The sequence below is a fragment of the Calonectris borealis genome, chromosome 2 (assembly GCF_964195595.1).
Source record: "Calonectris borealis chromosome 2, bCalBor7.hap1.2, whole genome shotgun sequence".
Classification (NCBI taxonomy): domain Eukaryota; kingdom Metazoa; phylum Chordata; class Aves; order Procellariiformes; family Procellariidae; genus Calonectris; species Calonectris borealis.
Window position 1 is genome coordinate 78,314,641 of NC_134313.1, and position 144,179 is coordinate 78,458,819.

General features: G+C 40.7%; 2 protein-coding genes across 3 annotated transcripts; one reads left to right on the forward strand and one right to left on the reverse strand.

Annotated features, from left to right (window-relative positions):
• The first annotated feature begins 6,912 nt into the window (after positions 1-6,912).
• ZPBP (zona pellucida binding protein) lies at positions 6,913-33,651 on the forward strand. Of its 2 annotated transcripts, XM_075142410.1 has the most exons (8): positions 6,913-7,105; positions 10,198-10,323; positions 15,276-15,278; positions 18,210-18,353; positions 20,227-20,445; positions 25,320-25,396; positions 27,103-27,280; positions 33,560-33,651. In XM_075142410.1, exons 1-8 carry the CDS (start codon positions 7,000-7,002, stop codon positions 33,649-33,651), a joined length of 945 nt encoding a protein of 314 aa, XP_074998511.1. In that variant the 5' UTR covers positions 6,913-6,999. The 2 variants fall into 2 exon arrangements, with proteins under 2 accessions (XP_074998511.1, XP_074998510.1); XM_075142409.1 differs by lacking the exon at positions 15,276-15,278.
• An 8,591-nt stretch (positions 33,652-42,242) lies between these two features.
• On the reverse strand, positions 42,243-99,476 carry VWC2 (von Willebrand factor C domain containing 2). The gene is made up of 3 exons (XM_075142412.1): positions 98,595-99,476; positions 91,788-91,917; positions 42,243-42,738 (listed from the first exon to the last, which is right to left on the reverse strand). Exons 1-3 carry the CDS (start codon positions 99,306-99,308, stop codon positions 42,587-42,589), a joined length of 996 nt encoding a protein of 331 aa, XP_074998513.1. The 5' UTR covers positions 99,309-99,476; the 3' UTR covers positions 42,243-42,586.
• Positions 99,477-144,179: the final 44,703 nt, after the last annotated feature.

Sequence of the window (144,179 nt, forward strand, 5' to 3'; positions counted from 1 at the left end):
CAGCTTTCATACATAGGTCACAAGAACTAAAATGGATAAAAAGTAACAGCTGAGAACATTGTATATGCAGTACCGGCATTGTAAGGCTAAGCCAACACTATGAAAACATGAAACTCTTTGTCTGACACATCTTGTGTCCACTTTCTATCATACTTGTACACTCAAGTTAGTGAAAAGATACTTCAAAAATTTTACTTCTGCCAGTAACAAGCTTTCAAAATGCCATACTGGTGTCTGTATTTACTGACACTCAGTAATCTCCATACCAAATATAATCAGTTTTACACTAGAAATAACATCCAGTGTTGCAGACTGACCTTTTTCCCCACTGCTTACTTTCTCCTGGAAAGCTTTAGAAAGAGATGGCAGGAGACGCAAAGACATAGGACCCAGGTAAGGCACAGGATGGAAGATATTGCAAGGATGACTCACGTTTTGTTCCATTCATTTTGCAGAGTGAAATGCAATTAAAGCTTTATCTTGGATTTTGTTGACAGGGATTCTGTCCAGATTATCCTGGGAAGTAAATTTGCAAAGTAAGGCTGAATTATTTCTACTGTCAATTTTCAGAAGTGATCCGTGCTTTAAGGAAGCACATGAATGAGCTGGTCATATGTCTAAGCTAGTCCTCTTTACTAGATGTCTGCCTTTTGTTTTGCTTCCATGATTCCCATGGAGCAGTCTCCTTGGTTCTTTGATGTAAACAGCTTTTTTTCTTCTCTGACACAGTAACAGCATTCCAAATTTTCCAACAGAGTGAAACTCTCCTGCCAGATTTTATTTGCTTCCCAGATAACTCATTTTCTCCCCCTCTATTCTTTCAAAAAATCCTTTCTCTAACCTACTACAAATTAAATACTCTTATGCCATGGAAACGTGTAAATGTCCTGGGATTCCAGACACTTTCTTAATTGCCTTTTTGTAGCAGCACAATAAAAACTGAGCAGCACAGCTGTGAATGCTCATGACAGTGACTAGATCAGCACAGTTCTTTGGTTTTGCAATGGAAACTTCCTTGCTCTCTTTTTTTTTGTTTTTAGGAACAACTGCAGTGAGCATGAAGCAAGTTCACCGTACCTTTGGCCACCCCCAGGTGCAGTCTGCACCACCTCAGGCCTGGCTGTTTCAAAGGAGCTGCCCCTAGAGCAGAGGTGTGGGCATGCTGGTGCGTTAATGGATTGGGATTAATTATGTATAACCCAGCAGCTGGACGATTGACGATCGAGCTGCCGCGGCGGCAGATGTTTCCCTGGGGTTTGAGGATGTGAAAGCCTTCCCCCCTCCCCTCTTTCGCCAGAGACACAAGTGCAGAGCTTGGCACTGCGGCTGGGAAAGCCCCGCCGCTGACTTCCCCGCGGCGGGTGATGGCAGGGAAGGCCGGAGGGCGGCGAAGCCACCTCCACCCCCGCGGCTCGCCCTCACCGCGTCGGACTCGCCTCGCCGCGCCTCGCCTCGCCGCGCCTGCCCCGCGCGCCTCGCCAGGCAGCCGTTGGGGGTGGCTAACGGCAGCCGCGCGCCCGAGCGGTCGGAAGAGGCGCTGGGGCCTGTGGCGATGTGGCGTGCGGCGCATGGTAGGGCGCGGGGCTGCCGCCGGGCAACGGCCGCCGCCGGCCACCTCCAGGCCCGCCTCTTCTTCCTTCTCCTTCTGCTCGTCCTGCTGCAGGCAGCCCCCGCAGGTACCCTCCCGGGCGGTGGGGGGGGCGCCGCCCGGCGGCCTTCGCCGGAGTGCCACTCGTCTCTGGCCGGCCGCAGTCGCCGGGGTGCCTCTCGCCTCAGGCCGCCGACACCCGGGGCCTCGGGCAGGTGCCGGGGTGGCGGGATCGAGCCACAGGCTGCCCCTTCCCCGCAGGGCCTGGACGCACAGCTCGAGGAAGGCAGTGGTGGCAGCTCCGAAACCTTGCTGTCTCCCGTCCCTGCCCTGCCTGGAGCATCGGGTGTGAATTTTACAGGTTTTCCTGAGTTCACTCCCTGCCTATGCGATTGTCATAGAATCACAGAATTATTTAGGTTGGAAAAGACCTTTAAGAGCATCGAGTCCAACCGTTAACCTAACACTGCCAAGTCCACCACTAACCATGTCCCTAAGCACCACGTCTACACGTCTTTTAAATACCCCCAGGGATGGTGACTCCACCACTTCCCTGGGCAGACTGTTCCAATGCTTGACAGCCCTTTCGGTGAAGAAATTTTTCCTAATATCCAATCTAAACCTCCTGTGGCGCAACTTGAGGCCATTTTCTCTTGTCCTATCACTTGTTACTTGCGAGAAGAGACCAGCACCCACCTCGCTACAACCTCCTTTCAGGTAGTTGTAGACAGCAATAAGGTCTCCCCTGAACCTCCTTTTCTCCAGGCTAAACAACCCCAGTTCCCTCAACTGCTCCTCGTAAGACTTGTCCTCATGCATTTATTTACACTGTTTTACAAAAGCAGATATGTGTGTAGCTACATATGTGACCCTCTTTACGGCCTGGTAGTTTTAAGTTTGTGTTTATATCTGGGGTGTGCTGTTCCATAATACAAGAGCTGTGCCCTTTAACATTCCCCTGTGGGGTTTTGTTAAATACCTGTCAGTGCTTTTGCCCTCCTACACCCACCGTATTTAATCCCACCCAATGGGATTAAATTTACTTTCTACATGTGGAGGTGGAGATGGATGCAGGACAGCTGAAGGATTATCTAAGTAATCTTTTTTTCTTCAAAAATGAACAGTGAGTGCTGGGGAAAAATTCACACCCGATGCTCCAGGCATCAAAAATTAAACTTTCTGAGAACAATGTGGAGCACGTTTCTTAAAATGGCTTAGTTACATTTGACTTTTCTGAGCCATCTGAAGAAAGTTTCCATCTTACTGAAAAGATACAACATCTTCAACTTTAGCTTGCAATATGATAAGGAAAAAAAGTCACCTTTTTAATTTACAAAATGTTTTAGTGCTGTAATTGTCAGAAAGGAAATATGAAGGCCTACTTGAAAAACACAATATGGTTCATATCTTGCAGGCTTTTTGTCAAAAGGGTTAAACTTAACTGAGACAGATTAGAAACTGAAGTTTGGTTTCTCCTATATGACTTTCATATGACTAGTAATAGAAATGGTAATATTTCTGCACAGCACTTACCATCAATAGGCAGCTTAGAAATGCCAGCTGTAATTAAAATACTTGGATATAGAAAAACACTTGACTATTAACATGATTGAGCAAAAATAACTTAAGTAAGTAGTGTTGCTATTTATATACTCTTTTGGTGCAGAAATCTCTTTACAAAAACTATCTCAAAACATAATTACTTTGAAAAAACTTTTAGCAATTATCATAACTTAAATAAATCTTTTCCTATTGCTTCATAGAATTTTCATTTCTAAATAAATGAATTGAAACTATGCCAACTGAACATTCTAGTAATACAGTATTTTATTAATTAATAAATTGATTGTTGATTTAAGACTCATTTTAAACTCTTTCCTGCCACTGCAATTTTCAGACCAAATTTAATTTTCTGATGAATTTTTTTGAAGATGATTAATTTTGCAAGAGTAATGTTCATTTTAGGACTAAAAGATTCAGAATAAAATATTTTATGAAATAGTAGAATATACTTTATGTGAAACTTTAAGTGGGTGAGTGGCATTCCCTTCCAACTCAGTGGGCATAGGAATGAATGCTGATTTGGTCAGTACTAACCTATCCGGGATTCCTCCTTTGGGCAGGAAGCGGGAAGGCACCCCTCTTTACCTGGCACTGTTGTAACTCCCTCCCACCAGGGAGGAGCAGGAGGGGTTGTTTGTGCAGGTACAAACCACCTGCTACTTCTGATCTCAAATTGAGACTCTTCCCCCTATAGGCAGAACCCCTTAGAAATATATAAGCTCAATTTCTGTCAGCGTGTGGGTAGAATTTATACATCTGCCAAGTAGATTTTAAATGCATCAAACAGGGTGTTAGCATTTTACACTTAAATTTATCTCTCCGCAGGATCTTGGGCAGGTTTTGGTGGCATAAATTAGTAGTAAAGCTGTTGAATTTAACTCCATCAGATTTTAAAGTCGCACAATGAATCCTCAAGTAATATAGCTACTTTATATGGCAGATGTACCCTTGAATTCCAGGCTTCGGGAATGGCCCTTTAGGCAGCTGGGAAGTTTGAATCACCCCGGACTTGGGGATGAATTATCCTGAACTTCCATATGTACGATGGTGATGTAAAACTATTTTTCATCATCTGTGTTATTCTGTAAAAGGAACTGTTGGTCACACCTTGTATTATGCCTGTAAGAAGTACAAGAGAATGAGGAATCAGACCCTATATATTTCTAGTGCATTGCCCTGGTTAAAAACTTAATTGAGGGAATTAATTCAGAAATCTCACTTATTTTTCTCAAAAATGAGTGAAACTTAGCTTTTCTTACTGCTTGTTAAGTGCTTGTTAAGTGCATCCCTTCCATCAAATTGAAGGGATGGAATAATACATTTAATGACTTTAAAATGCAGATTAAGCACTTCCCTTATCCTTTATTATTTTTGTTGCTCTTTCTGTGGGACTTAATGACCTCTTGATACTTTTTTTCGTATGAAAAGCTTGTTTTTAACCTGATCATATGTACTGCTAAAATGGAGAGTGAGAATTGGAAGATCATTTTTGCTAGAAACTGCTGCAGCAGGTGCCATTTAAATTCCACGTGATTAGGAGGAGATCAAAAGAATTTAAGTAGAAAACCTGAAAAAAGGCTTGAAAAAATTTAAAAGGCAGTGTAGAAAGTGAAGGAAAGAGTGTATGAGAGTTGGGATTCATATGCGGACAGAAACATTTACTGACTGAAATGGCTGCTATGCAAATGAAACGTGTATACACATGAAAGAGCATTTAAGCTGTCTTTATCAACATCTAGCATGCGTTGTCATTGAAGATACCAAAAAAGTAATTCCAAAAGTTTTAGGTTATCTTCCTTCAGTAACCATATTGCTTCCACTTTTTCTAGTCCTTTTTAAACAAACAGTTCAAGAGCTCCATCTTTGGGTTTAAATTATTATTGTAAAAAAAAAATTACTTTCCTTCTGCATTGATTAAGTAGTGCCTAAACATCCCATAAAGTTATGTATATCTGCTCATACCTGCAATGCTTAACTTTTCTAGATGCATATTTTCAGCTGCCGTCTCATAAACTTTGAATACTTGCTGTATAAGATTGTTGTTTTCAGTTTTTCTCTCATTAATTTATTTTTGGTGGATTATGTTTTTCCTTTCCAATTATGATACATAAATCAACTTGACAGTTCATAAAATATTTATGGATCATGTGGACAGATAATAGTGGCAGAAGGAATTTTAAAATGGGCTGTTTTTCAGGTAGGATTTATAATTTACTATAAATTAGTATGCTTTTATTAAAATCAAAGCATATGCTGATTTTTGTCAATGGAGAATGATCATGTTCTTTTGTGAGCTGAACTTTAGTGAAAAATTAGTTTTGTTTCTGCCAGTGCGGCAGAATTCTAAAAGACTTAACATAAATATTCCAGTGAGAAAATTTGAATCCATTTTGTTTTTCAATAAAAACTCTCCAATCCTTCTAGTAGGTCTTTGGGGAAAGTGAAGTTATTTGAAAAATTTTGCTCCGCAAACAAAGTTGTGGAAGTGGTACACAGTGAAGAAATATTGTGAAGTAAATTAAACTGTTAATCACAGAAATCCATCATATATGAGACTACTCTTATGATTATCTTCTCTCTTTTTTTTTTTTCCTCAAGCAAGGTTTTATTTCTTCCTACTTTCTAAGTATTTTCAATGGCATACTCTGCTTACATTCTGAAATGACAAGTACAGGCAGTTCTTTTAACTTACCTTGATTATCTTGTCCTGAAAGCTGAAGAATCTGCCTTGCTTCTGTTTTCCATAACAATACTGTAAAGAAGTGCAATTACCATTTGTATAGTAGATGGGGTGAATTGGTAATTTCCCATTACTGCTTAAATGAAGATAAATCAAAACAAAGCTCGACCCCACTCTTATTGCCCCCAACAAATGCCTTAATCTACAACCAGTTTACCAGAGTATTTATTGCTGCTTTTAGTTTTTGAATATTGAACCTAAGTTAGCAAACAAGCACTGATCTGGTGCTACATAATTATTTAGCCCATCTTCATAAAATAATTGCTACTTGTATGTTCAGTATTTTATTGCTGTCTTTTGTATTCAAGACTTTCTATTCCTTTGTTATTTACTTTCTTTCCCAGATTCCCCGAAAGAATGAGAAATCACAAACATACCTTAATTCCCAGTAGTCCACTTTCTTTCCAAGCAGGAGGTGGAGACAAAGAACACAAAATGCTGAGAGGTCTAATAGCTATTATCTTTCTGCTGGCTTCAGTTCTGTATCTCTGGAAACTCTGTGAAAGAAACTCAGATCTGACTTGTACTAGAATGCCCACCTGAAAGATACTTAAGTTTTCTTTCAGAAGCCTTGTATGTCTTGCAAAGCTTTGTGAACTTTATGAACGTGTTTTTAATTTCTGTTTAAAATAGAAGCAATGCAAATTGAAATAGCCATAAAATACCTTATATTTCTTTTCATGGGGAAATAAAGAAAATCAGTCATGACAGAACCCAAGCTCATTACTTCATTAATGGTCAGTACACACAGTGATTGACATCCTGACTGAGGGTATCGTAACAACACAGCTAAATTTTACCTTCATTTTGGACAGTGCCTATCCCCATTATCCCCATTTTGGACAGTTTTTATTTAAAATGTGACAGTCTTTTTGTAAAACATGAATATATTTAAAACTAAATATAAACTTAAGTGCTGTTTAGAATAAGGATGCTTAGCTATATCAGGCCTTTGTCATAGTTTTTTGTTGCCTTAATGAGAGTCATGTTGTATAAGACATTAGGCAGGTATTAACTTAATATCCATTGATGAACAAGTCTATTAAAGGGTGTAGATTAACCTAAAGTATGCTGCTTGCTTTTTCAGATAAATTAAATAGTTGTATTAATGTCATTGTTTTATCTTTTAACAGTTCAGCCCTCAAAGAGATTTTTAAGAAGTGCAGGGCCAAGACACAATAGCTTAAAAATAGTGGGATCTGTCATATTTCCAGGTATTTTTCTTTAAACATAGTGTAACAAATTTTAGTGAAAATATTGTTTTTACCAAGAAAAGGCCCTTCTTTATCATATCCCTTGTTGTGGAATTGTTTTAAATGGTTTTAAGTCGTTTAATTCATTACAATTCTCTGCGGACTTATGTATACTTAATAGGCTATCCCACAGCATATATTTCTGTCATTGGAATTTATTTTTCATAGTTTTTTTTTATTTTTACTCATAATTTTTATGAAACCAAGATAATTATTTTCTGTAATTTTTAGAAAAATAACAATGTTCTGTGTACTCTTCCACCTGGCTGTAGGACTCTTGCTCCAAATTGCTGGTTTCTTGCACTGTAGGTATTCCAACTTCATCTTACTTGTTATGTACACAGAACCCGAGACTTGAAATTTATCTTATATTCTACAACAAAAATTAAGAAGAGATAAGAATTGATCACTATCTGAGTTAAATCCATCTAACTCCAGAAAATAATATTATCACTTTCTCTGCTCATTAAACAAAACACTTATTGGAAAATCTGAAAATTAAATTAAAGACCAGGCTGTTCCTCATTGCCATATATTTACTCATGTTGCTTTTTCTCTAAATGCACATTGCTGGCTTGGTTTTGGTGATGCTCTTCCCCATAGTTTTCTCCATGTATGTTTTCCAGTTATAGCTTTACTAGTAGCATATCTAGAAGTGATACTTCTGTTGTTTGGGGGAATGCTAAAAAGCAACATTTTTTGTCCTTTTTTTGGTACAAATTCTTAGTCACATCAATTTTTATCCAAAGGTGAAGCAATTCTGGGAAATAATTTGTTTTTAAAGGTTTCTTTTAGTAGTTTAACTTATAATATTATTTAGCATTGATGTTAAATAATGGCTCTGAGTGGTCTAAAGGTTCATCCTATTAGCGTACTTTTTCTCTCTTCTGATTCTGACTCATGTCTGTAAACATGGCTACTACTTGAACAGCACAGGGCAATTTGAAAGTTAGAAGGTAAGATTAAAATGTTTTGTCCCAACTCTGTTTCTAAACAATTTAGTATTAATAAAGAATATTTCCACCTTCTCTGGGACAGACCATTGTGAGTATACTAGACTTGGCTCCAGTGTTCTTCTGAGACGCTGGGCAACATCTCTATTTTGAGCGTTTTTTTCACCAAAATTTGGCTAAATACAATGCTACGGTATTAAAATCCTGCATTTTTAAAATACCTGACATAAATGTTATTTCTTGGATCACTATCTAAGGTAAATATTTTTATAATAGAGAGATATGAACAAATAAGAAAAGTAGCAAAGAACTTTAACTAAAACAGTAAGACTTTATTTTGAAAGAAGAATAATAAGGTTATACCTGGTAGATATTTTTTCAGCCGTTATTTTCTATCATATGCCTTTCTGTTATATTATTCCTATGATACATGTTTACAAAACTGTCATGGAAATTTACAGTGCTGGGACAGAATTTACCATCTTGGCAGGTTATTGTAATAATGACACCATAATTTTGTTACTTTTTATTATGGATATGTATTTTTTTTTAATATTGCTACAAGGCAGAACAAAGCGACCTGGAGGAAATAAAAAACAAAATGTGAAGTGGGAGAGATATGCAATGTTACTAAAGCCAGTCGGTTATACTTTGGAAAAAAGTATAAAGATTTGCAATGGAAAAAGACTAATTGTATTGGCAGTTGCATTAACATGTAGAATTCATATTAATTTTCATGCTTTGTGGTTAAAAACTGAAATACCACCTGTAAATGACATTTATTTCCATGACATACTATTGTACAATTGAAAATATATACTTTGCTGTTTTCTGCAATATAAGCTACTGTAAAAAAATGATTATTAGCTGGGATGGACATATCTCCTGATCTTAAGACTATCAAAATGCTGAAGTTACTCTTATGTATTAAATGTTATATCTAAGTCTTTATTCTGTTTAAAAAAATTAATACTGTAATATGAATGTAAGTGGCTTTTCATTTTTTTAATGAAAGCGAACAATCATACTTGAAGAGGAGAGAAAACTGTGGTGGCATTACCGCCAGTTGCCACAATGGAAAAGTGAAAGCTGTTTTTCAGAGCATTAATCGCTTCCTGCAACAAATACTTAAACTGTTTTCCACTTGCAGGGAATCTGAAATAGTCAATGGTAAGGTAACGTTGTGGTAATTTGCTTATTTGATTCAGTTTGAATTATTAGTCAGATTCTCCAAATCACAAGTGTAGTAGCTGTAATGTTTTATACTAGTTGTAGCTTTTCAGTGGCATTAGGGTATACAGAGCATGGTATATTCAAGTTTAGATCTCACTAGATCATAAATATCTAGCATCCCGTGCTTCTGAAGAGGACAAATGCTTTGCAGAATGTCAGTGGGAAGGGAAATAAAACAAATTGTACACACTGAAATCCTGCATATTATGGAAGTGATTATGACTATACCAATTGTAGCTTTTAGAAACAACTAGAGATCTAGAAGCACCTGTACGCTACAAATCGCATACAAGACGTGCAAACCTGCTTTACCGTGGGAAAAGACAAAGTAAATCCTTACCTTACTCAGTTTGCTTCCTATCTCATTATGTCTGAATTAAACAATAGACAGCTCACATTTAGTGAGCTACAACACTAAACCATTTTTAAGCAAATACATCAAACACTGGTAAAAGGTAATTGCTAATAGAATGGAAACAGCAAGCTTTCAAGTCTGAGTATCCTGCAACTTCACTCTCTCCATGTGTGTGTTGGAGACCAATTGAGGCAGAACACTGCAGAAGCCCATGCTTGTGAGAACCTACTAAGTGACATACTCCATTCAGGAGGATGTTACAGTGCACTGTGCTTCTTGTTTACACAACCAGATAATCCTAGAACTAGAAAGAATTTTCTTCATTTTATTTTCCACAGAAAACAAACCTGCTCTCTATTTTGTATTTCATTTTGATGGTAGAGATATCAGAACCAGTCCCAAAATTAGAACTCCATTCAAGACAGTGTTGAACCACTGTCTTGAAATTTATATAGCTCACTGTTAGGATACTATTGAAAAATACTTGATGCTAATGATAATTTTTTTTTCAGTTAAAGTTTATGTCAAGCTGAATCACAACAGTCCACGTATTTTATGTCTTACAAATCATCTGCGAAACTTAGAACTGATTGATCCAATATTCCAGTGGAATGGACCACGTGGTGGTCTTTCTTCAGGTAAAGATTTATTTTCTTACATGTCCCCCCACACCCTCTCCTCTTTCCCCCGCTCCCCTCCCCAAAGCAGCATGAGGGTTATAAAGGTGGAAATGTAAATGGAGAAGTAATTGAGGATACTTTGCAAGTGTTAGTATGTATATCATATAAATTAACTTTCACTTTTCAGAAAGAAAGGGGTGAGATAACCAAACTAAAACACATTTTCAGATCTCTATAAAGAATGGTGCCATTTCTAAAGAGTGCTAGATGGAGCAGGGCACGTTGCATGCAACAGAGGCTGAGGATGACATTCTTTGATGCATTGAGAGACAGCTGGGAGTGTTCTGCAAGGATAGACTAGTAGGATGATGGGCGGTGTGGTCTAGCTCAACTGCCTGCTCAATGACAGACTACCTTCAGATATATAGTTGCTCAGGGCCTTGACCACTTGAGTTTGGGGAATATCTATCCTTGGAGATTTTCTGTCTTTCTGTCTCTGTGCAACCTGTTCCTCTTTTTTTCTTATTTTCAGTCATAATTTCCCTTATTGCAACTTATCATTGTTGCTGCTTGTCCTTTTGTGGTGCACCTCTTAAAAAGTATGGGTTATTCTTCCCTGTATCTCCTCTTAGGTAGTGAAGGACTGCAATTCCCTCCTTAGACTTCTCTAGGGTAAAAATCCCAGTTTCCTCTGCCTCTTGTCCTATGCTCCAACTCCCTAATCATCTCAGAAAACCTTCTTGTTGACTTGCTCCAGTCTGTTAGTTATCTGTCTTGAACTGAGGAGTCAAAACTGGACACAGTGTTCCAGAGCACCCAATGAGTGCCGAGGAGGGAGAGAATAATCACTTTTTTTGACCTGCTGGATTTACTGTTGCTAATGCAGCCCAGTATGCAGTTAGCCCTCACTGCTGCAAAAGTGTGTTTCTGATTCATGTTGGGTATAAATTCCGTCAGGACTCCCAGGTACATTTTTGCAGGGCTGCTCCCAAGTCATGGCTGGTCCCCATCTGCATATGTTGCTGCTCTTACTCTGTTTCAGGTGTAGGACTTTGCATTTATTACTGTTGAACTTCATGAGGTTTCTGGCAGACTGTCTCTCTAGTTGTGCAAGGTCCCATTGACTGGCAGCAATGTCCTGTAGTGTATCAGTCCCCCCGCCAATTTGATGTCTTTTGCATACTGGACAAGAAGGCATTTAGTCCTGTGGTGTAGGCCACTGATAAAGATGTTAAGCAGTTCTCGTCCTTTTATCAGCCCTGAGGAGAGCTCTTCAAAACTGGCTGCTAGGTAGACCAATCTTCAAAATGACGATGCAGACAGTTTTTCATCCATCTTGTATTCCACTCATCTAGTCCATATGTCCATAGTGGGGCTACAAGGATGTGATGGACGACCATACTGAAATCCTTGCTAAAGGCTTTCAGAGTATATGACATCTGCTGCTTTCACCTCATCCTCAGAGGCTGTCATTTTATTCCAGAAGACTGTCAGGCTGGTCAGCCATGATTTGCCAATGGCAAATTGATGCTGCTTGTTCTCTATCACTGTCTTGGCATTCATGCGTCTGGAAATGACTTCCAGCAGTTGTATCATCTTTGCAGAGCCTGAGGGGAGGATGGCTGACCTGTGATTCCCTGGGTCTTCTTCCTTGCCTATTTTTACGATGGATGTATTTTTTTGGTCTTTCTGGTCATTGGGGACCTCATCACCATCAAAATAGATAACAGTCATTAATTAGTCAGGTCCCTTAGCATCCTCAGATATATCTCATTCTGGTCTATAAACTTGTATATGTCCAGCTCGCTTAAGCAAGTCCCTAACACCACACTTCTCTCTCCCTGTAGCATCTCCTTAAACTCTGGTAGAGCCTGAGGCAGGGCTGGAAAGGAGCCCTTGCTAGGAATGAGTGAAACAAAAGGGGCGTTGCGTACCTCAGTGTTTTCCATGACATTTGTAACTAGGTCATTCAGCCCCATTCAGCCTGGGGACAATATTTTTATTGCTCTTTCTCAGTTGCATGTGTTTCTGTTGGCCCTTCACATCCCTTGCCAGCTTCAACTTCTGGTTAATCTGCTCATGGACAATTTAAACATTCTTTTTCAGAAAGATGCCTCTAGTGAAATCATTGACCTAATCTGCTAGTATGGCATGAAAACCCCAAATCATTGTTTCTGCATGGAGTATGTCGGGCTACTTGTACATATGTTATTTTTCTCACATAACTAGGATTGCTTAGAGATCATGACTGGCTCATCAGCAATATCTTTCCAAGTCTGAGCCGGGAACCTGAGTTCTGTTTTTTTTCTTTCCTTCCGTGTATGTCTCATTTATCATTTAGTGTAATTTCATTTTTAAAAAGGACAATAAGCATTGTGATGAATTTATAAACCTGTTTAATCTCTTATTTTAGTTTACAATTTAGTTTTGAACCATTCATCCTTTTACAATGGCATTGTTTCCAAGTCCTATTTGCTTTCCTCTTAGTCTATACTGCTGTCTGTCAGAACTCTGTCCTTGGTCTCATATTTGCAAGAAACTTTTCCTGTTACACAATCTGAAAAAAACATTTACAACATTGTGATTCTTCATTCTTAATCCTCTACATGCTAACCTTCATAGTGGAGCATTTCACGTTTATATGACATCTAATACTACACCGTGTTTTTGCTCTGAATCTGATAACAGACTTCGCCCTCAGAAGAAATTTTTAGTATTCTTTGCCTCAAAGTGGTATAGGTGGTTTTGCTTATACTTAAGCCTGTGGGCTATGTCATTTTACATGAAACTGTTAGTGTCCCTTGGAATGGATATATTCTGGTTAGCTGAGTATCCTGCATTGTAACTGATACATTTTGATGCCCAGTCTGTGATGCATGTCAGACACAGTATCAGGTATATTGTCATGTGTTTAAGTACTGAGTTTAATCTGATCAGACAGAAGACAACCTCCTGATTCACAATTAACAAAAATTGTCCGTTTCACTCCTCTGGCTTCTATTTACTCAAACTGCAGTTTCAACAGTGTAGAACAGAAAATCGTGGAGACCTCAGACTTCTTCCAGTTGACAGGTTTAAATCTCTTCAGGCAGATTGCTTCAGTAGTATCCCAAGTTGCTATGTCAACCTTGGTTCACTAGCAAAGAAGCTATGGTGGCAGAGGTTCTTGGCGCTGTGGCAACTTCAGGTGTACTAAAATCAGCAGCAGGTGGGCAAAAAACATTTCAGCAAGAGAAGAAAACTTGTGTTTTCCTGAAATAACTTTCTATAGGGATGAGAGAGGTTTTAGAAGAATTATTTTTAAAAAGTGGTAATGAGAGGACTTCAGCTTCAGTCACCACAATTTTGGGTAAATACGACAAAGATACTGCTTAGTCTCCTAGGGCTGTGTCACATTCTTTTTTTTTTGACTCAGAGAAAAGAAAGTATAAACAGACAAAAAGCTATTTAAAGTTTCTAGCTCATGAAATGTTTCCTGTGTAAAAGAATTTGATCATTCGGCCTCCTTTTAGAACAGGTGTAATCCCCTCTAAGTGGTAAAAATAATCTGGGTTTTAGTGTGACTAGTTAGTCTTCTAATATCTATCATAGCAAATTTCCATAACAGTAGGAAATTAGGATTCATGAACCTTGCTTGATACATTATTTCACACTTTTTCAGTATAGTTGTAGGAAAGAAAAGAATCCTTTCAGTGGAAATGTAGAATTGTGAATCAGGTTTTAGGAAAGGCTAACAAAATAGTGCTTCTTGGAATGCTTCAAAATAAATGTAATTATTTAAGCATAAAATCTGTAGGAAGAGAGCCTATCTTTCATTGTACTATCTGTCATAGTTAGAAAAATCAGATTCTCTTTGAGGCACACCAGCCCTTGACACACACTCTAAGAAGGTGTTTTGTGCCCCAAAAGTCTGTCTAGCTATATACATCAAACATCATGACTACAGTAAAAGCTCACAAAGAGCAGTAAACGCTTTTCTTTCTGTAGCCATTAAAAAACTGTTCTGTTTTTTGAACAAGCAGCTTTGTTCACAGGTAGTTCCAGTCCACTTATGTGGAGTTGAAAGAGTAATGAAAAATTAAAGACTGCACAAAATGTAATTTAAAATCATTACAACTTTAAAATTAGCAAGTTGTTTTTCTTTACTTAGCATAGTGACTCTTTTGTACTAAGACCTGGCAATTGTACTTTGAAGTTTTTAAACAGCTGTTGGGCTGGTTGAGAATAAGAGTTTTTCAAAATACACTTTAAATGGAGGAAAAAAACTTTAAAATAATTGATTCTTATGTTCTGGATCTTAAAGTTTTACTGCATAAAACAGCATTTTTGATGTTGTTCTGAACAGCTAAATAGAACAAAAAAGAGAAAGCATTTTGATTGTTATGTCTGAATGCAGACATTGGAATAGAACTGAAAAAAGTGTGTACTATAGTTTTGTAAAACAAAGCGACTGACAAATTAAATACTGCACTTAGCCTCTCAAAGACAAGCTAAACCCCAGATATTCTAAAACCTATCATTGGTATATCAAACAGTTCTTCTGTGGACAGGAAAGGAAAGAATCAGAAGAAATATGAACCTGCTTTTAGTAAGATGTGTGTATCTGTATATTCATGCTATCCTTATAACTGATACATCACTTACACATGTTTCCTGAGAGACTGTCAGAGTCCTGTCTGGACTACAAAACAGAGTATGTTTCATTCCTAAGAAACTTTTCAGGTGAACTCAAGTTTATTATATACTGTGTTAGCTTTTGTTCCTGTACATGTATAATTCATCACTGAATTGCACTGATATTGCATATTTAAATTTGAACATGCTCAGTAGTTTAATCTGAAGATTAGAATTTATGACCTGGATTGATAGTTGTTTCTTAATGTCTGAAAAATCTGTTTCTGAAAAGTCCATTGGCCTGATTCTGCTGTCATTTACTTTTGTTCTTAATATACAATTTCAAAATACAGAAGTTGGTCTACTGTAAAACTGGTCTGAATAAAAGATGGGGTGGGAGGATGGGGAGTAACTTTTTTGGACTGAAAAAACTGGAAGGAGAATCAATCTGTTGGTTTTAAGTTTAGTAAGCAGAGAAACTAAAATATAGGAACACTTTGTTTTAAATATAATTATACAAGGGTATGGAAAGTCAAGGGATTTAGTCTCTGTAACATAATTCTCACAGAAATAGCTCTGTTTTGCATTCTCCTAATTCCTGAGGATCCTGGAAAATGGCCTAGCTTCCTCTTTTAGCATGAATTAAAAAAGAACTTCTGTTCTGTTTTAAAACATGCCAGTTTTCACTGACTCCAGGGAACCTCTGAACTTGATCACATTGCTTTTTTGTCCATCATGCATGTGAAATGCCTCCTGTGTAATAGAGGCATATTAAATCATATAATGTAATTCACATCACAAAATGTGATGTGAAATCCTGCTCACCTGTCTTACTGAACCTGCTGCAGAGGAATAACATGGAAAAAATATTAGATTTAAGAAAAGGGTGGATAGCTTAATCACTTTTAAAAGTTCATTTTAAAGCTAACAGTCTGGTTTGTGAACCCAAATTCATCTGAGTAGGCAGTATTCATCCAGATAATCCCATGGAGCAAGGCATTTTAATTGTGGTTTCTTTTATAACACTGGGGGGGGGGGGGAACAAAACAAAAAACCAACAACATGACATGCTCTTGATTTCATGATCCAAAAGGAGATTCTTTACACACAGACATACCATTAAAATAATTAATGGTTACTATGTAAACATTCTGATCTTTTCTGGTATATGAAGCATTCATTGTTCAAGATAGGATAAAATTCTATAATAAACTCAGTGACTCAATCCATCAGAACACTTTTCCATTTCTGCTGATGTACTTTCAAAAAATATTTGTGACCAGATCTCTTCACTGATTTCCAAGCTTTGTCTTTTGCAGACTTCGTGTCATCTTTGCGGTTCAGTAATGCATTTTATAAGTATAGCAACGCTGTCTGTGATATATTTTAAAGGTGCTCCAGCTATCCAATCAACTAATGGTGTTGTTGCTTTTGGCCCACACAGGGGCCAAAAGCATATGCCAAAGCTCAGAACTATAGTTCTTAAATCTATGCTGGTTTTCTGACAATATTAATCTGATAGCTATTCCAGCATACAGTAGCAAATGACATCCTAGTTTATAGACTTAACATCCTGAGTTTTAATCATCATCAGATTAAAAACCTCTTCATCATCCAAAAAATGAAAGACAGTGTGCCATTAATGTGAGAGCCTAGGCTGATAAGGAATCCCAAACCATTCTTACCAAAGAATTTGCACTTTCAGTCTTTTTAATAGTACTCTTTTTTACCAGCACTTGATTTTTTTTTTAAACACAGTGATATATATGACAAAATTAAATTAATTAAAAGATTAAATGGTTTCTTGACGAACAAAGTTGTCCTACACCCTCCTGCCAAGTACATAAAAAGATGCACCTCAATCAGGCTATTTTTTTCCCAATATCTTTCTTAAAATCACATACCAGGAAAATAAGTGTGCATCGATAGTAACATGTTAGTTTGAATAGGAGTGTGGCTTTGAAGTTAATTGCTTGACTGTACCCACTTACCACATTTTGTTTGGATCATGGTCTGGTCTTTGAGTGCACGAAGTAGATTCCTTTTGGATGAAGCTAATTGGAAAGGTTTGCTTTGAGAAATAATGTATGCTGAATCTGTAAAACCAGATTAGGACTGGTCTGAAGTAAAAGCCCTACGATGCGTGTAGTATAGATCTCATGTCCTTAGCATTGATTTTTTTAGTCTAAAAATGTGCTGCTTTCGCACCACACTAATTGTCTAAGCTTCCATCATCTACATAAAAGGTCTAACTTATTTAGGATGTTGAAAAAGTTTTTTTTTTTTTTTGGCATCTGAAAATGGAAACAAAAATCCGTTCTCAAAATATTTTATCAAAGTGAGTATTTTACCTTGAAGTCTATTATAATTGACTCTAGTGGTTCCCAAGGTTTTCTCTAACAGCTGCTAGCAAGATGGGCTGCATATTACTATTTGAGAAACCCATATCTATATTGTTACTGTCTGAGGACTTTTCAAGTCAGGAAAGGACTCATCAACTGTCATCATGTAATCCACATGCAGGCTACATGGGACAACTGTATGGCTCCTTATCAGTGCCCAAATCTGACCTTAAGCAGTGCTTTCCTTTCTCTTTAAAAAACTAGTTAAAGAACTATGCTCATGATTTGTCCTTTGAAGTAGGATCTTGCTTCCTCTCTGCCTTGAACTAAGGAGTTGTGTTAAGACTTTAGCCACTGTAACAATGCATATCTTTCCATACAGAAGGATTATTTTACAGTCTTAAACATACATGATTCCCACTTTGGCATATACATATAATTTTTTTTTGAAGGTCTTTTATACAACACTTGCTTAACTTGAACTTCCTGTCTTGCCTACTTTGAAGTTTACTGCATGTTATACACTACCAGCAGCACACTGCCTAATTAATGAGGCAGTTCCTGAAGACTGAAAGGTTAGTAGTCAGTTTGACTATATAGAGGTATAAAAAGAGATTATTTGCCCACTTTGTCCTTTTTTCCTGAGAGTTCTTTGCTCTTAGAAGTGGTTAGTGGAGAGAACAATAGATGTCTGAGATCAAATAAAAACAGGTTTCTAGGACTGCTTTGTCAACCAATACTTAAAAACACAGTAGCAATAAGACATATTTGTGTAATGCTGAGCTGAGTGACACCCAATCAGCTTCAGTTTCTGAGACCTGTGCCTTCAGCTGAATCCCTAATATTATTATTTTGTGCACAGCTTAACCGTAAATAACCATTTGGACCCTTACTTTCTGCATTTTCTCATGATGACAACTAAATTTATTTCATTTTTGTGTTTACTAGAAAATAGCAGTGTGCAAATATCACCAACAGGAACTTTAGTATTGAGACACTTCAACCTGAGTGGAGTTTACACTTGTTCCATTGTTTATAAGCTAACAGCAGTGCAACCTGATAAAAAACTTGTAATAAAATATCTTATTTATGGTAAGTTATCAATCCAGGTAAGTGTGTTGTTGCCTTGAAGAAGTTTTATTTTTAAAATGTGTGTTGCTATTTTTAAATAAGTAAGTAGGCTTATTTAGAATTTAATTTGCAGAGATAAAGACATTCTGTTTCTCTGGGATATTGTTTTTAATATTAGTTACTACCAAGCAGTTCATTTAATGTCATTTGCAGAGCCTTAAATGATGCTCAGTGGCTGACTGAGAAACTTATGAATACAGTTCTTTTTAAAAAAACGAAACGTAAAACATAATGAAATGTAACAAACTGGGTAGGCAGTAATCCTTAATAGCATTAAAATAGTATAATTTTAAACTGAATTATTCTTTATGAGATTAATTTTAGCACAGCCGTATGGATTTATTTCACACATGTTAATGCCTTAATTATTACCTATTTTTTAAATACGTATCATTTAATGATGTAATATTTATAGCTTATTCTCTCCTGTTCTGATTACATTTCCTTCTGTCAGCAGGTAAAAAGTCTTTGATAAAGCGAAAGATTGTAAAGGCAAAATCATTTATTCATTACTAGCTCTCCTTTTTTTCTTTAAAGGATATTTTATTCTTGTGGAGATGTAGGCAAGAGCTCCTATTGCCTTCACTAGGAACTATGTCTGATCTTGAATTTAAAATGCGTACCAGTGATCATTTAGAAACATGGTAGAGCACAATAACCTAAATTAACCTCTGATGTAAATTAATTTTGCTTTGTCACGGTAGCCTTCATACAGAATAACCATGACTTTTAGCAGCTAGCTTGCTTGACAGAACTGGAAAGGAAAAAGTTTCTTTGAAACAGTTTTGATGGAAAAGTTTAGAGTTTTCAGTAATGCAGACTTGCATCCTTCACTAAGGATCCAATCTGAATGTTAGCATACAAAATTCAAGTTTCATACTTGTATACAAAAAAATCTGGAATATGCAGCAGCAAGGGAAAGGAAATGGGGGAGGCAAAAACAAAGTAGAGGATCTAATGAGCTGCCTTAATTGGGTACCATATTTTGTATGTTCTGCTTCTCCTTTCAGCTGGTTTAGTTTCTATTCCTTTGTCCTTTCTTCCCCACCGCCCCCTTCTCCTTTCTGTGATTATACCCACACCATGACCACTGTTCTTCATTCTTTTATTCCTATTTTCTATTTAACATTGTGCTCTGTTGATCTTCAGCTTTGGGTAAGTAGCGTGGTTATCATGAAATAGCTAGAAACATGCATTTTATGGTACATTGGCTTATTTGTAAAAGATGCCCAGGGGTGCATTTAGCTTCGCAGTAAAGGTGAAATAATTGATCCATCCATAAATGTATATTTCGTACCTATATGGAATCTTCTTCAGTTACTTCTGCTCACAGAGAAGGAATTCCTGTTCATCTTATTAGCTGCATCCTCTATTGATCTCTGGGGAAGAGGATTCAGTTTTTAAGCCCTTTAAAATACTTTTGTGATAGTTGACTAAAAAATATATAACATACAACTATAACTGGCCATAATGTGTGAGAAGAAATATTGTGTCACTTACTAAAGGGTATTTTGTATGCTGAATCTTAGCTTTCATAATCCTGATCCCTTTACTGTAATCTCCTGTTGATTTAAAAATTAAAAAATTACCATAATAAAGAGTAAGACTTACTTATAGATATAAATAAGAATGTCGACTTGTAAAAATCTCTTAAGTGTTTCCAACTGGCCCAGCATACACTATTTTGTAATTAAAAATTCTCTAGGGGTGCAAAATAGGCTTTGTTTATAAATTAAGGATTTAAACTGGCAATTTTATTTTCAAATACACAAATTACTTTTCTTCTTTTTATTTCATATATGTTCCTCATCATCTTCCACATATTTTCCTGCAGCTTATTCTGATCCTAAAAATTACTATGAGTTCACAGCCCGGTATCACGCAGCCCCCTGCAACAGTTCTCATAATACTTCTTTTGAGAAAGCATTGCTTCAGATACTAAGAAAACTTGTTGCTGAAATTTCTTGTGAGGTTACGTTAATTAAGTCAGAATGCCATCATGTAAAAATGCAGAGAGGAAGTCTACAGAATGAAATCTTCTTTACATTTTCAGGTAAAAATCCACCTTGCTTTTAAAGAATGGTTAGAATTTTTATAGTTAATGGAATGTATTTACTGCTTATACGCAGAAAGTATTGTAAGGGTTTAAATAAAGTTTCTTGATTTTAAAAATGCTTCAAAGTGTTGCATGTGAAATTCATGTCAATATCAAAAAGATAGTTGTTCTACTCAAAAGTGCATATTTTCCATTATTTCAGAAGAACTTTAGAACTTTTTATTGCTGTGGATAGATCAATATGTTTTTAATTTTGTGTCATAAAACATTATCAAGGGAACATTATTCCCTTGTTGCACACTAACATAGGAGGGAAGGTGATACAGTGTATTCTATAACTCCCCAGATTATCTTCATCTAGCCACCTACAACAGGTATATAAATCACTCCATGGATGTGCCTTGGTCTTTATAAACAGCTTCCAAATGACAGACTAAGACTGGATGTCTAATTTTCAAGAACTAAAGTTAAGTGAGATGAACCTCAGTACTTTTCATTCTTTAAGCGGTAACAATAAAAGAGGGAGATTTCATAATTTTCCATTTCTTTAAAACAAAAGGAGCCTAAAGGAGACCTGGTTAAAACTGAGTTGTCAAAAATATTGAGTTGGCTTGATTTAAAGCAAATCTTTAGGAGGCTTGGGAAGATGTCACCAAATTATGGGATATTTAAGGATTCTTACTGAGTGTGATTATGTATTGTAATAATTATAAAACTTTATATCTGATATTTGGGTGTGTTTATACATAAATGAGTTTATGTTCATACATAAATAAGTTTATGTTCATACATAAATGAAGACCTCACAGTGTCTTAGTTACTTATCCTCCTTAGATAAAGATTAGTTATTAAAAATACATTTTCACTTTAACATGAATTTGTTTCCATAAAATGTTTCCATTACCCGCTTTTCACTAAAGGCATTATCTGTGGAAGTCATAGAATAGAATCATAGAATCATAGAATTGTTCAGGTTGGAAAAGACCTTTAAGAGCATCGAGTCCAACCGTTAACCTAACACTGCCAAGTCCACCACTAAACCATGTCCCTGAGCGCCATGTCTACACATCTTTTAAATACCCCCAGGGATGGTGACTCAACCACTTCCCCGGGCAGACTGTTCCAATGCTTGACAGCCCTTTCGGTGAAGAAATTTTTCCTAATATCCAATCTAAACCTCCTGTGGCGCAACTTGAGGCCATTTCCTCTTGTCCTATTGCTTGTTACTTGGGAGAAGAGACTGACACTACCTCGCTACAACCTCCTTTCAGGTAGTTGTAGGGAGCGACAAGGTCTCCCCTGAACCTCCTTTTCTCCAGACTAAACAACCCCAGTTCCGTCAGCCACTCCTCATAAGACTTGTGCTCTAGACCCTTCACCAGCTTTGTTGCTCTTCTTTGGAAACACTCCAGCACCTCAATGTCTTTCTTGTCGTGAGGGGCCCAAAACTGAACACAGTATTCGAGGTGCGGCCTCACCAGTGCCGAGTACAGGGGCACGATCACTTCCCTGTGATTCCCTACTCCTGCTGGCCACACTATTTCTGATACAGGCCAGCATGCTGTTGGCCTTCTTGGCCACTTGGGCACACTGCTGGCTCATATTCAGGCGGCTGCCAACCAGCACCCCCAGGTCCTTTTCCCCCAGGTGGCTTTCCAGCCACTCTTCCCCAAGCTTGTAGTGTTGCATGGAGTTGTTGTGACTCAGGTGCAGGACCCAGCACTTGGCCTTGTTAAACCTCATACAATTGGCCCCATCGATCCAGCCTGTCCAGGTCCCTCTGCAGAGCCTTCCTACCCTTGAGCAGATCAACACTCCCGCCCAACTTGGTGTTCTCTGCAAACTTACTGAGGGAGCACTCGATCCCCTCATCCAGATCATTGATAAAGATATTGAACAGGACTGGACCCAGTACTGAGCCCTGGGGAACACCGCTCGTGACCGGCCACCAAATGGATTTAACTCCGTTGACCACAACTCTCTGGGCTCGGCCATCCAGCCAGTTTTTTACCCAGCGAAGAGTATACTTGTCTAAGCTGTGAGCCGCCAGCTTTTCTAGGAGAATGCTGTGGGAGACAGTGTCAAAGGCCTTACTGAAGTGCAGGTAGACCACATCCACAGCCTTTCCCTCATCCACTAGGCGGGTCATCTTGTCATGGAAGGAGATCAGGTTGGTCAAGCAGGACCTACCTTTCATAAACCCATGCTGACTGGGCCTGATTGCCTGGTTGTCCTGTTTGTGCCGTTTGATGCCACTCAGGGTGATCTACTCCATAATCTTCGCTGGCACTGAGGTCAGACTGACAGGCCTGTGGTTCCCCAGATCCTCCTTCTGGCCCTTCTTGTAGATGGGCGTCACATTTGCTAACCTCTAGTCAGCTGGGACCTCCCCAGTTAGCCAGGACTGCTGATAAATGATGGAAAGTGTCTTGGTAAGCACTTCTGCCAGCTCCCTCAGTACCCTTGGGTGGATCCTATCCGGCCCCATAGACTTGTGTGTGTCTAAGTGGTGTAGCAGGTTGCTAACATTTCCCCTTGGATTATGGGGGCTTCATTCTGCTCCCCTGTCTTCCAGCTCGGGGGGGCTGGGCATCCAAAGAACAAGTGGTCTTACTATTAAAGACTGAGGCAAAGAAGGCATTAAGTACCTCAGCCTTGTCCTCATCCTTTGTCACTATATTTCCCCCCCATCCAATAAAGGATGGAGATTCTCCTTAGCCCTCCTTTTGTTGCTAATATATTTATAGAGACATTTTTTATTGTCTTTTATGGCAGTAGCCAGATTAAGTTCTAGTTGGGCTTTGGCCCTTCTAATTTTCTCCCTGCCTAATAACCTCACAACATCCTTGTAGTCCTCCTGAGTTGCCTGCCCCTTTTTCCAAAGGTCATAAACTCTCTTATTTTTCCTGCCAAAGCTCTCTGTTCAGCCAGGCCAGTCTCTTCCCCGCCAGCTCGTCTTTCGGCACATGAGGACATCCTGCTCCTGTGCCTTTGAGATTTCCTTCTTGAAGAACATCCAGCCTTCCTGGACTCCTTTGCCCTTCAGGACTGCCTCCCAAGGGACTCTGTCAACCAGGCTCCTAAAGAGGCCAACGTCTGCCCTCCCGAAGTCCAAGGTAGCAGTTCTGCTGACCTCCCTCCTTCTCTGACAATCGAAAACTCTATCATTTTGTGATTGCTATGCCTAAGATGGCCTTCAACCATCACATCACCCACAAGACCTTCTCTGTTCGCAAACAAAGTCAGAAATCTCAGTGTCATGTCAATCCAGGACATATTCTTTTTCTTGAGACTTGTTCTCCGAATATTCCTTCTGAACATTGAAACCATATGAAAAGAAAGTCTCAACTCCTTTATGCTGTGAGTGAGGTCTGAAGGAACCTGTAAAACAGTCCCAATGTATGTTCAGTTCACTTGAAGTACTTTCTGTTATTAAAAGAGATATCTAAAACCCGAAGAGATGCTATTTATAATTGTTGAGATGAATGTACATATGAACATCTGCAATATTTTCTTGAACTTTCTGTTTCTAATTATTTCAGCTCTAAAAAGGCCATTGTTTTCATATATTATATTAGATTAGTCACTATGTATCAAGACATGCAATTTGAAAAGTCCCTTTCTGAACTTAGGCTTCATTTTCCACTTTCCAATTTTAATTTTCTTGAAAACTAAATATAATTGCTTATAAAACCAATGAAACTATTAGTTATATTTCTCTAAAAATTGAATTTGTGGTGGATAGCACTGGCATATCTGAAGAGTCTCATTACTGATAGTGTAGTTAGTTAAGGTTAATTCTAAGGTTATTGAAACTACATAAATAAGATTTATCTAATGTGTAGGCTTTATAGAATATTTGAGCATTAGGAAGAGAAATTGTCCAGTTAGAGATTTAGGTGGATGTAAACTTTGATATGACCCAGTGGTAATCTACATGTTCTTAAGTAGCTTGAAGTTTTAGAAAGTATTTTTTGATTTCTAAGTAGCTTTTGGTGTTTCAGAATTAATTCCATGACAGAGGTCGGTAAAGCTCATAATATAAGGAGTTAAATTCACATGTTAACAGATAATTTTAATTAATAATAGTATAATGTACTTAGTATGGCAGCTTACTCTAATGTCAGTTCTGGAGAGCAGTCCAGCAGCTTAGTTAACTATTTCCCAGGCCTTCACCATAACATGTTAGTATTAGTCAATTGATAAGGAATGTGAACCCATGCAAATGGATTACTAAAACATAACTACGCTTTTTCTTCAGTCCATACTTGAAGTCTTCCTTTGGTTCTATGTGTCATAGGCATTCCTATGAGAATGTAAAGGGTTGAGTGGGTGAGGCTCAGGAATTGATGTGTTTGTGCAGGGCAGGGAGCAGGGAAAATCTTTAAAAGCACTAGATATTGACCTGATTGATGGTTCTTGAGAGAAAACTTGAGTCCATTGCACAAATAGTCAGAAGCTTGAACTGTTAGGGTTCCTGGATGACTGTTTTAAAACCTGAGTCTTCATAAAACCACAATGGCAGGCAGGTAATTAGAGACAGAGTAGCTTATTTCTTTTGTAAGGATGCAGATATTTACAAATCTGGGAAGAGTCCAGAATTATACATTTCCTTGCCATTAGAATTCACAAATAAATGACAGTTCCCATAAAATATTTAAGTATACTGAAAATTAGACTTAGACGTGTAATATCTGTAAGAGGACAAGCTCTGTGATTTCTTTAAAACATTGCAAGTTGGACATCTGAAATACGGTAAAAAGTCCTAAATACTTGCATTGGAACTGACTAGAATCTTAAACCAGTAAATAAAAAAAAATGTTGATTTCATTGACCTTGTTCTTCTATAAACAGATTGTGTTTTGTTATAGTTTCTTCCTTAGACAGAGAAAAACACAACAGACTATGTCAGCAAAGTTCTTGTGATGCATCTCATAGACTAAACAAGGTACAGTAGATGGAAGAATAAAAAGGCAACTAACATAATAAGCTACTCTCACAATAAAGTATAATAACATAAAAAATGAAACATAGTTTGTTTAGTAAATTACTAAATCGATATAAAAGTTTTAGTGGATATAAAATTTGTATCAATTAAAATTGCTAATATTCTATTGCCATAATGGATAAGGCAGATCACACTATCAGTCTATATTAAAGACAGTATATTAAGAGTATGAAAAGTGGCAAGACAATCCGGAAACTATGAACATGTGCTATCTTATAAATATCAAACATGCTGTTTTGCAATGGGAGTGCCTTTCCATCACTTCAAAGTGATTTTATTATTGATCTGGCAGAATTTTAGCTGCCTGAAGGTGTTTGGCTTTTACAGTAGAGAACCAGAAGCCAGAGTCTTGCTTACTAGGTTACCTGTTAATTCAGAGGTTCTTAATGGGGAAAGGAGAAAGGGAAGTACAGAAGGAAGTACAGGAGGTATGCAAATCATGCTTTGGGATTCCAGTGGAGGGGTGAGGGAGTCTAAAATAACATTGTACTCATTAAGCAGCTTCCATCCTGTCCACTGAAAAAAACCCTAAATTTCTGGGGGAAGCTTATGATCAAAGTTCATCTTTTTCATACAGACAAGATGATCAAATTAAGAGAGAATGAATAAATTTGGTTTTGCCAATTTGTGTGTGTACTGAACCTTGCCAGCCTATTAAAGGTTTTTTTTTGCTTTTTCTTTTTCACTTTCTATATTAATAAGATAATTAATCCCTATATACAAATGAAGCACTGTCTGGATATAAGCATTGATACTCTTTGCTGTTAGACTTTGTCATATTGCTAATGGGTCTATTTTTTGTTACATATTTTATATACTTTAGCCAGTTAGAAGTCACATTTTTAATTTTAAGTACTATGACTTAGAATCTTTAATATTCCAGTGGAAGACACTTCATAAAAAATGGTCCAAAATTCCTGAGAAAACAAAGGATTTTTAAAAATAAACATTGCCTTTGGCTAGGGAGATGGAGTAGATGAGATGGAATAGAGCTCCTTTGTATCCTAACATTTGTGTGATTCTGTGCTGCTGGTTCTGCACTGATTGAAAGGAATGTTTTTCCTGTCTAGGATTGTATTTGTTTAAATCTTTTTGAGTAAGGGAATTAATCTTCTGTTATTCTATTTGATTGATATAATAATAATAATAATAATAATAATAATAATAATAATAATCATCATCATCATCATCATCATCATCATCATCCCCTTATTTAACTTGGCTTCAGAGACCTTTGGGATTTTCTTTTTATTGAACAGAATAAATAAAGATGGAAAGTATGTCTGAAATATAAGTGGACCTAAATAATAGTACCTATGTAGATGGGAAAGCTGCAAGTCTGTTGATGTTGGGCTACAGATATCTAATGTAGGCAAAATTGCCATGGATTAGCTTTTAAAGTTCTACTTGTATAATCCCCAACACTTTCAAAGACATTGCATTAATTGATCAAGGTTTATCTAAATTAAAACCAACATATCCAATATCAGATTGTCCTCCTGTTTCCATTCAGCTACAATCAAAAGATTTAGCGGTACATCCTTTAAATATTAATCCTAACTCATATTCACATTCTTTTGTCTATTCTTGTATTCCGACCTCTTTCCATCGAAGATTCTGAAAGAATATTATTTGTTTCAATTTAGGCAAAACACCTTATAGAAACATTTTTTAAGCAACAAGTGGAAGTCAGCAGGAAAAGTTCTGAACCGTTGCCTCAAATATACTACATTGAAGGTACTCTGCAAACAGTATGGGTTGATCGCTGCTATCCAGGGTATGGAATGAATGCTCAAATACATCCAGACTGTCCAGAGTGTTGTGGTAAGTGACAAATTCATTTATCATACAAAGTATTAAATACTATTACAATGGTTTTTGCTCTGATTGAACTCAGTATTTCGCTATTTAACTTTATAATTGTTATGCCACACTGTTTTGGTTGTGATCCTGTCAAGTCTGTCAAGGTAACCAGTACTAGATCAGGTTAGTACTTGGGTAGAACTTTTGTAAGACCTTGTTGATTTAGATTTTAAGCCAGACCCATAATTTCTATGGACTGATTTAAATTAAAATCAATCAGATTCAGTTCAGATCTCTAGATAGCAGTGGGGTTTTTTGGAATTAGCATAGAAAATCTGTAATGTGACAAGGTATGTTTCAAGTGCTGTTTCACAGTGAGACAAGACAATTATTTTTGTTCTTAAATTTATAAAAGGGGGCATAATAATGCAATGCTTTCATCTAATTACAAACATAAATGCCACATTCCAGATCTGAGTAAAGTAAGAATAATAGATAAAACAATCATTCTGTGTAGCTTTGCAAAATAAAGTTAAATTTGTAAATATTTGTGATCCATTTGGAAAAATAAGGAAAGGGGAGGAATAAATTCTGGTAATTTTATTTTTGTCAATCCTCATATTAAAACAAGTGATATTACCCTTTTTAGATGCTAACGAGTGGATCGGTGTTTTAAAGAGTGGCTTTGCCAGATTGCATTTCACCCAAGAAAAGGTTATTCATATGATTCCTAAATATTGAGCCTGAAGTCTCAAGGGAACAATGGAAGACAAGACACATAGAGAATAAATTTGTAGTCTTTTGACAGAGATGATTCCCTACAGACCTGGAAATGGTGAAAGAAAACACTGGATTACATATTGAATGACAGTTTACAGAATGGAATACACTTTGAAAAGAAAGAATATGGAATAAAACAGAGACAACTCTAAAATTGCAGGACATGCAAAATGTTTCCATATGTGATCGTTTTTTCCAATTTGTTGTCTTCGTCAGAAGGAACTTAAATTTTTTTGGTCCATGTCTTCCAGCAAAAAGTGACAAATATCTGGAAGGGATATATAAAACCATCAAATTTATTACATTTATTAAAATACAGAATATTGTTGCACATGATTTCAAGGAAAGATACTTGAAAATCAAGTTTAGAAAAGCATGTCTTCTTTAGGATGATTTGTTTTGTACGGACTGCAGTTTTGTTTTGGGCTTTCCCCCAGAATATCTTACTCCATTCTAAACTAATTTGTATTCCTTTTTTCTTCAAGACACAACTTTCATCTTAGCTCTGGTGGCCGTTTAACATAAGTAATAAAAAACAATAGTGTTATCTTAGCTGCTGTGCTCCTTTACCTCCTGCACTAGACAGAAACACTACATAGCCCTACACCAGTGTCAACCCAAGAAGCTGATCCCTGTTCAGCTGGGATCGTAACAGACACCTCTTTGGCAGATACAGGGGCAAGCTTTCACATCTGAGGTACCCAAGAATCTGAAACAGTCAGCCCTGAAACTTGACTGATTACTGCTTCCCATAGTTAAGGATGTCATGCTGTCAGCATGCTCAAATATGCACTCTTTTCCTTAGTTGACCTCTTGGTAAAATTAGTAAATTCCTTTCCCAGAATCCAAAACACTGTATCATAGGCAATAAAACTGAAAGGGTCCTCTGCTTATCATTCTACCTCAAGACAAGATATGAGCTTCAGTTATTCCTGACAGATATATCCTGCATAATCTTTAAAACCTCAGAAGACTACATAGACTCCCAAGGAAATATAACTCAGTATTGCACATCCTCACCAATGGAAAGCTTTTTTCTAAGATATTTATGTAATTTCCCTTGATGTAGTTTATATCTGTTACTTCTTGTTCTGTCTCAGTAAATCTGGAAATGATTCTGTTAACTTTATCTTTGAAATAGCTTTTGTATATCCTAGAAGACACTGATCATTTTCTGATATTGTCTTCATTGAACTAAACCACCCCAAGTTCAGTCTTGTTGGTTGTGTTTGATATATCTCTGTTCAGCCTGATTACTGTCCACTATAGATTCTCTTCATTTGTTTTTAATGCCTCAAACTTCATGCAGTGGTTCTCAGGAGACCATGCTAACCTGGGAGAATTAGTTGTGATTTGCTAAAATCCCTAGATCTGTTACTTAAATAGAAGATAAAATATTTTCCCTATACCTTTGTTGGTGGGGGAGGTTTTTCTGAAACATGCTCTTACTCATAGAAACATTTTGACAAACACATTTCCATGGAAGTACAGCAGCGTTCAGCTTCTTGGGTTATCCAATAGTTTCCCTTGTAGTTGCAAGAACCAGGTCCTTGTAATCCAGTTAAAACAGTTTTAAGGTCCATTTTAGAACTATTTGGGAGTCTTGGTCTCTTTAGCTACTCTTGTTTTGTAGTTAGAAGATCAAGCTTTCAATCTAAATTAATTAATGGAAAGTTCATACTCATTTGCCCTGATGGGGAGAATGCCCTTTAGCTTAAGTACATTTTTTTTGTCTCCTATTTTATAATCAGAACAAGTCAACTACTTTCTATCTGCTTTTGTAAGAGTTTGCATTCAGCAAACCTGTATCTCACATGCCCTATTTTGAGTTTAATATTCTTGCACAGGGGTGACTAGAATTTAAAATGGTGTTTCAGATGAACTCTTACCAGTGCCTTTTACATCATTAGTGCTTTTCTTTTGGTCCTAGGAACCTCTCTCTCAAATGATGTAACAGTCCCACGCTTCCCCTTTTCACTGTGAGTGATCGTGCTCACAAGTCCTCTTTAAGCAAATTTACAGGCCTTTCTCATTCTTTTATTTCTTCCTGCCTATTTAAATCTTGTCCTCATTCACAGCTTCTTCCAGTTTTGTTGTCAGCATAGTTCATTGGGACTTCTGATAATCTTGTTAGTGGAAATATTTAGTAAAGTCTGTCTAAGAGCAAGCTCATGAGTAATCCCTTTAGCAATTTCTCTCCAACTCTTATTTCCCTTTTAAGCATCATTCAGTACTCTTTTTAAAATTTCATTCTAATCGTAGTCTTCTGTAGTTTATTACATTTGTATGTTCTGCCATATCAGGTGCTTTCAAATTAATTACGTGTTTATCTTCACTGTAAAACAACATCAAATTGTATTACTTTCCGCTTACCTGCATGTGTTTCAGCATTCATTCATGAAATCTTTACATAGAATAGAAGTCTGATCAGTTGTTCTGTGGTTTTTTGGATTCTTTTTTCCTTTTCTGAAAAATTTATAATACATTTCTTACCAGTCATTGGTTAGCACCAGTCATAGGGTTATCACCACAGATACACTGCAAACCTCGGATTATCATCTGTGTTACCCTTTCACGGGGCAGTTCTATTTTAGAACATGGAAACAGATGTTACTCAGACTTTCTAATTTAAGTACATTAATCTTTGAATAGTGCAACTGTTTCTAGTCTCCGGGTCTTGATAAGGATATGACAGAATGGAAAAGGTTATGGGGTAGGCCCAAGAACATGGAGAAATAAAAAAACCTATGCATATCGTCTGCAGGTTTCATAAACAAACCTACCCTATTTTTACTTCTCACACAGCAAAATAGCTGGATGTTCAGTTATACCTGTTCTCTTTCCCCTATTATTTTTAGAATATCTAGTTTCATGTAGTGTTCTAGTAGTTCTGGTTCCTCCATGCTGTTGTGCAGGGCTCTGTGACCAATGCATCATTTATTTCACACTGCCATCACACAATTTGTGCGCTAAGCATAACCCATTCACTTACTGCCTCATCTACCAATCTAAATCTCCTGTATTAGAACTTGCATTCATTTTCTTCCCCATGCTTCAGTCTTGTGTTCTTTTATATCGTACTATATCCTAATTTGTTTTTCCCCCTCTGCTTTTATATCAAAATGGCTTTAAATATTGAGCTATTGTTTTACCTTCCTCTCCCATTTTCTAGTCTAAATCTCTTTCTGAATTAGTCAATTAAAATGTTAAGCTGATTAGTCACTGTGTGATGTACCTATCATCTTTAGAGAAATCTTTTTGGCAGAAAACACTGGTGGTAAAACATAAAAAATTTTGTTCATCAGGTACCAGATAAGGAAGAGGCAGAACCCTTTACTGAGTGATTTTGTAGTGGCAATGACTTAAAGACATGGAGTTACTGCTGATTAATAATTCCATTTAGTCTTCTGCCTCTGTAAAGCAGTCTTGAATAAACAGAATTGATGAGTATAAACTGCTTAGAAATTATTTCATATGATTTTATCTTAATTTTAATGTTTTTCTGCTTTTAAAGCCCTGTTTTATGTTAAATAAAGCACTTTATTCCAGGAGAAGTTAATTAAATATTTTGGTAACAGGTACATGAGGTATGATCCACCATTAAATTTTTCTTAACATAGGCAATTGAGTCACTTTCACATCATCAAAATTTCTAAATATAATTTTTCTGCTTTATAAATCTATTTTTTTAAATTTTTTTTTTTTAAGTCAGATGTAGCTGTGAGATTAATACAGTACAAAATGTCCTATGTTTCTTAGGGCTTCTCTGGAGAGACAATTTGATATCATACCCTGTACTAGCTTTATGAAATATTTTTTGTCCTGTATTATTATTCTTCAGAGCTTGATTTCTGTGGTATTTTTAATAGATTAGATACTGAATAGTCAGTTCTAATTTGGTTTTCTTCAGTTCTTTCTCACAGTATGGTGATTATTTATATTACTGAAACATAGTAACTTGAAAGTTCAAAAGGAAATACATTATTCAAGAGAATATTGAATAGTCCTAAAAATCTGAAGAGAGTGCAAAATACTAGTTATCTTATAGGATACACAAACAAATTTAGATGCTGTGTGCATTTCAGTTTGTGAGGTGTGAAGTGGCAAGTATATAAAATACGCTGTAAAGAGAGAATATTTTGCTAAGGTGTTTATAATTTCAAAGTGAAGTTATACCAATAGGAGTTTTCCATTAGTAAAAAGATTGAAACAAGTTAAGTTTACTGGTTAAATAAACTTTCCAGCAGCTGGCTAAATAAACTAGAAGTCCCTACTTCAGATTCCTTTCTCTTTTTCATGCTTTCTGCTAGATAGCAAACAGATGATGCTTCTGAGAAATAAACTTTTTATCCCATTGTAAGAGAATTGCTCCAATTAAATAAACTGAAAATTCTGAAGGATTTACTAGAAGTATGCCTATAATCTTCAATAAAGAGAGTAAAATTATTCCTCTGGTACACAAGATGATTGATTTTCCAGACAGAAAGGTTGGAAAATGCCTTTACTTACATGTATTTGTAAAGCTTTCTCTTTCCAATAAAGCCATCTTGGTCTGCCTATACTAATGTACAAAAAAGGCAAGGTTTTGACATCATCTGCAGAGGACTCCTTCTCTCTTGCATTTCATAAGACCTCTAAAACCCTCTTCAGTCAATAGCAGTGGCAAAAAATGCTAGGCAAGCTAATAACAGCCACTGGGGATCAAGCGAATCCTGCCAGCCTCATCAGACGAAGACAAACCAAACCAAATACTGAAAATTCTGCTGAAGGTTTGTGCAGTAGTGACTAAAAAGTCATTATTAAGCCAGGCAAAACCCAATAACCAGATAAGCGCCGATTCTGCAATAGGAAGGAAGGTCTTAATTACCTTTGCATACTTAATACTAATGCTGTTAATTAAAGATCTACCCTAAAGAAAGGCTACCATTGCCAAATTGAAGTATGATTCAGGATAGTCATAACCAGAAAGCTCAAACTCTGCTTTTTTTCTGCCAAGAGCATAATGCTGAGTTAGTCTTTTGTGATGAAGTCATTCTGCAGATGACTGTACAGACTTCATCAAATGGCGTAACATGATCCAACAGGAAAAAAATGTTTCATTCAGAACACTTGTTCTGCATCATACACTGATTTCTGGTTTGGTGTATTATTTTTGCACTACTTCTTAATAATTACCAGAGCTTAGATTTTTAGCTTTATTTTGTCTTGTATTACTTATACAAGCAGCTATAGCAGTTTATTTAAAACATTATTGGACACAGGCCATATTAAAATGTAATTGATGGACATATCCCCTGTAAGCACATGGAGTGAAAAGTGATGAAGAGAAAAATACGGTGTAATAAATAGATGATGTATAAAATATATACAATTTTTTCATCATCAACTAGCAGAATGCTAGAAAAAATCTGATCTTTTTTCCAAATAGATAAAGATGCATTCTAAGCATTTCAAATGTAAATATTTTTTTAATAATATCACTTAAATTCCACATTTTTCCCTTGTTTTTTTTGTCCATAGTTATATGCAGCCCAGGATCATACAATCCTAGTAATGGAATTCACTGTGTTCGGTGCGACAGCAGTTTGATATATGGAGCAACAAAGTGCTAACGGCTGAGGGATCTGCACTCTTGCAATAGCTCTTATGTATTTTAACATGGTAATATTAATAAATATTTTTAAAATGTGTACAGTTTGTTTTGGTTACATCAATAGAATACACTTGCTTTTAAGAAATAATGATTCATCAGCATATTGGTAAAATGTTTCAGGTCACACCACTTATGACTACTTAATTTTTAAGGTCTTTAGAGTATCTGCTAGGTTAATACCAATAGAGACTACTAACTATTTAAATCACAAGAAGAAAATACATAAGTAGAGGTATTTTATATACTTAGTCCTTTGCTGATAGACCTCAGCTCCTCTCGACATGGACTGGTGTATATCGTAGTTTTCATCTACCTGTCCATTCAGCTGTTGGTTAAGAGGATTATAGTGAACAGCTTATGGTGTACATCCAGCACTGCAAGGTCATGAATATTGCAATGTAGCCTCAAATGCAAAAACATCCTGAAAACTTTATTTCAAGATGAATTATAAGATCACTACTGACCGGTTGGTAACTTCTTCCCAAAGAATGTAAAATTCCACTTGGGTCAGTCATCTGTTCCACCTTTAAAGACACCATGTTGAGCATAACACTTTTGCTCTTACCTGAAGAAAACAAACAGTAACATAAAATACCACGGTACTTTTTATGACACTCATCTTATTTACTTTTGTAAGACTGTTGAGAATTATTAAGTGGTTGGCTCAATGCATTCCTTGTCATTGTCAGTCATTAACAGCCTTATTTAAGTTGGTATTCAGTAACAGAATCCTGTTTAAAATCCTATTTGTTTTGTATTTGCAGATCATACCCCATGCGAACTGCAAAGTTTTTAATGAATATTACAGAGTTTATACTCTTTTTCCCCTTAGCTCTTTTTCCTATCTAGTTCATGTATAAAAATGAGCTAGATGTGAAGGCCATTTTTAGCTCTTTGTCGTATCTGGAAAATGGGTTTGCAGGTGTTTGTTTTTTCAAGCACAAATATGGACCACAGGTTTAAATATGTATGTCTTCAGGAACTGTAATCTGAAAAAGAAATAAAAAGAAATACTGTGCTACACCTAAGAAGTAATTTTTCAATATGATGTATTATCTTAGGATACTATACTATAAGCATCCCACTAATATACTGCTTATGTGACAGAGCCTGAAGCTCCAAATATATTATATTTTGATGTGAAGGACACAAAAAAATGAAAACAGTACACCTGAAAGTAACTAGTAAGACTGCATGATTTGCCTTTCCGGTTTAAATGGACTAAAGTAACTTTTATATAAAACAAATGCAACTAAGGCATTTGAAAAAAATGGAAAACAAGCATTATTAGGATTCCACAGAGTGAGAGTGTTTATTGCTCAAACACTAGTATAAACAGCATAACTAGCAGAATATATAAAATAGCTCTTTTTATCAAATGCCATTTGAAAATAAATAGCTGGGAAAGAGCATGTTAAAAAATGTTTAGCAGTTAAGAAATTAAACTCTATTTAACTGTAATCCATAGAATGACTAAAGGCTATCTTTTCCTTATTTTCGTGTGGCAATTAGAAATGAATAGACCACTGGGTCATTACATTAGGCTGAAGCACTGCACATCCATATGTTATCTCCATAATTTCCCACTCACAACAGCACTAAATTAGTTAGCCTTAGTTTGAATTATGAATGGCTAAAGAGAGAGCATAGTAGGCAGTATTGTCTTTGTGAAAATACAGACTTTGTTTTTGTTAAAAAAACACCATACCAAGTAATGTCAGCACATAGAACTTCCTACAGTATGGATAGCAAATTAATTTGAGAATAACCCTCTGAAATGAATGCAGCTTTTTAAGGCAATAGCAATATAGATTAAGCAGCATTTTGACATTTTTAGGTATTTACCTTCCTGTTGCACAGGTTCTGGTTGGCAGACCATTTCATCAATTAAAGGCATTTATAGAATTTGAGGGAGAATAATAAAGCTGATGCAGTTTTCACTGCGGTATTACACACACTACAATATTGACTTTCTTCTCCATGCATGTATGCATTTATGGATTTTAGCAGAGTATAGAAACAATGTTTTTTGGTCCTCCTGATAGATAAAATTCACTTTAATTCACAAAGTTTGCACACCCTTTAAGGCTTACTGGAAAAAGTAAAGTAAGTGGTTATAAAGGTTTGTCTTTAATTCTGCCTACTATGAACAAAAGCACTCTACATGAGTATTTGTGAATGTTCTCTCTCATTCACTGATTGCAGTCAAGTACAGATGCTTTATTATAGGTGCAATCTGTGGAAAAAATCCTGATCTCAGTTAACAGTATTAACCTGGGCTTCTAAATTACTCTTGGTTTAACCAAGAAAAGAATTCTTATTTGTCAATGCATACTGTCAGTGCTGTATATATACAAATATACATCTCTCGTTGCTAAAATATTTTAGGTTTACTCTCTTGTATGGTTGGAGCCAGAAGAAATAAATTTCTTTGCATATAAAACCATGGAAAAAAGTTGTCCTTGTTTATCTATTCCCCAAAATAATTACATGTGAAACTTGCTTTCATTTCCTCATATTACATCTGCTATGTGTTTGCTATTTTTCCGCATTGTGTGTGAACTGATATTTGCATTCGTATTTTCACCATTTTTCATAAATTCACCTCTTCGCCACAAGGTAAAACCTGTGCACATAGAAGCACTCAGCACACTCCACTTTTGCAGATGGTCCTGCAGTTTGTTCAAAATCTGCAGCAGTGCTCTATATCCTGCTGGAGCTGGAATGCTTACTGTTTTATGTGATATTTTTCCCTTTTTGCCAAAGAAACATGAAGCAGGCTAACTTCTTAGTTCTACTAAATTGACAAGATTACTGACGAATGTAAGTGGCAAACTCAACATTTATGATCCATAGATTATACATATTCAACAAGACTAACTTGCTATTCCATTACTATAGTCTGCCTATTCTTTTCAAGAATAGCTTTAATTATGCTGTATATTTCTTAAAAGCAATGATCTTTTTAAAAGCAGGAAACTGTTCAGCGTTACAGAAGAAGCATTACTATTAGCTAATAGCCCCAAATGAACCTCACATGAACAATGTAACAAATATTTCTGGTAAGTTGAGAGCTGATTGTTTTTAAACATCAGCTTCTGTGCTGCTAATTATGTCAGTGTTTTCCTATTACTGATTAATTATATTCCATATCAGTATGTCCACATAGCCTCAATAGGGAAACAATGAAAACTTTTGACTTTTCTGTAACTGATAATTGACACAGAAGTTTGGAGTTTTCCTGTATTTGTTTTAAAAGCACATAAAATGAATGAGGCACATATTACATATGAGCACTTGGAAAAACAAACTAGGTTGTGTTTATTTTTTCTCTGCTATGGGAGTTGTTTAATGTGACATTTCAAAAGACTGAAAATGTTTCAGTGTGGTTGAGCATAAGTATTTTTTAAGAGGAAAGAGGATTCTGGGAAGGAGTGGCTGTCTTCTCAAAACTGAACAAGTTATACATTTTCTGAAGTAGTACTTACTTTTATCAAAAAGTGATGAAAAATTTCAATTCTTGGATAGCCAGAAAGAGAGTCTGTGATATTCAGTTCAATGCTGTCTCCCCAGTTTGTGTTTTGTTTTTAATGCAGCAGGAATACAGGGCAGAAGGTGTATTTTGCAGACAGAAAACCCACGGTAAAACAGGCTGTGAAGAAAATTCATTGCCTGATAAGAGGAATAAATGGAGCGTTTAGTTGGATTGCATTAGATTCTTAAATAACATGTGCCTTTCAAAGCCTCCTGCGTATTATGGAGCTACCATAGTTTAGAGATTAAAATTACCATCAAAAGTAACATCAAATACTTTACAATCATGACAATATAGTTTATATTACACCATATGAGAACAGAAGAGATTGTTTTCCAAAGTGAGGGAACCTTTCATCATGTCTTTTTCTTTCTTATTTGTATTAAAGACTTTAATTCAATGTCATTTAAACCTGGCTTTCAATTTCACAGCTCTGGAGATCATCTAGTCCAATACCTTCTGAATGCAGGTTCAGCTACAGCAGGCTGCTCGGGGCCGTGTCCAGTCAGGTTTTGACCATCCTCAAGGATAGAGACTGCACAACATCTCTGGGCAACATCCTCCAGTATTCAATCCCCTTGACTGTATGATTTTTTTTTCCATGTCCAGCTAGAATTTCCTGTATTTCAATTTGTGCCCAAATACATCTCTCATCTACTTTTCTTATCATATTCTTTGAAAATCTCCCTATGAAATACCCGTATGACATTGTAGCTATGTTTTTCTTTTTTTGAACATTCTTATCATAATGCTCAGCTCCTCTGTCTCATATCTCATATCTTTCCCCTTTTTCCCCTTTTCCCTTTTAAATCTCGCATAAGTATTTAAGTGAATACCAGCACTTCCACTTTTGTGGTTTAAATGAGTAGTAGGAAGAATCCTATTGCACACTAACTGTGCAATTTTATAATTACCTGAAGCCATCTAGAATATCATCTCTTCAGGCACCTACTTACACAGGTTTGAAGGCAAATTCACGTATAGTGCATTCCTACAAAAATGGACAAGGCCAAATCAAGAACTAACTTGTCTTGATTTCAACTGGGAAATAAGCAGAAACAAGTGAAGTAGAAGCAGAAATCTCATATTCATGCCAATGCAGTTACTTAAGAACATCTGAGAAGAATATTCATTATCCAAGCAACAGACCTTCAAATACAAGATTATTCATGAACTGTTAGCGTGTCCAGAAATACAGCTTTTATAGACACAACCCACCTGCAAAGCTGAAGAACTCCTCACGTGCAGGATGCATAATACTGTTTGCACTGAAGCGAAAACCAGCTGAGTACCTAGGCTTCAGTAGGGAAGCCAATATTCTCTGGAGTTTGGTTCACTGGAAATGATGCAGATGGCTTTTCTCTTAAGGTTAAATATGAACAGGTATATTACACGACCAAATCATAACATTTAGATAAGTACATGTGGCCACCACAGCAGTTGTTTCTTTGCTTAGAGATTAAATTAGTTTAAAGGTGAGTGGTTTCCAACTGCATTCCATAATGGCTAATTTTTAACTTTAAATCTTTTAATTTCCACATTTTCATTTTCCACTTCTATAAAGAGAAAGGAAGGTTTCTGTTTTAAGCCTCTGTCTATGTGAAGTGACATTATGCAGCAGGCTGCAAATCTCAGCTCCCCAACTCCATTGCCGAAGGCCCACACGCTGCTTGGTGCAGTCACCTGTTGGAGTTTGGCTCTCAGGGTCTTTTGGTGTGTTTGCCTCTGTGCTGGGCTTGCTGACCGTATCACCGTGTACTGGGTCTGCCTGGGATGGAGTCACTCTTCGTAGTAGGTGGTATGGTGCTCTGTTTTAGATTCGTGACCAAAACAATGCTGATAACAAACCAGTACTTTGGCTATTGCTGAACAGTGTGTACACAGCATCAAGGTCTTCTCTGTTTCTCACTCAGCCCCAGCGAGTAGAGTGGGGGTGCGCAAGAGCTTGGGAGGGGACGCAACCAGGCAGGTGACCCGAACTAACCAAAGAGATATTCCATGCCATACAATGTCCTGCTCAGCAGTAAAATGGAGAGGAGCGAGGTTTAGGTAAGGTTAGCTATCTTTTGCTTGGGAACTGGCTGTCCACCGGTCTGCCCATGGGAGGTGGTGAGTGATTACCATCGCATCACTTGTTTTGTTTTGTTTTTTCTTCTTTCTTCCACTTCTCCACTTATTAAATTATTTTCATCTTGACCCACGCGTTTTCTTGCTTTTACTCTTCCTTTCTTTTCCCCTGTCCCACCGTGGGTGGGCAGCCCAGGGAGTAAGTGAGCGGCTGTGTGGTGCTTAGCTACCTACCAGGGATAACCCACAACACACTGCATGCCAGCTGTGGTTCCACAATTGGGCGAGGCTGGTGAGATCTGCCCAAGAGTCGTCTCTCAGCCCATTTCCCCATCTCAGGGATAACCCAAGAGCTCTCATGTGGTAATACTACAGGCCAAAGCTGGATGTGGCCAATGATCTCAGCATAAAGAAGGTCCAAAGCTCATTATGACTTCTACCTCACTACATAAAAAAAAAAAGAAAAAAAAAATCTCAAAAAACTTGAAGTTTATTTCTCAAAAAGAAAGATGATTATATCTCAAAACATAATCTCTTTAAGAGACCACCCACAAAGCTGGGTTTCAAGATGAATTCGTCCAGGAAATTCCACATGAAATGGGAAAGGATCAACCTATTACTACAGTAAAGGTGACATCAGTATGTTGGTACCAGGACTGAAAGACGGAAAAATATTTTGGAAAAAATGCGCAATAGAAAATATTTATAAAAGCTACACTAGAAACACACACTAAAATATTCTTTAACTTTGCACTCACTACTTCAGTAAAGACAGAACTTCCCAAAAGAACAGAAATTAAAGCCCTGGGAAACAGTATAAGGCTTAACAAGAACCTCCAGTGAAGGAGAAGCAAAGGGTGACTAGTCCGAGGTGAGATTTCCAAAAACTTAAACATTATGGCCATATATCGAAAGACACAAATTCTGAGTCTCTCATAATTTCATTGAAAACACACGTGTCTCTTAAGGAGACACTAAGCAGCCTATTTGGAAAGGCAATCCTGCACCGAGTTGCAAGTCTGCCTTCTCTGGTCTTGCTCATGTCGCACAGCCACTTCATACACGGGTACTTCCACTCGTCTCCAGGGGACAGGCACGGAAGACCATTGGCACTCACGGCACTTTCTCAGAGCTGTGCAGATACTTGATTTCAGTAAGCAGAAGCCTACGTAGCCATGAGGCATGGGTGCTACTGATTTAGGAGCTAGCTTTCTGTCATATGACTACTGAATCTTACGAAATGGATAGGTGTACTTAACATAATACAACTTTTAGCCAAATAAGCAGCGTCTCACTGTTGTTAATGAGAGGTATACAATGAATGAGGTACTCTTTTGATAAAAAGGCATAATCAAGTATTTATGTTTATATCTGGAAGCGTACTTATGGTCTAGGTACAAATGAGACATGAAACACTTCCACCTCTCTTCCAAGAAAAAAAAAAATCTGTACTCTGTGTCACCCTCCACTGCCACCCGCAGACTGAGTGACAGCCCAGGTATAATATTTCCTGTGCCCCTTCTAGGAATTCCAGCTACTGGAGAACAGCATTTCCAGTACAATGTTTACATATGTGCACATCCACTTCAGGGAAAGTTATTATTTACTTGATTTTTGTGTGATTTAAAACTATTTAAATCCAATAATCTGTCTTCCCCTCTCCGGTTTTTCTTGCGGCTAGACTGACACCATGCATGACTTTGCCACAGAACTGTCTGTGCAAGAGAGTTCCTTGATTTCTGATTCCTCCTCCTCCCCTCCTGTACCATCACTGGGGAAAATAATGCCCAGAGACAGACAGACACATGCTTAAAATACATATGTGAGGTGGTAACTGGGATCCACTGAAGTCACAGGCAGAAGTCCCATGGTCTTCAGAAATACCAGAAAATCATACTTCGTATGGATGCAAACCCAGTAACCAGGTTACACCACAGGAGTAAGTAGCAAAGGATAAGTGGAAATTTAAGCAATGGTCTTCTGGTTTTAGATATTGATTCATTAAGTCCTCCCTCTAGCAAAAGCTTAAAGGTAAGCCCATGTTTAAGTGTTTTTTTGAGCTGTTGCCTTAACAGGCCTTCAAAGCAGACGTAATGTAGGAGTTGGTGATTAAACTAAAACCAAAACGAATCTAAGCAAAGGCTGTTGGTGGCTGAAGCAGGGAGATATGATTCACCTCACATGTAGTCAGGGTCAGCTTCCGTGCTAGAAATCCTTTGATGGATTCAAGAGCTGGTTCAAAACCTCTCCTCTCCACACAGTGTCACAGACCCCACGCAAACTGCCAAAAAGACCCAAAAAGTTGAACCAGCACCAGCAAGGTAGCAAGAGCAGGGTCTAGGGAATGGCGCAGCTCCACCCACGGATTAACAACGTGGAGCCACATCAGTGGAGGCTTCTTTGGCTGCTCTAGCCCTTCCAAGCTGCACTTCTCCACATCCTTTATGCGTTACATTAACAATGCTGTGTGGTTACTTACCATCATTTCCACCAGCTGGGCGATGCAATATTGTTTACGTCACAGAGGAATTTGTTCTGCTGAAATGTGTTACGTCTAAACTGAATATTAGGAATTGATTTTGTCTGATTAAATTTTTACAAGAACAGTTATGAGAGACCAGTTTCGTATTACCCATTGCTCCAAGTTATCTCGGTTGTGGACCAGTAGATATGCACCAGTGGAACTAAGGGAAGAAGCTGACCCACCTCTACACTACAGCAATATTCATAAATGAGCCCATGTTCTCTGAAAGCATATTCTACTTCATTTTTTTTCAAAAGTGAGAACGTCAAAGTTTTGTCATATGCTGGCTCTTTGCTGGCCCACTGAACTGAAAATAAGCAAAAAAATACCCAAATCAAAAAAACCCCAAGCAAACCCTCATATGATGAAACTAGAACAGAAATGTAATGTTTTAGCCATGGTGCATGTATACAACAGGACAGGCAACGATACAGTACTTTAATCTGTATTGTCTATATAAAACATTTATTTTTAAGCTCTATAATGGTATTATAGAAATACATAGAATACTTTATAGAGTGTATTTTAGTGTACTCACTGTGAAAATAACACATTTATTAAGACAGGTATTCTTATGTCCAAACGTTTTAAATATATGCACTTCTTTGCCTTGCAGTATTATGTTACTTTGAAAAACAAAATATCAATATTTTATTCTTTGCTCCTCACCAGAATCTTCTCATTCAGATTTCCCTGGGTCATCTAGGGTGCTCACTGTTGTGAGATATTTTATAAAAACCACGAAAAGTACTTAGATTTGTAGATTTCCTATATTTGTTTGCATTCATGTCTAGTGCACATAGCTTGCCGTTCAATTCTCCAAGTGCCTTCTTCGTAAGTACAGTGACATATAGTGCATTCATCAGTTTTCACCTCCCGGCCTGCTGGAATGACAATGGTTTCTGCAAAGCAGTTCGGGCCTAAAAAAAAAGAGAGAGTTTATTATGCGATACCCATAGCAGACTGTAATCCAGCATAGTTCAGTTTTAGTCTCGAGCACGGAAAACCTAACACAAAGTGAGTAATGCTGGGCACATTAAGCAAACGTGAGCATCGCGCACAAGGCATGAAAGCAGCAAAGAGAGCAAGGACCCTGCCCTCCGACGTGGCTGGACGCTTTCAGCACGGACTGTCCTGCCCTCCACAGGGGAAGGAGCAATAAAGCCTCTCTGCGAAACACGCAACTGTGACAGAGACCTGGGCACAAACTGACGACGCAGATGAATACAGATTTAAGCTAGAGAAAAAGCCAGCTATTGATGCAACAGTGCTACCGTAGGCTACTAGAGCGCTGACTATAAACGTTACTACTTTTTTCCATTGGAAGCAAGCGTTGTATTTTGTGAAGTAATCAAAGTATCAGATTAGTTTATTTTCTATTTCATGAGAAAATAGTCCTTTTCCAGTAGGATGGAATAGCTCCATCCTCTTCTGAATGAAGACGCTTTTCGCGTGTAAAATGAAATATTCCATTTTATGTAAGTCAGCAAGTCTACAAACACCCTTTCCCATAGTACACCAAAATAACTTCATTTCCAAGGACGAGGCAGGAGAACAACCCCCCAGCACAACGTTCACAAGACAAATCTGGTTCTTTCAAAAGGTGACATCCTTGCATCTCTCTGCCGCAGAAGGCTGCGAATGCTGTATTATCTACAGTTCTGTTAAAAAAGAAGTTTCTGCGTTGAAAATCCACATGCACTTGTAAAGCGGCACTAAACCCTCCCAGTCACCTCCTATCTGTACACTGTCATGTCCTCGGGGGAACTCGGCCCCTCCGTTCACTAAGCACCCACAACAGCTGCTCAGGCAGAGCCTGGCCACTCAGCAGCACTTTGGTACCACGATCCACCAGGACAGGATGTGCAGTAAGGATCAGCATATATTGCTCGGATACAGCTGAAACTCTTGAAAGAATATGGGTGTGCAAAACGCTTATCAACTGCCAACCTGTTTGCCACGCAAGTAAATAAATCACAGATGATGTTCAGTCTTCCATTGCCAGGGGTCCGCTGTAAGACCTAAGGCAAACAGTATGGCTGCTTCTCCTAAGGCAATATTGTTTTTTTTTTTTAAGTGCTTCCTCTGAAAACCAAAGGTAGGTGCACGCTGCACATTTTAAAACACAAACCAAACAGTTCACAAATCGATTTTAATAGTTACCCCTTTGGATCAGGTTATGTGTTTGTGTACTGACACTGCAGCCTGAGAATTAGTGGCAAAATTGACAATAACAAAGGCCTTTCCTCAATGAAGAGGAAAGAAGAGACCTGCAAGACTTGCAGAAATTTGCTTCACCAAATCGTACCTATTAATCCTCCGAATATTTAAGCCAGTATTTTGTTTTACGACTGACTCTTGACAAAGATCTCTAACATGTGGCTTCTTCCCTAGTTTTGGGTGGCTTCTGGCCCATTCAAGGCTTTGGATGCAGAGTAGATAGCAAAATACAGCCTATCTCATGCAAAGTTACCTGCTTTACTAACTTAATGTTACTGTGGTACGTTTGTGTTCGCAGCCCCCTCAGTCTGTCCATGCAAAGTAGCACTGGGGTGAACAACACAGGAAGGAGGACTTCGGGGTGGGAGACACGCTCCTGGGTCCCACCGCACGCTGGGAGGTGCCCTAGCTTTCAGCTGAGACAAAGCAGCGTTATTAACTACGCTGTCCTCGGTGGAACTTTAAAAGTTTTCAACTCTAATCTATATAATTCTAATTACGTTTCAGTTAAATACAGTACTCTTTTTGCATCTGATAAACTCATCCCAAGATGGGTTCACCTGCACATTATAGGTGAAGATACCTGCGTGTTTTGCATGCTGGCCTGTAATAGTCCCATGATTTACAAAGCTATATGACATAAAGGGTTAAAATATTAAAAGCGGAATCTACTTTCCATGGAGAATTTGTATGAAACCTACAAGAGCACTTGAAATTTAAACACTATGTGAAAGGCACAAGAGGAACAAAACCCTGTGCAGGATTTATTTCATTCTGGGAAAGTAAATGTTATAAGCTATCCCTGGTTATAAAAATCAACCAGGGAATGAAGTAAAAACAGTGCAACACCTGTAATATAATTCACTAGGATTCAGAACGTAAATGCCTCCATTCACAATTAGCAGCACCTTAATGCCATGCGTGACTAGTCCTTCTTACATCAGAAAGTTATTAAATGTAAAGATACAACAGGTTAGCCCTAAATTGTTAAACTATTTAATATGGGGGAAAGTCATTGCGTTGGTAAATCTACAGAAGAGCAATAACCATCTACTTGAGAAAGTGACCCTACAAAAATAAATGACAGCAACAAAGTATGCTATTGAACAAGCTAGATTTTTTTTTAGTATCATGCAACTTTTCTACAGAAAATTGCCTATTTTCTGGTTCTGCATTTGCACCCATCATTACTGAACTGCAAATCCTGTATAGTACTTAGACTGGCAATAGTCAACTGGCATCCTTGCCTCATCTTTTTTTTGCAATATTGTGTGCGCATAATATCATGGTTAATGTTACAGAAAAGGTCATCAATGAAAAGGCTGAACTGACTATATTACAGCAACAGCATGCACATAAATGCCAGTAAAATATAGTGTCCAAACACAGGAAAATAATTCCGCAGCTCTCCTTTTATCATTTCTCCAAATCCTCAGACTTCTAGGGCAAAAAAAGCTGAGCTTCACCCCAAACCTCATTCAACTTCGAAGCTGTATGAGCAAGTCCTGGCTCTTGGTGTCCTGTGGCTCCCTTCCTACCAAGCAGGCGACGCTCCTCCCTTTCCGTTTCCTCCGAGGAGCAGCCACAGAAACCAGACGTACCGGCTGGACCGGCCAGAGGAGACCAGCCTGCAGCGATGGGGGATACGTGGGGCGGCAGCGGTGGGACCCCCGGTGCGGGGCTGCCCGTCTGCACCTGCCCCGCCGGCAGCCCTTCCCCGGCCCCTGCCAGTCGGTCGGAGGGTGCTGATGAAGCAGCTAATGATCTGATTCTCTGTCTGCCTAAACGGACAGTGGGGAAACTGAGGAATCGAAGATTCCAAGCAGACAGTGGGGCAAGGAGGCAGAGTGGGCACACAAAGGCTGATGTTAGGCTCACGAGCGCCATTTTCTCGCTCTCCCTCATCGGAGGGAGGCAGAAGCACATGTCTCCTCCACGTTCAAAGTGGATAAGCTGCCCTGAAGGCATGGCATTTGCTGAAACTACCGCTTTACTTAGAACTGGGCAGTTTATTGATTTAGCAAGATTTGCAGCTTCCCATCACAAAGGGCAAGACATTTTGTGAGTTTTAAAAAAGTTTGCAAAATTACCTTGGAAAAGCATTTCCAAGTAAATCGGGGCTGTTCCAACTCCAAAGCAGTGGTGTGTTTTCTGACTAGATGTTGCTGTTGCAGGAGCAGTGAACAGTGAATTTCTCCTCCTTGGTCTACAAAGCACTTGCTGAGCTCCTGCTTGGTAACACCACTTACTCTGCCCGACTTTAGCACCCGGTACTCGTTCAGTGCAGCAGTGGCTTGTTTGAGCTTGTTTGATCTACACTGTAAACCTCCTGGGCCCCATCCCCAACTGTATACACTTATATAGCTCTAAGGAAGTCAGTGGTGCTGCCACCTTCACAGCAGATGAAGATCTTGCCGTACCACTCTTAAATCTGGCAGAAAATTCAGTATGACATATTGTACCAATTCCAAGCGCAGCCCGAAATCTACCACAACATCATTTGTTTTCCTAAAGAATATACTGGCGCTGTCAGATGCCGCTTGAGCCATACCATGCTGGTATCAGCAGAGATTTCTTTCCTAGGGCTAAGGCACAGTTGCTGCCGTCTCAGCGACGTCTTGAGGCAGCGAGTTCAGTGCAAATCCTCAGTTCTCACACTGAGCACCAGATTGGCATGCAGCTCTCGGCTTCCCACATCCGAAACTGTGAATCCTAGCTTCCAAAAGCAACATTTATACTGGGATAAGGAACTAGGAAGGTGGTTAATTATTTGGTGGTTAATTCATTGAGAGTTTATAATGGGATTCTTGCCTCTTAAATGCTTAAGAACTAAAAAAGTTTAAAAATATTATTGGGGTAAATGCTGCTATTGTAATTTTTTTCAAAGTCCTTACGGTGGTCCTGTGAAAAGCTTTCAATGACTTATATTTTATGCTTCAGTGTTGACAAATGCAACCATCTAATTAAAATGCAAATTTTGTTATCTCGGAAGAAAACAGCCGATACCAATTATCAGCAGAGGTGCCCAAGCCACTCACTTACAGAAGCAATAGCACCTGTAACCTTGACAACCCCGCAAGAGGCTCTCTGAAGCTTCTCCTCCTCCTTCCACAAAACCACAGCTGTACTCAACCAGAGAGTTGTGCCTCTTTTCTCTGCAGTCTGCCCCTGCTTTTGCATGGGCATGTGTTCCCATCAGTTCAAAACTATAAGATACAGCAATTTCTTACATTTGTTTTAATCAACTGTTTTCATCATGTGTTAAACCAAATTATGGACAAAGAAATCTGTTCAACTGCAAGTTAATGTGTTTGCCTGGAGAGTAAGTCACGGCAAATTTTCACCAATTAGAACTACAGTGACCACCTCTGTAATATAACGCTTTGATGTGAGACTGCTTCGGCCTCTGGTTTATACTAAACTCCCTAACAGCTGCCCTTTTAATAGCTCCTTGCAGCAGTCAAATAGGTCACTTGCAAGGTACCTGACAGCAGACCTACCTACCCTGACAGTTATATGGCATTCATCACTGTGGTATTAGAGCACTTTGTAAATGACATTTAGCTTAGTCCCTATTTTTTTTTCTCTTTCCAAATTTCATGGAGAGATTTCCAACGGTTACAACATCACAAGACAGATCCTACACTTCGTCCTGGAAGTCTTGAGAACCATGACATTGTACAAGAAACAGCCATGCTGGGTGCGATCAGAGGTCCACCTGCACCTGCAGCAGCCAAAAAGAGATGCATGGGGAAGTGTATGGAAACAGAGCAAGCACAGTTCTTAAAACAGACACCCAGCTTCCAGCACTTTCTGAATCGGAGACTTCATAAATGGCTCCTGTGCGCTGAGTTAATGGAGTTAATGGACGGAGTTAACAGATTTCTTTATGATTAACTTCCCCAACATCCTGCTGATCCCATATACCACTTGGTGGCAAGAAGGTCCATAGCTCTTGCGCACAGGAGTTTTCTGTTGTTGCCTGATGCCTTCCACCCGCTACCTAAACTTTGTACCCCCAAATCCTCATAGTGGAAGAAGCAATAACAACTACCCCCCCTTTGCTATGCTGTTGATGAGCTTATAGACCTATATCATGCTTCCCTTCCATCACCTCGCCTGCAGCCACTCGCCTGCAGGACGGTTCTACACCCCCACCGTCCCTGCTGACCTCCCCAGACCTCTCCCAGTTCTGCTGCCTCCTTTTTGGGCTGTGAGGACCAGACCTGTGCACCACGCACAAGCTGTAGAAACACCATGGACTTGTGCAGTAGCACAGTGATACTCCCTGTTTTGTTTCCCATTTCCCTCCTACTTCCTGACATTTGCCTTTCTGTTGTGACCACTGATGAAAAAGTTGAGTTGATGTTTTCATGACACTATGAATTTTATACCAGATAGAAATCTTATAGAAACAAATGTTTCGTTACACTCAAGTCAAATTCTGCTGCAGCCTTTCTGCGTTACAGAAAAGTTTCACTTTCCAGCAATGCTACTGGACAGCCCTCCACGTACAGCAAGAGTGTTCCTGTCGTTCAGTAATTTCAGGAACATGCCAGGGAAAGCGAAGCCTTCCCTCCTATCTTTCAGATCTTTCTTCCTTCGGACGTTTTGAGACTTCCTCCAGGATCTATGCAGATGCCAGAGAGACTAATGAAATACCGAGCTGAAAGAAGAGATGTAGGCAAGCTCCCTGCCTGCGTTTCAAGCTGTCTGCTGCTGCAGATGACCCGGGATGCCACAGCACAAAACCCAGGACTCTTCCACACCCCAGCTGGAAGTTACACCTGAGAGCTAGGACAGCCAAACCTCGGGTAAAGGGTGGCTGCGCCTGCCTCCCAGTGCACTGGAGCAAAACCCCTTACACACCTGCTGAGACATTTGAGATGGGTTTTGAAACGCGCCAGCACCGCAGGGCACGACAAAATAAGGCTGCTCTGCCGCGTAGCACCGCAGCAGCAAGACTTCGAGATGCAGGCATCACCTCCCTCATCCCTCTCAAATCTAATCACTTGCTCCAGAGATGGTATCTGTACCTACTTTGTGCCCTTTCAATCTCTAATCTCTTCTAAAGGGTCTGTATCTCCCTGACTTGATTTTGTTTCCCTCTCATGCAGATATATATGTAATACGTCTATCTCCTGCGAAACGTCAGCTTGGAAGATAAAGCACAAAAAGCAGCTGGCAAAGGCAGTCTGTGACTAGGAGTATAGCAGACTCTCATTCTCTCACAAAAATAAGTTCATCACCCCTGCTGCTGTCACTGTGCTGACTGCTCCCAATCCAGTGCAACCTTTTACTCGCCTCAGTACCTTTGGATGCTACTGAACCAAGTCCAAAAGAGAGTTTTCAATTACAGAAGAAGGATTCAGGTAGACCCAATTTTAAGAGCAATTTGGGACCCTGAAGAACCATGTACTATTTCTGTGGTTTATCAATGCCTTAAGATACTGGCAGCCAGAGAACTGTGGCAAATATCCTAATAGAATTCCAGTAAATGTGTATATATATATCTATATGACAGGGAAAGGAAAAATAAAGGTATTCATCCATTCTGCAATTTTACCTAGCTGCTACAGGAAATAACAAAAAGGCAGCGTGTGCAATGAGCTACCTTTCATGAAAGCAGCGTTTTGGTCATGCTAGATAGAGCCTTAGTGCTTTTAAGAATAACAAACCCCCTCCCTCTGTTGGAGTCATGTTTTGTTAGATGCGCAGGGAACTGACAGATTGGAAGAAAATCTGTCAAGGGCAAAACAATTAAAAATAACATTTTGCCACCTAATTTAGAAGGATGGGCATAGCAGCATCTACTGTGAGTGGACAGACAGAAGAAAGCTCAGTGAAGTTCTCCTGTAACTACCTGGGGTGATCATGTCCTCAATGGCACTGCTGTGACAAAGTGGGTATCAAAGCTCGGTACTTGCTGTAGTCTAAGTGTGCCTGAGTGTGCATGTGTGTCTGTGTGCAGGAGCTTTAATCCGGAAGATAAAACAAGCTATAATCTTACTTAGAGTTGGGTTCTAATATTCTGCTTACGAGACTCACAAGCCCTGTTTATGATTAAGTTCTGTTGCTTTACTTTTTCATTTATCAGATGTGACAGCACTATTGATTAATGTTTTGTTCTGGCTCCAGCCCTAGAAATTGGAGGAGTGTCTAAAAATCCCACAGAACACAAAACAAAGCCACCACAGCCACTGGACTGATCCTTTCCACCACTGCTTTGTCTCAATTCTGATTCTCCATCGCCTTGCACTTTGTGGTGGCGTTACCATCCCTGGAATGACAATGCCAAATGCTATCAAAACCAGGGCTGCACAGTTACTTTTGCACAGATGGAAATTGCTTGCAGGAAGGGAAGAGTCCGTAATCCTGCCGCCGCCACTGTCCCCTTGGATTTTCATGTGTATTCAGAGAGCAGAATTTCAGATATCTGCTTTTTGTGTGCCGAACACAGAGAAGCAAAGGAACATCGAACAGTGCACAATCCAATACCGTACGAGCCAAACAGAAAGCCTCGGAGCATAAAAGGGCCCAATTAAATAGGAGGCTCGAGTGCCATAAAAGTAAACTACATCAAACAATTTCCTTTATCAGAGAAAATATAGAAAGACTTGAATACCCTACACAAAATGATTTTCAAAAGTCCTACGACTTATAAAAGGATAGTGTTCCACCCAGAAACGGCACCAATTAGACATGAGCTGAACATTGTGTGTATCTTACAGAAAATTACAGAAATGCTTAGAAGCCGGCAAGCCGTGCATCAATTTTGTGCTCAGCTTTCTTGCAGCCCAGTCACCACCCAGACGATTAGGAAATTAGAGACGCCGGGCTTGAACGCACGGGGAAAACTCAGGTCAGACGCCTCAGACGACAGAAACACTTGGGGGCTGGGGCGGCTCGCTGCAGCCCAGCTCACCGCCCGCCCTGCCTGCTGGCACCAGGTTGTCACCGATGCCACACGCGCAGAAAGCCGCCCGCCTGCGCTCCCCCCAGCCCTCTGCTCCCCCCTGCACCGGCCAGGTGAACCAGCCTGGGCTAAAGCCGGCCTGGAGGAGAGGAGGGTGGTTTCGGTCCAGGACATGCCCCGCAGCGCAGCACCTTGCAGAGATGCTCATGGTGGAGGGGAGCTCGGTGGCCGCGCGGGAGCGGGGTACGCAGTAAAAGCATCGGCTACTTGCTTGGAAACTATTTCTGAAGCCCGGAGAGGGCAGTCATGTCTAAGAAAACAAACCGATGCATCGCTAAATCTTCCCCCGGTTACAGAAACTGCAGAAGCATCGCCAGGCACCGCGGGGACAGACGGACTGACAATGGTGGAGGGACGTTGTGTGGGCTGCAGCGGGGTGAGCTGCTGCCTGCCCCGGCACTCATAGCATGGGGGCTTAAAAGCTCTGCTGCTGAGGTTAACGGGGCTAATCCTTCCCTTTCTTAAGCTGTTTATTCATCTCAATGACCCTGCCGGGCTCGGTGGGGTTACTGGGGGCCTGGTGAAAGATCTGCTCAGCACTAACTCATCTTCGCACTGGGAAACATCAGCTTACTCTTCAGACTAAGCAACCCAGGTGAAATGCCTTTGTTGAAAGATCCTCAACCAGCTATCCTAAAAACTATTATGCAAATTTAAATAGACTCTGCACTTCCAAAAGCACGCACTACAGGCTGGTAATTTAATGCATCAGAGACCTGCTGCAAACACTGGAACTAAAAGCCAAAACACGGCAGCGCTGGTGGGCTGTAGCATCTATCAGGCAGGTTGGTTAGGTCGCTGAGAAGTGTACAGTAACTCAGGCAGTAATGCACAGGATTGTATGTGTCCTGAAACACATACTAAACGCAGGATGCTAATGAAGGAAGAGATTTTGAGATTTATTACAGAAAAATCCCTAAAGACTTCAACTAAATTGAAAGCTAAAGCGGTACCAAAGTACAGTATAATGCTGCTTTGGCAGTGAAGTGGAACCTAAATCAGTGTATTTTTCCAGTCACTACAAAACACTGGGTAGCGAGAATATGGTACGCAAGGGGGGGCCAGTGGCTACCTACTGCTACAAGGAATTATTCAATCAAACCAACAAAACATTATCAGTCAAGCATCAGCTGCTTTTTTCACCCCATTTTAGAATAAATACACTGAAGACTCTTATATCAGGGGTTATCTTTCTTACTGAGAACGATTTACATCAAAATAGTGTCACTGAATTCCAGAAAGACTGTCATAGCAGACAGTGACAACCCTCCCAGTAAAATAGGCCACTTGCAAAATTAGGTGTGTTATAAGGGCTTGGTTTGGCTTTTTTGTTGTTATTTTGGGATTTGTCACCATAACCGATGCTTTAGGTTTTTTTGTTTTAGTTATGGCCTTAGGGGCTTGCCTACAGAGACAGATTTCTAGCCCCTCATCCAAATTCACTAGAGTTGGCTTGCTCTGGCTGCGGTTGCACAGATGCACCTCACACGTCTCTCCCTAGCTAATCTGCCGCTGAAGTGACACACACTAACCCAGAAAAAGGCACTTCCGCCGGAGGAGCAGCGGTTTGGGGTCTCGGACACCCATGCAACCCTCTCACAGGGACAAGCTGTGAGGAACGTTGTCAACTGCAGGAAAAGGGAACAGAAGTTGAGACTCTTGGAGGGAAAAAAGCCTGTGCAATAACAGAAATAAGTGGCGGATCTGGCGCATCAGAACTACTCAGCTCCATACCCAGAGACGTGTCCCATGGTCCTGCGGCAGTTTCTGGATTGCAACTGCGATGTTATGCTCATTTTATCGATTTTCTTTGAGTTACATGACAAAAGGTGAGAACCCAGCTGAGACCGATCCCAGCACAACTGTTGTTTAAAATGTAACAAAACAGTTTCACAACGGACTTTCTTTAATATGTACTGAAGACTGACCACCTTTTCTTCCTCCTTCTACCTTTTTTTATTTAGAACGTTTCCAAAAATCTGCCTCCTAAAAACAGATAAATAGTACCTTTTACTACAGGGATAGAAGCGACAGGGATCTATGCCGCAAAATGAATTATAATGGTCGGCATGTCATGCATCACTTTAAAATATAATGAATTCTAACAACATCCTTTGCTGTGCGTTGTTAGCTTCATTTACTGAAATAAAAAGCTGTATTTCTAAAAAATAGGTGTAGTGCATGGGAATCAGAATGGACACTGAAGAACCTGTTTACTCACCAGTCCTAATGAATTACTACTATCTTTAGGTGTGAAAATTTACAAAATATACAGTTGTAATTGCTGGTCGTTTTAACATGATACTATGTGAACATGATATTATGATAACATGATATTATGTGAATATACCCATAAAGAATAGAGACGTTAAGTTTTCCTAAGAAAAAATTCTTTATCAACTTTAAGACGTACCCAAGTTACTCCGCAACTGAGAAAAATCACAGTATTTTTATGAGCAAAAGAGAGGTTATGCTTTGCTCTCCATGCTGCTGAATCAATAATTCTACCTTTTCTTTCCCTTTAATGATTTTCCCCTGGTGGTTATGAAACACTGCACTGAGACAGCTCGCTTTGTAAAGACTGTATTTAGTACCCGCTCAGGAAGCCGAAGAGAAAATGTCAGAAAAACGTTGCTGTGAGAGCACAGCCTTCCTGCCCCCGGTACCCGGAGTCGCTCTGCTCCCACGGCCGGCCAGGATGCGACCCGGGGAAAGTCTGGCATCGGCCCCTACTCCTCCCGGACAGCCACAGCCCTGGGGATAAGTCGCTCGGCACCCAACTCTGCCACCTAAAACCGAAAGATCTGGTCCAAGCCAGCCACCTGCGGAGGGGAAGGAAGAGGCACCTCCGGGGGGCAAGGCATCGCACCTCCTTCGGACAGGTGCTGCCACAGCGGTTCACCAGCCTGGTCCACAGGTTGTCCCCTTCACCAGCACGCAGATGCCCTCCTCGCGTTTCAGCCCAATTTCTGACATGGGCTCGTACCGCTTTCTTACCTTGTCAAGGTCGTGCACAGAATAAAGACGGAGACGCTAAAAGAGCACAGCAATTTGGACCATAGAAATACTCAGGATAGGAAGTGGTGCACCAAATAGTAGTTATTATTCTGTTGATCAGAAATTGTCAACAAGTCAGGGCTGCAAATTTAAGACCCCATCCCTGAAGAGACCTCACATACTGAAGTTAGGACCATGCCTAAAGACAGCTGTTTAGAAATACAATCAGGTACTAAGGAAATCTAAATACATTAAGCTGCAACATGGAAATCCATCACTGGCTATCAGAAGTTAATTCCCTCCTGTTTCCGTTTGCATCACGCTTGCACAGCTCAAGAATCAACAACTGGCTAACAGAGATGCTTTGGGGTAGGAAGAGTGGGAAACCAGAAGACGGAAGGGTGATTCATTGCAAAGGCAAGAGAGTAGGAAGCCCCTGGTGTTGGAAGAAACCAAATTAGTGGGATTGCAAGCAGGAAGGAAAAAGGCAGGAAAGCAGGCAGGGTGACTGGCAAAATGATTTCAAGGGATCATCTCTTTGTGGAGATGGAAAGACAGGGGATTTGAAGTGAGAGACACACATTATGAAAGATATGGGAACCGGTTTTGTTAAATGCAAAGATTGTCTCTGAGAGTTATACAAATCCTTTCATCTCAGAGAAGTGCAGCAGCACAGAAATTGGATGCCGCTCACAGGGGCAGACATAAAAGGATATGCACTACCCAAAAGAAATCTTCCACACAATATCGCTCAACAACTTCATTTCTGGTGTCTGAATCCAGCACTTATTTTCCCATGTGCTGCAAAGTTAAAACCACCGTTTGACCCTGCAGCGCTCTTCTCCTGTGGTGTTATTAGCACGCATTCTTTCTTTCCATTACGCGGGCGTGTGAAATTGGGAAGAGCGCAGCAAAGGAGTCAATCCCCTTCGAACAGACAGATTAGTCTGTACACGGATGCGTGTTAGCTGGGTAGGATCTAGTGAAAGAAACGTAAGGTGATGATGATGAGCTGAACGTTTCCTTCAACATTCCCACTGCAACTTTTTAAGAGGTATCAATGGATCTAGTTTGCATATTTAGCCATGAACCGTAATGTCAGAGGGCGGGCTGTTTTGGCTAGGAAGATGCAACAGTTCATCCCAGTCAGACAGCAGGATACAGACACACCTTCAAAAGAAATCAGGGCTCATTTAGAGCCCGCTGGTTTTAGCCAACGCAAGCTCACAATCTAAGCTGCCAAAATTCATATAATGGAGGTTGCAAAGATGTCTGCTCCTCTAAGAAGGAAGAGACAAGATACTCCCAGTCAGCGGCTGAACTATTTGAATGTCCTACCACTGAGCCAAAAGCACGTGAGGATGCAGGCACTACCAGCATTACTGACGCTCCTGTTCACAGCAGTAGCCATCAAGCTCCAGCAAAGATGCTCTGGGAAAAGTAAGAAATCAGATCAGATTTCATTAAATTAACAGTCCAGAAAACTCTGTCCTGACAAAAACCAAACTGGCTTCCCGGCAATGGCCCCCCAGATGGCCAAGCTGGCACTGGGAGGCTGGGCTGCTTCCTAGATCTCTCTTCTCTTTTTTTCCCCAACACATCAGACCTCTGGAGCAGTTACTGAGGCATGAAAGCTAGTCTTTGTATTTACAGTAATAGAGTTATTGTAAACCTATTCTTAAATATTTCCACACATTATAAGTTTCTTGTAAAATTATCTCCAAAGGCAAGTATTATGGAAATAAAAATTCTGGGGGAAAAACAGCTGGTGCTTTTATGTTTATCTGAAAGCTATGTTTGTTTCCTCCTAGGCAAAACCAGAGCCTTACAAAATTGTAAATGATTCCCAAGACACTTTGAACTGATTTTCATAAAACTCAGATCAGTGCACTAGAAAAAGAGTAGTAAATAAAATGAAAGTGGCAAAACTAAAATTTACATTTTACTTTTCTAATGAAGTTATTACTCCAAAATGTCCTACAACCAACAATTAAGCGCTTGATTTATGATTACAGCGTTAGCTACTTCATTTGTCTTTGGGGTATTCTTCTACTCTAAGGTGATAAAAATGATCACTGCTCACCTGCTGCATACACAGCATAAGCATAAGGAAGAACTGGGAAGCTGGTGTGAAATTAGTTTACAGAACCCCCCCAGAAGACAAAACTAAATTAAAAGGAGGCACTCTTAATTACAGAGTGGATCAAAGTGTTGTGAAATATGTGGGTTTCAGAGACGTGGAAAAGGGATGATTCCCGGAGAAGAACCGATGTCCTAGCGAAGGGGGAATATCAGCCCGAGAGGAAGAAACCACCAGCTCCTCTGACTCGTTCCCTTTTGCAAGGTGTGCCTTATTTCTGTCTTGCTCAGGGGCTTAACTTGCAAATATTCCCTTTGCACTTGATACCCGAAGCTTTAGAAGCACAATATATACTTGTAAAGTCTACAACCATTAATGGATTAACTTCTTTTCTCATTCTTTATTCCAAGTATGTGTGTAATTTATGCATATGCCATTGAAATCTGTGTATTAACGTGCATAAAAAATGAGTTCTCTAAGAATCTTTGCGGAACGAAAGCTTTGGATGGGTTTTCAAGAGAGGATGGAGAAGTGGTCAGGAAAGGAGGAGTTTTAAGGGGTCTCATTTCCACTAGAGAACGCACGAAGACTGGAGGACAGAAGATCCAGTCCACAAACAGCAAACAGCTTAAGAGTCATACAATACCTACACTGATTTCCTTCCTTTTATTTGTACCTTTTCTTGCATACTGCATTGTAAATTCTTCAGGGCTGAGGCTGTTCCTTGCAAATTTTTTTTGCACGGGACCTTGCAAGTTAGAGCCCCAATCCTAATTTGGAAATTAATTACAATAATTATGATCAACATTTTTCCTTCTATAAGACCATTCAGGGCTTTGCCTGACAGTCCACATACTAAGTGTTAGTTATTTGACATTGCTACTAAATTACGAAGTAACAAATCTCACTGAACAGTGAGGAAAAGTTAAAACATAAATAGATTCTCTCACAGGTGAGTTAGAGATGAAGGAAACAAAGAGTGACCACAGTCAGAAGAGCTTTCAGGGCTCTAACATTAGCAACACAAACATACCCCTGTACTCGGCATTGGTGAGGCCGCACCTCAAATCCTGTGTTCAGTTTTGGGCCCCTCACTACAAGAAGGACATGGAGGTGCTGGAGCGTGTCCAGAGAAGGGCAACGAAGCTGGTGAAGGGTCTGGAGCACAAGTCTTATGAGGAGCGGCTGAGGGAACTGGGGTTGTTTAGCCTGGAGAAGAGGAGGCTGAGGGGAGACCTCATCGCGCTCTACAACCACCTGGAAGGAGGCTGTAGCGAGGTGGGTGTTGGTCTCTTCTCCCAGGTAACAAGCAATAGGATGAGAGGAAATGGCCTCAGGTTGTGCCAAGGGAGGTTTAGACTGGACACTAGGAGAAATTTCTTTACTGAAAGAGTGGTCTGGCCTTGGAAGAGGCTGAGTGGGAAGTGGTTGAGTCACCGACCCTGGAAGTATTTAAAAGACGTGTAGATGAGGCGCTTAGGGACATGGTGTAGTGGGCATGGCGGTGTTGCATCGAAGGTTGGACTCGATGATCTTAGAGGTCTTTTCCAACCTTAATGATTCTGTAAGTCTATGACTCTATGGTAACACTCAAAAATTAACAAGGTGGTTCTTCCGAAAGGAAGAGTGGCAGCCTTTTCCGTCTTTTCTCGTCAGCCAGCCCCATCTCCCCCGGTGCGTTAGCTGCTCGGCTCCGCACCTTCTCTGCGTCCGCTACAGCCTTCCTCAGGCGCAGAGACCGGGACGGGACGGCATGCCGTCCTCGCAGGTGGGTGCATCGGTGGGAAAAAATGGCACCCCCTGTCTTATCCTCCTTGACTTTGGACAGTGTTTCTGATTACGGGCAGCATTTCGTTGGCTGTGTTGCCTGGCACCGCACATTGAGCTGCTGATTTCAGAGACCTCTCGGCGAGCGCTCCGGAGCTGCAACCGCTGCTTCCCAGCCTGGCACAGAGGCACCATCCAGATTATTCACCCTACGGGCATCACCGTATGCTGAACCTTGTCTCTCATCTTTTTACCCACTCCATTTTGTGAGCTGCTTTTGGAGATGTTTGCCACCGGCACAGCATCCGACTACCAAAAAGAGCTTCGTACCATCCAAAACTGTGGAAATCAACGGCACGCTCCCTGTTACTGGTTCACTGGTGAAGATGTCGATGAAGAATGCCTTGGTATGGCTTCATAGCCAGAGGTCTAGGAATTTGTATTTTGAGGATCTGTTCACTTTCTTAAGCACAAGAATAGCAATGATTTTTAATACATTTTTCCCCCTTATCTTTTGAAAAAAGGGAAAATCACCTAAATCCTTTAGACGAAAGTGACAGTTTTTCTTAAAATTGCAGTACAGAGACACTAACCAATTTCTAACAACCATTAAATACATTCTTACTATCTGAAGTGCACGTGGAAATAACGTTTCCAGTATTCTTATTTTACAGGCTAACAAGGGATCATTTTATTTCTAAATTGCAATCACAAAAAAAAACAGAGTAATTTTTAAGGGAAGTCTTGACCATAGTGCTGTGAATAAGACCACTTAAATGCTTTAAAATAGGCTAAAGCACTTTGGAATGGAGACTTTTATATAGAATTTGTATCATTCTGGGCAAATTACATCAAGAAATAAAATACATCAAGGAATCTCCTCCCTCAAGCATGAGTGTCAGTTGATTTCCACTGTATTAGGAACACTGCTCCAGGTAAAAACATCCCAGCAGCAGGGCAAAATAATCCAGTTGCAAAGACAAGATTCTCTGAGGGAATCATATGCAAACAGAAGCAATGGCTCTTCAAAAAGCCTGCAATAAAAAATACAGTTAAGCGCACCTTCATCTTTGGCTTATGCTGCAAACACCTGAACTGTCAAAGAATACTGGGACCAAGTCAAAGTACCCTAATCGTGGTTAAATAATCAGATTGATAAATTTAGATTCCAGATTTCAAGCCTTCTTGGTGTCATTGTGTCATTTTTCCTGGGCACAAAGTCTTAGCAAATAAAGCCACTCTACACCTGTAATTACGAGACTCATATTTTAGCTAATCATGGCATATTTATTCATATTAAATAAAACTGTGTTGACAAGTAATGACTGAATGCAGATACGGACAAGTCAGAAAGAGGCAAACTCTTAAAATAGGATACAATGTCAGATATAATGGAAGGCAGCAAGAAAAACTTTGCTTTTTATTCCTTTGGCACTTCCTCTCCTTAGCCTTCACTTCTTTTCAAAGTGGAGCTTTTAAAAGCCGCACTCAGTCACTTATTTTTCCCAATAACTAGTCTATTGCAAGTTCCTCCTGCGCACGACATTGCTTTTAAAAGAGCATTTCTAACACAGGACTCTGGTTAAAAGCCAGATTCCTCTTCCAGGCTGTTAAAAAGTGAGATAAAACATCTAAAAGAGAGGGCTAGCCTGCCTAGCCATATTTGACCACATTCGACTCCCATTATGGACAGACTTCCTACGGCTTGGTTTCTTATTTGTTTGCTTGCTATTAAAAGAAAGATTTTAAGCAAAGCTTCCACTCCCGCCACATTTTTTTTTTCCCTTAAGATGCTCCTCTGCCCTGTGTTTAGTTTTCAAATGTGAGCTCTGTGAAAAGATTGCAGGAAGATTGCGCAGAGCATTCAACCATATAGACTTAGGAGAATAGAGCACCTTGGCCACATGGCAATAGAGGAGGAATGGGGATGGTAAAAGAAATTGTGGAAAAATGAGAGAATGAGGAAATTATACAAACAAGCAAGCAAGGTTCCCATGCAGAAATGTGCATGTCTGCGTGTTCAGGAAACCAGGCCCAAGGCATTAGAAAGATTTCAAAAGAGCTCATGTAATATAGATCAAACTTAAGAGCACCCTTTCTTCCTCCAGCTATCAGGGCATGAGCACCTCACATCTAAACGAGTTTTCTCAAATCTACCCCACTGCCAAGTCTATGTGCATTGCGGTCCCCAGCATCACCCTCGGCACGTTATTTTTCTTACTACTTAAGTCCCCCACCTTCCACATACACACAAGAATCATAGAATCATAAAGGTTGGAAAAGACCTCTAAGATCATCGAGTCCAATCGTCAACCCAACACACCATGCCCACTACAGCATGTCCCTAAAAAGAAGTAACATCTTGTATGCAATTTTCCTACCTTTTAATACCTGCGTTCTGTAAAATAAAATTACTGTAATCAAAGAGCTCCAAGTTCTCGTTTTCTTTATCTTTCCATCTTCACCTCTAGTCTTTCCATCTCCTCCTACTCCAGACAGATTTACCTTATTTTCTTCCTCGCCCTTAACCCCTCCTGATTTCTGAGACAGCTGCAGGACCCCATCTGTTGTGCAATGACAACAATTTCATGTTGCCCGTTCAAGTACAGACAGTAGCCCCGACCAGAAAGGTGCACCGTATCACGTTCTCGCAGACAGGCACCACAAGAATACCGAGCTGCACATCGATTTCAGGAATGCCACGTCCTGGCGAGGGATTTGCTTTCTCATCGTGGATGCTGCAATCTTCATTAGAGGAGTGCATGTTGCACTGCACGATGCATGAATTCACCCGCACATCTCCTGAACTCCTGCAGAACATTGATAAAGAAGCTAGCCCCGGCGTCTTCGCTGTCCCTAACATACCCAGGTATGTTCAAGGCAGACTCAAAAATACTTCTACCGCTTTGGTGCTTTCCAACAGCAACGTGTAAACGTGCATCTCAAAGAAGGTTTTTTTTTGGTCTTTTTTCCCCAAGCACAAACCAAAGAGTCATATTAAGATTCTAATGGAAATCTAGAAAAATATACAGTATATATTGTCTATTGTTTTTTCAGGAAAGCTTTGGGTTCTTGAAATTTCCATGTTTCTAATTTGGGCTAGACTTTGGCTTAATTTGATAGCACTGGGGTAATACAGAGTTCCTTCATATCATTTCTTTTTGATCATTAACATTTTCTTTTAAAGGCTTACCCAATATGTAGCATATTGAATACCTAAAAAAAGTTTAATTTTTTTTTTCTCTCCATCCAATACGCTGTGTCACTTCACAGTTGCGGGTGTCCCTCGCTCTTCGACTCTTTGCCCTGTGGCTTTACTGTTTTTGAGAGTGAGCTGCTCATTTAGGCACTAAACGTCTGGTGACCATCCACATTTTTGCTCATGTTTTTCCCGCCTTTCAATAGACTTTTCTAAACCATCCAAAGCCTAACGATTCCCCATAGGTTTTAACAAAAAAAGTTGCACGTGCAACTTCCAAAGCAAAACATTGATGTCACGTTGCTGAAAACGGCTGCCATTCAGAAGAAAGATCACCCCCCCACACACAAACTTCTGTTCAATAAAAAAATGAGTCTTAGATAATGCATATAACTTACATTGTTGTTCCTGTGTTAAGGTGGCATGCACACAGACACACATGCTCAAAGTATTAGGAAATTATTGCACTTACCTGTGCAATGCGAAATGAATATATACGGACAGAGGACATATATATGGACAGAGGACCAGCATGAAAAGCAACTGAAAAGCAAGAACTGTTGCTTAACTGAAAATTACATAGAATAGTAACATTTAATGCTCTATCAGAGACCCTAATTGTGATACAATGTACTACTGTATAATAAAACTTGTTCTGCCATAATTCACTGTCAAGCAAGAAAAAACAGATGAGGGAAGAGAAAGGGATTTCCATTCACGTAATTTGAAACATCAGGAAGTTCTAAAATCTCATTTTTTCAAAGTCACAAGGAAATTCTGTGGCAAAGCTGAGGTTTGTATGAATATGTTTCACAGTGTTCATAGCATTTGAAAAATGAACCAGATCCATGGCTGTTATACACCAGATTTTCTCCACTGACTTTCAAGTATGAGCTTGAGTGGCTTGCATTAATTGAGCTCTGCTGAGAAGGTGGACCAATGCTGTTTAGCTGCATAGTTGTTAACGATATGATTATGAATGAGGGCAAGAATTTAAGTATTATCTTTCTGAAGGCAAGGTTAAACTTTCAGCATACAACCAGCACCTTTGCAAATGGAAAACTAGTAAAGCTAACCTTGTCCAGCCTGAGGGAGTTAAACCTGGCAGGTGCAAAGATTCCTAACTGGTACCGGGGGTGCGTATTTCTGAACAGTCACCGACACACAGCAGGGCACAGCGGGAAATGTCCAATGTGGAGATACTCGTTTTGTGCTATGGGATAACTTGGGGAGAACAATCGCATCAGGCTTTGCAAGTGATCAATCAGGGTGAGACACACGGTGGCTAGGTCCATGGTTAAAAACACTTCTGGACATCTGAAACGGACTCAAAAGTGAGTCTGCACCAGACCCAGCTGAAAACTCTTCAGGGACGCACGTGCGCCAAGGACATCCTCCAGTCCTTCCCAGTGACCAGTGCCTCTGAAAGGGAAAAGCCAGACTGGGGCTCACGGAAGGCATCTTGCAAGGCACAGCTGGAGGAATGTGAACTAAAAAATGGAAATGTGCAGGGGCCTCAGAGAGCTTCCCCCAGGGCAAAGGGGCAGCTGACGAGACAGAGACTACACACAGACCAGCTTCTGCATCTCTCTCATCTTTATTCACAGCCCAGAAGAACAGCACGGGACAAGCACTGGGTACCAGGAGCCTGCAAAGCTGTCCTAGACTCAGGGTGAAGCTTTCAGATACTTTGGACCATCCACAGAAACGAGAGCGGCTTGCAGGCTGACTTACCCCAGTTCTGCCCACAGCAGCTGCAGACAGGATTTGCAAGGAATTTTTCTAGCATCTGCCGCTGACAATCTTTATCATGTATGTATTTGGGACGTTTGTCTCATTAGTACCTATATATTTCAAGGCAGTAAACTTCTGAGGCCCTGGTTTTATTCTTAGAATGACATTCTGCAAAAACATGTACTTTTTTTTTTTTTTTAAAAAAGAACCTCCCCAAAAAATCAGTCCCCTCTCCCCATCAGAGCTTTACACTGCCTGCAGAAATTACATTAATTAGCACTAGCCTCTACAAAGACAGACGGGAGTTTAGGGGAAAAGTAGTAATGACTCAGGACCTCATCTCAGTTCATGCTGGACTAGACTTGCATTGTTTCTCAGTTCCTGCTCTCTCGGTAGGTGATGCAAATAGGCACAGATGCCAAATTGTTCCAGCAGCTGACTATAAACAAAAAAGTCTTTTGAAAATATGTTTGTTTGAAAGACTAAAAGAGAAAGATCATTTGAAGGATTAGAAGACAGACAGTAGCAAGTCTGAAGTAGTGTCACATCCCTGAAGCTGCATGAGTCCAAGCACGGGCCAGGGACTTTTAAAACTTGAGGAAAGTTTTACCCAGCTAGAGGTGTAATTAAACATGACTGAAGAGCACACTTAAAAAGCTTCTCAAGGACTGCTCTTGGCTGTATGAGTTTTGTCCGTCTTGCTCAAAACATGGAACTTGTCCAAGCCCTCTCAGGAAAACACAGTCGGCTCCTCAGGCCCAGCCGGTACTCGCGGATCTCCTCAACATGCCAGCTTGTAACTTCCCAAATCACCGCTCGGTGCTGGCCGTGCTCTCACAACAGAAATACACACAGTGAAGTTCCTCGCAGTGGAAAAAAACTTGTACTGAAAGCCAATGTCCCTCGGTCTCACGCTCTTCCACTGATAGCTGGGTACCTGGTCCTGCTACCACTGCACAGGCTGATGAGAAACCAGAGAAAGGAAGAATCTGCCTGTGCCTAGGGCAAAAGACCCTTTTTATTGAAGAGATTTTCAGAGAACAACAGATTCTTGTAACAAAACCATACGAGAGATATCTGATGGGAGAACGTAGTCCATCAGTTAGAAACCCCATTCTCTCATTTACTGGAGAATAGATCACTCTGCGTGGATGTCTTACCTTTGCAAAATCAGGTATTACTGGTTCGTTCATTATGGGGCAATTCTGAATTCAATACTAGGAGCAAATTCCAAAACAAGTTAAAAAAAGACAGCAATAAAAGACAGGTTTTGGTTCCAAACCACCAAAATCATTGGGAGCTATGACCAACCCACAGCCACAGTAGCAACAGTATTTAAAATATAGTAACAGGAGTATAGAAATCAACCACAAATCATTCTCCTAACTCTGTGTGATAGCCACACACTTATTCCATCCCCCCACCTCTCAGTCATGGAGGAGAGAGGAACTATTACGATCTTAGTTGCAAAATCTAAATCAGGCAAGTTTCAGTTGCACAGCAGAATTTTCTTTCTGTGCAAGATTGACTTGCTACAACAGTACATTTTCAATTTTCAAGGTGGTCACCAAGACGGAAGTTGAATGCCATAATGTCAATTTTGTTTGTACTTCAGTTACTACTAGTCCACAGGGTGTTAGAAAGTTTTTGTGCCATTTAAAAAAAAAAAACAGGCCTGCTTGAAGTGCATCACAAATTTGTTCTGCCGCTACATTGTCAACAAATCTTTCCAAACGTACAGGACAGTACAATGCACACTACAGAAGATGCAACTTTCAGCTGGTGTCACTACAGGACATATCTTCATGGATATTCTTCTATAAGTTGCCCAGATCTGCATGCAAAGTGCAATTCCAGCTCCTGGCAAAACCTTGAATTAAGGTGAAATATTAGTGAACAAGGATGCTGGTATCCCTTGGGAATGTACACAGATATACCATAGTTTTTTGGCTGTCAAAGCACTTGTCCAAGATTGCTGAGGGACATGTTGTAACCGAACAATCCCAAAGGACAGATGCAAGTTGGGCAGATATTTAGTATCCGAAAAGATCACTCAGATATTGAGGCCTTTTCCTTGCAGTTCTTAAGCACTTGAGAAAAAATCCAACAAACGCTGCTCAGGCAGGTCCTGTTAGTTTGTTGACGCATCAGTTAACTCTGCCAGATGTTGCTGGTGACACACTGACTACGCAGAGTAGAAAAACAAACATTCAATAACTTCACTAAGAATCACCTTGAAAGCCATCTTCCTTCACTTCAATGTTATGACCAGGTATCCCAATAGAAAATACATTTTCAGAGCTCCACAGAAAGAGCTCTGCAAAGATCTCAAGAAATTAATTCAGACCTATTTATAATACTCAAAACAGAAAGAGCTGGACATAAGAGGGTCTCTGACACTCTTGCCCTGGCCCCTTTTCCTACCGCGCTCGTAACAGTAGATGGGACTCTACAGAAAAAAAAATGGGCAATTTTATTTAGAAGAACAGTACAGTGCAAGCCCTACTGAAAACCTTCCAAGGCCATCTATCTAAATAGTTGACAAATTGAACATGATCCAAAGAATTGATGGTGTTTACAAAATATCTATAAAGTTTGTGGAATGTGTTCAACCATCAGCTCTACGTGAAAGTGCAAAAAATCTTTGACCTTACATCATGCTTTATGTTAAAAGGAGATTTCCTAAAATGTTCTAACATAAAACACAGGATGGAGCAAAAACATTCATTTGGAGCAAACAGCTGCACGTTACAACAACAGAGGAAAAAATCTATCACTTCATCAACATTTACTGAAGGCTCATGAACCTGTGGGTCAATGAAAGCTAGCCCAATGTATCTAACAACAGAGAGGTCCTGTAGAACATGAATTTCCATGTCTTTGGTTAATTATTCTTCCAGCTAACCAAAAACCCCTGCAAGAAAATCCCACTTCTCAAATCACCTCTACACCACAAACAAATGACTTTGCTTGTTCTTCATCCTACACACAACAGACCCAAGTCAAGCACCTATTTAGCACCTTATAGTGCTAAATGCGTGCACGCATGGCATTCTGCTCGGGCTCTGCAATGATGTAACGTGTCCAGTACACCAGAAATTTAGAATGCTCAACACAAACTAACCAAAGATTTATCAAGTTGTTAATATATGGGCTCAAAATCTGCAAAGCACTTGACAAATCAAAATGCTTTTTTGGTGTGATACTCGATTAGTGCACTTGTAAGCAAAGAAAATTGGGAAATCTAAACATTTGGACAAATGTTTGTTGGGGAATATACCCCTCCTCGTGTGTGTGAATGCACACAGCGCTTTCTCTGTTCTCTTGCAGAAAATTCAGGAATTCATATGCCGCCTCCACATCCCTAAAAGCACAATGACTGTTATCAATTAACACTGCCACAAAATCTCCCTTGCCAAAACACGCTCTATTCATCCGGCATATAGGAGAAGGAACGTATCAGCTGGAGACAGCTCCTGCAATGCAAACATCTCCTGCCAGGGCCAACAAGTTATGGATGGATAGTCAATACTAAAAGTAAGACTGGAAATTCAGTTTATCTCAAAGTAGCTGGAGCTCTTGAAATGAGTTTGCACCCTTTCATGTCAAATCAGTCATAGAATTACTTAGTACCCCTCTGGTATTTCAAAGTTATTATCCATGAGTACTTATATTAAACCTTTTTTTTTTTAAATTTAAATAAAAGCGTCTCTAGCATATATATTGATGGGTGCCACATTAAGAATGTATTCATCAGGCTACCATCGAGAGGTGGTCATTTAGGCCAAACAGAATCTACAAACAGGCACTTTTAAAAAAACCCCAAAACAAATCCCAAAAGTTTGTCACCTTGTTGTTTTTAACAAGAGTTGAAATTTCAGATCGCAGCTCGATGACTAAAACAGACTGGTGGAGGACACCTACCCATTTAGAAGCATGGACTGGAATATATTTACCATGTATTATGGCAGCCCTTCAGTGGCATTTTCTGCTCAGGAAAGCTGAGAGAGAGACTAATTAAAGCAATTACAGACTACGTACTGGGGACATTACTAATGGGACTAAGCTGCGATCCTGCCATTAGCTTGTTATAAGTAGATGATTTTATACACAACTTATACTCTGTCCTTGTCAATGAGATACTGAAATTACACCAAAACTCACTGTAGGAGCAGGGTTTTCTAAATTAAGAATATGTATGTATGCACACATACACACACACACACATATGTAACTGTATGTTGTGTGTATTATATAGTACATTATTATACAATGGATATTACACCACGTATCTATACTGCAGAAAATGTAAGGAGAAAGATAGCGTTCTACCTAACATTCTAAATCAGAGACAAAATACATGCATAGGATGAAAATACTAAAATATAGTAGGAAATAGAAGACTGCCAAAGAAAACAATTTCTTTTACATACTTGCTCAGATCTGGGTTTGGTGTACCATGCTTCTTTAAGAAGCAACTAAAATTTTTTCTAACGCTAAGGCAGCGTACAAAGTTGCAGGGATAGACACGTGCTTTAGCTGTCCACTAACCAGCCCGAGGAGAGGAACACCAGACTCCATGGGATGGGCGTTCAGGCCACCGGCTCTGCACGGTTCACTTTTAAGTCATTATTGCAAGAGAGCTCAGCTCTGTCAGCATTCACCTGTCCACGGTGCAAGCTGGATACTGATCCCAGGAGTAAACAGCCTTGGTTCTTCTGGCATGAAAACTCAGAGCAAAGGAAAACAGAAAAAGACTGACAAAGTCTTTGTTCCGCAAGATGAAATTAAAGTTATAGGCTTCATCATGACTTGTTTTTCGTTTGTTTGGTTTGTTTTTTTAGAAAACACCATGTTATCCAGAAAACAAGAGCTCAGCCTCCCTTATAAAATAAAATAAATGAGCGCACAACCACAGACTTCTTTCTCCACGTAGCTAGCACAGCCCTCTCTCACTCACACCGTGCCGGGTACCTCCGTTTCGACAGTGTTGTACTGGAGCAAAACCAACTGCACACACGAGAACAACCGGAGGACAATTTAGATGAACTCGTTCTTGGGTCTTTAGCCCCTTCTCTTGAACCTTTGCCTAAAAGAGAAACTGCAGCTGTTTTAAGGAGCAGCAAGTCCACCTGGCTCAAGACAGTACCTTACAGGTCTGACCGAGGCTCAGGACGTTCTTGGGCTGTCGTGCCAGGCAGCTGGGAGCAGCAGCGGAATCTGAACCCTGCAATAAATAGACCTGCTTGCTCCTCAAAACTCAAAAGCAGGGATAAACTACTTCAGAGTATTACTACTGCTGGGCATGTGCTTACAGGCGACTATTACAGAGAGGATGATATCTGTGATATCACCTGTCCAGAATCACTATCATCCCCAAAAGACTATTAACAGAGTGTGTGGTCATCTTACACTAATTATAAAATATCCATTTTAATTCCCTCCTCCCTTTTAAGGAAGTAATCAGAAAGTCTAATAACCAAATTAAAGAAAATAAAGAATAGTGCAACTGTGACAGCATCCTGCAAAGCAAAACACTACTTTGTGGTTCCTCGCCTCTGAAAAACTGGAAACTATTCACTGATGTTTAAACCACCTTAACCACGACCTTCACGCGGGATTTGAACGTAATAATGCCATTCAAAGAAAACTGCAAGGAAAGAAATAATTACTCACAGGCTTCCAATTTTAATTAATGCTTCCTGTTGTAACAAGGATAGGGTATGATTAACGGGTGCGTGGCCAATGGAATTTCACACAGCATGCTTATTTCTTACAGTAGCTTTTACCAAGTTGTAAAACTGAAATCATTAATTTAAACCCTTAAAATATCGACATGATATGTTTACTACCAAGTCTTAAAAATAATTGGGTCATTATCATTAAAAGCTCCTTAACTGACTGCAACTTGAAAGTGCTTGCAATAGTGAAGATATGATGTGTAAAATGAACATGTTTTTAATCCCATTTGTAACGCTATGTGATCTTAACAACCAAGACATCAAAGACAGCGCACGTTCTAACAGAGGATTTTTCAGTTTAATGACATCCAGTTTTTCATTGCACTTTCCCCTTTGTCCCACGCCCTTCAATCTTCCTGTTTATTTTAAATTACATTAAACCTGCGGCAAAGACCGACGTGCAATCCTAAACCTACGGCTGGGCGCACAATTCTCGCAGCGGCAGCCCCCGTTCAGAGCAGCCAGCACCGCCTCACTCAGAGGTCACTTTATTTCCTTTTCAAATAATCATTAGCTCCAAAGCAGAGGCAAATGAGTCAAAATATCCTCTAATTATCAGTAACCCAAAGATGACTTCCAGAGAAAACGAATGACAACTCTGGCGCATCAACTCTCCGCTGCCGGTTTTGTCCCGGTTTCCACTGCAGCTTAACAAAGTTGTCACCGACTGGTCTGACAGCACACCTGACTGCCACGCTGCTGCATACTAATACAGATCCTTTACACCACAAGGAGGTTTGTAGATGATTCGCTTCCAGCCCACACCGGGTGACGGCAGCTTCCCAGTGCCGCAGCCGCTGCTGGGCGAGGGCCGCCGGCCGGCCCAGCTGCCCCCGGCACCGCAGCGGCTCATGCCTGCAGCTCCAGCCATACGGGCAAACACCCCCTGCGGTCCCGTTAGATTTCTCTCAGGCGTTGGTTTCTCCATTGCCAGTTGTTTCATGCTACACAAGCTGCTGGGACTACGGTTCACCCTGTTTTGCTAGCCGGGACACCCGGAGGCCAGAAGAAGAGGTGGCTGCAATCCAGATGTGAAGAGCTGAAGAGAAGGGAGTTCCTGCCCCCAAAACCCACCGCATCCTCGTGGGCGAGCGGGAGCTTGGAAAGTGCAGAAACCTTCAGGCCAAAGATAGGAAATGGAGAGGCCTGAACGTCTTGGAGAAGACTGAGCAGCACCGCAGGGAACCTGAAGCCTTGCTCGAAGGAAGGGTGCAGGGACCTCTCCTCAGTTAAACCTTTCCCAGCCTTCCACGTCGTCCCAGCCTGGGAGACGCAGAAAGACGCTGCTATCTCCCATGGTGTGACACGCTCCAAGTCAGCTGTTGACACGTAAGGCAAAGCTCGGTAGAGAGTTAAACTCGCAGGTGGCAGAGGTTCAATACTTTCAGCACTAAGTCGTACTGAGTTACAGAGCACCTTCACACACCAAGACGGCGTGTCTGCAAACTCAGTGTCACCCTCCTCCTCCTCCTATTCTCCTTATGCTTGCACCATTACTTAAGTTGTTCAGAGCAGGGGCTGTCTGCTTTCTCACCTCACAGCTGTCTTTCCATTACCAATAAACACAAAATAAAATAACACAACTCTTTTCTGTAAAGTGAGTATAATATATACAGTAATGTGGGTCATTTCATATATTTTTTCTGTGGTGAGACGCAACTGCTGATGCTTAGCAACAGAGGACCTTGTCCTAGATCAGGGTCCTGCTGCAGTGCTGTTGTATTGTCTTAGTGTTTTCTTCTTTGGGTTTTGTTTGTTTGGTTGGTTGGGTTTTTTCCTCCAGAGATAAGTTTAGACAACAGTCTACCCTAATTTCGGTCTGTTAGGACTGCATGACCACAAACCATGCAACAAAGCCAAATCAGTCTTGGTAACTCAAAGCTCTGTCATTGTATCTACACGTCTTCGTTGTATCTACACGTCTATATACAGGTCAAGGAACTCCTTCCTTGCAGTTGTGCTAGATAAAATCTGTAAGATTGTTACAATGGCAATCTGAATTCTCCCGTACTGCACAACTGCACATCGCACAGGAAGCATTTATAAGCCCACAGGAAACATTTATAAGCATACACACAACTCAACACCTGCACTATTTTGAAAACACTATAAATAGGCAATGACCCAGATCTAATCTGGCTACAGTCCAAACCAGTGAGTCAGAAGGTTGGCAATTAAAATTATACTAAACAAGAAAACAACTTGAGAGACACTTCACCTTCGTTTGGATGTAAATCCTTATCTAAGAATACCTCTTACACTTTTTTTTTTCAAATAAACCAGGCAGCAAGGCAATATTGATAGCACTAATACATGCCTGAATACACATATTCTTAATAAATAGATTGGACAAGGAAGTGGAAAGTTCCTAATTGACTTAAACATTTACACCTTCTTTGCGGCTTAATGAAAGTAATTAAGTCAAATAAGCAAGCTTATTAAACTGGAATAAGCATGTTAATGAATAATAATTACTTTTAAAGGTGTTCTGAAGGTTCCTTGCTTCGTTCACTGGCCAAGCTTCGAGATTAATGATCGACGCTATTCTCATATTTTTTCAGTACTTTCAAACTTCATGTTGGCGCAGGATTACCAATATACTGTACTGAGTTGTCCCATTCATGAATAATAATAATAATGATCAGATTTTTTCCCTCCATACTTGATACACACCCTTCAGCGCTAGCCAACCCCCCTATGTTTTGTGGCTATCGGAGGCGGCGTGTCAGGGTGAGAAAACCGCTCTGTGTACAGGATAGGCAACTGATAGTTTAGGAATTGACAGTTTGGGGACTGTGGCATTGAGAATTGCATTTATGGAAGTAACAACATACTTCTTATGACAAATACGCATTTAGACTGTAAACTTGTTAAAGCAGGGATTTACTTTTAATTCTTTATTCACATAATACTTACTACCTAAGCTAGTCCTAGTTCCTGGATTTAGGGTCTTTAGTGCTGTTGCCAACATAAAAAATCCAATCACAGACCTAGTGAAAGCTGCCCCAAGACTCTCTAAGCGAGAGACTTTTTTGACCACGTGGTTTGAGGAAGGAGGCATTGAGAAGTCATGATACGTTGCTTGATACGGTCAAGAAATCTATGCTACAAATCCTTTTTGAGTTACTTATGCAAGCAAACATAAAACCATGCAAAGGCAGCTGGGAGGGAGTCATTTTATCCAAGCAATTAATCCATTACCACTGCCAAAAACTTCACATGAGCTACAGATGTCACCAGACAGATCAGAAATGCTCATTTCAGCACTTCCCATTTGAAACGGACATCATCTCCTTAAAATGAAAGAGGAAGAAAAAGCAAGTAATTCCCCAAACCTCAAATATTTTTTTCCAGCTGACACCAGCTTTGATGGTGATAAACAGAACTGGGCATCATGGTCTTCCCTCAAACAACAGAGTGTAGGGACGTGATGGACTTATACTGGATGAGACGCCCTTGGGTCCCATTCCCTGAGTTTCTGACGCTTGGGATGCTTGCCCTAGACACTGAAAATCTGTGAGTCCATAAAGTACATCACACACAATTTGCGTATGATGTTGAACTTAGAGAATACTTTACATGTAGGGCTGCACCTTACAGTTTCTCCTCCTTCCTCCACTCTCCTAAAAAAAAAACCCAAACAATTTCCCTGTGATTTTTGTGCTTGCAAAAAGCAAAACGGTATCTTTACAACCTCCAGCACTGAAACCTTTTGCCAACAATGAAAAATACCATGTCTGTTTATCCATGAAAAACAACGCAGAAGTGAAATCATTCAATCTTTCCTTAAGTTCCTCTGCTGCTCACAATTAGTTCCAAAATAATGAAAAATCTATTATGACTAAAGGCAGTAGGTAATTAAAAAAAAAACAAACCCAAAACAAAAAAAAACCTATGAATTTTCAGCCTAATAGTTCTATTTCTTGAATACCCCAGTGCCCCTACTGACTACAGACTCTACATCAACTTCCCTTTTTTTTGTTTAATAAACATTTAGCTGTGCCAAGCCCCTCCTTTGTTTCATACATTTTAGGTACAATTCTCCTGCCAAAGCAACAGAACCGTGCTGTGATGAAAGCCATTGCCAGACGCATATAAAATCTCAGTAAGCTCATCAATAAAATGGCTGCTTAGCTCCTATCCTAGGAGGGAAGTTTTAAGATGCTGATGGATGACTTTGTTGAGGATGATTAAAACAAATCTGGTGCTTGCAGGAGTGCAGGACGGATTCAGGGAAGACAGAGACGCATGCACCGTGCAGTTTGCTCCTGTCTGCCTTGCAGGGTTGTAGCCAGCCAAGCAGATGCAGGGCCTGTGCAGAACACCGTGGCTCTGCTTTCCATGCCTCACACTCCCTAATTCTTTACTTGCAAACATTTGGACTTGACCCTGTGGCCAGGTATATTCTTCTCCGCCAAACACAGATAGCAAGAATGTACATCAGGTTGCAAGTACGAGCGCCTCTTGCCTACCTCGCTATGGGTACACAACCTTGTTCTTCAGCGTGCCATAGCCTAATTCTGCCTCTCCCACCTTCCTTGACTCCTTCTCCACCCTTTCTCCCTCTTCATTTTTCTCTCTCATTTTTTCCTCATTCCCATACCTTCCATCTCCTTTCCTTAAATCACTTAAGCACTATTTGAACTAAGATGTTGGCAGAATTAAAGATCAGCTTAGATGATCAAGAAGTATCTGCAATTATAATTGCTCGAAGCTTACCGGACCAGTGTACCAAATCAAATTTATCAGGAAAGGAAACAACGTTACTTTGTTCCATATAGCCAAGGTATCCCAGACTTTTTCTCAGTTATCTTCCAAACAAAGGAATGGTAAGCTTTTTGTTGAAACATTTCACATTTCAATGATTATACTAGGAAAAGCACCCACATTTTCATTGCAGGACCAGAAGAGATGGGTTTACTTTCTCTACAAGTCTGCATGTTTACAAACACAGACATAACAAGGGCTAGCACACTCTGTTTTACTCATTCATGAAATTATTCTAGACAGAGGTGGGGAAAAGAAAAAAAAGCAAGTTTTTCCTTTGAGTTTTCCCTCCATTATTACAGTTTTTCAAAATCTCTATATATCAGCACATGTATCCTGGGATACAATAATATTTTGTTTTCTTTTATCGTTCTAGTGCCTATAATCTTTATCGCAGTTTGGCACGGCTTTGCTCTGTGCCTCCGCTAATACGTATAGTTCATACTAGTTGGAAAATGGCCAGTGACAGAATTCAAGCTGCAAACCTGATAGCTACAGACCTATCTCAATTCTGTCAGCAGTCTCAAAGCTCATAGAGAAAATACATAGACTGTACACCTGTTTCTGGTTAAACAAAGAAAATTGGATTTTTATCAGTTTGACTGTCACCTTTTACATAGCACTATTTTGTCAAGAGCCACTAATGAAAGAGCTTAGCAGCAGATAAAGGACATACAGCTTTGACTGAATTCATAGATTTATCTAAAACATTTTCCAGCAAGAATTATATTACATTCTTTTTAGAGCTGAAATAGGATTACAAAGCCTGGAAATGGATGTTCTTAAAATATATATCTATATTATTGCATATGACTGAGCGGCTTCATTAATAATGATGTCTCTGAAGATTTCGTTTTTGCACATAGTCTTGGTGAAAGTTTAAATATACTGTCTGTAATCCATATTAATTTTGGCTGGCATTTTGAATGGATGCCCTAGGAAAGAATGGAGGGTTTTAGCAGTTTGTACGCTAATATATAACCCAAGAGTTAACATGTTCATTTCCTTCTTCGTCCATGTCTTGGGTGTATATGACCATGGACATAGTACTTGCTCCACCAGCGTTCTTCTCCAACACTACTTCTATGTGTTACAGAGGCACTGTGTGGCTGAACTGCGTTGGAGATGGTTGGGCTGACTACCTACTGTGCTCGTGGAGGTCTGTATAAAGACTTAAAATAGACGATGCTAGCTGCATGATGCTGCAGCTTGAAGACCTGGAGGTCTTTCTGAAAAGTCCACCTAACATTTCAGTGGTACCAGAAGAATGAAAGAAACTTCTGAAAAATTGAAAAGAAGTTCTGAATCAACACGCAGCTTTTAACTGTCCTCTGAGACCGTTAAAATAATGAGTTAAAAAAAAACAGGATGAAAATGAGAGTCCCAATAGCAGAGCAGTAGAAGAAGCCCTTCCCATAAAGCTGGAGATGCAAACTTGTGTCCTTTCCAAGAGCCACATCAAAGGCCACCCTGGGCAATGCAGCTGCCAGCAGAAACCTTTCCGTTCAGTGAGGAGTCAGAGCTGAATAAGTAACATGCTAACCACATTCCTTCTTTGTGCACATGAACTGCAGGAAACTTGTGTGCCTCAAGCGTGCTCGCCAGATGGGATAATTAGGCTCAGACAGATCACTGACCTTCCTAGTAAAAATACTTCAGAAATGGAGGTTGACTGAATAAATCTGTTTCATGTTATCAAACTCCCAAACAATCCATGGAAGCCCATCTATACTGACTCATCCAGCAGCTTGGTATTCCTGTGGGTGCATCTTGTGAGGGCTGAAATCATTGGTTTTCGGGTATTCTTAAGCATTTCTTGAATTTTCTTTATGGAAAACAGGCACTGAGAGTTCACTGCTGGGAACTACTCAGCTGTCTTTCTATGAAAATGATAAAAGCACATATATATGCATTTATGCTAAACTATTCTCTCTTTAATTATCACTGAGGCTGGTTTGTCACACTAAAACAATTTTGGGGAAGTCAAGGCTTTGAGACGGCACAAAATGCAAATGCATTTGAGACTTATATCTCCACAAGGAAAAACTGGGCATCAAAAGCTAGTCCTTATTTTAACAAAACACATATATTCCAAAAATCAAAATAACTAAATACTCAAATTCAACTTGCAGCAAGATCTGCCTGTTATATCTGCCTGTTTCCAAGGAGAATCTCCATCCTCTATTGGATGCAGGGGGGAACGTTGCCACCAAGGATGAGGAAAAGGCTGAGGTACTCAACGCCTTCTTTGCCTCAGTCTTTAGTAGTCAGAGCGGTTATCCTCAGGGTACTGAGCCCCCTGAGCTGGAAGACAAGGACGACGAGCAGGATAAACCCCCCATAATCCAAGAGGAAGCAGTTAATGACCTGCTACGCCACCTGGACGTTCACAAGTCTGTGGGGCCGGATGGGATCCACTCAAGGGTACTGAGGGAGCTGGCGGAGGAGCTTGCCGAGCCGCTCTCCATCATTTACCAGCAGTCCTGGTTAATAGGGGAGGTCCCAGACGACTGGAGGCTTGCCAATGTGATGCCCATCTACAAGAAGGGCCGGAAGGAGGATCCGGGGAACTACAGGCCGGTCAGCCTGACCTCGGTGCCGGGGAAGATCATGGAGCGGTTCGTGTTGAGGGTGCTCATGAGCCATGTGTGGGACAACCAGGGGATCAGGCCCAGCCAGCACAGGTTCATGGAAGGCAGGTCCTGCTTGACCAACCTGATCTCCTTCTATGAGCAGGTGACCCGCCTCATGGGTGAGGGAAAGGCTGTGGATGTGGTCTGCCTGGACTTCAGTAAAGCCTTTGACACTGTCTCCCACAGCATTCTCCTAGAGAAGCTGGCGGCTCACGGCTTAGACAGGTGCACTCTTTGCTGGGTAAAAAACTGGCTGGACGGCCGAGCCCAGAGAGTTGTGGTGAACGGAGTTAAATCCAGTTGGCGGCCGGTCATGAGCGGTGTTCCCCAGGGCTCAGTGCTGGGGCCGGTCCTGTTCAACATCTTTATCAATGACCTGGACGAGGGGATCGAGTGCTCCCTCAGTAAGTTTGCAGATGACACCAAGCTGGGCGGGAGTGTTGATCTGCTGGAGGGTAGGAAGGCTCTGCAGAGGGACCTGGACAGGCTGGATCGATGGGCTGAGGCCAACTGTATGAGGTTCAACAAGGCCAAGTGCCGGGTCCTGCACTTCGGCCACAACAACCCCAGGCAACGCTACAGGCTTGGGGAAGAGTGGCTGGAAAGCTGCCCAGAGGAAAAGGACCTGGGGGTGCTGATTGACAGCTGGCTGAACATGAGCCGGCAGTGTGCCCAGGTGGCCAAGAAGGCCAACGGCATCCTGGCCTGTATCAGAAATAGTATGGCCAGCAGGAGCAGGGAGGTGATCGTGCCCCTGTACTCGGCACTGGTGAGGCTGCACCTCGAATACTGTGTTCAGTTTTGGGCCCCTCACTACAAGAAGGACATGGAGGTGCTGGAGCGTGTCCAGAGGAGGGCAACGAAGCTGGTGAAGGGCCTGGAGCACAAGCCTTATGAGGAGCGGCTGAGGGAACTGGGGTTGTTTAGCCTGGAGAAGAGGAGGCTGAGGGGAGACCTCATTGCGCTCTACAACTACCTGAAAGGAGGTTGTAGTGAGGCGGGTGTTGGTCTCTTCTCCCAAGTAACTAGCGATAGGATGAGAGGAGATGGCCTCAAGTTGTGCCAAGGGAGGTTTAGACTGGACATTAGGAAAAATTTCTTTACTGAAAGAGTGGTCTGGCCTTGGAAGAGGCTGAGTGGGAAGTGGTTGAGTCACCATCCCTGGAAGTATTTAAAAGACGTGTAGATGAGGCCCTTAGGGACATGGTGTAGTGGGCATGGTGTGTTGGGTTGATGGTTGGACACGATGATCTTAGAGGTCTTTTCCAACCTTAATGATTCTATGATACCGTTCTTCTCTGGCTGGGCTATTCAAAGGTGATTGAAGGGACCTATGCCAAAGAGCCAGGGCTTTGGTGAGGAGGTTTTATGTCTCCAACTCCACACAAGATGCACTCACACACATGGACACCACCTCCTATATAATCAGCTGCCGATGTGCAAAAAACAGCAAATCACAACAGAATTATAATAGTATCTGTGTATCTAACTTCTGCTCCTAAGTACCGGCTGAAAATTATTTTCACAGCTATTCAGTTAGAACTCTGGTAATGAACTAACCCACAAATTTAAAAAGGAACACAGATTTTTAATTATGAAGCAGGCAAGTAAGCAGGGGGGGGAAATAAAAGGTACCAGATCAAATTATCTTGTCATTGATCTGGAGGTAAATCAGCAACCACTCCATCAAAACAAGAGGGGCTACAAGAATGTATGAAATGACTCAACCCAACTATTTAAGTTCAGTATTTTACTCATTTCATGCAAGTCCCACCTGTGCCACAACCACCCACAGCCTCAATTTACAGACAATCCACTACACGGCAAGAAGAGATTTGACCTTAAAATTACATTAACACTGACCTCTAGTGACAACAGGTCGGAATTTACCTTTTTATGGAGCTGCCCAGTTGGGAACACATCTTCGGGCCACTCTAATTACGGAGCTTGCTCTTGCATAGCTGCCCCCAGCGCAAGGAGCATGCAGCCAAGGAGGGACTTCCAACTCCTGTGTATTAGTCACAATCACGGATGAATTATGGGTGATGCACTACGGTCTGTAGAAATTTTATGATTAAATCCAAACCTCTGTTTTCACTTACTAAAAAGAGGAAAAGGCAACAAAAAAGGAAATACAAACTGTAGATTTTAAGCCTCCTAACTATAACAAATGTATTACAGCATAAGCTAGACACAACTAATGACGTGACAACTGCCCACATCTTCAGGCAGCCAACCAAAATGTCATCTCAGGGACTGTAATACTAAGGTAACCTCTTCTCCTCTAATGCTCTGTAGCAAAAGTAGCCTTGCGCTCTTGGCACAGTACTCCTGCAGCTTTCTCTGTGAAACAAGGGTGTGATGGTCTGTGCGCCCACAAGTATTTCACCCATGCATTCATTTCAATATAGTCCAGAGGGAGGGATGAGCGTGTTACAGCAAGTTGCCAATCAACTTGTCTCAAGAAAGCAGTGAAGAAGCTACAGCTGTCACTCCAGTACAGTGCCCACCTTATTGTCTTTGCATGTAGAATCACAGAATAGCTTGGTTTGGAAGGGACCTTTAAAGGTCATCTAGTCCAATCCCTGTGCAACAAGCAGAGACACTTTCAAAAAGATCAGGTTGCTCAGAGCCCTGTCCAACCTGACCTTGAACACTTCCAATGACGGAGCATCGACAACCCTCCGGGCAACTTGTTCCAGTGTTTCACCAGCCTCACTGCAAAAAATTTCTTCCTTACATCTAGTCTTAATCTCCCCTCTTTTAGTTTAAAACCATTACCCCTTGTCTTATTGCTACAGATCCTACTAAAAAGTTTGTCCCTAATGTCTGGGAGGTAAATAAGAGGGTGATGGCCATGGCCCACTGCAGGGAAGCATTTCAACAGGGAGTTTCAAAAGTGGGAAGTGCTTTCACTAAGCATGGTGTCTGATGACGCCTGTAGCATATGTATATATACATATGTGTATACACACACACGTATAAAGAACATGCCTAGTCAGGAGGCTAGAAATCTGCCAGCTGGACCTCAAAGGGTGAGAACCACCTTTGGAGCTGATCCCAGCTTGGGGTAAATATAAGTGGGTTTTATGTCATCTGAATCTATAAAGTTCCCTTTTGCATTGTCCATATGTTGTAATCCGTGCATTTCATTTACACTAACATGACTTGTGTCAGGGGAGATTTTCACTTTCTGCCAACTATCCATCCCAAATATTTGTTTCCGGTAGCAGTCCTCAAAAACAGAGTCCAGAAAACTTCTGCTCTCCCCAAAACTTGCTTCAAGGACTGTAAAGGTTCCCAGACTGTTCCTCCTCTTAGCTGATACCACGGGGATTTTCACGGAAGCACCTTCTGGTGCGCAGCCGTAGCCGGGTGACTGCACAGCCGGGGGAGAGCACCAGGGCCCTGAGGGAGTGTGCACCGCAACAGAGATCAGAGTCAAAGCCAAATCAGTTGTACCTAGGCACAAATACAAACCCGTGTATTTCAAGATAATTGACTTGACTCTCCAGTCATTTTGACTGGAAAGAATCAGCTGTCAGAACAAACTTAACTAAAAAGACTGAAGATTAAATACTTGACTGATGTGAAATTAGGAATTCCTCTCACACTGACAAATATCACCTGCTCGTAATGAAAACTCCACAACGGTTAAAACTTCTCTGCTGAATGAGCTACCAACAAGAAAAATCAAGGAAGCGGTTATTTTTCAGCACTACAGGCATATTAATGGTGCACTTGAACACCTGCTTGCCAGCAAGCCAGGCAGCCTTTGGCAACACACGTAGACCTCGCTTCCCCCAACGCTTGGACCTGACGATTCTTCCATGTTTTAGCAGCTTACCACAGCAAAACACGACAGCCACGGGAGAAGGAAAACATACCTTATTTAAACACACTGAAATCAAAACCCAACCTGCAGATTTAATGTTTAGGCTACAAACTAGGTAATGAGTCTTCCTCACATATTCCAGCTGTATGTATGAGTGCTTAGGGACGTACACGTGTAATTAGATTTAAACATCTATGGAAAAAGAGAGAGAAAGAGAGACACTAAATAATGGATGCAGAATTGCCTCTAAGTTGTCATAATCGTTAACTGGCTTGGACCTCAGCATCAGTTTGAACTGGTCTTAAAAACAATCATTCGGTCATGTTAGTGGCTGCCAAACCTCCATCTAATCCGTTCATTAGCAATATATCAGGTCAGCAAGCTGCCATGGCAGGAAAATAATTAGCTTTCCATTGCAGGGTGGCACATTCTCTATCGCATTGACATAACAAATAACTCCATAAACTGCTATAATTTATTTGCTTCTGAGCCTTTTTTTTTTCCTTAATTAGCCTTTCAGTAGATTGTATTAAACACACATGAACTATACAGAGAGTCCTTTGACCAATCTCAGAAGTCTTAGACAGTATGAATAGCTATTACACAAGCAATTTATGGGTGACCTACCTTTAGGTCATTTCAATAAAGCTTGATAGAATAGCTGAAAGCAGACCATGCCAAAAGGCGTCCTCATTAGGTCTCTTCTCCGTCATCTGCATGTACTGAGTAACATGCTATGTGTGCCAGGACACACCACAATGATTGTGCAATGGTTGCGTGGGAAAAGGATTGCTGCTGTTTTAAAGATCTCTTAATTAGGTTTTCCCTCTTGCCTTAAAAGAAGGTACATGTACTTCCAGGATGGGTTTGGCTGGGCTAAAGTCAAGACAGCTTAACCATTTTTCTGCAAAGTGCTTTAAAAAGAGGCAGTTCAAAAAGGAAATTCTAAGATGTGGACAGTAGGAAACAATAATGTTACATTTCTGCTCATGTGGAAATGAACTCCTATGAGCAGGTTTCTACTAGGCTCTACAGCATGTCACCCCAAGCAGTTTCACTGTAGCTAGGTAAAGGTATTTTATTCGGTCTATCAAAGATATGATCTTTATTTTAATCCTAGGAAACTGTGCATCAGCACTATCTTCTGCAGTCTGTTCATGGGTTAATTACATGGTGCATTAAAGACCTTATTATGTACAATGCCTTTTGATTTTCTTGCTTCTCCCTTGACTTTGTATTGTGAGCACAGGGCAGATTTTCACTGGCACTATCCCTCTCCCCCAGCACCACACAATTAAAAGTCAGGTGACTTTTAATTCATGTGCTATCACTACTAGAGACCTCATCTGTTTTCACAGGGGAACATTCAGCCTTCCTGCTGCTCTTCTCTGTACTTCTGCAACCTCTTCTTGCTGAGTGTTCAGCAAACACGGAAGATTACACAAATCAGGTGGGAGGAACCAGTCTTTATATAATGGCATACTTCTAATAAATGCAAGCCTTTCTTAATGAAGCCTGACAGATGTTTACATACAGCATTTCACATTGATATTTAATTAAAACCACTTGGCAGACATCTTAACAAGAGGTCATCAAAATATCCAAGCAATTTCTTTCACTACGTGACGTACGGTTTTGTTGAATTTCATTTACCATTGTGCTGTCTTGTTACTTGGCTTCGTAAGACAAGCGTTAACAGTCACTGCTCCTTCTTTCTCTTCTGTCTTTAACAGGACTCACTAACTGCATATCTCCCTCAAAATTGCCCAGCTTAACCAGTGATTTCCCTTTTGAACTCAAAATGTTCGAGAGGGTTTGAGATCATACTATCAGAAAGGAACTATTTTGGAGCATAAGAAGTAATACCTTTACTTTTTCTGGGAAAAGCAATTAACACCACACTCTTGTGGAACTACCTCTGCGAAAGGAGATAACATTGCGAACAAGTATTTCAAACACAAGAGGCCCAAAAGCAATTGCTTGGATATAGATCTTCTTTATTCAATGCTATTCCCCAAATAGTATTTTGAGTCCTGTTACAATGCATTGTTTGTTCTTTTCTTCTTGCCACTGCTCCATCTGATCAATTCCATTGGAAAAGAAAAAAAAATTAAATCACATATTGGGTGAGCATGCAGTGAAGATACACTTATCTTTTCCATGAGTGATAAACAGTGCGTGACTTGCTGCTCACAAGCACTTCAAAGAAAGGTGGTCAGTAACCAGCCTGCAATAGCAATGTGTTGCAACGCGAGAAGAAATGATGCAGGAGAAAAACACTCATCATCTACAAGACTATAGGGTAAGTTGGATTTATGCGTGCAACTTTTTAATAGGCCCCCCCTCCCCCAAGGGCTACCAGTGCAGAAACAAGCAAACAGAGCTGAAGACTCAGCAAAAGAACAGCGTGTTTAGAAGAAAGTGATGTTTTCCAGTAGGAAGTCACTCCTCTAATGAAAATTTAACTAGAACCAGGGTAGGCAGCAAAAAAAACCCAAACCCAACATTAGAGGGTTTTCCTAAATGAAAAGAGCAATCGAAGTCTTTGGAATGCTAATCATTACGATAACTGTGCTGGTGAAGGTAAGGTATTACTTAAAAACTGTTATTTCCTTTTTTTTTTTTTTTAAAATCACTGCTGTACAGCTGAACATGCTCAAGGAAGCAAAACTGCATGGATAATTACCCCCATGGAAGCAATCCAAAGGTTCACAAAGTAAAAGCTGCTTCCAACTTAAAGATCAAGGTTTTAAATTAGGAAAGCACTTGAGTCTCCGGCTGATAAAGATGTTTGACCTGCTGGGCAGAGGTAATCGTTAGGGACTTAATTCAGGACTCTCACAGCACACAGCATAGGGGAGTTCCCCAGTGCAGCAGTTTGAAACAGTAAGACGCTATTCAGAGCAACAAGAAAAACAAGCACTGCAATTTTACAAGTATTAATAAAAAATAACAGAGGCTTTTAGCCTCTCCCCTAAGAACCCATCGCTCCTCCTCCTTCAGAACCCTTTTCCCAAACACAGGCAGAGGCGTACAAGTCAGCCCTCGGTCAAACTGATATCAGGAAAGGAAACAGGTTTTCCTGTTCTTTATCAGATCTGTACTTCATTTACAAATACAGTTCAAACAGGACTGGAAGAAAACTTCTGAGATTGCTGTCATGCTCACGTAAGACCTAAGACATCCCCCAAAGAATGAGGAGTTACAAGGAGTTAAGGCAGACCTCGCATTAGCAATCCTGCCCTGCGTGGAAAGGCCATCGCGGTTGCAAAGCACAAACCATAGAAGAGCAAAGTGTTAAGAAATGAAGTTTAACGAAATCAGCCAACTCCCTGCTTCCATCAATCAGTAAGTCATCTGGATCAATTCACATCTTCCCTAATGCCTAAACCTTAACTTCCTGTGAAAAATAAGCAGAGAAAATTACACTCCACTTAGAAGTAAAAGGAGATTTTGAATATATCATTTATCATCAGAGGGATGCACTGCCAATATACTAACATACCACAACAACATAAGCCTCCACCTGCCCTCAAAGCCAAGCGAACTCTTGGATGCCTCATTTAACATAATGAAATAGCAATGAAAAAAACCACAAGAATACAAAGCAAAACACACAAGGTATATATCTTTAGTCATTGCTCCTTTTAATCACACCGCAAAATACTAGTAAGCCATGTAGCACTGCATCGCTGTAGCACCTAGTTAGTAAATAGTTTCTATTTACAAACAGGATTATCTGCAAAGAATACAACTGAGAGCTCATGTGGACAGTGACAGTGGCTCAGCTAACATCAGGTAATGCATTAACCTGTGATAACTCAATCTGGAGCAAGACAGGGTTTCAGAATCCAAGAGCTCATCATTTAATCAAATAGTATAGTGTTCTACTGATAGGGAATATTATTCCAACGATATAGCATACAGCGAGATGCACGTAAGTATTTCAGACCTTGGAATGATACACGCTCCCCAAATCTTTGCCACAATTTCAATTAGTGACACATACAAAATTAAAATAGACATCCAACAGCAGAATTGGGAAGCATTCTGGGAATAGTTTCTCTAATGAACAGCATAAAGAACAAGACTGGATGTAGGAAAAACTTCAACTCCCTTAATGTTAGTTTTCTGAACTTTCTTCAAACAGCAACGAACGAACACTGGGGGCAGGGTGTGGAGGAGGAAGGGGGCACAACGTAAGCTCCAGGATTTTAGGTTTTTTTAACATCTTACTTATCTCCATATATGTGTGTAAACAAAACTGCAGTACAAACTCAAAATTCTTATATGAAGAACTTAAAAAACAAAACAAACAAACAAAAACCCAAAGCAACTGATGACTTCATTTTGAGGAGCACGGGTAAACTGTTTCACTAGAAAACAAGCAAATCCCCAAATGCGTCTCCATGTAGAAGAGAAGCTGTCAGGGAAGACAAACCAAGCAGTAGCACACTGTTTACTCAAATACCCTGGTGGATGTTAGCACGAAGGCACTTCCCTGTCTGAACCAGAACCAGCGTCCAGAACTATGGATGGCAGGTCCATGAAACTGCCATGGCGAGCAGTGTAAGGTACATCAGACCTCTCTCTCCCTTTTTTGTTGTTGTGGGTTTTTGGGGGTTTTTGTTTGTTTGTTTGTTTGTTTTAAATACATGAAAGTTGCCAGAAAAGTTATTCTTCTCCCCCCATCCAAGGACTTCAGTGTTTCTTTTTTTCTATCAGCACAGAGAGCGTTTTCATCTTTCTGCTCCTGGAGCTGAAGAAGAACATCTTTTAGGAACCCAGGAACCGTGATACACTGAAGTTCTGACTCCACCACGAGGAGCTGGCAGCTTGTTTCCCACACTCACCTGGGACTGTCACTGCTAAACAAGTTTGGGGAACATCATCATCCACTTTTGCTTCAACCCACAGTAAAGTGACACCCCCTGCAAACAGTTGCCATCAAAGTGACTGATACAGCAGAATTCAGCGGTGATATATGAGTTAAACCTGCAGTATCAAGTAAGAGGAGAAAAACTGACTGCCGAAGAAACGCTTCTCAGGCTCACTGTAGCAGCCTGTAATGAGAAAATATTGCCAAGTGAGTTCTGGAAAGCTTATAGGATACACTGCTTTTGTATTTTAATAGGCTCTCCTACATCCTCCTGCTTATGTATAAAGTACTGCTTTAAATACCGAACACGAGTATAACTTCTAATTGTCCTCATGTGTCTGCGCTAAATGACAGGATGCCATACACTCAGGGACACTTACTGCTGCCTTTTGACAGCAGAACTCCCAACTCAAAGCTTCGTGGTGAAAAAAAAAAAATATATATACACACAACAGGCATATGCAATAAATACATATACACTATATAAATAGATTTGTCCTCGTAACAGATTTAGGCTCAGTATAATTGGATACTTCTGCTATGTTTTCAGACAGATCCTTCTCATCCTCTGACAGCTTTCTATCACTAGGAAAAAAAATCATATACCGTGGGAGTCAACATAACTTGTACACTAAATAAAAACCCTTAGAGGAAATAACAATACCTACCACTACATAGCCAGCTCAACATGAAAATACATCAACACTGGATCCCGTATGTGTGTGCATGCACGCACATGTATATGAGTTGGAAACAACAAGGACTAGTGGTTTTGGCACAAGTTCTTGCTCAGCCCAGTTTGCAGTGGTAATCCATGCACATTTAAATAGGTTCTGATCTAAGAGGAAACAATGGCACAAGAAGAAAATTCTGTGATTTCTGCACAGGAAGCACACATAGCTTGTGTAGCCACCAACTTTCCCAGAGTAGAAAGAGAAAATGAGAGAGCTGAGCAGAGAGATGCAATGGGGTTAAAGGATTTTCTTGAATTAAGACAACACAGACTGAACTTCCTATCAACTTCATCAACAGCAGAAACCAACAACAAAAACTACTGCAAATAGTTTACCAACTTCACCTACCAGATTTGGAAGCCACTTCAAATGCCCAATGCAGCCAAAAAGAAGCAAGTGTGGTATTTCTTTGTTTTCAATAAATAGCTGCCAAAATATCTGCTACAGTTTTTCAACCTACCTGCATATTCACTAGGCAATTTTAATCACATACAGCTGTTCATGCAACTTTAATGGTGTTTTTCCCCCTGAAACATTAATTCCCCTTGAAACTTTAATACTTCCTGGTTAAGAATCCCATATTATAAATCATTTTGTGACATACAGCCTATTAAAGCGGGAAGTTTGTGCAGAAGTTTTTGCTAAGAGACTCGTGGACACAGAAACAAAGAGCAAATACTACCCTGCATACACAGGCATTCAAACACATCAGAAGGGAACAAACCACACTGGCGCATACAGTATGGGTAGAACTGGGATTAGTTTGAAATGATTTCTTTTAATTAGGTTATTATTTTTTAATGTAGATGCCTTTTTTATAAATGAAGTACTGTTTCAATCTTAGAAACTAGATTTTAGAATCATGTTATGATTCCTATATTTCACATCTAGAAGAGACCACCATGACCACCTGATCTGATCCTCACCGTGACCACCTGATTTGATCCCTTCCTTAATGGAGACTGAAGCACCACTCAGGCTTTAAAACTTCTGGGTCTTCTTTGCTACATATAAATTAGCTGCCAAAGTATGACTGAAAAAGGTATTTAAAATGAAAACAGAAAGAGGAAGAGAGGACAATCAAAGGCACTGTTTATTTAAATTTCACAGCAACAAAATTCCTGATGTTTGTAATAATCCTGCCTTGACCTCTACCTGCACAGCATTATGATACTTTCATCATTGCTGAGATTGAGGCATATATGGTCGAAGGAATATCATATTTTATTTAAACACACTGCAGAAGGACATTAAATTTTACAGGTCAGATTCTCCATGGCGCTTGAGCAAAACCGGGACTGCAGGGAAGAGCAAACAGCCAGCTCACTGCCAAGGTGCAGCTTCCCTTTATCCGCCCGAATAAACATCCTCAGCCTTGTTATGGCCGCAGAGGTCCCTCAGCCCAACAAGCCCTCTCTCCACCTGCGTTTTAGAGGGATGACAGCTCACAGGGGCTACGGCACTGCCTCGACCAGCACCATTTTTAATAGATTCAAGACCCGCAGTGAGACAAAGTCCCGTTGTACCAACAGTCGCAGAAGGGGATGGCAGCTCTGCCAGCCTTTATCAGGTTTTTGACCCCCTTGAGAACTCCTTCGCACAGGCGGAGGTCCACCTGCCATTCAGAGGCCCTCTCAAGTCACCCCATGCCTAAATATTGTAATTGTACACAAAGGTACTACAGCAACTTTCAGTGAGTCAACCTCACGGTACGGGTGTACAAAACCGTGACCATTTACCCTCTCTGGCCACATGTCCTGGTTCCGGCTGGGACAGAGTTAACTTTCTTCCCAGTAGCTTGGGGGTGTGCTGTGTTTTGGGTTCGGTGTGAAAGGAGCGTTGATGGCCCATTGATGCTTTGGCTGTTGCTGGGTGATGCTTGCACCGGGAGGGGGAAGCACAGCCGGGGTGGTGGACCCAGCTGGCCAATGGGGTATTCTATACCATGGGACATCATGCTCAGTATAAAAACCGGGGAGGGGGGGGCTCGCCCCCCGTTCGTGACACGCGGTCAGCGAGCAGTTGCGTTGTGCATCGCCTGCTTTGTGTATTCTGTTATTGTTGTTGTTCTCATTGTTATTATTACTGTTCTACTTAGTTTTATTTCAATTATTAAACTGTTTTTATCTCAACCCGGGAGCTTTCCTACTTGTGCCCTCCCGATTCTCTCCCCCATCCCACCGGAGGGGGGGTGGGGGTGATCGAGCGGCTGCGTGGGGTTTATTTTTGCTGGCTGGGGTTAAACCACGACACCACATCATGTTATTCCTGCACCTCACTAGCGGCAACCATTTCAACCGCATGATGCATATATTTCAACCATAACTATGAACACAAATATGGTCCTGACTCATCCCACCTAAGGCACCTGAAATGACTACTTCCAGAGTAAAGTCTCCCTATTGCACCGCCAGTGAGAACAGACAAGACAGCTGCGGACGCTACAGCCCTGAGAACACACCTGACCCCCGGGGCAGCTGCGCTTGTACTGTCGACGGCGCAGCCACGAGCCTTTGCTAACAGGAGAAGCTCAGCTCTCCCTGCTGCAGGCACAGAAACAACACTGACGCACAGACAGATAAATGCTAGGAAGGCACCAGGAGCAGCTTCATCTTATCTGGGGCAATCTTTCAGCCATATAATGAAATAAAAATCTCTCGGGGACCTTAGAACAAAATGTTTTTTGGTCTAGCAGCCATGCCTCCCCCCCAGGCTCCATGTGGGCTGCAGGTTTAATCTCACCCTCCTGCAAAGACGCCGGCAGGAGCAGGGCCACCCTTAACTCCATCAACTGCTCCGCAGCTGCACACTTCAGGCAAAGTGGCATTCAGCCGTGTACGCCTATTAGGGCTCTAATACTGGGAACAGAAGTGGAACAGACAACCAAGGTAATCTAATCTAGCAAGATAATTCACTTTCAGTATTACCCCCCACTCTCTCCCACTGCCCCAAATGAATCAGTGACAAGTGCCCAGCCTCTTCCTAATGGAAAGGGAACTGTATGCCTATTATGTTTACCCTTCACTCCATACAAACTGTAGAGATGTCTGTACCCGATTCTGAGCTTATTGATATCGCCGTGAACAGGGACGGCTTCCACAGAAGTAACTGCGTTGCTGGTACTGTAAAGCAGGATGGAGATCTGAATTGGGCACCTGTTACTTAATGCAACTCTCTGAAGTCAGATTTAACTTTCTGGATGTTTTTTCCTGTTCCTGCTGCTGTTGGTTACTGAAAGCGTGAAGCTCAACATGTCAACCCACAAAAGAAGAAAGCCTCTCCTCCATTCCCCTCCGTCCCCACCCTGCTTCCTTGCAGGGTGTGTATGTAAGATAAACACAAAACAGCTCCCTTAGCTGTAGTGACTTGAGACATAAAAAGCAAGAAAAATTCCCCTCACCCCAAGATTTTCTCAGTGAGGTGTCACCTTTTGTCCCTTCTACAGACTACTTTTCAGAGCAGATACTTCTTTAAAGTACTCCCTATCCCTGCCCACAAAGAAGAAGAAAACATCTTCAGCCATGGAAGTATCTAGGCTCCTTCTATATCAGGATGTGATATAGAAGATTATTAAATCCTACACTTAAGACTGTTCTTTGCTCTGCAAGTCTTCCACTCACTACTTCTTATGTTAAAAGTAAATCTGTACCTATATATGCACGCAGTTGTGTAAGCCTGATGGGCAGTTACCTACCCGTCCCTCATCTGAAGGGCTGCCAGCATTTTTGTGGAATCAGGTTGGGGAAGTCAACTACACCCGCTCCTTCCCACAAGGGATAACACACAGTGCCTCACACCTGCCAAAAGACTGAATTCATTCATTTCTAATAATGGCAGGCTTTCACTGAATCTCCTCCATAATTCTTAATCAGGCATTTGTATCTGATCTTAACAGTCATGGATGTAGTTGCTTAGCCCTGACTCTGCTGGTTCCCCGCCAGCAGTCCGCAGGGCAGGCAAGTTGGGAAAGTCTTATATGTTATGAAAGTCTTATATGTTATGAAGTGCCAGGAAAGGGAGGGAAATCTGAGTTGGATTTTGTGCATTTTTAGCACAAAAATGTTAATAAATGTAGATAACCCAAACTTCACCTCCCACCCCTTCCTGCTCTACCGAGGGCGGGATGCAGAGCATGACAGCAGTCACCCCACTTACACGCTTTCCACAGCTCCATCTTTCCCACCACTCAGGTTATGCAGCTAAGCTCCCTGTACATCACCCAAGCTCTTTTGGGTCACTAACACGATGTCGTTGATGTCATCGTTGCAACAATCAACCCTGAAGCACAACGCGATGATTGTTTCCCGGACTCACATTCACAGCGCGTTTGTTCCAGTAGGCTTGAAAATGAGGGAATGAGGCAGGCTAGGTTTTCCTGCTCAGTACATTTTTGCTCCAATCTAATTAAAAACATCCAACAATCCACTGAAGTCCCTTGCAAACTGCGCGTGTCCCATGCTTTAAAATAAGGTCTGAAAGCAAATGGCCTGATATTTTTTTTTAAATGCACTCTCCAGACTCCAGATGGAGAGGATTCCTCAGAAATTTCTCTGTGATGCTGTACTGAAGCTGCTGAACTAGAAAAGTCAAGCTTCTTCCGAACTATCTTGGTTTTGTTGTTATTGTTAATGGCTTTTTTCCTCATCTAAAAGGTAACAAGGAAAGCCACTCTTGGTTCTCTGACATGCAGAGAAGTGACAGTACAGCTCACTGGATACAGTCAGCTCCGGTCACCTTGGTCTGAAACTGGGTCAGGGATGCTGGCTTGTGGGTATACCCAAGGAATATGCAATTAATATTGGGGATTCAGACGCTGAGGAACAAGACCACCCTTTTCTTACAGGCAGAACTTGGGTAATTCAGCTTTAGCACTCAGAGAGTGCAGCCTCCTCACAAATAAAGCATGTTTATGTATGATTTTTTTTAAACAGGCCCCATTTCTGGGAAACAAGTCAGGGGATCTATACAAACACCCAAGCCAAACCCTGCACTGCCGTACCTTAATCCAAAGGCAAGCCATCGCTCAGGAGATGGCCACCGCAGCGCGTTATGTTGATGCTTGTGGGAGAACGTGCGCCAAAGGAAAGTCGATCCAGCTCCAAACAGTGTTAACACCGCTGGAGAAATTCAGTGGGAAAGACTACATAGACTTCACGCATTATGCTTGTAACTCCATCCCTGATACTGAAAACAGACCTTTTGCCTGCCGAGAGTCACCCCGACCCGGGGAACTGCCGCAGAGCATGGTGCACACAAAACGCCTGTGAACACGTCAGAAGGCTCTTGCCATCAAACAAGTGCTAAAGGATCCTCCAGACCAGGTAGCTATCATACCACCAGTCCCTAAATTCAGCCTTTTTCAGGAACTGTCCCTAAATGCCTCAAAAAATGCCTGTCCTCATCTCCATAAGCAGAGTGCCCTTAAGCTGTACAGCCGAGAACAAATTCCTTCAGGGTTGTAACAACCAATTAAGGGATGTGAAGCAATTACTTTTATACCCATACAAATGAAACTCCTCCAATGCAATTAACTATCCCTTATCATCTCCTGTTGAATTTGCGGAAAGCATATGCTGTACACTCTCTCCTCCCCTAGCTTTTCCACAATTTTAATCAGTTGTTTTAGCTAATGTAATGGAACCCACCTATTCTAGAGAAATAATATATGGCTGCAAATTATCGGAATATTTTTAAATATCTTTTTTCATTTTAAATATAATTTCATTTGAGATTTTGCAGCTTTCATTTCTATTAATAAATTATCATTTCTTCTTTATAAGTGATGAGCTAGTGTGTCATGTAATTTTTTCCTCTAAATAGACCAAGACTTTGATCTAATGCAAGCCCTTGCTGGGAGTAGAGAGACTTTCTGTCTAATTTAGTTACGAAAAATATTCAATTAAACTTGGGGAGTTTAATTCATTTAGTTATGAAAATTAAATGAGCTCAATAAGGTACATTTGATTTGCCTCAGGAAAAAAAAAAAAGAAGAGAAGAATCTCTGAAAGGAAAACAAATAAGAAGGGAGAACAAAAGTAACTTTCACTGCTCACATTGAAAGGTGGATAACATGAAGAGCCTGAGTTCTGTTTTGTGTGCCTATATAAAACATATCCACGACGAGTTCATGCAAAATTTATATTCAGAAGCCACATGAATATCTGGTATTAACACCCTAATTGTCTCCTGGGAAACAAAAATCCCTGTAGGTCATAATCGAGTCCATCTCAGTCAAGAGAAGATCTGGCTCCGGCTCCTCACACTGGGAAGACACCACCCACAGAAAACTCTTCTCCATCTCCGTTTGGGGAACAAGGAAAATACTGGAATTATTTTTCGAAACCAGAACAGAGCAACATGGATCTCTCCGACAGAAGCCCCCTTCTAGTTCTGCAGCCGTCACTTACCATTTTTGCAGATAGGACAGCACTGATCGGGCTCATACACCGGATCCACGCACTCCGTCTGGGGACAAGCTGAGACAGTGCACAGCACCTCACCATTGGCTTCACAGCGACACTTCTCACACGGAGAAACCTGAAACACAAATCCAGTCACTCCTTCACTTAATGCCCTCCTGAAGTGTGCAATGCCTGCCTTCCCATCTGCATTGTTCCTTCCTTCTCCTCTTTTTCCTCCCCCCTTTAAAAAAATGCTTTTTGTGGTCTGAATAATGCAGAGTGAAGCAGGTTCTGCTCTGAACCTTTGCCCCAAATGGGAAAGTCAAAGGGATCTTGGGAACAAGAACACTTCAGACTTCTAACACAAATAAAGCAAAAATTTCCCTACTACATTTCTAATGAACTTCCAGCAAATTAAGCTCATAATTTAGATAAAATCTGGTTTAATTCTATTAGAGGTTCAAAAAGTAATTTAGCAAAAAATATTGTATTTAAAGAAGAAAAAAATTGCTAAATGAAATATGAAACTTCTTTTAATGGAAATCCTTATTGCAATTTTCCCAGGTTTGAAAGCTTTTTGTTAGCAGGAAGCTGTATTTTATTGAAAATTATCATTTTCAAAGAGAAGTCATAGAAAAAACATTCTTTGAATTCAGGTATTTCCCATAGGTTAATTGTATTTGGACCGTTCTTGTAATACTTGTAACTTTCTGAAAAGAAATTGCAATTCCAAGAAAGGGGTGAAGCAAAATACAGGTCATCCTTTTTACCTACTGAAATGTTACTGGTTTTGAAGAACTCTACAGAATAGGAGTACCATGAGATAATTACTTCAATGACCTACTTCAATGAAATTAATTCCAAATAAAACAGCATCAAGGCCCTATTTAGGAAAAAATGGACTTTCAAATGTCTGCATTTGCCACAGGTACAATTCCAGCCGTCTTCTTCAGTGTTCCTGACCAGGTGCTGCACATTCCATCGCTGACGTCCTCGTACCACACAAGGAGCTGGAGGTAGAGGGAAGCAAGGGTGCTAAAGAGCAATAAATGGTGTACTGTAAATCTCATTGCTGTACTCCAAAAAACCACAGTAGCATCCATGGTCAGAGCACAGGATGAAAATGCACCTGAACGTTATTACCAATGACCCTCTAAATCCACAGTCTGTGCAGATTCTAGGTTTACCTAAGGATGAGGTAATTTTTTTACAGACCCTTTTTCATTCCAGATTCCAATTAAAGCCAAACAACCACCCGTTGCATTTCTCCAATAAAAGCAGAGTAACCTCAAATCTAAAACAAATTATTCTTTGTGAAGAGTCATCCAGACATCTAACTTGCAGATCATCTGGTTTCTTCCCCCTATTTCTTAGGCAGCCCATCACATTTTTCCTCAAATCCATTCTCTGCTTGCTTACCTCTTTCACATCCTTCTCACTTCCAAAGTTCAAACATGCTGATGCTTGCACAGCATCATCTCCAACTAAATGCTCATCCATGCTTTGCCACTTCTCTTCCCACCTGCCAGGGCTGTTATTTGCTTATGCCCTGACATATCTTTTCACGCCATCCTCTCTGCTTAGAAAGCCTAAATAGGGTCTCTTGCTGTGTTGCTTTCTGCTTTTATAATATATAAATATTATTTATTTCAGGCTTCCTTTGCCAGCTACTCATTTCCAGTTTTCTCTCTACTTTACATTCTACCCAGGATAACACCACACCACACATTTGTAAAATGCTACAAGGAGGCTGACAGCCCAATATTGCAGAATTTTATTGCAGACTTTGGGACAAGAACTTTGTCTTGAAATTGTTTATAAACTGCCACGTTCACTTGCAGAGCTGGAGTGTCAGCGGATGAAGGGGTTTCTGATGCAGTGTTCAGAGTCGGGAGGCTCAGGTATTCCAGGTAATCACTTGAACTGCACGGGAAATTTTGAGTGTCAGCAAACCTGAGCTCCTAACTATCTGCAAGTCAATAGCAAGAATCCTAACTCTCTGGAGTTACATCCAGAAACAATACTTACTAAGTTATGAAAACATGCTTTTTGGGGAGGATTGATTTTTTTTTTTTATTAATCCTACTTGATGAACGTTACTAGAACTCCATTCCAAGGATCAGGCTCAACAAGGCAAACCTATAGCTTTCATGTGGTTTCAACATTTTTTGCCATCACTTGAAAAAGATGCAAATTTGCCAGTGATCAGAGTTCAACAAGACCAGTAACTACAACAACAGATATTCCCTCTCCCAGGACTCCACTTAGTAGATGTGCCTTAGTAGATTCAATATTAGAAGTGATGTAAAAACTAGAGTATCTGATGATAATCAGGAAACAAGACAGCACACAGATGTTATTTCTAAAATCTCTCATCTGTAAAATTTAAACATATTCTAATTAAGTAGGTTGTTTACTAGAATTCCAAATTTGACAGAAGCCTAAAATTCCTAGAACAAGAAGCCATTTAATGAAGCATTGAAAATACTATTGAATGAGAAACAAAATTGATCTAATCTTTATCTAATAATGACGATTCAGAATAATGCATTTGCATCCTATACAGCACATACACTTGAAGACCACACCTTTCATGGACGGAGTACACTGTTAAATGTGATACTGAATACCCTTCCTGTGTAAGAGATCATGGGATTTCAGGGGAATAACTGCAGTACACCTTTAAGAAGTACTGTCGTCTGCACAACCCACCAATATGAGTAATGGTAGCAGAGTTAAGGAAGGTCTCCATGTGCTTATGTCTAGAAAGCTCTTTTCAGGCGTGTGAGTGAACCACAGTGGCTGCTAAAATGGTATTAGTGTCAACCTTTATCTGTTCATCTTTGGACTAAATGGTAGCACATTGCTTTTTATATAACATCAGGATGTAGCAGGAACTGTGGAAAAACCCTACTTCTTTCCGCACCTTAATGGCAGCTTAATACTTGGAGACATAATCATCACTAGAGAGAGAGAGAGACAGTAAGATACTGTGTACATATAACAACAGCTAAATAAATCAGAATGAAAAGACACATTTGGTCCTTCATTTCCTCTCCTCTATTCCTATAACGTAAGCGCATTACCTGCAGTGCAGTTCCTAGTGGCAGCCAATGCAACGAGCATCCCGCTTGTTCATCTGGGAAACGAACAGCCCGGCAGCACTCGTGCTTAGCACATTTGGCATAACCAGGCTGGGCTGGAAATAACACGACCTATGAACCTCTCTCTGAAGACTAATGATACCACATCTCTGTGATCTACAGATGAAGCTATTAACTCTACAGCAGCAGTAGTTCTGCCCATGCAAAAACTGTGGGAAGACAACGAGAGGCACAGAAGTCTTAAGTATTCACCAGGCAGCCGTAAAACCTGTAGAGAATAGAGTACAGATGGCAAAAAAAACCACCCAACCTTCTTTAGAATTGTTTAAAGGGAAGCTTATCAGCAGATGTATAAATGGAGTTGCAGATATTGTAAAAAAGCAAACACAACATTGTGTAAACAGGTAGATTTCCCACTAGTGGGGCATGAAGAAAACTTAGTAGTAGTAGCTTAGTAGGGGTAGTAGGTTTATCCAGCAACGTAGTGTAAATTGTCATAGTTAAGAAGTGACAAATTATTTGCACTCATTGAAGTTCTGGTCAAAAGTAATTCGAGCTTTCTCTTCCCCCTTTCCACATGCCAAACTTTAATAAAAAAACCAAAACAAACCAAAAACAAACCAACAAAAAATCTCAATTAAAAAAAAAATAATCTACATTTGGTTCTCCGAGCCTTGAAAACAACTAAGTTTAAAAAAAACATGAATCATAGTCCCAAACTGATTTGCTATTGTGCTGGAACTTTTATTAATATTTCCTTGCCACTTACACAGCTCAGGAGAACATGAATGGGGTCAGGTTGACAAGAATAAACCTATTAGCCTTGTTTTTACTTCTCCATGCCTTCAAAACACCACAGATGTTTCAAAATCCATTTGGGCTTGTTGACTTCCAGATTTCCAAGTTATTCACAAATAAATACAAATTCTGGTAGCAGAGAAATTCTAAACAAAACACACGAAGCAACAACTTTAAAAAAATGTAGGTCCTTCCCAAACCATATTACACTTCCGAAGAGAACTTATGGTCCTTGTAAGGCTCTTACTTTGTAAGTCAGCCTCCATTTTCAAATCTTACTGTAAGATTGAAAAACATCTAGTGGAGCGCATGCTCAGCAATCTCCAGCTCCAGTGCAGAATTTTATCCTCAGTGCATTTCACCAACTAAGGCTTCTGCTCCCAGTTGCACTCATATGGATGCTGTGATCCCTCTGCCATCCTGCCTCACGATACCCTCAGGAGAGCAGAGTGGTGCTGATGGAAACAGCTTTATGAGACCTCATCCTTCCCCCACACCCGTGCTGTGGTTTGTGTCAAGATCCATGTCCTTTTTGAAAAGAGAAAGCCGTGTGCGTACACATGCACAAGCCAAGCCTGCAGGAAGGACTGTGAATCAAAGTAGTAGTGCATCAAACCTCCCATTCCCTGGCACACTCAGCTTCCGAGTTAGCACTGGCTCCAGTCAGGGCAATTTTTTGCCATGCCAAGCCATATATGAATTTTATATAAGCAAACTCCCAAACTTGCACGCATATTTACACATCTATACATAAATGTTTGTGCAGATAACATCACTTAAAAGTTAGGAGGTCACCTTTTTCTTCCTTCAGTGATATCTGGTACTCTTTGCCATATAAAGTAGGTGCAGGCAGAGAAAAATCAGATCGCTATCCATTTACAACTCCTTCCCTGACCTTAATAAAGAGATAGCATATTAGTAACCTCTCTAAGACCATCAACTTTAAACTTGTAAAATGGCCTTTGAAACCGTGTGCAATTATTTGCATTTGCAATTGCTTCCACTGAGCAGCAGCAATCTGACTACATCTGTACCTTACCTCGCCAGACATCTCCACTGATTGCAGTGGCATGGGCAAACTGCTACATTTCTAGTTTTGTGCTCATGATATTGGAACCAATGTTGAAGCCCAACTAAAAACCAATGTCCTCACAAACCTGTCAAAATAAACAGGCTGCAGTTCCACTCCCTAACTGCATTGGTAACTTTCCTTGCACCTCCCGAGCAGGCATCCCTTTTCACTCGTGTTTCCAAAGCTGGCTAACAGAAAGCAGTAAGGGAACCGATGTTTCATTACAGGAAGGTATCAACACAAGAGCTGAAGGCTGAATGGGGTTAAAAAGAAAGCTGAAAGCCAAAGTCTTTTCAGAACATTTCTGTAAATGTCACTGTTCAGCACTCCCCAAGGCTGCCAGCCACGTTCAAATGAAACAGGGAGCACCACAGTTTTATCCTCTCACTACAGGCTTAACACAATAAGGTATTTCAGGCTTGCTTTACAGCCATTAATATGACACCACTATGTAAAGACAAAGAAAAGCAACTCGTTAGAAGAGTGTGGGGGAGAAGCCTTTAAAACTTTGATACGGAGACCTACAGAGACCGTGGGCGGAAGCATCACTGTTTTGGCCACCCCTCAGAATTAACTTTTCTGGAAAAGGAAGGATCTCACAATCCATTTCCAAAAAGGTCACACCAACTAGCCGCTATTAAAAGTACCTTCTCCCTCTTAAAATAGAAAGCTGCCACCCCAAAGCTGAAGGCAATCCTTGAGGGTGACACAGAAAAAGGGAGGACGATATGATGCTTTCTGCCATGCTTTGAAAAATCACTGCATGGTCTGCACATTACTGCCTAAAGAGAACAAGGGGAAACACTGTGATTTATTCCAGAGAGAGTAATTCTGCTCCTTTATTTATTTGTTTGAATCGAAGTTAAGTTTCCAAGAACACACAAATACCACAGAGAGCAGAGTGGCAACTTATTTACAGCCTTCACAAATACATTTTCTTTTCTTCCATCCTGTCAGGGGTCGAGCTGCCAGAACCCCGAACTGGATTTCGTATTCCCCTCAACATACTCAGCTCAAAAATCTCAGGTGTGTTCAGAAACAGGTTTTGAACCAGCCCTATACCTAAGTCATTCGCAAGCAAACTCTTAGAGCCTGCTCACAGATCTCAGCCATAATAAAATACTGAAGAGAAAAAGGCAAGGTAAGCAACCAGGGAATTGGCCTCAACTCCAAAACTTTTCAGTGCACTGTAATAAGTTGCATTTTCAATGATAACAACCTGGCACAGTGGTGCTAAAAAGGCCCTACTCTAAAAGGATTTCCCTAAACATAAAGCTTTTCAAGTCCGTTGTTTAGGTATCACTGTAATTCAGACTGCAAACCATGGTCTTTTTAAAAAGAAGGCCCATAGTCATTCTCAGAAAGCAAACATTACGCAACCTTGGCAGCACAGCAAAAAAGGAAAAGAGAAATGACTGTTAGGAAAAAGGTATCATCATAGATGGATTACTGGGAACAGAAGTCAGCCCACAAAACCCTGCTTGATCCCTGCAAGGTAGAAGTTTCACAGTTAACAGTTAAATAAGGAAGCAAATGTAATGCTGGAAATTCTCGTAAAATCCACATCACCACCCAAGCAACATGCCTTCAAGTAGCATTTTTTACTGTAAATACCAAAGGAATTAATAAAGATCAGCCCCCTCATTTAAAAATGTTACAGTATTGTAGAGCAAGAAGGGTCATGTTTAAGGGGAGTATTTTACAGCACGGCAGAAGTAGTATTAAGAGAGGAAGGAAAAGGGGAGACCCAGAACGCCCTCCGAGACAGCCCTTGAAGAACACAATGCCCCTTTAAACGACAGAAGGACCCACGAAATTACTTTTGGCTTCAGCCCTTACCATGAACTCCTCTAGGGTCTGGTAGGTTTTCCCTCGAAACTCGCAGTAGTTCTTCCTCTCCTTGCACTGCGGGCAGCACTGCGTGGTGTCCACATGGACGCACCGAGGGTGGAGCCTGGGGCACTCGGGCTGTATGCACAGCGGGCCCTCTTCGGTGCAGAGGCAGGGGCAGGCAGAGGGGCCCGGCGCAAACTTCTCCCCGATGGCATAGACGAAGCCGCTCTCGTCCACGCAGCCTTTCCCACGGTAGTCCGGGTAGGCGTACTCCTCCGGAGGCTCGGGAGTGACGCTCGCAACAGCTTCTGGGAGAGACGAATCTTCAGCCACCCGAGGCTCCTCGGGAGCGGCGTCCCTTTGCTCTTGCACTTGAATGCTCCCGGATTTACTGCTCGTCCCCTGGCTGTTCCAAGCCTGCTTTTGCTTAGTCCAAGACTCCTTGTTCGAGTAGTTCCTGTTTCCTTTGCTCTTCCAGTCCCTGCTACCCTCCTCCCTCCCGCTCCTGCCGATCTCATTCATTTTCCCCGGGCCTGTCTGGCTGTCCCTTGTAGATGTGTGATCCCTCTTTTCCTGGCTCGCCTTTATCTCCTGTTTGTCTTGAGCCTTGGCCAGTTTTTGTACAGGTATGGTGGAGCTACAGAGGGCAACCATGAGGCAGCAGGTTACGAGAAGAGAACTAGAGAGAGCTCCAATTGCCATTGCAGTAGAGCTGGGCATCACCTACTGCATCCCACAGGGGACACTGCATTCACATCGGAGGGAAGCGCTTCACGGATCCACAGTTCCTAGGAAGAGAAGGATTAGGAACACTTCAGCTTCTGCATTTCTCCCCCCCCACCCCCGCCTCCACCAATGCAACATCTCAAACAATATGCAACCTGTCTCGGTAGTTTATGCAAAAGGCAAACAACAGCCTGGTGCTGCATCCCTCCTCCTCCTCCTCCTCCTCCTCCCCCGCTCTGCCAAGTCTTATAAATAGCAGGGCTCTGGACACGGACCGGGCATCTTCGGCTCCGTGACAGCACCCTGCAGAACTCTGGGGAGTTAGGATTTGCAAAGGCAGGTGCATGCAAAAACCAGAACATTTGGGAGTTATTTTTCCTTTCAAATGACAACACGTGAAGAGGATGGATGCACGCTGAATTAAATGGAGCTCCCCAAAACACAGCAGAGTCTGGAACAGAAATCACCCGACTGAGTCCTATTCGCTGACTGCATGCACGATGATTTTCATTAACCTCTTATTCAGCCTGAAGTGTGCTGCTGTTTTTTGGTTGTGTGGTTTTTTTTTTTTTTTTTTTTAAAATACCCACCAGTGAGCACATTTCTGTTAAAGACAACTAAAACCAAGCACATTAAAGCAAGCAGAGCCAAACTACCTCTCTTCTGAACTACCTAAACAAGCACACGCCACCTCTTTCACCCCCTCTTTCAATGGCAAAGCAGAGCCGTTAAGAGTTTCCGCAGCAGAGACTCATTTAACCCACATCCTCCAGGAGTTCGGCAACACTCCCGCCTCCTGTCCTTAAAACACTGCACACTACATCGGAAAAAACCCAACCACAATACGCACACTACTCCGGCCACGGCAGGCAAAGGCGCTCCAGCCTCCCGGCTCGGCCCCACCTCCGAGGTACCGCTCCTCAAAGCCATTTAAAAGCCCCCCTCCCTGCCCGCCCGCCTCTCCCGGCCCTCACCGGCGGCACGGCGGGGGCGGCGGCACCGCGGGGCAGCGCGCTCCGCCCGCCAGGCGCTGCCCAGCCGCCGCGGGGGAGCCGGGGCGCCCGGCCGCCGGCCCAAACTTTCCGGCGGGCCGGGCAGCGCTGCCCGACCCCCTCCCGGTGGGGTGGGGGGGGGAGCCGGGGCCAGTCCCTTCCCCAACCCGCTGCCCGGCCCGGCGCCTCCCTACCTGCGCTGCAGCTGGGCTCAGCCCCGCCGGCGGCTCGGGGCGGCGAGCCTCGCCCTCCGCCCGGCTCCCATGGCGGGGCCGCGGGCGGGCGGGCGGCCGGCGTCGGCTTGTCGCTGCCCGCCCGCCGCCGCTGCCGCCGCGGACCTGCAAAGCCTGCAGCGCAGCGCGGCGGCCAGCCGATCCGGCCCCGCCGCCCCGGGGGCGGGCTCCGCCGCGGCCCCCGTTTCTCTCACATGGCGGCCGTGCGCCCTCGTCCCCGGGGGCGGCGGCAACGGGGCAGGACGGGGCGCCCCCTCCCTCCACTCCGCCGCCGGGCCGGGCGCGGGGCGCGGCGCGGGGAGGGGACTCGCCGCTCGGGGGCCGGCAGCGCCCCTGCCCGCCCCTCCCCGCCGGCGGTGGCGGTGGTGGTGGTGGGGTGTGCGTGGGGGGGCAAACTCACGCACGGCCCCACGGCGGGCATGCTCCGGGCCCCGCAGCGGCGCCGAGGGGGGGGGGAAGTCTCACGCAGCCGGTGGGCGAGCGGCTGTCGGGAGGGAAAGCGGGGCGAGGCGGGCTCGTTTGGGGTCAGCCCCGCACACCGGCGGTTGAAACTTTCGCCGGTGTAAGGGCGTCGGTGCGGGACGCCAGCTTCGGCTCGATGCGGCGGGAACGGGCGCGCTTCCCGTGGTGCAAGACGCGTACCCGCTGCCCTGCTGCCGAGGCCGTCTCCGGGGAGGAGCGCAGGTGCCCGGCTGGCGGAGTCGCACGCACCGGCGGGGCCCGGCTGCGAACCCGCGCTATGGCCGAGCCCTGGGCACGGGCGGAGGCGGTGAAGCAGCGTTTAATCGGGGCAGCGCAGGCTGTGCCCGTCTCTGACTGTGCACGCTGCAGCATCAGATTACTCTGCTTTAACTCTCTCCTGCTAGCCTTTTCTAGCAATGAAGTGGTACGTGATTTAGTAGCTGAAATACTTACTTACGCTTTTGAATGGCTGATGGACACTTTTGTGCTTAAATATAATTGCATTTTACTCTTTGAGACAGAAAAAGGGACAGAACGGTCTGTTATAAAGATGATGGCTGAAACACAGATAGCCAGACTGTCGGGACAAAAATGCAAAAGAAAAACTACAGGTGCTTTTGTTCTGGAGTTGAGCAAGAGCTTGGAACCCAAAAACATTTATTTATGTCTTTATTTATTTTTAAGCCGCATTAGGTGACATACCAGTATAATCATCTTCTATGGATTTTGCTTTACAAATGTTCCAGAGCAGTCCCAGCTGTACTAACCCTTCTGCTGCAGTAGCTCTTTAGCAACCTGCTGTGCCCTACTCGTGGCTAGGGCTGGCTCTCCCAAAGTACTTGGCACTATAACTGAAACTTTTAGGCTAGGTAAAATTTTCAGATTTTTTTTTTTTTTTCATTAAAATGGTAGCATTGCAATATCAGTACTCAGGAGAGCAATGAAAATCTGCTGGATAGTAATGTTTCACTGTTAAGTACCTCCATAAGCGCCTGTTATTTGTGAAAACCCAGACACTTAAACTCCTCCACAGGAGGATGCAGGTGCTAAACTCTTTTGGCTGCTGGGTTCTCGCTATAAACATCTACGAGTCCTCTGTACTTTACAAAATTATTTCTATTGACACCATCTCATATCTCTCAATCAGATATTCACTAGCTAAATAGTGGTTTAATCTTCTGAAACTTTAAAATACAAGACTAAAGTTTTGAAGGATACGAAGAAGTCAAATGTTTCCCTAGGTTGCACTAATAAAATGAAATTCCAGATTGCTATGGGGTTTCTAGGCGAAGTCTTACAGAGTTAAGCTAGACCTTTCTCATTACCTGACTAATAATCATTAAGAAGTATTTGCCTTCAAACTACCATCTCATTACCCCTGAATAAAGAATTGAATCTTTGCCTTTTCTAAAAACAGTAATTTTATGCCTTGTATAGCTTAAACCTTGCCGTGGGGTGAGCAACCAGTACACACCACATCGCTAATTCTAGAAGAACAACTTCAACAACCGTCCTTACTTGGCGTTCACAAGCAGGTAAGCTTTGCTGTCGAGCAGCAGCTAATTGTGGCTGGAGCAAGACAGAAGGAAATAGGGGAGTTGGGAAGGCAATGCTACGTCTGTGATAAAGAGGGGAGAGAAGCCAACTTATGGTTCTGACATTTTGACGTGTTCCCAGGTGAAGCTTTGGTACAAAATCTGAGATCTTCAGCATCCAGGACTCTCTTTGTAGGAGCTCTGCCTCTCCCAGACCTAGTTGCATGGCACACATTGGCCGGGGCTGAAGGTTCAAGATACTGCTGTGTAACAAGAAAGGCAAAGCCTCATGATGGATTGTACCTGACATTAGGACCCTTGCAGAACTGACACCTGACCGCTTCATTAGTGTCATACTATCAAATTGCAATATATTATAGTCCAAATGGTCAAACAGCAGATATGTAAGAAATGTTTGGTGCTTTCCTCAGTGAGAATTCTGAACTAGAAGAAGAGAGAAACATGAAAATCTGTTGTTTGAAGGCCGCTTTTAACAATGTCTTTAATGTGAGATTTATACTTCTGGTATAACGTATAAGGCCCTGGAGACTGAAGTTCTTCTGTTTATTCACAGGATAGACGTGGCATAAAAACACAGGTCCAAGTTTCCACTCTGCTCTCCCCCTAGGCAACAGTAGCAAGGACAACTGTGTCTCTGGATGAGAATCAAATTCTGCATCCCATTCAAGACGCTTTCCCTTCTGCTGGGTCTTGTCTGCATGACGAGCGCTTTGCATTAGCTAAATCAGAGCTGTCATGTCCACGAAGTGGTCTACGCTGGTTTTAGCTTAATTTTACTAGGAATTGGGTTAATTTTACTAGGAAGCAGTTGAGTGGAAAACAAAAAGGAACGCAGTAGCTGAAATAAAAATGGTGCTGGCAAGGAATGACTTAAACTGGTGTGATGACCATCTCCATTAGACCAGGCTCAAGACAGTGAGAGTGGACATCCATGCTGAAGATAGCTGGCTATTGGTCAGAAAAACTTAATTAAACATCTACTCCATGAGATTAGGGGGACTGAAATTTTGAAAGTGGCCGTGGTGTGAATGACAAGAACCCAAACGTAGGATGTATCTTTTACCAACATAAAATTGCTTGCCTGCCTGGTTAATAACAACATGAAAACAAAACCTCACAGCTATGCAGACGCTTCATCTGCACATCTAAGAGCACTGAAGACAACCACTTTTAGCCTAATATATGGATAAAGTGAGGCCCGGGATATGCACATACTCACCGCAGCGTAGGCATGCAGCCCCCACGCACCAGGGGATCACCTAACACATGCATCCCTTCACATGATCTCATGCAGGGAGCGTGCCTCATCTTTCCTATTTTAATAAAAGAGGTGTCCCTTAGTGTCCCCTTCAGTGAGAAGACAGGGAGAGAAAAGAGGAGGAAGCTCCATGAGAGCCTGCGCAGCTGGGCCGGGGGAGGGGAGGCGGAAGAGGAGCCCCAGCACAACTGGGGAGCGGGGGGGATGTTTAAAAAAACCCCACACAATAGCGAGATTGGCTTCGGTGACAGGGTGTCTGCCGAGCCCTTGGAGAGGACGGGGCATGCTCGGGGGAACAGTGCAGCAGGAGGTGTGTGCCGCGTGTCCCCATCTCAGCTCAGCGGCTCTGAAACTCCGGAAGCTGAGAGGGGAGAAAAAGTCCCCAAAGCATGACTCCTCCAGGAAAACGGATGGTCGTGCCTTTTTATTTTGCTTCGTTTCATTATTCCTCCTGAAAAGAAGAGTTGTTGTATGAAAGGTGGTTTTTATTGTGGTGCTAAAGTGGCAGTTGTTCAGGCAGGTTCACATCACAGCCTTCAGAAGGTAGCAATTTGTGCAATAGTATTAGTCCAGCCATATAAAATAAGGCCTTCAAGTAGCAGTCAATCTGAAGACAGAAAGAGAGAGACAAAGCCAGACATATTACTGTAACAAATCATGTGGATTTGAAAGGCTCAATTATAAATAAGCAGTTTGATCAACTCTTTAAAAAAAAAAACAACCAAGGTTCCATCACTATTTTTAAACTAGGTTAGCTTTCATCTTTTCATTTTTATTTCTTCTATTTTCTTTATGCCACTTGTCAAAGGATACTGAACATGTACTGCTCCAGTTCGTTCTTTTTTCACTTGTCTGATGTCTTTTTAGTTGACTGATAAGTGGTTACTGAAGAAGTATTACACAAGCTGTAGTTACAATCGTGTCTTCATTAATTGTTTTTAAATATTCAGTTTTTCCCAGATAATGATATATTACAACATTATTTTTTCTGCTTTGCATGCGTGAAAATAAAACTTAAAAAAACCCTCTGTCATTTAGAGTTTAGGATCTTCAGTGTAAGGACTCTCTTTACACTTCTGTAAATCACAGTTTGCATGCTGGGAAATAAATAACAATTTTTTTATTTTAAATTTTGCTTCTTATTTGTAGTACAAAAAAAAAAAATCTCTGTAGACCAGTGGGAGATATAAACTTTAAAAGTTGTAAGTTTATGAAAGATCTTTTAAAGGAAATTTTTGCTGCTACTGGTTGATGTTCTAAGAACTCCCCCTTTAGCTTATGATTTCTCTCACTGCTAAGCAAAATGTAAATATAATGATATAATGGTGTGCTAGTTTTGGCTGCGATAGAGTTAATTTCCTTCACAGTAGCTAGTGTGGGGCTATATTTTGGATTTGTAATGGAAACGATGTTGATAACACAGGGATGTTTTAGTCACTGCTGAGCAGTGCTTACACAGAGCCAAGGCCTGTTCTGCTTCTCACCCCACCCCACCAGCGAGGAGGCTGGGGGTGCACAAGAAGCTGGGAGGGGACACGGCTGGGACAGCTGACGCCAACTGACCAAAGGGATATTCCATACCATAGGACGTCATGCTCAGCATATAAAGCTGGGGGAAGAAGAAGGAAGGGGGGGACGTTCGGAGTGATGGCGTTTGTCTTCCCAAGTAACTGCTACGCGTGATGGAGCCCTGCTTTCCTGGAGATGGCTGAACCCCTGCCTGCCCATGGGAAGCAGTGAATGAATTCCTTGTTTTGCTTTGGTTGTGTGCGCGGCTTTTGCTTTCCCTATTAAACTGTCTTTATCTCAACCCACGAGTTTTCTCACTTTTACCCTTCCGATTCTCTCCCCCATCCCACCGTGGGGGAGTGAGCTGTGTGGGGCTTAGCTGCTGGCGGGGGTTAAACCAAGACAAATGGGAATAAAATACTTAATATTTTTTTAATTTAAAATATCCTGATTAAAAGTATTCATAACGAGGCTTGTTCCAAAATGTGGGAAAGACGACTGGTTTTGTTTAAAACAACTCAGAAAAGCTCTCTTTCTGTGATGAGATCAATTTCTCTGCCCTGTAAGCTCTGAGGAGACTCTAATGCACGTATTCCAACTCAGTAATGGTTCCCTTCTAGGTCCATGAAAGAGAGAGGGAAATACCTGCTGTCTTTTTGTATATGAGATGTCTACAAATTCTACCTTTTTAAATCACTTTTCATTCTTACATGCCCGTTGCATCTCTAATGGAGATTTTGCCAATATAAACTGTAGAAAAGTGTTATTACCATCTTAACCACGGTAGTTAAATAATACTAAAAATTGCGTAGTGAAACCTTTGGAGAGCAAGGAGGATTCAGTTCAGGATCTGTGCGAATGGGCTCATTCTGAGGAAAAAATAATTGTCTATTCAAAGCACAGTATTTTGTGCTTGTACTTACAGGACACAAGAATTATTATAAATGGATTTTGATGCACCTATTTTCACCACAATTTCAGGAGCCTGGGGAAATTGGATGTTAATCATGCCTCACAATGTTATTTGATATTTGTGCCTTTTTGCTTCAAAAGAGGTAACAAAACATGCATGTACATACACATGGACACGCACAAAATAACACAAAACATTTAAATACACAATCTTTCATATAAACAAGTATTAATACTATACCTTGTTCTTCCCTTTTGCAAAGGCAAAGGATGCACTACCAACATTTTTAGTTTTTACATTGGCATTGTGTTGGAAAACTGAACAAAGCATTTCTTAAGCTTATGTTTAGCTCTCTTCAGATAGAATCTGAAATTCAGTTGAAAGTACAGATCAGTATTACTTTTCCCTTTATTATTTATAATTACATTATTGGGGTTTTTTTATAATAGTTAAGTTTCTTTGTGTTTACAGTAAATTTCTTCAATAAAGGCAACATCAACTACCACAAGGTTTATGAAAGAAAAAAAAAATCTGTTCCTGTATTGTTCCACATTTTAAGTTAATAAATCTCATCCTTTCACTGCTCTTTAATATTACTGGAGGAAAAAAAAAAAACCCAAAACAAAACCCCAGTTTTGCTCTCTCTTCAGTTCTCACAGGATTTCTTGACTTCTATTGCATTAAACATTGAACTAAACTTCATGGATGAATGGAATTGAAGAAAAAAAAATGTATGTATGTACCTTACAGGAAGATAGGGAAAAATAAAAGCTATTATTATCAAAAGTGATTTAGCACTGTAACTCACACCACTATTTACTTCCATTCTCTAACTTTCTTTAAAACTTCTATAACAGGAATTGTACTGTTTAGTATCTGTTTTTCTTTAAATTATTTGAAAAACAACATAGGTTGTTTTCTGAATGATATATGTATGTGAAATAAAAATGCTTTAAAAGACATTGTTCTTAGTCAAATACGCTGTTAATATTATTAGTGTAGAGTAAAAACATTTATGGTGTGGTTGCTAATTATAAACTCTTGTCTCCCACAAAGACAAGCCCTTAAAAATCGTCTTCTACAGTTTTTGCATCATCAAACATGTAAAATGCTTTATATTACAACTGAACCTTTTTTTTTTCATTTTTTCATTTTTGTTGGAGAAGCTGATGAAATATATGTTGAAATTAAGTTTGCCAAGTCAAGAATTCGAAAGTCAAGGAATTCACAGTATGTGTGCAAAAGCCTGTGTTCTTCCCATGGTTTATAGAAATAGAATATAACCACCAGACATCTGATCCTGTAATATAGCTGTTGCAGACTCAGAGAACCATCATGCCTCTTAGGGGATATTCTCCAAAACTTGCTGAGCCTAAACCCCTAGATGCGAAGCCTTCAGTGATACGCTTTCCAGAACACATCTTCAAACTTTTCCTATTCTTTGCCCTCCTTTTCTCTCATTGTTACTATCCAGTTTGTAAAAATTGAAGCTTTTGCAATGACACTTCATGCATAATGCATACACATTTTATCCTGCTGCCCTCATTTTTTGAAGCTGCTGGCTAAGTTCAACCAAACTTTATGAAGGAATTGAATTCTTAAAGCTTTGCGAAAAGAGGTGGATTGGTAGAGAAGGGCAACCTTATACTGGTTGTCACTGAAGATATGCTGTGACCTCATGCCTTGTTACACGCCAGCGACTCCACATGAGACAGTACCCATATAAATGCCCAGGCTACGCTAGACATGTAGAGCTTACACCTTCTTGGATGCTGGAGTTAACCGATTTAAGGACACCAATCTATAAGAAAATTCTGCTAATTCTGGTGTTCAAATCTTTTTGCTTTCCTGTTATTACCCTTCTCTACATTACTGTAGAAGTCCCTGTGTCCCTTAGCAAGTGCCTCTGTTACGGTACCAGGTAAGCAATGGATTATTTTGTGGCTCTTTTTAAATTAAAGGCCCAGGGAGGCCTTTAAATTAATTCATATACATTTGATAATGTCATTGTTTTAAAAACTGGGCAAATTATGATTTGTAACATACTGAAAGTTTCATGAATTGCAGATTCCCAAGTGTTCAGTCTTTAGATCTAATTACTGGAGATGATTACATTCAGGACCTTCTGCAATCACAGAGGCTGGTGATAGTTTTCTCTCTAATGAAAAAAGTTACATGGCTCAGAAATCATGATTTAGGCTACGAGCTGTCAGAGCAGAGCAAAAAAAGTCTGAGTAAACAATCTTTGGGCTAGAACTTGAGTTGGGAAACAGACAAACAGAAGAATTATTTTTCTGTGTTTGCACACAGGACCTCGATACCCCAGATGCAACTAGGTCCCCCATATGTAGGCATTGCACAAACACTTAATGAATTGGCTGGTATCCCTAGAACTGTACATCCTCCAGTGACCGGGAAAGAAGGGAAAGGAGAGCAGAAACGAGTGGCCTGAAGTCATACAGCAGGTCAGTAACTGAGCTGAGAAGTTAATGTAAAGCTCCTGGTTGTCTCTCGTCCTCCCTTTTCAATGCACCATTTACTAGTCCATGTTGACTTTATTCTCTAGTAAGATACTGAGTGCATAGCTGAATAGCTAGTATACTACATCACTTATATATGTACAAAAATTTAGGCACTTATTTGTGCAAAAAACCTGGTGCCTTGTTTGGTTGCTACCACCAGGCCTTGATGTACTGATGTCCTTAGGACCACTGTAGCAAGCAGGGTGCTCCAGCATCATGGAACAAGGTCTAACATGAAAGAAATAGAGGTATTCTGTAATTGTGATAATCAATGCAAGCTGGTCATGCTGGCTGAGTTTACTGTTTGTTGGAAGAAGATAACAGGGAACAACTCAATGTCCTTGGCTACCCACAGTACTGCTTTAGAGTTATTACAGGCAGGGCCTGGTAAATAATTGACTTTTCAGATTAGACGCTTGCAAGATCAATGAAGAAAGTGACACCTTAGATGCTCACAAAAACTCCCATGTGACACTAGTGATCAGTAAATCAGGGACCAAACACAATGCGGAGCTCCCTTCCCTGCCTGAGGACATCTAACCCCATAGTCCTATCTTTCCTAACCACCAGGCTACTGGTGATTAATTTCTGACTTAATACTGTTCTGCTTTATACATATGAAACACTTTGTTGGAGGAGAGACCAGGACTCAGTCATCACCACTGTCAAGGTAGAACAACTCCAGCAGGAAAACGTAAGCAAACCTGATCTAACACGGGTCTACAGCTCTGCTCAGAGCTTAGAAACAAATTGGATTCAAGACGTGTTTTCTTCTAATAGTTCTGTGAAATCTAACCCATAAACATGTTCCATAAACATGACCCAAATTAATTTTCATGTGAACAGGGCCTTGTGCTTTAAGGTGTCAGTCCCTACTTCTGCAAAGCCTGTTCAACTTGTTTTTAGAACAGAGGTCATAGACCAAGAACTGCCAAAAGCTGTGGCTAAAAAAACTAAAAAGTTGTGTCTTGCTCTAGGGGTAAAATGGTTGTTGGAGACTTCTAAGAATATTAAATTGAATCAGCCATAAATTGGTTTGCCTGAACCAACCAGCCCTAACTTGGTAATCCTCACAGAGCGTTAAACTCTTGCCTTTAAAGGTTTTCAAAATACATCCTCTCTTCCCCATTATTAAAATTAATGAGGCTTTAACACAATTAGTGACTCCTAAAGCAGATTCAGGATGCTGAACCAGTGTGGTAATTTCATACAGAGGTATACCTCAGCTTCTGCCTAAGAACAGCAGCAGCAGTAGAGAAGAAGAAAAGGAAGATCAATGCATCTGGTACCTTCAAGACCCAAGAAGCCTTTCCACAGTCCTAGTTAGCCAAGCAAGTAACCACAATAACAAAGAGCCAGTTCAAAGGACCTCAGCCCACTGGGCTCTGAAGTGCTCTGAAAAATGTGGCAATTAGTATCACAGTGGAAACAAATGAATGTCCAGGACTTCTGAAAATTTAGCCCTTAGCATGCCCTAAAAACACTGTCCAGTTCTTTTACTTGGTTCCTAACCACAGCTCAGCCCCCATCACTATTTCTCCAAAATAGCTATCAGCTGAGAAAGCAATCTAGGTGTTGACATTGAAGTTAGCTTTGTTTCACTAGTTGTTTGATTTCTGAAACTTAGGCAATTACAATTCTTTTTCCCTCATGTCATCTTATGTCTTCCTTTTATTACAAGGCTCCACTTAAATTTCTTTTTCCTGACACATTCAAGAACAGGTGTTTATTTGCACATTTAAAATTTTCATGGACTATTGGGATGAATTCTAGAACTTTTATTCAAGAAATTAGTTTTTGTTTTACACCAGTAACTTCTACATAAAGATCATTCAAAGAACTGGGAACCTAAGTTATTCCCTAGCGCTACAGCTATCATACCATTCACTCTTTTATGCCTGATACTCTGTGGAAGTTTCATTTTCCTCCTGTATCTCTTGGAAATCAATCACTTGCCATTGTGAGTTTGTTGTTTTTTGCTGGTTTTTTTTTTTTTTTTAAATTAAGGAGACTAACAATTGATGAGAGTTGTAGCCGCAGCAGTAGATGGCCTTGCCACTACTGCATCAAACACTGGCTGGGGCCTTTGGAGACATCCTTACATAGCAGCTTGCAACCACCCTAAGCAGTCACATTTCTCTCTGTAAATTAAATTTCTTTAAAAAGTCTCATTTTATCCTCAGGCTGAATTTCTGTTCCGGTAAATTCTGATCTACAGAGACATCTACTTCCCATTGAAGTTGATCAGAGCTGCAGGTGACCGGTGCCTCTATAGCTCAGACCCCTAGGCTGGATTTCTCCCAGAGTATGAATATGTTATTAATACGAGCTAGCTATGTTTGGCTAAAAGCCTAGTGAAAAACACTTCTGTGCTTTTCACAGAAGTGAGATGTTTGATTATGGCACAGACTCCCAACTCCCCTTCTCAAAGGTTTTTGCCTGGAGTTTATTTTAAAACACATTCTTTTTCTAGTGAAGCCTTAAATAAGGAGGCTCTCAGAACTTTTCTACTTTTTCAATTAAACAGAATTGAGTGAGATAAAGGGAAAAAAAAAACCTCCTTCCTTCTCCAATACTTTTTTCTCAGTTGGGATTAATTTTTCTTTAGAAAAATAGAGTTTATAACTGCTTTTGGGAAAAAATATATCAAGCACACCTGAGGTTTTAAACAAACAGTTCCTGCTGTTAATCAAATCCATGGTGAATTGTAGATGGAGGAAAAATCCCTGAAGCAGAGGCAAAAATCCAGTAGCAGTTCACTGGGTCTCTATGTAGGCTCTTGCTTTGGTACTAAAGGGATTTCTTTGATAGGTTGACTCAGGCTTTTGATAGAAGCAAGATTTAATGAGAATATGTTCACAGCTTCCTTTGCTGCCTTAGTTCATATGTTTGGTTTCCAGGTTTGGTGTTATATGTTGCTTTTTAGAGTCTGCATTGCACAGATCACAACTGTAATTTAATTTCTGTGCTTTTTTGTGCTGCACTGTTCAGACTACACAAGAAAAAGCTACTCTGTTTTGATGTGTACCTGGCAGAGATTAATTTGCCAGGAAGTTGGGTTCAAATTAAAGAATAATGTTTTACCCTTATTCTTAGCAACTCAAGATTGCCAGACACACCACAGGGTAAAAGAAGCTGTGTGGATAGATATGTTATTCTTTTTACTTGCCAGCTGGAAGCTGGACAGTCAAGGGCTCTTGAATAATTAGAAATGTTTTATTATTTGGTGGTTGAGTTATGGCAAAAGGGTCCCACAATTCTTCTTCATCTTAAACAGAGGTTTCAGTAGGTGATTCAGGAAGAAACCTGCTTTAGATGATCCATTAAGTTCTTGTCTCTGAGGAGAGAAATTTAGTGTTGTGATGGTGTGAGGAGCCCTCAGTCCCCAGGGTTAATTGATACAATTGCTGAAAGGGCTGTCAAAGCCAAATGGTCAATTTTATAAAAAGGACTGTCGTGGTTTAACCCCAGCCAGCAAAAATAAACCCCACGCAGCCGCTCGATCACCCCCACCCCCGGTGGGATGGGGGAGAGAATCGGGAGGGCACAAGTAGGAAAGCTCCCGGGTTGAGATAAAAACAGTTTAATAATTGAAATAAAACTAAGTAGAACAGTAATAATAACAATGAGAACAACAACAATAACAGAATACACAAAGCAGGCGATGCACAACGCAACCGCTCACCGACCGCATGTCACGAACGGGGGGCGAGCCCCCCACACACCTGGTTTTTATCCTGAGCATGATGTCCCATGGTATAGAATACCCCATTGGCCAGCTGGGTCCACCACCCCGGCTGTGCTCCCCCCTCCCGGTGCAAGCATCACCCAGCAACAGCCAAAGCATCAATGGGCCATCAACGCTCCTTTCACACCGAACCCAAAACACAGCACACCCCCCAAGCTACTGGGAAGAAAGTTAACTCTGTCCCAGCCGGAACCAGGACAAGGAGCTTGATGACAAGCCTCAGGTCAAATCTTTCAGCACAGATATGTGCAATATTTTGTCACCTGCATTGATGCTGCATCAGGGAGAGAGAGAAGTAGTAATACAGGCAAAGCTGGAGCGCTTTGTCCAACTTGCTGAGGCATCACAACATGGATTTTTCATACTCAGAATAGAACTAGCATAAAGAAATAATGAATTATTTTAGCTCTAGTCATCTAAGAAGAATTTGGAAAATAGACCTGAAAACGTCATCCCAGAATTGCATACTTTAAATATTAAACCAAAACAAAACAAAACCCCACAAGCCCCACAAAAAAACAAAACAAAAAATCCTCTTCCTTCCTCCAATCTTTTCCCTCCCCCACACAATAAAACCTTGCTGGAGTGAAAAATAAAAGATGTCTCAACTCTGCCTGTAGAATTGCTCTGGCAATGCAGCAAGCTGCCTGCCTGGGAGAAAGGCAGGGAAGTGAGAAGAAGGCAAAGGGCCACAGGCAGGTTTTGCGGGGAGGTTTGGGCTGGAACTTCAGCATCATGACACTGTGTTTGCAAAAGCCTTTGATTTTTGACAGGTATGTAAATTCATAGAAAAGTATGGTTAGAAAGTTTACTTAGCTAGCCCAATCTTCTGGTTTACTGTCTCAATTCACAGCTTGCTTTGAGATCATCACACCATGAAAGGTAGAATATGAAAGGATGTGTTCAGGAAGGAGAATACGTCTGAGACTTCTGCAGTGTTTCTGGATCACTGACATACAATAAAGTAAGTGATTTCCCATTCTTTTTAAGAAGTAGAAAGTTGGATTGTGATCAAATTAGAGAATTCATATTAAGTTGTATTTGGTGGTGAAGGGCTGAGTGACATCCCAGAATATCTAATTTTCATTCTCAAAAGCCACAAGTTACTTCAGTAACACTCTCAGTGCTGCAACTCCATATTGTCCAGCCCCACATTTATGATTTATAGACCTCAACATCTCTCTTCAAGTCAAGGATTATTTACATAAGTGTGGAGAAAGAAATGCATGCATCAAAGATCACCCAATGGGTGATAGCAACTTGTAAGGGCAGTAAAGCATGAACATGAAGATTTCCTGCATCCTATGCAATTGCCCCAACCCCCAAGTAACAGTTATTCTACTGCCACCCAAATAGCTCCTGATGAAAATCCCAGTGAAGCAGCTACGCTTCCATGGCTGCATTCAGTCTGACTCAATCCATCAGGACTGTTTGACAGAAACTTCTCGTTAAAAAGTCTCCTTCCAGCAGAGTGCAGAACTCTATTGTAAGACTTTCATTGGCGGGAGAAAAGAATCACTTCTGTTTCTTGTTTTCACTTCTAGCTCAAGATAGACCTGCCAGACCTTTTCTCCTCCACTGTTCTTCTTTGAGTGTTTGGGCTTAGTTACAATATTGGTTTTATTCAACTGCTTCAACAGATTTACTCCTGTGTGCAGGTAAACTAAAGTAAGAATAGAATGAATCTTCCCATCTTCCTCCTTTTATGCCGTACACCCTTCTCCTCCACAGTATCCAAAATGTAGGTACAACCCAAGTGTGCATGTATGTGTCAGTGCATGTATGTTCTTGGTATTGACCATAACAGCATATTCTGTTCCTTCATTCCTCTCACTGAAGAATAAAATATTTCAGTTTTGCAAAGGAAGTAGAAACCTAGACATCTCTTTGAAACAAATTACATGAGGAGCTCTTGGAGGAAACAAGGCCATAACAGAGAAGCTAAATGAATTTTTCATATCTGTTCACTGTGGGACAATCTTTCTTTAAGGGGTGCATCAAAGGTTGTATCTCAAACTGAAGGTTTCAGAACAAAGTTGATATAAAGAACAGCAGCCATTTCTCAGGATTCAGCCGAGAGTTCTAGCCTAATACTGAACTATAACAGCAAGGTGCATTTTCTCATATCAGCCTTGGTATCAGAAGAATGTAATGTGAACTTCTTTAAGGGTTTTGTGGGGTTCCAGAGATAGCAGAAAAGCCTGACATAATGTGAAAATCTGTAGAAGAAAATCTGACTTATATATTGGCTAAAACAATAGTGAAGAATAAAAATAGTAGGCATATAAGCAAAATAATATACTATTTTGAGAGTCAAGCAGGACACTTATGCCTCACAAATCTGTTGGCATTCTTTGAGGAAACCAAGAAGTGTGTAAATGGATGTGATCCAGCTAATAACATTAAGCTGGAGGGGAGAAAGCTTTTAAAAGTCTTTCCCAAAAGACTTTAACTAAGATGAGTGAAAGGGACGTCATTCTCATGAACTAATAATGGACTAAAACATAGGAAAAAAGGTCAGGAATAAAGCATTAGTTTTCATAATGGAAGGAAGTAGGCATCTGTGCTGGGGCCTATTCATAAATGATCTAGAAAGGGATTGGATAGGAAGAAAGTAAAGGGGTAAAAGGGGTAAAAACAGAAGCTGACTGAGAGCCATTGCAGAGGATGTCTTATATCAAAAAAAATCAGCAATAAAATGGCAGATGAAATTCTGCATCAGTAAAGCAAAGTAAAGCATGAGGAACAAAAAAAGGAATTCCAGCTAGTCCATAATGATGAACTGTAAAGTAGCTACTACCACTCAGGAAAGAGATTTTGGAATTATAATAGAGAGCTCTAAGAAAATATCAGCTTGATGTTAATCAAAAAGGGAGTGGGATGTTAGGCATTATTTTGAAAAGTATGGAGAATTGCCATACATGCAGTTTTGATTCCCATCATCTCCTAATGAATACAATTGGCTGAGGAAAGGAACAGAAAAATGTGGCGAGCACGAACAAAGAACTCAACCAACAAGGAAAGACTGCATATACCAAGGCTTCTCAACCTATAAAAGAGATGACTCTGAAAACATGATAGTCAGGAGTGACATGAAGAAGGTGAATAGAGAATGACGATTCACTCTTTTTCATAATATCAGAATTAGAAGAAAGCAAATGAAGACATATTTTGACCATACCTTCCATATTGAACTGTGAAATTGATTGCCAAAAGATCTTGTGGGTGGAAATGGGTTCAGGAAACAAACTCTCTTAGATACAGATACACAGCTATACAGTGTGCTAGCTCTACTCTCCCTTTGTCATTTACTACTGTCCCCTTTCAGAGGGAAGATACCCAGCTTCTGAGTTTTAATCTAGCACACAACAGCTGTTTTGGTGTCCTTTACTGCACTAGCAAAAAGTCACGTATCCTCCATCTCCTCTAGGAGGCCAGTGAAGTGCTGTTTCAGGAATCACTCTGCATATTCTGAACTTCTTTCCCAACAGGGCCTAGTTCCTCTGAAGTTAATCTTATGTTCAGAGCGGTGGAGTTTCCAGTTTCAACGCAACTTCTGGTACAATGCAGTACTTCACCTCCAATTTTCTACAAGATACTGTCTTGTAATATTTTGCATATTTTCTGATTTTAAGATTGTCTCATAAATGCTTACAGTGTTGGGCCACATAGTAATGTTTATTATTGCAATTTTTCTAACCATTTTTGAAAATTAGTTTAGTGTTTATGACCAACTTTGGCCTATCTAAATTTGAAGACAGATTATGATAGATTGCCAAGAAGAAGAATGATATGCCTATTAGGACTGTTTTTCCTAAATATAGGCAAGAAAAAAACAACAAGATGGAATGGAGCAAAATGATACAGATAAAATATGAAAGAATTTTGACCATACAGAATCATTACATATCAAAATTCCATACCTAAATGCAATCAGCATATATTAAATGTGTTACATAAGGTATAATCGACTACCCAACCAGGATGGTGGAATACTGCATAATGCTGAAAATTATTACATATACTGTAAATATAGAAAATTCAATAATAGAAGAACTCACTTATCCTCAGTGGTAAGCATTTGGCTACATTTCACAAGAAAAAGTGATGCAGAGACTAAATTTTTAGACATTATAATGGATTTGCATATTATGTTAGATTATTTCTTGGAACAATAAGAATTTACAAAAGGAAAATTTAATCCCAAGCATCACAGAACCCGGTAAATGTGTATCTGACAATAATCCACTCTGTCACAGTAGTTAAAATGCCAAAACATCCACTACATCATAACATTTAGGTTCAAAAAAGTGAACTACATAAGAAGCTATGAAAAAGGACTGAAAGAAGCATTGGAAAGGATAAAAAGCTTTCCGATATCAGGAAGACTGTTTAGAGACACCGTGTTGGTGACCCAGACTAAACCAAGATTGCCTATCAAGAAGAAATTACTAGAACAACAAGAAAAAGATGGCGTAGATTTAATAGCAAAGTAGAGGAGGTTAACAGAATTAGTAGACTACTTCAAAGTTTGAAATTGTCTTCAAATGAAGGAAATATGAAACTCGTGGTATAAATGTAGAACTTCAATAAAATGTAAAATGTATGTTATACAATACAGAATGTATTATAGGGATATATTAACACAATATATTTATATCATATAAATATGCAGAGATGTTATAAAATATAAAAATACAAAACTGGCAAGTTAAATGTAAACCCAGAACATGACAGACCAAAAGAAGCATTTTTTGAGGAACACTTGGTAAAACAATTCAAATTTGTTAAGAACTTTTTCCAAAACATTAGAAATGAGAGAACTAGTAAAATGCCAAATAGAAAATGAGATACAGTAGGAGTAGTCAGGGGCATAAGACAATAGGGAAAGAAATCAAGGTAACATTTTATTGCCATGAAACAGACAGCGTTAGGTAGATTTCTGTGCCAGAGTCCTTCTTTACAGGATACTAGTTTATGAAACTATGTCCAAAACTGAAGTATCGGCAAAAGAGCCTTTACAACAATTAAATAAAATTCTTAATAAACCATCAGAACAGAGTTCTGGGATTTCTAATGGAATTCTAGGAATTCTAAAGGAATTTAAATATGAAATTGGTAACAGTTAAGTAGTGTGTGCATTATATCACTTATATTGCTGTCAGAGAAATAGAAGATATTTTTATAATGCCAGTTACACATTTTTTAAAAGGCATCCAAAAGTACTTACTTATAGATCAGCAACTTTGATTCATCTGACATGCAAATTATGTGAGGCCATAATACATACATGAATGTATAAACAGATGGCAAATGTGTTATAATAAGGAATGAATCATGCCTCACAAATTTCTTAAAATTCTCCAAAAAAAAAGTCCATGGAAATCTGGCAAAGAATGGTCCAACTAGTGAAGTGGACTAAATTTCTGTTTTCTGTAAAACTTTAGGCAAAGTTCTTCACCAAAAGGTGCTAAAAAATTAAACTAGTGAGGTATGGGAGAAAAATCTGCTCGTGTACAGAAAACTAGCTAAAAGGCAGGAAACAACACAGACAGGCAGGAATGGCAGCATTCCCTGGGGCCAGCTCTTTATTTCTCACTATAATAAGAGAGATCTGGAGAAGGGGTGAAAAGAGGAGTGACAAAGTTTCACATAGTGTGACAATCAACATTAAAACAAAGGGCAAACAGCTGGTGGACTCAACATCAGGTGTATTATCACTTAGGAAAGACTCCTGAGGCACTGTTGGTAGGTACTCGAAATCTACTGTACAAAACTCACTGGCAGTCAAAAAGAAAAAAAAAGAAATATTAGGAACTATTAGGAAGAAACAGAAAACAAATAGGAGACCATCATTATGACACTGCATAAATTAATATCCCAAATGTTATGTAGGGTACCAAAGGGACCTATGAAGATAAGCAGAAAAGCAAAATTATATTTAGAGGTATCAAATGATTTATATTTCAGAGAAAATAAATATCAAGGACCACAACAATTTAACAAAGAAATTACTTTTGGGCACAGGGAGCAAGGGGAAACAGAAATCTGTTGGATAACTGTGAAACTATATGAGGAAGGAGTTAAGGGAAAAATTTTTCAGCCTTTGTCGTGCTATAGGAAGTAGGGGTACCCAATGATAAGTAAACAAGTTTAAAGGAAACCAAACCCGCTGATTTTTAGTATAATACATACTTAAATAGTGGGATTTGTTTTGACAGAATATTGTCTTTAAAGAGCAGTTAAAAAATTATGAGAGTAGTGTCAAAGACTATTAAATAGGATGGGCGAGATGCAACCACTGGTTCAGGATGCCTAAACTGCAGACTCCCAAGAGCAAGAGTCAACACCATGAAAACTTTATTCCATTTTTTGCCTGTTTTTACATTTTTCCCCTAGCCATCTGCTATGAGCCACTGTAAGAGACAGAAAAAAAGTCTAGAAATGGACCTCTGGCAGTTTTCTTATGTAAACCTGCCTTGTGTTTTTTGGGATTACGTGTGGCCTCTCATTTGCTGTATATGTTTATTTTTTAATTTTATTTGTTAGCATCTTTTCTGCAGTTTTCACAGATTCACTGCAACTGGCTTCCAGTTTAATTTTAAAAAAAACCCAATAACCATCCTCTTCCTGATATTATTTCCTTCTCACAACTTTGTACTTTTGGATTTTACTCAGGTTTTTATTACAGAATGATAGCTCTAGACCATCGTTCTCTAAAAGGACACCAGCAACTTATATTAAATAGTTTTAATTCCCTCTAACTATTCCCCATTGTCCAACACATTTTCTGAGATACTAGAAAATACCATTTCTTTCCTTATTGATTTTTTCTTTACTATAAAACAAAGTATTGATTTTCTTCCTTCTGTCTGTGTTTCTAATGGTACTTAAATTAACGTGGTTCATTTGTATGCCACCTTACCAGGACTAATGCATCCTTCTTGTCAGACCAGCATCACCAATAATAGAATGTGGGACCCTCCACTTAGTCAGCAACCTGATAAATGGTGGCCCGGTTGACAAGAGCAATGGCTGGATTCAGTCTTCCTCTATGCCCTTGGGCAAGTCTCTTAATCTAGCCTACCCTTCAATTCTACGTGTACAGAATAGGGAAACTGTTTATCTATCCCATACATGTTTGAGGATGATAAAGACCCATTAGTGAATATTACGTGTGCTCAAATACTTCTTGCAGAGACACAGCACACGATCCCGTTATTTGGATTCAGAAGAATGAACATATCACAGTTTCACTGGCACAACCTCTCTCGTCGCTGCAGTAATCAATACATTCTCGAAGCTGTAATACTCATCCTCTCTTGCTGCAAAGTCTTCTACTTCACATGTGCTATTCAGCATCACTGAATAAAATTTGTTTTTACAGAATAGGCAGGATTCTTAAACTCTCTTGAAAAGAATTTGCTACCACTTATTTTGCTTCCTATGAGTTTCTTTCAGCTTCCTTGCTCTGTAATGGCTACTAAATAGACCAACATTACCATTATGCCTTGCAGAATTATTAGATATTACTCATGTTGTGCCTGTTTGCCTAACATTTCTGTGACTCCCCAGTACAAAGTAATGCTTAACTAGGGTTTATTCATTTGCTCCGTTTTCTTTACCTCTTGGAGCATCCTGGGGTTTTTGAAGTTTTTTTGTTTGTTTTGTTATTTGGGGTTTTTTTTAGTTTAATTTCAGTTTTGGCTTGTACTTTTTTTCTTCCTTAATGTAAGGTGATGCAGATGCATCCAGATGCAGAGCAGGTAACAGAACACAAATGTGAAGGGGTTTTGAAACAGTTAAAAAGACTACCCATTGCTTAGGGATTTGGCAATAAAGTAAGGACCTTTTATATCTCAGGACAGGGTTCCACAACCAACCAACTCAGAACTGAGTGCTGGAAGAAGCATTCCCAATAATCAAAGTGCTGTTTCTGTCAATGTGAGCCTTGCCAAAAGAAAACATCTGCAGAGCTGGATTTGCCTCCAGCCAGTGCTTAGATCCTGAAAGAAGACCTAGTGCTGTAGGATTCATTCATTCAGTACAACTCAAAACCACGAAGAAATAAAATCCATTGACCATGGCATTAGAGATCGCTTCTTTAAAAAGACAAGTTTCCTCGCTGGAGGAAGACAGGTGTAGAACTACACGGCCTAGTAATAACAGCACTTGGAAATACATCAGCAAATAGGACCTCTATCAGGCACCACTGGCCTGAAACGGTTCCTGAGCAAAATGCTGGGACCAGATTTTACAGACCAGACTCCAATAAGTAACTTATTTGAAATTGTTCTTAAAGTTAAAAGTTTCTAGAGCTGCATTTTCCTTATGCTTATGTTGTGCAATACTGCTATGGCTGATGTTTATAAGCTTTATGGCTGATGTTTATAAGCTTAAGGGTGAGAAAAGAATGCCATTCCTATGGAGGAGATATGAAGAGAATAAAATGCTCTAAGTGATAGAAGAAAGCTTGTTAATGTTTTTCTTTCATTAAATTCTTTATCAATTCAGAAAGGAAAATATTTAAGTGAGATTGAATATAGTGAAGAAAACCAAATTTAGAAGAAATCCATGTTAGAAGTAAACTGATCCATTCATGCAAAGTTGCAATACAAAGCATGTTGTATATCCAGGTAGTAGCTCATTTGTACTCTTCAAAGACAATTTTGCCAGTAAAATTGAGCATCAGAAGAAATGAGCACCACACAATAGAAAAATACAGTGTAAGCGAATCATTCATACTTGTCAGAATTTGCTGATTCTGTGGAATGTCTCCTGAGCCTGAAATGTGTTCTTAAAAAACTGAAAAGAAGACTTCAGTGCTGCACTCAGATTGACAGTCAGCACATTATCTTTTTTTTTTTTCCCTGAGCAATAAAAAAAAAATGTTTAGAGCTCACTAGTTACAAGTACTTATTAAATGGCTAATGAAAAAAGGCAGGCCTAAAAGTGAAAGAATCTCCAAATACACAGGCTACAGAATATAAAAAAGGAGTTGCCTTTCTTTCTTGTGTGCTACAGCATTGACCATCTAAGTCACATGAGACCCTTTAGCAGCTGTAGCAACTGCACACACAGACAATTAACTTATGGGCAAGTGTTCCAGAGAGATGTGCGATCTTCAGGGGTACCTGCCGTGTGCAGGGGAGTGGGCAGCATGTAATGAAATTCTTCTCAGGATGAGAAACACTCAATTAGAAAACTCTTTATTTATTGAATTGCATAAGGCTGATACTGAACTGGGAAACTTTTACAGACCTCTTAATGTTTCAAGAGTAGATTCAAACCCAGGAAAAAAACCCTTTTGTGAAACAAGTTGGTGATTCCCCTCATGGCAATTAAAATCCCATAGTGTATAAACCACCATTGACATAAACCATCGCTGACATTAACCAACATCCTTAATTATAGTGCTAGTAAAGAGAGTAGGGACTCAACTGGCACCAAAAGCTGAACAACCTTCTCATTTTGTGTGCCTGGGCTTCATCCAGCCGGAAGTACAGGGGTGAGCAGTGTAGTGGCGTGTTGATCTGTTATGCAGATTAAAAGGATTTTTCCATATTAGTCTGAAATGTAGCACCAAAACTAAATCCCTATCAATATTTAATTAAAGGCAAGCTGTATATGACAGCTTTGTTAATGGGCCATGAAGCACCTCTTACAAGTGGCTCCGGCTGCCATGCATAAGCCTTAGGTTTTCAAATGTTTGTAGCTGCATAGAAAGCAGCTGTGTTGATGGAAATCTCTCAGCTAAAAAAGAGTGAAACTGTTTGAAAATATACCACCTTGTGCCTGCAATGAATGAAGAAATAATATAGGGTGCTACAGATCTTTAACTGTTTGCAGCAGCAAATAAACCACATCGCAGGGTAGTAGTGTATAACCTTGATAGATAGTTGGGGAGGGAGCAATATTAAAATGAGTGAGGAAAAAATGCAGATGAGTAAAGAAAGTGATGTTCCACATGCCAGCAAGCTTACCTAAGGAAGTCTCAGTCCTGAGAGCGGAGACAGTTCAGGCTAAATGATCTCCTCTGATCTCTCCCAAGCAAAAAGGGTTTTCCCCCTTCATACTATGGGTAAACAACACACAATCACAACTTCAGTCTGGTTAAAGTTGAAAGCAGTCAATTTGTTTAAAATGAATGAAGTCCACTTGGAATAAACTTCACAAGCTCAAGGAAGAGAATGATGTAGCACAGAGAAAGGATCAGATTAAAGTGGTAGAGCTTTGTAATAAAAGTGCGGAAACCAGCAGCTGGGAAGCCAGCCTGTGAAAAAGGAAAGGGTCAACACTTTTTCATCTGAAGAAAAAAAAAGTTATATAACACACTGCAGCAGGTTTGATTTTTTCCTCTTCCTGGCCAGAAAATCTTTATGGGGGGAAAAAAAATCATAGTGGGCTTCATCCTGCTGTCCACAGATAGGCAGAACAACAGGGCTCTGAAACTGAGATCAGGTCGTTAAAACAGGGCATAAACACTTTGTGTTTCAGCCTGCCCTGGAGGCCATGTAACTTAGACAGCTCTGGGAATGTTTGAACTCCAGTCACCTCCCTGGGGTTGTCCCATGTAATACAGACTTGCCCTAAAACTCTGTATAATCTTTGATACCTGTCTGTCAGGTCCCACACTTACCATTTCCATGTTTAAACTTGCATGAAGTACTCAAAGGGCAATTTCATGGCTGCTTTCTGCTGTGCAAGGTCAGAGGAATTCCCCTGTTGCTATTATCAGGGACTTTTGAACACCGTCATACCTTTTCTTCGCTTTGATTTTGTGTAAAGGGGCCAGAGCAAAGCTGCAGATTAGCATGGGAGCTCTAACAGCATGGCATCTCCTTGAGTTAGGTAGAGTGCATGTATTTGCATTAATGTTCAGTATAAAAGGCACAAGTCTTGCTATATGAATGTGTTTCTAAAATCAAATAACTTCCATCTGACCGACAAACTATATCCCAAAGAAAGTGCTCTGAATAATCTATTACATAAAAGGAAACAAAAGTACAGCATATAAAAAGCAATGCATTTAAAGCTTGTTCATTTAAGAGACATTGGAACAAGACCAGACATCTAATACTCTAGTTTCACACCCAAAGGCATTTGTGCTTTAATGGCAGTAAACAATTTCAGGGTACTTTTGAAATGTCATTGATCTTGGTTTGTAGTCCTCGGAACTACAGCTGTCTTTTACTGCCCAGCTGGTGCTGGGAACTTGACTTCATTCATTTACATTTTCATTTCAAGTGTCCACCCTTTAAGTTCACTGGATAGAAACTGTGCAGATACCATGTGTGGAACAAGAAGTTAGAGCCGTTCATTTAACCAGCAAGGCTCGAAGCAGACTAGCAAAGTACTAAATGTTTTCTGCCAATACTGGGACCACAAATTTGCGTAATAGTGGGATTTATCAGTTATTGAGCTTTAATTTAATGACAATGGATTTTACAATACAGCGCTTCCCTTTTCTGATAGCCTTAGAAATTCCTGGGGAAACGCTTATTTTCTTGACATTTGTGATATGAGTCCTCAGTCAGGGAGTTCAGCAGAAAAGCAGAAATGACATAATTACTGAAATTAACCTAAGTAGACAAGAATTTTATTCTCTCTTATTATATACAAAATTTCACTGTCTTAATACAGCATGCAACAGCAGGGTGAGTGGTATTTAGTGGATGGCCTGATCTGTACCTATCGCAGCAAATAGCAGAGCTCCCCTTCACTTTTGCAGTGTGCAGAAACACTAAATAATACTCTTTTCTTTACTTAACTTGCTAAAATTTCCAGCTATCAAGTTGAAAATCCCTAGAGCTTCAATTGTTTATCTATACTTGTTGCATTCTCAAGTCTGAAAATATCGCGGTTTCAGCCACTGATGGGCGAGAAGTGGAAGAGAAAGATTTCTTTACGTTAAAAAAATAAATTGTGGCCTTTTTTTGAGCAGCATCACAGACAAATTGTGGCTTGAAGCCCAGCCTTCATAAAGGTGAACATTTGTTTCTCTGCTGAAGACCATTCTTTTGACTTGAGAATTAAGAGATTGTGAGAATTGCTTGCTAACGATGCACAACAGACCAACACAGCCCCTTCTGCAGCACATTTTGAAAGCACAGGGCTATGACTTCCGAAAAGATTATGACAGTGTTTAGTACCCAAATCCAAGTGCTCTCTTCCCGAATGAAATATCCGACTCCTTCAGCTTTCTTTGAAGCTATTCGTCCTGTGCTAGACACATATGTGTGGGTGCCTTGCCTGTGTTTTGTGCTGCTCCTCTCCTCATTACAGCTGACACAGCCCAAGACGAAAACCTGGATTTTCCGAAGCCATATGTTCATTTCCTGAAAACTCAGTGAAATGGGAGGATCGGGGATCATGTGTGTGAACCAAAACAACGTTGTTCTCCTCCCCATGCCCAAACAAAACCCCAAACAGCCCAGCACTTCAGGCTATATGCAGCGTATGAGTTGGCACCAGAGTCTTGCTTGGCAAGATTTCTATGGATGCTACTTAAAGTAAAACTGAAAAAAAAAGAGCACAGCCTCAGCAGGCAAAGTCTTACACACAGCCTGGCTGCACAATCTTCCATAAAGGAATATATACCCTGAAGAAATTCTTATACATGTATTCACTTTCAACATTTTTCAGTTCATCTTCTGGTCTGAAATAGAAATTAACCCTGTGTAATCTTGTTCTCTACAGAAAAGTTAATCTAGATTTACTTTTACATCAAAAAACCCCAAATCTTCCACACAAAACCTGCAGAAAGAGGGCAAAGGAGGACTTGCTTTGTGGGAATAATTGTTCTCCTGATGTCTAGCCAAAGGTTTGTTAAACTGAAGCCCTGACGATTTATTTTCCTTGTCAGCAGGGCTCTGAAGTCACCGAGGGAGACGCTCTTTTTCCCTCTTTTTGCTCTGCTGGGCAGAGAGCAGAGAGGAAGCTGTATTTCCCTCACCGGCACTGCTCCATGGTGTAGTTCCCACAGGTTTTGGTACAAAGCGCATCTCCCTCTTCCCGCGCTTGCAGGGCAGCCCGGCTGCAACGTGCAAGGTTATCAGATTTGCTCTTCCAGGAAAGCCAGTTTGTCATTATACTTTTATTCTTTCTGTGGTAGGCTACAAAACCAAGCAGGCTAGCTGGTGTCTCTGCAGCGGGCCCCGAGGAGCTGAAGGGTGCCAAGAATTTCCTCGTGTGTCTTGGGGACGGGGGCTAGAGGAGCAGAGAAAAGCACAGCTTAGCTCCTGACTCCCAGCACGGCAAAGAGCATGCATAATGAAATCAGAAGACATCCTTTTCTGCACATGGGCAAATCCCTGTATTCAGTAAACAAAGAGCACCATGAGAAGCACTAGTTTGCCTTTTTTATACACGGAAAGAAAAATAAAAGTTTTTGTAAACAAATTTACCTTTTCCTTCTCACACATGTAAACTTGATCTAATCTGGGTGTTTTTTAGTCTAGAGAGAAGTCCTGCCCTCTAGGAAATGCAGCTCATTTGCCCAGGGTAAATTAGCTACATGATAATTTTCATTTTCCAAGTGCTGAAATGCTTTGGCCCCCATTTCATCTTAACTGGAATATTCTCTCAGGTTTGGAAGACCAAATGCTATATTTTACTCTTGTTTGTGCTTTCAAATTTAATATGCTCATGCTATTTTAACTGAAAACGCTATGTCATTCCTGAATTTCCATATGAAAAATCTGCACATAGAGTTATATACATATACTTATATAAATATTATACATACATGCATTCGATACATATATATCCCATTTTTAAGATTGATAAACAGCCTTTTATTTCTTCAGCCATACAGAACATTCTTTCTCTAATGAGTGCATTTGTGTAAAAAAAAGTTTTAAATAATACAATTTAATAAATGTGTTCCAATTCAAAACCAACATGAGACTGTCAACATTATTTTATTCAATACTAGCCATGCTGTAGCACTATTTATGTATGTAGATTGGTGTCTGTGTGATCCATACCTATACCCCAACAATTACTACCAGAACAGTGAGATAGATGACATTTTAGGTGGTGAAAGTAAGCGCACTACAGTTAAGTTTGTCCCCTGGTACAGTGTACTGAAGCAAATCTCTTTCAGGGCTTCCCGGTCATGATTTCTCCAAAATCCAAAAGTTTCTTGGAATTTCCTGGAGGCTACAGAGTTGCTCTGGTTCTTCAGCATGTGCTCTCAGATTTTGCTAGAAAGGACGAATAAAATATTTCTGTCTCGGCAGCTGCGAGAGAGTACACAGATATTTCCCCACTCTGTTCAGCAGCATTCGACACATGAGACGTCGTGTCTTATACCTGGAGCACAGGGTTCATTTAGCTGTCCCTGTCTTGCATCTCCCCTTCCCTGCCACAGGTTCTCACAGCTGCTCTTGTGGTCCCCAAGCAGTAAAGAAGTTACAGCTCTGCATCCTCGTGGGACTTCCTACCCAGGAGGCACAGCTAGCTGGTATTTTTAGCAAAATCACATGTCACATTAGACATCCCACACTGTAGCATGCCTCACTGCAAAGTTGTGTACCATGGGGCTGAGGGCCTAGGACGGCCTAAGCTGAGACTTAACAATGCTGATCGTTTAGCCAGTCCTGCCTGGTGACATCAGGGCAGCTGGATTGCTGGATCAAGGTTCAAAAGACATTTATAGAGGTTTGGTACATAACTGTCTCTGGGGCAATCTGGGGTGAGGAATTTTTCTTATTTCTTCCTTTTGTGACTGCAATCTTATGAACAAATGGTTGATTCTGAGTAGCAATTGTGTGTAATAGAAAAAGATACCGGTATTAATTGAGGCCACGAATCTGCTAGCTCACCTGTAGGAAACTGGTGAAAGTTCATCATGTGATATATGTCATTACCTATGGCAGTAGGCAGTAGTCATTAGATAGTCTCTAATGACTAATGACAGAAGGAATACAAAGAAGACACAAACATAGGATAATTCAAACACAATAAACTACTAGTTTTCAAGGGCTGTGGTATTATCAAGACCTTTAAGTGAAGGAGAAAAATTAGGTCTAATTGGCGACTCCAATATATATTTCTTTATTTATATCAGACATTACTTTACAGTCTGAGGAGCTTTATATATACATACCCAAAGAGAAACACAGCACTGTGGACCAAAACAAAGAGGTGATGAGTTGCTGCAGGATACGCTGGCATAAGGCTGGCAAGGCTGGAAAACTCTGATCTTTATGCGCAAGCCTCAGCTGCTGGGATATCCAGCTCAGATGCTCTGAGCTGCAGGAGCTCTTGCTCCATCATCCCATGGCTGTGCATCCTTCTTCACTGAGCCCCGTCCCCTCTCTTGTCATTCCTCCTGACCTGGGAGTGGGCTGCATTGCGCCGCACCAACGCCATAGCACAGAGCGACCCCTTCACTTGGGCCTAACCTGCAAGGAATGAGGGAAGGAAAGAGATTTGTTCAACCTGTCCTGATGATGCTGCTCACCAGGGAAGCAAGCCAAGGTTTAAAGCAACAGCTGTCATGGCTGACCTGCCAGCCCAGAGCATCCATCTGTGACTGACCAGCTGCCACATACCCTGAGAACATGAACACAAAAACATGCTTCCCTATTTTTTGCTACACTGTCTTTTTCTCTTTTGTGTCTGTTTTGTCAAGTGCAAGAAAATTACCTCCCTTCTCGCAGCAATCAACTTGAAAAGTCAACAATATAACTTTCTTTCCAGCTTCATTTCACAGCCTAGGAGACTATCTGGCAGCCTCTTTGGGCCAAAGGGGCTTGCGTAGGCTTTAGTAGTTTGTCTTGCTTAACTCCTCAGCCCCATTTTCAGAATTCATTGCAATTTGATTTTGACTTTGTCTTTCTTGTGTGTTGTACTTTAAATATTTCCAAAATGGGATGTATGTTTCCTAGCACCTTCTGACAGAAAAAGTAAACTGAAAAATTTATACACAAAGGCTGAGCCATGTTGATTAATATTGCAGAAAAACAGGATTTCACAGTAGTAATAGACTTTAGCTCTCTGCATCTTGTTACTTCTTTGAAATTAAGTGCTGATTAGTTTTTAGGGTATCCAGGAATAATCTATTATGGAAGGTACAGCCTCAACTTGCAGAAACACAGTAACTAGTTATATGAAAAATAAAACACACCACTTACCAGAAGCAACTTTAGCAGCAATTAACTACTTCTTCCCCCTTGGCAGTTTGGCTTTCAGTAAGTAAATGTCTCTTTGCCATATCATTTCTCTCTTGCCTTGCCTGATGAAACCTGCTGACATGTCTCCATCAACAGGTAATTGCTGCACAACTACTCAGAAAAGGAGAGTTGTTCTACAAAGTTTACTGCATTAGTATAAAGGAGTTGCAAAAACATAGTATGACCTATCTGCGGGTGGGAAAGGTAAGAACTCAAGCACAGAAAGAGAGGTCCACAGGGGGTTACTGATAAAAGGCAGAGCAGAGACCTTTGGACTGATTTCTTACCTCTAAGCAACTAAACAGTGCATCCCACTGGCCTCTATCAGTTCTCCAGGACCACAGTAGTCTGTTCTCCAAATCTCAGGTGCCTTCAGGCAAAACTGTCTCCAGCCCCCTGGGAAACAACTAGTCCAGCTCTCATGATTTCAGCTTTCTTTAGCAGCTGAGGAGGGAAGACTGTCCTTGAATGCTGGGACAAAAAGACAATGGTATTACATCTTATCACACAGAGGCACCAGCTTCATCTCATTTCTCCCCTAGTGATAGAAGATCAAGGCTGGGGTGCAGGAGGTGGTGCTGGCAGTACCTTTCCTGCCAAAAATGGGATCCCTTTTTTGTGCATCTTTTATATTCACTTCCCTTATCCAACTGTCGTGGGAAGAATTCTGGGTAGAAACCTCAGTCAAATGAAACTTTTTAGTTATTTTTTTTTTAAGCTCAGCATTTCCCTTTTCAGTAGCAGAGAACACAGTGATTTCCTTCTCTTTGGAGAGTTAGTTTATCTGGAGTTTTAGGTGAATAGTTCAAGTAATTAAAGCAGCTCTGTGGTTGTTCTTCCCTTGTTGACTAACATCACATACCAACAAGCCCCACTCAGCGCTCAAGCTCAATAGCACATCACTTTATTTCATGGCCTTCCCTTCCCTTCCCTTCCCTTCCCTTCCCTTCCCTTCCCTTCCCTTCCCTTCCCTTCCCTTCCCTTCCCTTCCCTTCCCTTCCCTTCCCTTCCCTTCCCTTCCCTTCCCTTCCCTTCCCTTCCCTTCCCTTCCCTTCCCTTCCCTTTTTTTTTTAAGCAAAGATAATACATAAAGTGTGGGAAGTCTAAGCTACAGGGATTAATACATCTACACTACTGAAACAATTCATGAAACCTTTTTTTTTTCTTTTTTGCTAACAGATGAATATTTGGTGCTTGTGTGCTCCTCTGGAGAATGCTTTCTTCTGGAAAACTTGCTATGCCGTCGAAAGAAAATGGAAGGGATTTACCAGATGCCCTGCTCCTCTCCAAACGGTGCCAGCCCCTCTCCCGTTGTCGGTCCCCGGGGGTCCATGCCCACGAGGCAGTGCCATGGCACGCAGGGAGGGTGGCAGCTGCACAAAGCCAGATGCGGGCAGACACGAGCATCATCCCCCACCCGCAGAGGTGTTGCCCTATACAGTCACATCCTCATTTGTCCTCCTCTGAGCTTCTTCTCAATCAAATGGCATGAGGTGTTCAAGAAGTTAAAGGACTGCAGTATTATTAACATGAAAAGAAACCATGGCACATTCAAAATAATTCTTCTTGCCTATGGGAATGTTTTATGGCTGGCAGAGACCAGAGATTGGATTCCCTAGAAATGTAGCCTTCTTGTAGTACCACTGGCATAGCCTTTATGCTTTGCAATCATGGTTAGATGGAAGTAGAGATCCAGACACTCAGGATCCATTTCTGAAACTTTTATTTGGCTCTAATATCATTGCAGGCTTTGCTTTTTCCATTATTTTCATACTGTCAGTAGCAAACTGATAAAATAGCCATAAAATTACAACATTTAAGTATATGCCTATACATTTGCCAGATAGGAGACCAAAACCACCCTAATCTGATTTTAAGGTCAAGGGCTCTATTAGAGTAGAGGTTGTTTGGTGCCCAGTTGCGGCACCTCCCATACGGACATCTACAACAGCTCTACTGACAGGACCTCACCTGGAGTCAGGCTGCCCAGATTTTGGTCCAGGCAGATTTGGCTAATCCTGCCTATTATTCATCGTAGAAGGATGAATTAATTATTTGATGATTATTTTTACAACCATTTAACAACAAAAATTACAGTATATTAATCACATTATTAATGAAATTATTGACACGAGATTTAGGTGAGTTTGGTATTAATTACTTACATTACATCTCTTTTCCTGTTCATTGCAAATAAGCTATTTCTAGAGGAGCATGGTGACTCAGAAAAACCCCACTTCTGATATATTGTAATTTTTATTCTTCCATAATCCTGTGCTTTCTCCTCTGATAAACCTTACCCAAGACAGTTTGCACTCTGTACTACAGATATATTTCCTTCCTAGCCAGGCTATTTTTCAAACTTTAATGTTTATGTATTTGGAGAGAGAAGAGAGTGAATTAAAAAAAAAATTAAAATAAAAATAACAATTTTGATAAAGCCTTAATAGAAAGCTGAGAGAATGCGAAACAAATGACAGCCATTAGGAATGAGTTATTAGCCTAGCAGCTGAAAAGCCAGTCAGCTAGGATGTGGGGGACATGATTTCAAATACCTTCTTATTTCTTTTTCCCAGTGACTGTTCATGTTAAAACAGTAATAGAAATGGCACTAGGGCTTGATTAATAAGACATTTTAGGGGACGAGAGCTCACATTCAACTCCTGTTTTTAAAATAAAAATTGCTTTTCCTTTTTTTTTCCACACCTTGAATTAAAACAAATTCTTCAACAATAACATTTCCTATAAATTGGAATTGTTATTCTTAATTAAATGGAAATATTGAAATAAGTAGCCTACAGCTCTATCTTTTCTAAATTTTATGTGTGAGCATTTGCATACTTTATTGTACATTTAAGACAATATTTTGGCCCAATATCAATGATAGTTCCATGTATGGCCCTATGTAGAAGGGCCATAACCAATTTGTTTGCTTTGGTAGTTTTGATAGAAACTTATTAATTTTAAAGATCTGTGAAAATTGGGGGTAAAAGACACTATATATCGAAACATATTATATTTAAAGTAATAGCATCCATTGTAAGCATTTGTGGAAAATCTGAGAATTCAGCATATCATCAAGGTAGAATATGTGAGGAAAAAATACAGCCATAATCATCTAGATAATAAAATAAATATGTTCTGACAAGAGGAATGCCCCATGGCATTGTATTTGTTAGGAATACCAGCTAAAGGATGACCCAGCTAAAGCCATTTGCATCCTTCGGAATACAAGTGATCCCAATGTTGTAAAGTGGTAATAGAAATGTGCCTGGAAATATACTTAGCATTTTTCCAGGGTTTAATCAAGGTATAAGCATTTAACAGAGAAGGTTTCTTCATAAATATACTGCATAATACTCACATACAATTATTATGCTATTTACTCAAATATTATGTCCTACATATATTATCATCAAGGCCTTCAGTTATTACAAAACATACTGTTTTTCTCTGTGGGAATGCACTAACAGGGTTTTCTTCTTCTTGCCTGAGAGTCATGATCATAGCATTGGTAATTTCAGGAAACTCTACGCACTCTATGCAGTGAAATTAGATGTGTATTTATGTAAGTCTTTGGCATGTACAAATAATGGAAATACACTATTTTATCACAGACTTCATTGGAATTACTAAGTGTCCGAGGACACTGTCAAACTGAATGTATATGCATTTTCTATCAATGCTTTTGACAGAAATGCAGGCCTGCACCCCTCTGCCAATAATTTCTAAAAGCATATGACTCGTAGAGTTAGTTCATAACTGTAGAGGCACACATGAACCTTAATGAAGACACGGATGTGTATGAAAATGAGATGAACATGGTTCAGCACGTATAATATTTACTAGGCACCTGTATGCCAAATGCTTTAATTGATCTGTTCACAAAAACATTTACAGAGTTTGTGGGAGTGAGCTGGGACACTCTACTCTCTGGCTCAGGTGCAAAGCTTCATTTAAATTTTATTTAATGCAGCGGCATCCTTCTGTATCTTCAGGAATAGCCCCGATTAAACATACTCTTTCCCCTTTTTGTTAACTATAACATAGTTTCAAGGCTGTCTCCTGTGCCTGAAGTTTTTGCTTTACAGTTCATGGCTCACATATTCCCTCGTGCTGGGATTATGCTGTTTCACCGTGCAGCCATGATGAGCAGACCTATTAATAGCTCGCTCCCTCGTGCTGCACTTACTGGGCAACTTGTGAACAGCCAGAACTGCAGCGATATAGCACTACGCGTCCTTCTGCCAGGCCTTTAATCATTTCTCTGCTACTCAACATGTGCGATTACACAGTGCAAAGCACATTGGCTATGCTCTTCCACATATCTCATGGGGCCTCATAAGAAGTGGCACACTACTCTAAAGAGCACCTGCGGGAATTCAAAGCTCTGGTCCCACCTTTAGTCTCTGTACCTAGCTGTATCAAACTGCTTCATTTACAAAAGAATGACTTACTTTTTCTTGCCTGCAACCAGGGCTGTTTCCAGGCACAATCAAAAGTGGCAGCAACCTCTGAGGACCAGCTAAATGTCCTGGACCTTGTTCTCGCCATTGCTCATACACCCTACAAAGCCAGAGCCACCGCTGCTTTGCTCAGATAAGGGACAGAAGCAGAGCTGGGGAGTAAGACGGCAGGCTCCCTCCAGTGTGTCCCAGCAGCGAACGCAACCTGTCTCCTACCCTCATGTTGGCAGGAGAGGCAGCAGACTCAGCTGCTCATGAGTTCCCCCAAACTTGACTGTCCAGAGCGGTTTCAGCCTGCTGCCGTAGGACCTCCCCACCTTGGTCATCTCTCCCAGCCCATCCTCCTCCTCAGGTGATGGCTGAATCCATCCTGCAACACAAATCCTGGCATAGAGGCTGAAGAAGCAGGACTGTAGAGAGAAGAATTTCCCTTCAGCCCTTTTAAGTCCTTCCCATGCTTATCTATCCTCTCTGATTCCATCCTTTTTCATACATCCTCCCCATCCATTTTACTATTTATTTAATTATTTTTTTTGTGTGCAGAGAGGTAGGGAGCTTTCTGAAACTTGGGAAACAGTTAGCTGAGAAATCCCAGGGAACAATACAGCAGAGCCTCCCTTTTCTAGAAAAGTCTGCCTTGCTTTGAAGAAGCCAGGCGTGCACAACACCCTCATTGACATTTTTATTTGTTTTTTTTCACAGACAAACCAGGCAGGTTCCACTCTGCATAGCTGGCTTTGAAGCTGCAGCTTTTCTTGCCTCCTCTGCTGAGGGATATAGCGAGGACACCTGAGCAGCAGCTTCTGGTGAGAAAGGAGGAAACATGAGCATTTGCAGTAGCCGTCATGGTCAGGGTAAGAACTTGGCAGATAAAGTCCTCCTCCTGTCTCAAAGCACACATTGAGACCTGAAACACAAGTTTTTGGTCCTTCCTCAAGTGAACTACAGCATGCAGCCTGCTGTTGCTTTAATAGGAATAATAGTGCCAGAAAAGAATTCATCCTTCAATGAATTCAAAGTCCTACACTATCCACCAAGACATGGGCAGAAATTGCTAATGCAAGGTCTCAACGCAGGCAGTAAGCGATTCCTTGCTTTTGACTCACAAATGTGAGAAATGAGGCACTGGTGACTAACCAAACCAGACACCTTTTATAACTTATTTTGAATTAATCTCTCTCTCTCCTACCCCTCCTCCTCATGGTAGGATCTTACTGCAGTTCATTTACAATGTTCAACGTATAATAAATGTGATTAGCTTCAGAAAAAGAGCTGAGGCTGCTCACTGAAAGAAGAATATTCTGCACTTTTGGGAGAGAAAAGGAGCTTGTGTGCAGGACTGGGGTGGAAGATTCGGGGGAGGTTTCAAGACTGTTAATTTTTTTCCCGTTCTTATTCAAAGCTTTTCTATTCACAGGGGAAATATTCAATTAGGAAACCCCCATGGAGCAGAGGGGGAACCCAGCAGGCGAGGAGTCAAAATCTCTGCAATCAGCACTGATAAAGGGCTGTTATTTTGACAAATGGGATAAAAATAAAAAGCATAAAAGGCTGCAGCAGGAGGCCTGAAACGGACACTGAGCATTCTCCTTCCTCAGCTAGGATGTGTTTGCCATGGTAAGTCATGCATGATTGTTGGAGGCGATATTCTCTGATTTGTCACTGCTTTTTATCTTATTAGCAGTTACTGTAGTTTGAAATGTGTTAAGCAGAGGAATGCTCTGTGCGTGAAATACTTTCAAGGGTTTGAGTGCAGCATTTTGATTCATTTCACAGGCCTTCTGCATTGAAAGAATGGTTCGGACAGTGGTGACAAATGGCTCTGTCATTTGGGATTCGATGTCTGTTCAACTCTGTAGAAGAGCATCTAAACCAGACACAGAAGTCGTAGGCTCAGCTCAGCACACGTTAACCCATGTTTCATGAGCCTCATCTTTATGTAAGTAGTCAGATGCATCAGGGGGCTACAGGGCATCATATCTGACATTTGACTCTCTACCCTCTGCCATATCTCAAAGTGAGTAGGTTGGCCAACAGGTTGCCCAAAGCTATTTTCTATGGCCCATTGAAGCATGGTGACTGGAGAAGCAAACCACTGAAACGTTACAAGGCCACGCTCAGCAAGATCATCGCTTTGCAGCATCGGCCCTGCAACATGCAAACCTAGCACCATCTTCCACAGAAGAGAAATTGTACATGCCCTAGGAGGTTTTATAAGCCAGTCAAAACTAACACTGTATAAGCACAAAGAGCAATGGAGAAAAGCCAGGAGGGTGGGTGTAGTGAGTTACACCTGAGACACTCGCAGCTATTAGCATGCTGAAATAAATTGGATTAATTTCTCAGCCAGAAGTTCTCAAAAGCTGAGTCTGGATAATTAAATAAAATGCAGATCCATCTTTATCCAACTTTTCTAGGAAGGCCACATACTTATAATTGTTAGGACATCAGAGTATCCTACAGCTACATTTCTTGCTTCACTTGGCCTGCGCTCTGATGTCTGATAAACCTGTTCAGCTCTCATTGTTGAGTTTTTTAATCTGTAAAGCAGGATTAGAATACTTGCTACCATCCCCTGAAACACACGATGGATGTATACACCTCAGGGTGGAGACAACGATGAATTGTCTTTGTGAGCCAATTTAGATCCGAAACAGCTTCACGTGGACTTACTATGCCTAGTAACATCAGAGTAATACCCTGTACAATCAAAGACTCTCCTAATCTGCAAAATCTAATTGTTTGGAAAACACTGGATTTTTCCAGTCAATGCGAATACCTTTTAAAACTACCCACGTACATTTTAATCCTAAAGAAGTAAGTAACATGTTGATACTAGTCTACTTAGCACACTGTGATACAATATTCATTACAAAGTGATCAAAACCAATCATACATATATAATCTACTAAGGAGACAAAAGCACTGAAAAACAGTAAGAGATTAGCAGCTCTGCTATATATGGAGTCTGATGCTGACAAAAGCCAGCTAATTATTGCAGTTATGCCTCAATAATTTATAAAGCCAGCCATTTCCCAAAAAGATGTATAGATCTCTTTTGACTCCTCAAGGGGAAGAATAAATGTATCAGAAATGAAGTGCCTAGATTCTCCACAAAGGGGTTCAAATGCAGTCCTTTGAGATAGATGAACGGAAAATTTACATGGTCGTTTGAAAGAGCATCCTGAATTTTGGGGTATGTCTCTGAGCTCCGAAAGGCTTACTGTAGAAAATAGAGAATCCTATGTGTCCCAAAATACTTTTCCCCAATCCACTTATAGCCCATCGACAAAAATAATAATAATACCCTATCATACAAATATGGCCTGAAATTTTCAGAACTACTTAGTATTTAAATACCTAGATATCAAATATTTGAATCTTTCAGTCCTAGCCACTTGTTCCTGAAAACTTCCATCCTTACCTTGGTATCTCCAGTTGATCATACAAAATTACTAGCTTTTTTTTTTTGGCCATAGTCTGAGGGTTTGTTTGCCTCAAAATAAAAAAATATTTCTGTCGGGGGGGTTATATACTTATATAAATTTAGCAATAAAGTTTGTTTTTAATTTCTCTTTCCTTCCTCTTTTAAATTCTTACTGTTTTCTGCCTCCTCCTTCCAAATTAACTTGTTGGTTGCTTGTTTTCTTAGTCTTGTAATTTTTAAAATTTTACAGTGTTTGTTTATACTATGTATTCCATTGGAGCAGGGGCAGGAACAGTTGAAAAAATAACCAGCAAGGGTGAACACAAACCCATGGATGGCGCAGGAAAGAACTAAAGGAAATCACAAGCTAATCTGAAGGGTAATACAAAGATAAGGCAGCCTACAAAATCTCTAGGTTTTAATATGGTTGCACAATTTCATTTCATAATAACCAGTCATCTTTGCTACCTTAGAAAGCAGGCAAGAGAGTTCACTGAGCAGTTACCAGTGCCTCAGCTTTTAGGAAATTATTAAAACAGTTAAAATCTTGCACCAGTGAAATGTGTGTGCAGACATTTAGTCAATGCAGTTTGGGACATTAAAGAGTTTTTTAAAACCCCAAGAGACAAAAGCTTGAAATTTCAACGGTGTTTTTAACGGAGTTGCTTCCAGGCTCTACCTGGTGCCAGCCTGGGCTTTGTGTCTCTCGTGCCGCCTGTGCGCAGCTGGCTGGTAACCGTACGTGCGTACAGCACGCCGAAGGGGCACCAGGGATGCCGAGAACGAGCGTTCACATCGTTTGCTGTGTGCAGTTAGGGCCCCCTTGCAGCGCTGTGGTTTGTGGTGGTGCTCCCCCCCCTCCCCCCCACTGCAATTCCAGTGTGATAAGGAAAGGCTTCCCTGGCCAGTTTACACTTCTCTTCACCCTGGAGGCATCGTTACAGCCTGTTCACCACTGGAAAGGGATTTATTAGCTTTGGATGAAGAGACTTTCTTCAAAGCCAAGGTTGAAATTGTCACTGAGTTTATTGACAAAATTCCACCACTTTGGGCCCAAATCATTGTGGAGTATCATTTAAAGACCAGTTTCAAATCTCTCTTTTCCAGCTAAAAGCTCCCTTAGGAGATGGGCATCTTTGCAATCTCTAATGGAAGCCTCCTCCTCCTTTCCCACAGAGGCGAGTAAAAAACAAATTTCCTCTTCCACTTGTCACTGCTAAGGAGTTACGAGAAAGGATACCTTTTTAGCCTGTATTCTAAGAGTACTATATTTACATATTAGCAAATAAGAATTTAACTGTAAGTCTTTTTTCATGCAAAGTCTGAGAATATGTACGTGATGATGAGTATGTTGCTCAAAGAATTCAAGTGACAAAAAATTGTGATGATCGCTGTGAGGAAGAGTGTAAACTAATAAAATATGTGTGATGGGTGCCAGAATTGATGGTAGCAAACAAAATATAGACAGGAAGCCAGACAGCCTGAAAATTCAAAATTGTTAGCAAATGCAGCAATACTATCCTAACAATCCTATTAGTAACAGAACTCACTAGGAGAAGGACTTCAGGTTATGGAAAGCACCCTCAGGTGAAATGAACATTCACAGATCTCCCTTTTTTTAACTCTGCTACAGATCTCCTTTGATAATTTATTCCCACTCAGTCTCCAGCACATTGTGCCCAGTCATCCATACAAACATAAAGCAAACAAAAACCTATAATAAATTAATCAAGCCATTTCTCCTGTCTGGAAGGAAGAAGAAAGGGGAGTAGTTGCTATCTCTATTTCAAACACTTGGGTGGCAGCCACATAAGTATTTTAAGGTAAATAAATGAAGTGCAGCTTCATTAAAGGAATGAAACTCTGTTGAAATGCATGGGTGCTGTCCAGGACTTTGCACACTAAGCAGAGTTTTGTTCAAAGTTTGCTATAAGGAACTTTTGCTGCAGCCAGCACAGGCGTGCTTATATATTGCTTCTTTTTTGTTCTGTCACATTTAACTATCTCCTTTCAACCAAGCAGCATTGGTAACACTGATGTTCCACCAGTGAAAGAAGGTAAGTTGCTGGTCCCTAAGGATGCCATCCTATCCCATACCCTGAAAACAAGCTTAGCAAAACAGAAAACGCAATCAGCACAAGCACAAAATAAACTAACTTATGTTTTTGCCGCTATCACACTGCAAAAACCAGTGAGAAAGGCAGTTATAAAAGACCCCAAATAATACTCTCCCCGTTCAGCTGAGCAAATTTTTCAATGCTGCACTAATGAGAGGACAATTATGGTCAGGGTTGTGCCTTCACCTGGTTCTCAGGCATGCAAAAGCTGGCTGTTTTATGACTGCAGCCTGCTTAGCCCCTGCAGAGGGAGCAGGAACACCTCATTATCAGAGATGGGAGATTTGCAAGAGGGAATCTTGGATGAGATGTACCTAATTAGACAAGTCTCTTCTCTCCTTCCATCATCAGAAAGTGAGAACAAACCCAAGGATTTCTACCGCAGGCAATATCTTCTGAACAAAAAGCACCTAAATGTGTATTTTATTGTAGCATTTTCTTTGGGAAATTCATATGAAAGCCACTGCTGGCAGCCAGTCCTGAGTGTGCAGCCATTGCATAATCAAGGCCAGAAGCCCTGGGGGCCTGACAGTCAGTGGCTTTCACAAAATCCCACTGTTTCAATGCAATTTAGAGAGGATTTTTGTAACTTTTGCTTTGATTACTTTCCTAAGGAAAATCCCCTATCGTTTTTCCGTTGTTCCTGATCTTGCTGTTTATTTTTTTCCACGAACATGGCTTAGAAAGTAGACATTCATTTTAAATAATTCAATTACTCCTACTGCTGTGCAGTTTGCCTTAAACTCCCTGTTTCTATGCCCAGAGCTATGCTCAGGGCAAGAGAAAACTTCTAATTAGTTGGACAGTTTTGCTCTTTAATTATAGAAGATCTTTGGCTAGAATGACATTTTCAAGCAATGAGGAGAAGCTTATTAAAGAAAGATAACAAAAAACCCCCGCAAAAGCCTGAAATCTTCATGTATTCCTTGTTCTGATATAACACAACCCATTATGATATGATAGTGTTGAAGCAGGTTTAAAGCCTGGGGGGTGGGAGGGAGAACAGACAACGTGGCATATTGGAGAGTGTGGGAAGTACAGCTACTGTCCATACTGATTTTTCTAATCTCTGAGCTCAACGTTTATCCTAAGAACTGTTCTCAGTTTGCTTAAAGTCCTTGCAGGTTTGGCCAAATCCTTAAAAAATAGAATAATAGAGGTCTGTGGAAACGGGACGGTGACTAACATATTTTACATGTCAGCCCTGCTCTCTTGTTTCTCGTGCAAGGGTGCTTGCATTTCCCAGGAAGGTTCCCTGCTGACTTACCCTCTCCATCTGTCTAGCTTTTGAGCATCCTTCCCTTCTTCTTCCACACCCCTCTCTTTAATTTAACTCCCAGCGGCCTGCCATTGTCCATCCTGCTCCACCTGTCTTTGCAGTGCCCTGCCTGCTGTGACTTCCTTTGCAGCGGGTCCGTTCCAGGTTCTTTGCTCTTCCTCACACTTTGTTTCACAGGACAACAGCGCTGCCCTCTAAAAAATGGTTTGTTCCTTTTTGAACACAGATGCAGCAAGTGCTCCCAACAGCAGCTCGGCACTTCAGCATCACAGTCAGCTTCCTACTTCTTAAACTGAAGATAGCACTGGAGAGGGAATCTCGTCCTATGAAACGATGAATTATCTCATCGTCTTCAGAATGAGTCAGCTCTACTGGAGGCGCTCGGTCTGGATTGCAGCTTGCAGCAGTAACTCCCCATGGGTTAATTGTGTGCTGCTGGGAATGTGGCAGCAGCTCCTGGCTCTCGGGGAGGTTTTTCAGGCAGAAGCAGCATCACGCAGGTGCGATGTGGAAGCTTCCAAGCCACAGCAGCTTTGGCACCAACCCTGACACCACTTTTCAAGCCACTGTAAGCACGGGTTATTAGAAAAGGAGCAAGGTGCATGGAGCACATCTCTCTGAAAAGATGATACAGATGATACCTGAAGGAGTCAACAAGCTCTGTTACCACAGAAATATCAGCATATTCTGCCACAAAACGTGTTCACATAAGGAAACAAATATTCCACCCACTAAATTAAGTGGAATGCAATTGAATATTGCTAGATTCTATCAGTTTTGGGGAACTATTAGGACTGAAGCTTCTAATAACCAAGAGGAGGAATTTAGTGATTTGGACTACGTATTACTGGAATAAAAAGGAATCGTTAAAGTAGAAAATACTTCAGGTTCACCCACTGCATATGTTTTGCACAATTAGGCAGGGTCTTAATTTTAACTCCATAAATTATGTTTCAGAGTGGTATTAAAATATGCTTTAGTGTTCAAATATGCAGTAGAAAAATGTTAGAATATCAAATGCAGAAGGGTTTGCAGACAATCAATAAAAGGGCCAAATTCTGGTAGATAATGAGTATGTTTTTTTCCTAGTGAATTACATGAGGGCTTTCAGTGCCCACACCACACAGAACCTGACTTACAAGAGCAACTGAATTTCTGTTTAGGTTGTGAGGATAGAGCAAGTCAGATTCCTCAATCACTACCATGCCATGACTGCAGAATTGATGTACGTGAAAAAGTACAACACAGGACAAATGTTTTTAATGTGTTTAACACTCTCCAAGTACATATGCACACAGAACTGAAGGCTGCATTGTATCATGTAGTCACAACTCTGAAGAGAGTGTTAAAGCAGCTGCACAGCCCTGGAGTTACTACCTCCAGGAGTTCAATAATTTCTTACTACGTACCATTTTGTACAGGTTCATGAGAACCAGATCTGTAAGTGGGTCCCGAGGCTCGTTGCATTCAGTCTAAATGCTATGAGCATCGTGCTGATGCACCCACTGCAACACAGAAGCTGCAGGCTCTGGCCAGGATGATGCTAATTACATCTGCTGCCTAGGAGATGCACTCACGCCATGCTGTGCCTTGGTGTTTTGCTTACAATCTCATTTTGGCTGATATTTCTTAAATTATAATCTCCATCTCTAAATCAAAGACTGTCATCAGTTCAGAGAGGGTCTCTGTATCTTCCTTCCCCCACAGATGTATTCTTTTCTCATCTAGAAACTTTTCCTCCCAGACCTTGCACACTTATCCCCCTAAACACTTGTTGACTTTGTCGTCTATACCCAGGGCTGGTGCTGATCCCCAAATACATCACTTTGCTGACATTAAGCATGGTTGGAATTTTGCCCAACTACATGTCATGCATCCTTTACTGCTGTTTTTGCCACAGTGTATGCTACAAGCTGATTATATTAAACATAGGCAAGCACCAAGCTAGTAGAGTAGAGGCAGCAGTTCTCCAGGGGCTGCCTTCAGAGCCTTCAGCTGAGCGTTAAATTCCAAGAGTAAATAATAATTGACTTAAAATAATTCATGTAATAAAACTGTGCTGCAAATGGTACCATTTCATATCTGCATAAGCATCCTGTAACGGATCGGGCATTTTTCTCCTAGCACAGTGATGGATACACAGTCCCCAGATCAAAGCAACTATCTTTTCTTCTGGTTTAAAGCTTCAATTTTAAAGGAAAAGTTTTTTAAAGTTTCTTCTGCATTAATAATAAATTAACATGGAAATAATTAAATTTAACTGGAACCAAGCAAAGCTGATATCATACTGTCCTGGTTTTGGCTGGGATAGGGTTAAATTTCTTCCTAGTGCTGTGTTTTGGATTTAGAATGAGGAGAATACATACATAAAATTATAAATGTAGCCAAACAGGTTGTCTTCTCACCCCCAACTTAGCTCAGGAACACTGGGTATTCTTATCCTTAATAGTAGGTCACGTCTTTCTGCAGATTTTTCCATTGAGATTTTGTTATTTTTAAATCTAAGAGATTCTTCTTAGCAGAGACTAAGAAAAAGAATAGGGAATAGGATAAAATAAGGTGAGGCAATTGCGCTGAGGTTCAGGATTAAGGAGTCTCAGTAACTATTGCTCTCCTCTCTCCTCCTCATCATCATCAGGTGGAGAAAAGATAGTAAGAGAAATGTGCAAGAGAAGAAGAGAAGGAAGAGGATAGTTTCTTTGCTCCAAGGGCCAAATCAGTACTTGTTGGTACAGCTTCTTGGGGATTACAACTCAATCAACTTCTCTGCTGCTTTTTTTAGTCAGCTTTTGCCAGACTGCAGTGCTATTTTCCCATGTTGCTGTTCTCTATAAAATCCTCATATTTCCCGTCCTTGGAGAGCTACTTTTGGAAAATCATGACTCAGCCAAAATGCTTTAGAAAATTAAAACCCAAGGACCTTGGAGTATTTTGTCTAAGCAAAATTGGTCCTTATCTAGGACCCTTTTTAACAGCAGTCCTGCCCCCAGCATATCAGACCCCCTCCTCCTTCTTTTCCTCCCCCCCATTTTAGTGTCATTCGCAGACTTGCAAAATTACACAGGTCATTAATAAAGACATCAAACATTGTTGGCCTCAGTATTTATCCCTGAGGGATGCCACTCATAACAGGGCATCAGCTGAATTTTGTGACACTGATGAACACCCTTTGAGTCAGAATGTTCAGCCAATTTTCCACCCACCTTATTGTCCACTTATCCACACAAAAATTCATCGCTTTGGCTATAGGGACACTATGGAAGACCATGGCCTTGCTAAAATCAAGGTATACAATATCTGCTGTTTCCTTTATTCACAGAGCCATTCATCTCATTGCAGAAGGCAATAAGGTTAGCCACACATGATATGCCCTCACTGAATTCATGCTAGCCATTCACAATAATCTTCATGTAGCTAAAATGGCTTTGGGAAGGGTTCGTTCCATGGCCTTCCCAGGAACTGAGGTGGGGCTGACCTGGATTTTCTTTTTTGTTCTTATTGGAGATGGTCATAGCAATTGTTTTCTTTCAGTCATTGGGAACTTCCCTGATTGCCATAACTTCTGAAAGGTGATAGGCAGCAGCCTTGTGATGACATTGTCCACCTCCCACAGGTGCATGCCACCTCCCCTGCAGGCTCAGGCAATGTTCCTATACCGCTCCTGGGCAGCCTGCTCCTGTTTCCACTTTCTGTGTACTTCCATTTTGCATATGAGTTCAGCAAGGAGTTCCCTATTTCAAACACAACAGTTTCTTGTGGAGAAAGGATGAGTTAATCCCATACAAATGAGATTAAATTAGTCTCATAAAGCATGACAGAAGCACTGATACATTTCTCATGGAGTTAAGTGTACTACAGTTCCATTTATAGGACTGAAGAGAAGTCAATGCTTCTTGAACTACTGGAAGAGTCTGCGAGTCTGTGAGACTTCAACACTTGGCATGAATGTTTTGTTGCAGAAAGATTGTATACTGATTTTGTATATCATATGAGTTTATGTATCATATCTAGGTCTGGGTTCACAGTGTTAAGCTACTTTTAGGGAGTATGGCTTCCTTTAAAATATTCTTTCAGCTTTCTCTGCTTTGCTTCAGGCTCCCCGAACCAGCCTCACTTGGTTGTTGTACGACAGATCTGTTAATGACCTTCGTCTAGCTTACGGACACCCAGAGCAAAAAGGGGCAGAGATAGTGCACTAGAAG

Excerpts from the sequence above, each read along its gene's own strand:
- VWC2 (XM_075142412.1), bottom strand. The coding sequence starts at position 99,308 with ATGCCCAGCTCTACTGCAATGGCAATTGGAGCTCTCTCTAGTTCTCTT. Across the intron at positions 91,918-98,594 it reads AGACCCTAGAGGAGTTCATG|GTTTCTCCGTGTGAGAAGTG; the intron begins GTAAGGGCTGAA and ends TTTGTGTTTCAG. Across the intron at positions 42,739-91,787 it reads CTGTCCTATCTGCAAAAATG|GCCCGAACTGCTTTGCAGAA; the intron begins GTAAGTGACGGC and ends CTTTTTTTTTAG.
- ZPBP (XM_075142410.1), top strand. The coding sequence starts at position 7,000 with ATGTCATTGTTTTATCTTTTAACAGTTCAGCCCTCAAAGAGATTTTTA. Across the intron at positions 18,354-20,226 it reads AATAAAATATCTTATTTATG|CTTATTCTGATCCTAAAAAT; the intron begins GTAAGTTATCAA and ends ATTTTCCTGCAG. Across the intron at positions 25,397-27,102 it reads CATCTCATAGACTAAACAAG|GCAAAACACCTTATAGAAAC; the intron begins GTACAGTAGATG and ends GTTTCAATTTAG.